The sequence below is a fragment of the Mytilus galloprovincialis genome, chromosome 12 (assembly GCF_965363235.1).
Source record: "Mytilus galloprovincialis chromosome 12, xbMytGall1.hap1.1, whole genome shotgun sequence".
NCBI classification, from domain to species: Eukaryota; Metazoa; Mollusca; class Bivalvia; order Mytilida; family Mytilidae; genus Mytilus; species Mytilus galloprovincialis.
In genome coordinates this window covers 18,092,621-18,200,797 of record NC_134849.1, presented here as the reverse complement: position 1 = coordinate 18,200,797, position 108,177 = coordinate 18,092,621, and the positions used below count along the sequence as shown (strand labels likewise).

The window sequence follows — 108,177 nt, the reverse complement described above, 5'->3', positions numbered from 1 at the left end:
TTGGCCCCTTATTCCTAAACTGTTGGAACCATAACTCCCAAAATCAAACCCAACCTTTCTTTTATGGTCATAAACCTTGTGTTTAAATTTCATAGATTTCTATTTACTTATACTAAAGTTATGGTGCGAAAACCAAGAATAATGCTTATTTGGGCCCCTTTTTGGCCCCTAATTCCTAAACTGTTGGGACCTCAACTCCCAAAATCAATCCCAACCTTTCTTTTGTGGTCATAAACCTTGTGTTAAAATGTCATAGATTTCTATTTACTTTTACTAAAGTTAGAGTGCGAAAACTAAAAGTATTCGGACGACGACGACGACGACGACGACGACGACGCAGACGACGACGCCAACGTGATACCAATATACGACCAAATTTTTTTCAATTTTTGCGGTCGTATAAAAACTGTCAGATTTCTGACTTGGTTCAGTCATTTTGCATGTAAAAAATTGTGGATTGAACCTGGTTTTATAGATAGTTAAACCTCTCACTTGTATGCCAGTCGCATCAAAATCCATTATATCAACAACAATGTGTGAAAGACAGTTACCAGCGTGGATTCATCAACGTGATAGACTACTAAGACAAAGAAGATCATTTACTTCATTTTGAATGCATGACTTCGTGAGATATTGTAATTTGTGACTTTGTAAATAAATTGCTTCTTACTTGTTAGGCTTTCTAACTGTTTTGATTTTTGCGTCACTGCTGATGAGTCCTATATAGACGAAACAAATATTATGTTTGTAAGAAAAGAATAAAATTGAGAATGGAAATGGGGAATGTGCCAAAGAGACAACAACCCGACCATAGAGCAGACAACAGCAGGAGGTCACCAACAGGTCTTCAATGCAACGAGAAATTTTCGCACCCGGAGGCGTCCTTCAGCTGGCCTCTGAACAAATATATACTGGTTTCTTTATCTTACATAAGCTTTTTGTATCATTATATTATTACTCGAAACTTTAAAGATCAATTATAAAGATAATTAAACACCAATTCTTCAGAGAACAATTGAAGTTCTTTCCACCGCGACATGCTCGATAATAAGAATGAAATTTAAAAAAAAAAAGATGTTAGAAAATGTCACTCCGTGTTGATGTAATGTGGTAAATCAAACTGATATATACAAAAAAAAAATAAGATGAAGAAATTTATGCAGTAGACTTAATTGTTTTATAATGAACTAGAAAGAATTTTTAGCAACGGTCAAAATCTAGAACGTCAAATTGACCTTTGACCCTAACCTCAATTTTGAGGTCATAGGTCAGTGATCTCAAATCAAAAGACCCCAGGTCAATCACTTGTATGGTTATGGAGAAATACTGATTTCAAATACATAAGGGGAGAAAACTCGTATAAGGGTTAACCAAAACTCTTCGACTTGAATAGGTTAAAGTTGCGCTTTATTGTAAACAGTTATTTGGCAAACACATCATTTACTGTAACAGTTTCTTTTGAATAACGAAAACAAGCAAAATTAAAAATTCATAACATGATCTTGACCTTTGACCTTGACCTCAATTTCCTTCAAAATGACCAAGGACTTCATATTAAAAAAACTGAAGGCTTCTACGACTTATAACGTATGAATTTATCCAACAAATCGCATATCTTAAATTTTCAAAGGGAAATAACTTCCACAAGATGTCTTCCAATCACTCAAGTCAAAATAAACGAAATCATTCTCAAGAGTAGACGAACAATTTGGTGAAAACAGTTTGCTAAAATCTTTTACGGTTTTAGAGATAAAGCGATAAAAAGAGAAAGGGGATGCAGGGAGATAACTCCTATAAGAATAAGTGTCTGGTCACACAGGGTGAGTTTTGAAACCCCCATTACTGTACGACATCATTGGCCAAAAATCCATTCGATATGTTGTAAGACAAAAAAGCATCTCAGACAGCAGAAGAAAAACAAAAATAATCAGAAGAAAGATAAAAGACCTAATTTTTAAATAGAGTCTTGTTTCTTATTGACGTTTGTATGAAAAGTTGATCTATTGAATTAACATTGAATTATTAAAAACATATTTGATTTAATTTACATAAGTGAAAATGCATTTTCACGATGAAAGATACCTGATTATATAGAAATCACAGATATGTTATAACTATGAAGTTGGAAAAGACTATATATTAATTTGCTCATGAAATCCTTTGTCTTTTTTATTTACTTAACTAATAGACTATTGGTAAAATCAAATGTAGCAAAACCACTATGTATATATTGTTATCTTCATACAGAAACCGCAAATAATTGATTGGGGCTAATGATTTGTTTAATTTAACAATGATTTCAAATGAATGCAAACAAATTATGTTTGTATAGAATTATTTTTGAACAACATGAATGATAAAGCATTGCTTGATTTTTGAAGTCCTAAATTCACAATCTAATTGGTTTTATTTATTTTAAATGTCATCGACCAAATACAGTATGATATTTAATTGTAGTCTTACTTATATTGTTAACGCTGTCAAATAACGGAGTACTGCTTTTGTCATCATGAAATTAAATGTATTTCAATTTTTGATCCTGCTGGTATTTATGATTAGCTTTTGTACAGGTGAGTCTTCTTTAAATACTTAATTACACTTAATTGTATTTGTATGTTCAAACTTATGGGAAGTATTTTTTCGGTCTGTGCGTCCGTTCGTTCGTCCGTCCGTTCCTTCGTCTACTCCATCACCGCCTTTCCCGGTTCAGGATTTTTGTGTTAACATTTTTGGTCAAAGTAGTTTTTGAAGAAGTTGAAGTCCAATCAACTTGAAACTAACTACACATGTTCCATATAATTCCAAAATGGAAGTTTTGTCCCCCAATTCCATGATCCACCGAACATAAAAAATGAAAGTGCAAGTTGGGAATCCGTATACAATGGACACATTCTTGTTGTTTTGTTTCTGAAGATTGCAAGTTATACCAGTTGTGTTAATTATTTTTCTTTTTGATCTTTGCATGTATATGTTTGTTTAACATGTTTATTTATAATATTGATTATATTCATATTTCATATTCATATATTGATCAATATTCTATTGGACGAATTCACAAATTCAGAATAATATGTACTATAAGAAATTTAGTTTTAACATTTTTTTTTGGCATAGTAATAAGTTGAATACAATAAACTGAATTAAAGTTCTGACTTGCTTGTCTATGAGAAAGTTCTCAGGAAAAATAAGTTTCTGAAAAAATCAAACGCAGAATAATCTCTGTTTCTTAATGTAAAAATCATAAACAAGATGTGTTCACTAAATGTATTGACCGCAAAAATCACATAAGAACATGCAATAAGTCAATAGGGTGAAAATCATCTTCACTCATCATTGGCATTGGATTCAAAACAGTCAGAAAAACAAAACTGTTAACATTGTAAACTAATGTCGTAGACAGTATTAAACGGGTTAATTAATTTTCTAGTCTTTCAGTTGATTATTTTAACATGAAAAGAAAGCGCGGTGTGATTGTTAATGGGACAACTCTCCACAAGACACCAACTGACACAGAAATTAAAAACTATAAGTTATCGTATGGCATTCAACAATAATCAAAGGCCTAACCGCATAGTCAGTTATAAAAGGCCCCGAATTGACAAAGTAAAACAAATCAAACGATAAAACAAAGATTTAATTTATGAACAAAAAATTAACGGAAAATAAATATATCACACATCAACAAACGACGACGAATGAATTACAGGCTCCTGAATTAGGACAGATAAATTATATATACATACATACGAGGTTAAACATGTTAGCGGTATCTTAACCCTCCCCTAACATGTGACAGTGGTGTAACAGTACAACATAAGAACAAACTATAAAAATCTGTTGAAAAAGGTGTTAATATCAGATGGATACAAATATAAATACATCTAATAAAAGCACAGAGAGGACGTGGCCGGGTACTTGTATAATCCAACAACAAAAAGACAATAAGTACAGATCTTAGGGTAATCGCAGAAACTGACATCCAGTTGATAGCCACTTACAACTAATAAACAAATCTTTAAGTCTTTTACGTAATGCAACATACAATCATTCATATTTGATATATAGGCTGTACAATGGAGTTACTTGGTGAAACCTATCAAGTTGGAAACGGTGATGTTGAAATAATTCTATATAAAGAAGTTGACAAAGACACGTGTCTCTACACCTGTTTGGTGAGATCAAAGTGTTCCCACATTGAATACAAAACATTTGGAGGAAGGTAAAGGCTATTTGAAAGCGTTAGCAGCATGTATTCATCACTAAACCCATCTTATTCCGTGTACATAAGGAATTGTTCAGGTATGAAAAGTTACAAAATATCCATGCGTTAAAATTTCATGGTCAAACAGCGGGGATATAATAAATTAACCACAATATATCATGTATATCACACATTTTAATAAACGAACGTGGTATACTATGCTATAGGAATAAAGTTACCCGATCTTTCCCAATTTTATGTTAAAACCAAGTCTGAGCGTACGTTTTTAGAATTAGGGCGTTAAAGTCGAGCACTTTTTTTTTTTTAACTTGACTGCTAATGAAAGATTTCTTGTTTAAAATCGTTGGTGTATCTATATGCATTTCTTTATATTTAGTAGCAGTCCAAAGTTCTGCCCTTCAACCGTTCAGCTCACAGTGTGAACCTACGTATTGCATTTATCAAAAAATTGTTATCGCTCTAAATTTGTATGAGTTATAATGCCACTATTCATCAAGAAAGCCATGCAAAAATTAGTTGAATATGATATTTCAGTGCAAACTGATTTATAACAATACACAATTTAATAAGACATTTCAGACTATCTTAACAACAGCCTAATTCAGGTAATATAAGTGAGCATCAAAACCAACAGTACATTTGTGTCAAAATTTTAAATAGTCACAGACCATTCATGGAGATGCAATTTAAAAACTAGTCTTACAAGTGGTGAGAATTCTGTCTTGAGGATGAATTAAGTAACTGATTTAATCTTATCATCATTTAAAAAGAAGATATCGAACTAAGGGCTCTCTGTTTATAAATATATCTATCTTAAACAGACAACAGAAAATTAAAAATGTAGAACCTTGAGTAAAGCGCTCTTGCTTTTATATCGGTTGCATTCAGTACATGATCGATGATTTTGTAACAACTATACCAAAATCCATTATTACCCACTTATGGTACTACAATTCCGCATGGACAATTTTTAATCTAGTAATACAAATAAAGAATTGACAATTCGGTTAAGTTTCTTTTTATTGATCTATTTCATAATGATAGTTCATATGCAGTTTTCTTTTTTTGTTTCTGTTTCTTGTTCTGTTTGTTTTGCTTGTCAACAAGTATTAAACTATACATTGCTATAATTATGTATTTCTAGATGGAAACACCATGGGGACATTTGAGCTCATGTATTCTGGAACCTCGTTTTCAGAAATGAATATTGTTGTACCAGTGCCGACACGTGTTAGTTGTGCTTATTTTTGCCACATTGATACAGAATGCTCGGCCTTTATTTACGATATTTATCTATTGAGCTGCACACTCCTGAACGAAAAAGCATGGTCTGGTGGATACTATTGTAGTACAACTCTTCAATGCTTTTTAAAGCTATGAAATTACATATGTTATATAAAATGCAACAGTAGAAACAATATTGCACAAGGAAATAACTTGCAATATATTTAGATGTTTTACGTTAGAAGAATATTAAAACTGAGAATGGAAATGGGGAATGTATCAAAGAGACAACAACCTGACCATAGAAAAAACGACAGCAGAAGGTCACCAACAGGTCTTCAATGTAGCGAGACATTCCCGCACCTGGAGGCTTCCTTCAGCTGGCACCTAAACAAATATATACTAGTTCAGTGATAATGAACGCCATGCTAATTTCCAAATTGTACACAAGAAACTAAAATTAAAATAATACAATACTAACAAAGACCAGAGGCTCCTGACTTGAGACAGGCGCAAAAATGCGGCGGGGTTAAACATGTTTATGATATATCAACCCTTCCTCTATACCTCTAGCCAATGTAGAAAAGTAAACGCATAACAATACGTACATTTAAAATTCTATTCAAGAGAAGTCCGAGTCTGATGTCAGAAGATGTAACCAAAGAAAATAAACAAACACTGCATAGACTAAACATTTCAAAATCAATAAAACGTTTGAACGCTAAGTTTGCCCTCATGCTCTCATATTTGGTTCAGAAAATAAAACAGTATAACACTAATATAGATAAACTAATCATATATACCAGTTATACATTTTGTAATTAAGCAAGATGCGCATTTCATCTACAAAAGCATTTCATCTATAAAAGACTCATCAATGACGCTAGAATCCAAAAAAGTTAAAAAAAAAAAAAAAAAAAAAAAATAAAGTACGAAGTTTGAGAGCATTAAGGATCAAAATTCCTAAAAGTTTTTACAGCTGAAGTTGTCTATCCCTGAAATAGAAAAGTCTTAGTATTTCAAAAATTCAAAAGTTTTGTAAACAGATGATTTATAAATAGACCATACCAATGATAATTCATTCATATCACAGAAGTGCTGGCTTCTTGGCTGGTGATACCCTCGGGGAATGAAAACTCAACCAGCAGTGGCATCGACCCAAAATCATTGTAAATAAACTCATCATAGATGATAGGGTTACATTTTGTTATTTAGCCAGACGCGTTTTGTTATAATCCTGGTACCTTTGATAACTCTTTGTCTATAAAAGACTCATTAGTGACGTTAAAATCCTAAAAAAGTACCAAAAAAAAAGGCCAAATTAAGTACAAGGGTGAAGAGCATTGAGGACCAAAATCCCTAAAAGTTTTGCCAAATACAGCTAAAGTTATCCATTGTTGAGGTAGAAAAGCCTTAGTTTTTCAAAAAAATCATAAGTTTTGTAAACAGTTTATTTATAAATATGATCATACCAATGATAATTCATGTCAGCACAGGGGAATTAAAACTATAGAATGGAATAGACCATCACTGACCTAGATATTTACTTTTCATAACAATAACTCACGAAGAAATGATTTATATATATATATATATATGTGTATCACTATGCACACAATTACATTGTTGTATAGATATATTGGATAATGGATTTGGTTCAATGATTATCAAAAAAGTTGTGTGTTGCTCGGATGTTTTTTTGTTTATGTCTTTCTTGTTTGTTGATGTGCATTGTCAATATGTAATTTTTCTATATTTGCATATGTAGTTATACCACTGCTTTAAAAACAGTTGGGGTAAACTGTTTTACCTCTGTCCGTCCATCCCTCAGTCCATTCATCCGTCAGTCCGTCAATCCCCTGAATATTTTCGTCGAATATTTCACAGGAACTACTCGAATAGGATTTCCGAAATTCAGTTTCAGGGTTTATATTTGTCAGCTATACTGGTTGATGCGTTTTCCTGGTTACCGAAAACTTGTGTTATTTTACACAAGAGAGCAAAGTTGAGACCTTTCGTCACAATTTCTCAGGAACTAGAACACAAGGATTTCTGTAATTTGGTTTCAAAGTTTATATAAGTCCGCTATACCGTTTTTTTCAAATTCAACACTCAATAACCTCCTGTTTACCAAAATATTTCGACAAGGGTATCATCATTGAGAAGTTTACATGTTTTACTGGTTTGTTTTTTTGATGATTAAAATTGTAGCACAATGTTGACGGTTGTATTTTATTTGACCTTTTTCACTTTTTTTTTATTACAGCGTCACCGATGAGTCTTTTTAGACAAACTGCGAGTCTGGCGTAAATACAAAATATAATTCTGGTACCTATGATGAGTAAATTGAATATCCTTTTTGAATTTTTTGTCAATTATGTTAATTTTGTTCGTTCACACGTCGTTGTCAATATAATAACAATTTATCATGTTTATTCGACTGTAATACACTTGAGAGATTTAACTAGTCTGTAGCAAGTAAGAATTTCACAGTTGTTTTCTATTCGTTTGTGTTTGGTTTTACCATATGATATGGAACTTTTTATTTTTCTTTTTTCTTAGAGTTCGATATTTTTAGTATTTTACTTTTATCATACAATTATATTTTTTAAGAAATCATACATTTCATCACAATATTTTATACATGTCTGCAAGTTCTTGATATTCTGCTTATATATTTTTTGGTATGAGTGCGAAAATAGTATGTTACAATTTTAAATTAATGACATGTGTATACATGAAACTTTAACAAGTAAGAGTTTGAACTGCTATACTGAGACTATTTGGAAAAAATAAACCATATTCCTATTAACTTTTCCCTTCACGCTAAAATACAAAAATATTATAATATATCAAATTGAGAATTGAAATGGGAAATGTGTCAAAGAGACAACCGGACCATAGAAAAAACAACAGCAAAAGGTCATCAATAAGTCTTCAATGAAGCGAGAAATTTCCGCATCTGGAGGCGTCCTTTAGATGGCCCCTAAACAAATATATACTAGTTCAGTGAAAATGAACGCCATACTAATTTCAAAATTGTACACAAGAAACTAAATTTTAATTAATACAACGCTTACAAAGGCCAGAGGCCCCTGACTTGGGACAGGCACAAAAATGCGGCGCGGTTAAACATTTTTCTGAGATCTCAACCCTCCCCCTATATATAACTCTAGCTAATGTAGAACAACAAATAATATGCATGTTTATGCAGATCGTACAATTTAATTTAGAATACCATTGGATATGTAAAATCCATTTTGTCTTTGTTTTCACCACAAAAACGACAAATATGACTGATTGGTAAAAATTGGGTTTCTATCAATTACAAATAATTTTAAATTAAATCAAGCGAGTTTTATTTGAACGAGGTCAAATCTCATTATAATAACCCTTGCTTTATAATCTATTTGAGTTTATTTTTTTTATATTTCAAAGAATAGTCATGAAAACAAATGAGTCGTGAAAATAAATCGTTTGCGAAAATAATTTGGTTTACAGTATTTATTTTAATGTTTTGGATAACTAGCTTCCTGTGACCAAATGTTCCCATTGTCATCTACAATATAATAAATATTCATTGATGAGCCAAATGTCTTTTATAAATCATAATCTGAATAAACGATTTAAAAAAATAGTTAGATTGAGTTAATTTCCATGATTATGTTCTATTTTTTCAATTAACTTATATTCCGTAAAAACAGCCGACAAGTTTTGTTTAATAATTCAATATTGATGATTTTATTGTACAATTTATAGTTCACTCAACAATAACCGTAAAAAATGATGTTTCAAACCACAAGTACGAGTTGTATTAACTTGAGGACTCATTATGTATATGTTTCGTGTCTTCGTAAAATTAAAGCCTTTTCTCCTCAGTAAGGAATACAATCCTTTTCAACTGCGTTCTCTACTTGTTTTTTTTTTTATTCAAGCGTCACCGAGTCAAAAACACATATGGTGCACATACAAAATTAAATGTATACTGTACAATATTGTATGTCGCCGATAATAAGTAAGAGTTGTTTTTCTTTCTTTTTTTGTTCTTATTGTCACTCACAAATACTGAAATAAAAGTGCATTTTATATACATGTTGTAGGAATTGACACAATTTTTTAAAGTGTCTTTACCTGTAGTTCAATGTGTATAAAGTAAAATCACAAAAATATTGAACTCCGAGGAAAATTCAATCGGAAAGTCCCTAATTACATGGCAAATTCAAATGACAAAACACATCAAACCGAATTGACAAAAACTGTCATATTCCTGACTTGGTATAGGCATTATCAAATGTAGAAAATGGTGAGTTGAACCTGTTTTTTTACAACTATAAAATCATTAGTAAAGATATATTTTATTACACAAACTTGTATTTGCATACTAGTGATACTCATATGTTCATTTTGTCTGTGTGGCATACATTCAGATACACGCATAGTATTCTACAATTATATTAGTTTCGGCATTAAGGCGACAACTGATTGCATGTACCTACACACGACAATAACTGACATATGTTGACTAAGTCATGATAGTGTCATAAAAAAATCCTGCTAGATAAACGCCACACCCTTTCATGGATAGTGGCAAAGCAAACCACTTGTATAACCAATGCTCCTGTTTTAAGATTTTGGTAAATATTAAATTTTTCAAAGTCAGTGAAACTATATTTATTTAACCTCATCATTGCTCATCAAAAGACAGTAATTGTATAAAATGTACATCAGCGGCAAACGCTATTATTCACAGGCGAATAATTCTTATAAAAAATTATGATCTGCATGTTGATAAATACTTGAATTAGATTGGTCAACTATATTTTTTTTCTTGTTTTACACTTCGATAAACCATTTTTCCGAAACTACTTTCGTAAACTATTCAAACGCGATACACATGCATGCAGGGAACCTTGGATTTTCAGCAAATTGAAATTGGAAACCCAAAACATAAAATTTGTTTCTAATTTAATGCAAACATAACAGGAAAGAAATAAATTAAATGCATTAAAGCTTTGAAAATGAAAAATAACAACAAAATTTGTATAAAATTCCAGGAAAGTTCACGAATGATTTGGCGAATTTACGTCATTGCGCAATAGGACGTCATACGCATGAAAACTTTCAAGCGAAAGATTATTTCGCTACTTATACGCTTCAAATTCGGATAACATCTAATTAAAATTAAGTTTTTGAGGTAGGTGCTATTTCATTTAATATTCTGTTGCATTTATGTTTTTTTTTAGAAATTCAAGACGGCGGCTTACTTCTTAGTAACATGGTAACGACATGTCATTGTGCTTTAGATAGTAACTATAGTAGCAGTGAAAAAAAATGTTAATTAAAATTCGCGAATTTTTGGCAAAAAAATTATAAGGATTAAACACATTTTTTCTAGATGTTATTGATGTGTAAACCGGGGCTCTTACTCACAAACTATTATTCAGGCTGTGAGTTAATCGCCCCGGTTAACACATCAATAACCTCTAGAAAATGTGTTTAATCCTATAATAACCTTTCTGGTTTGTTGTATTGTACCCATGAAAATGATGTCACAGATCTAGACGTAATAAATAGAATGGCAAAATTCAAGTTACTGTAAGCCCGGTGATCGAGAGAAGAGAAAATAAAGCATAAGTATAACAGATTCATGTAAAGTGTTTATACATATAACATGTATAACAATACATTTTTTATGCTTATGCTTATACGTCAAAAATTTAAAGACACAAATAACATGTATTTTTAAACTTCAACTTGTGTTTGATACTTTCTCAAGAATAAAGGTTATGTTCCCTTACAATGATTCAAAATGTCCTTCCACTGGTTCTTCGGTATATTAAAACAGTTGTGGCCCTTAGAAGCAATGAATATCCAAAATTGTCAACCCTCGGTGAAATAAACTTCTCGTGTTGACAATTTTGGGTATTTACTTTTTCAACGGGACTTAACTGTATAATGTTTTCAATTTAACACCTCCCTGTCAGTCCCTATTGAATTAAAATCCTTATTTTCAGAGTGATTAAAAATTACATTCGGGGAAGGTAAAAATAAATTTTCCACAACTGTAACAATTGTATTACGATATTTCTCCACTCGAGGCAGTTTGATTTTAATATTTAAAGCACGAGGCTTGCCGAGCTTTTTAAATAATTAAAAATTAAATGTTGAGAGTGGAGAAGTATAATAATACACGAGTTACGGTGTTGGAATCTGTTTCTCTAATATGATGATTCTTATCCTTCCTTGTCAAAGATTTGAGGCATGGTCGTCTTTTTTATGACGCCGCAATAAGAAAATTCAGATGAAAACATGAAAATTTAGCGTCATGATTAAATTCCAACCAATCAGTTGCCAAGCACAGATTTTTCACTAGTGAGGAGAAATATTTGATAAAAAAAGCACAAAAATAAAGAACTATTATTTTAGTATCGACGATACTGTTAAATCTTTACTGGCATGTAAAACTCGTATTCTATTAGCCCTTTTTAACTAGAAAATTCGTAACATGATATAGAAAAAACACGTGTGATTTCAATCTTTCCAAATTCCTTGATACTTCTTCCTCCTAGTACCCATATCGCGCCAGCTAGGTGGCAACTGACATGACAAAGTGACATAAATAAAACATTTTTGGTATACCACTGAACTAGTACTTAGTTAACGGCATACCATTATAATGTGTAAAACAGGTCTTTATTGTTACATCTAGGTGTAATTATCGATGAGGTCAGGATTTCGAAATTTATACAGGATCAAAGAAGTCAACTGCAAATGCCGTATCAAATAAGGTGGTTTTATGTGTATTCTTACAAACTTTGCTCACTCTCTATAATATCATCAAAGTTTTTTTTATGGATTTACAGTCAAGAGAACAATAGGTAAAAAAAAAGGTATAGAGAAACAAGAGCTTTACAATGATAAATAAAGAATAGTTAAGCAGAAAACTAATGGGGAATAAATAAAGTTAGACAAATTGCATGAAACATAAACGAATATAATAGTAATAAAAAGCTCGGATTCCCACAAGACGTGTGCATTTTTTGTTTGATTGTTTTTGTGCATCTTGCTTCAATTATTTTTAACTTCATGATTATGACAACAGACCAATAGGATAGAGATATAAGGACTAAATAATGACAAAAAGAGAAAAGTATGGGGATGCAGAGTAATAATAAACGAGACATGTATCCTTTATTTATGCTTCTTTTTTAATTGTATTTTGCTTTATGAACATGTGCCTTCAATACGTAAAATAACTAAAATACTGATTATGAACTTTGAGGAAAATTCAATATATGAAGCGAAAGGATTAAAACTCCAATATTCCTGACTCTGTACAGGCAGTTTCTTATTGTTTGGATATTGCTGACTGTGTTGTATTCATTCCGTGTATTGACATATTATGTCATGTTTCTATACTTCAGAAAGAAGTATGTAGATGCTGCTCCTGAATGCAGATTATTACTTTTTGTTAAAGTCAATTCAATTTTTTAAGCTGTAATATTATGTTTGTACGTATGTTTCAGTGTGTTTAGTCGAATGAAAAACAATCTTTGAATACCTGGAATATGAGGTTGCCCTTTTACATGTTTTGCATAATAAATTTGTATCGCGTTTTTATAATTTTACGTACATAACTTTTCCATTTAATAACATTAGATGTATGTTTCATTATAGCACGATATTCCGATTGGCTAATTGCACATGTTATAACGTAAGCAATGGCATTACACAATAAATGAAATTGAGAATGGAATGGAGAATGTTTCAAAGAGACAACAACCCGACCATAGAAAAAACAACAGCAAAAGGTCACCAACAGGTCTTCAATGTAACAATAAATTCCCGCACCCGGAGGCGTCCTTCAGCTGGCCCCTCAACAAATATATACTAGTTCAGTGATAATGAACGCCATACTAATTTCCAAATTGTACACAAAAAACTGAAATTAAAATAATCGTGTTTTCATGATCCCAGCTACAAAAAATGATTATAAGTATTGAATGCTTCTTTTTGTAACTGTATAGGGTTTTAAAGCGTTGACAATATACGCACATTTCCGCGATTCAAACAAAATGTATTTCAGTCAACGCTTTTACACTCCAATAAAGTTACAAAAAGAAGCATTCAATACTTATAATCAAGTCGATCCGTCCCACGTCGATCCGGCCCCAAGTCGATCCGGCCCCATTATAAAATATGAATAAACTATATTGATTTTGGAGGAATTTTGTCATGGCGATTTTTATTATATTTAGTTCACACACAGAATAGCTAAACAAATATTTACAGTCCAATGGAACCTATAAAATTTAACTCATCATAATGACTTGTTTAATCAAATCATTAGTCTATTGGTTTGTTTATTCAACAATTGTCTGATGATTGTGAACTAAGGTAATGTCACTCGTTATCACTTAATTCAATCAAATCCTGATTAATTAAAGTTACGTAATCAACAAGGTCTTTATAGTATGACATTTGCGCCGATTTTGAAAATTTTCATTCTTTCATTTGCGCCGATTTCATTTTTTTCATTTGCGCCGATTTTATATTTGCTCCTAATTAGATTTACAGGTAAGTTAATACTTGTACATGTATTGTACTTTACCATTGATAAAATCTGGTTATAATTGTTGTTCATTTATGTTTAAGTTTATTTTGATTCATATTGTTCTGGAACTTCGTTGTAACATGGTGGACATATTACACACTGAAACGAGCCGAAGAGTCAATTCTTTAATCATCGAGGGCCATACATATCGGAAGGTTAGTGTCCTGAAACATAAGAACATATCTTACGAATGTACCACAAATCGTGTAAACCCAGAGTCACCACGGATTATATTGTCAAAACACTGATCGAGCATAAACATGTGGCAGATGTCCGAAAGACAGAGGTTAAAGAACTACGGGTACTGTCAAGAAAAAGTCTGGAGGTGTATCTTGTGGGCCTTCTTCCATCTCCCAGTAGTGAGCAGGGGACAACAGTTATATACATGTTATGATTGACATTTCATTACATTTGTACAAATGGCTAATGGAAGAGGTCTTAAATGATAAATGAAAAATAACATGACTTGGATGGAGAGTTCTCTCATTTACACTCATACCACATCTTCTTATATCTATTCACCTGTAATTTACCTGTAAAAAAATCGGCGCAAATGAAAAAAATAATCGGCGCAAATGAAAGAAAAAATCGGCGCAAATGAAATGCAGATCGGCGCAAATGCAAAACGCCGTTATAGTTGTCGAGGTCTAACATGTTGGTCACATACCACACAAGGAAAAGCCATTGTGATATTAAATATCAAACGCATTTTGTCCTCTCTTTTACAGAAAGGATTCGGCAAATCAAACAATTTGAGAAATGTTAAGAACTTAAAAAAGAAAAATAAAGTGTTGATGTATCAGCTTGGGAATCGGCTTGTACACAAGATGAAAGACTTGTCAGGACCCCAGTCAATAGAGAGAAAGTGATAATTTAATACTGCTCAGCTGATTAATGTTGATGTCTGAATTCTTTTATATACGTTGTAATATAATTATACCCAATAATCTTGAAAACTTGTAATAAAAACATAATCAATCTAGTTCTTTTATACTCATCTAAAGAAAATATTTTTCAAAGGCCTTTTTTTTATTTTTTTTTTATCGTACACCTTTCACATTATAATAAAAATCATACACATTTATGAATTACAATTAATATATATCTTTATTTTTGTTCCTTATAAAAATATTTTTATTTGGGCCGGATCGACTTAACATTTGGGCCGGATCGACGTGGGGCCGGATCGACGTGGGACGGATCGACTTGGGCCGGATCGACGTGGGGCCGGATCGACCCGAAAGCTCCTTTTCCTAAGTAGATCATGCTAGATATCAACAGTTTGAATGGTTTTACACTAGTAATTTTGGGGCCCTTTATAGCTTGTTGTTCGGTGTGAGCTAAGGCTCCGTGTTGAAGGCCGTACTTTAACCTATAATGGTTTACTTTTTAAATTGTTATTTGTATGGAGAGTTGTCTCATTGGCACTCACACCACATCTTCCTATATCTAGTTGACGAAGTGACGTAGTTAGTGAAAATAGTAGGAATATTGTCGGATGCCGCCTTTACCTGTTATTTTCCTTGATATATGACAACAAAAATCGTTTTCGTCTGAGGATTTTTTTCGATTCCTTTTGCTTCAACTTTTTAAAATTATCAAGGCTGTCCGTTATGATATATTTTTACCAAACTTTAAAAAAATTCCAATTGACAACAAACTAGAAAATATCTTTAGAAAGTAGAATTTTTCTGTCGAATAATTGACTATTTTTTCTATCACTTTGAAACCTTTTTATTAATCACGTTGGCCGTACATTCCACAGCAGCCACATCAACATCATATCACGTGTTTGTTTTGTTCTCATCTTATTGTTAAATTTCTTGATCTTCGGCCTATCACGGAGCAAGTAATTAATTAATTAATTTGCAATTATTACAAATGTATTTATGTATATTATGGTAAGTTCAGTAATCATTTTAATTACTTTGATTACGAGTTTTCTTTGTTCAACTTCGTTACACATCCCACGTATTTGTCGTATACACTTTTACATCGTGGTATCATAACCAATGAAACACACGATTTGTAGTTATTTTAAGGACTTTTTTTAATATTGTACGAATGTCAAGAAGATGTAATTGAATAAGTTTGCATACTTATTATTGTTTATATTAGTTTTGTATCTGCATTATATAATAAACTTTTGTTTATTTGGTATTGATACACGAGAGATCACGAGATAACCTTAACAGCATATATTGATACGTCATACTTTATTTAAAGACAAAATCTATGGAACGCAATAAGTGCACTTTGAGGTGAACAATTTTTGGGGAAAGACGGCTTCAAGCCGTCAATTCCCTAATGGGGTTGGTCAGAGTATCATTCCCTCACGTCAATCATTTTGTTTTGATAGTTTGGAAACCCCCTCAAAATGTCATACTGCAATTGATGACAAGGAGAACAGATTGACTCTAAATACATTTTTTACACATTTCCCTTCTGTTTCTCATGAAATTATCGTATATTGAGCTTTCCCTTACACTATATACGATTTTCACAGTCCGGAAAAATCAGTATTACGAAATATTCTAAATATATCTAACCTAGTGACGTCATTGTTGGAATGCCACACTACACAGGGATATCCTTTATTCATTATAAAAATCATTCACAGTACTTGTATACTAATTTAAAATCCGTATTTGTTCAATATAAACCTAATGATGTTTGCTGTAGTGTAGATGAATCACACACCAACATGAAATGCTTGAATCTGAGGCTATAATCAGATAATATGTAGGTCAACTTTCGCGGTAAACAATGTCAATGGGGATACATGAGATTGGGGAGAGAAACGGCAGTTTTCATTGTTTCTGTACATGTAAAGTTCTGTTTTTAGAATCTTCCTCCAATTCAGGAGCACCTCAATTGATGAGTAATTTTACACTAAAATCAAAGTAAATGTTTCTGAACATTTAAAATGTGACATTTAGTATATGATAAGTAGTCTTCTATATATAAAAAATTGTGTACCAACATAATTATTGAAATGGTTAAAAAAAAAAAAAAAAAAAAAAAAAAAGAAATGTTGCTTTTTGTAGTTTATACCTATTGAGATTGGGGAGAGCAACTGCAGTTTTCATTCTTTCTGTAAAGTTATGTTTTTAGAATCTTTCTCCAATTAAGGAGCACCTAAATTGATGAGTAATTACCCACTAAAATGAAAGTTAATGTATATGAACACTAAAAATGTCACATTAAGTATGTATATGATAAGTAGTCATCAATTAAAAAATAATTTTGCGTACCAACATAATTATTGTAGTGGTCTTTTTTTTTTAAATATTGCTTTTTGTAGTTTAAAGCTATTTATTCATGAATTTTACAGATATATCAAAATGTGGGATCTGGAAACAAACTTCACACAGCTTTTATATCAATCATATTTGATTTAGTTGTTAAATTCAATTGAATTTAAGATACTTAACTCCCAACTTAAATCAAATGTTTTGATTTAGAAGGTGCAGATCTCATTGGTCCAAATTGTCTCTATGATGAATTCTTGACTAAGGAAATGAAATAACAATAAACAACAATTAGTTTCATTATTGTCAGCCTTTCTATATGTTCTAGCTGTTCTTTTGCTAATTCTTTGTATGTAAACTATCAAAAGATACCCCCCTAAAAATTGGAACAATGGCCGTCTTTTCCCTTCAGAGCTCTTCAGCTCTTTGAATAATGTTTTTAAGCGCATTTCACATTGGAAATTGTTACTACTAGTATTACTCTATACACTTTTTATTTGATTTATTTAATTTTTACAAATTATCCCCAGGATAATATATCACAGAGGAAGAAATAAGCCGTTACAAAACCACATCATCATGGAATAAATTCTATAATTCACATGTAGTTACATCATTACTGGTAAACTAACTGTAAGGCGGCAGTGCCAATGCAGAACATGTATAATAGTATTAACATTAAATTGTTTTATGTTGTACCCCGATCTTTGACAGTTGACATTTTTACATAATATGTATTATTTTGCTCACACATTGTTGTTAATATAATGGAATTCTATGCTATTCTCATAAAACTGAGAGTTAAAGCAATTTTTATACGACCGCAAAAATTGAAAAATTGTAGGTCGTATATTGGTATCCGTTGGCATCGTCGTCGTCTTCGTCGTCGTCGTCCGAAGACATTTGATTTTCGCACTATAACTTTACTATAAGTTAACAGACATCTATGAAATTTGAACACAAGGTTTATGGACACAAAAGGAAGGTTGGGATTGATTTTGGGAGTTTTGGTCTCAACAGATTAGGAATTAGGGGCCAAAAACGGTCCAAATAAGCATTTTCTTTGTTTTCGCACTATAACTTTAGTTTAAGTAAATAGAAATCTAAGAAATTTTGAGACAAGGTTTATGACCACAAAAGTAAGATTGGGATTGATTTTGGGAGTTTTGGTTCCATCAGTTTAGGAATAAAGGGCCAAAAAAAGGGCCCAAATAAGCATTATTCTTGCTTTTCGCACAATAACTTTAGTATAAGTAAATAGAAATCAATGACATTAAAAAACAATGTTTATGACCACAAAGGGAAGTTTGGGATTGATTTTGGGAGTTGAGTTTCCAACAGTTTAGGAATTAGGGGCCAAAAAGGGGCCCAAATAAGCATTTTTCTCGGTTTTGGCACCATTACTTTAGTATAAGTCAATAGAAATCTATGAAATTCGAACACAAGGTTTATGACTATAAAAGAAAGGTTGGGATTGATTTTGGGAATTTTGGTAACAACAGTTTAGGAATAAGGGCCCAAAGGGTCCAAAATTAAACTTTGTTTGATTTCATAATAAAATGAATAATTGGGGTTCTTTGATATGCCCAATCTAACTGTGTATGTAGATTCTTAATTTTTGGTCCCGTTTTCAAATTGGTCTACATTAAGCTCCAAAGGGTCCAACATTAAACTTAGTTTGATTTTAACAAACATTGAATCCTACGGGTTCTTTGATATGCTGAATCTAAAAATGTACTTAGATTTTTTATTATTGGCCCAGTTTTCAAGTTGGTCCAAATCGGGGTCCAAAAATAAACTTTTTTGTTTGATTTCATCAAAAATTTAATAATTGGGGTTCTTTGATATATGCCAAATCTAACTGTGTATGTAGATTCTTAATTTTTGGTCCCGTTTTCAGATTGGTCTACATAAACATGATAAAGGTCCAAAGGGTCCAAAATTAAACTAAGTTTGATTTTAACAAAAATTGAATGATTGGTCTTCTTTGATATGCCGAATCTAAAAATGTACTTAGCTTTTAGATTATGGGCCCAGTTTTCAAGTTGGTCCAAATCAGGATCAAAAATTATTATATTAAGTATTGTGCAATAGCAAGAAATTTTCAATTACACAGTATTCAGCAATGGCAAGAAATCTTAAATTGCACGGTATTGTGCAATAAAAAGTATTTTTAATTGCACAGTATTGCGCAATAGCAAGAAATATCTAATTGCACAATATTGCGCAATAGAAAGAAATTTCCAATTGGAGTTATCTTTTTTTTTGTCCAGAATAGTAGTTGAATCAACTTAAATCATTGTTTTATACAATATAAAATGTATATTAACTTTTACAACCAACTGATAAATTAAAACAATCTTTACCATTGTTTACCATTCAGTGATAACAAGCACTTTACATTTTAATATTTTATGATGTATTTAAGTGAGTAGTTATTGTTGCAAACTCCATTAGAAATTTGAATTGAGATCAGTTTTGGAATAAGGGAATGGGGGATGTGAAAAAAAAATTAGAGGGGGAGGGTTTAATTTTTCTCATTTTAGATTTCATAAATAAAAAGAAAATTTCTTTAAACATTTTTTTGAGAGGATTAATATTCAACAGCATAGTGAATTGCTCATAGGCAAAAACAAATTTAAGTTCATTTGACCACATTCATTCTGTGTCAGAAACCTATGGTGTGTCAACTATTTAATCACAATCCAAATTTAGAGCTGAATCCAGCTTGAATGTTGTGTCCATACTTGCCCCTACCGTTCAGGGTTCAACCTCTGCGGTCGTATAAAGCTGCGCCCTGCGGAGTATCTGGTTAAGCTATACTACCTGGTTTAGTTCACTAATTTTTACAAGAAAATGGTTGTACTTAGTCAGGATTATAACAGTTGATTCCCATTTGATGTGCATGAACTTTTTCTTTTCTTTTGAGAAATGACTTTGCATTCGGAATTTTCGTTGAGGTTCGGTATTTTTTTTATTTCATGTATTTATAAGTTAGAAGAAACATTATTTTTTTAGCCGATTTTTAAAGCTGTTATATTATGTTTGTATGTATGTTTATTCGAATGAAAAACAATGTTTGAATATGAGGTTGCCCATTTGCATAATAATCTGTATCGCGTTTTAATATGTTTACGTACATTACTTTTCCTATTATATATACAAATAGTCTGAAATATATTTATTAATATCAAAAACATGCTCTTCAACGATAAGTAGTTGGTCTTTTCAACTTCTTTTATTCCAGCATTGTCTAGGAACACTATTAAGTTTCTCTGTAGACGAAACAAGTGTATAGCATATTAAGTTCTCATCCTAGTTTCGATAAGAATTCATTTGTTGTTTAACAAAAAGAAAACAATAAGAAAATGGCCGGATGCCGCCTGTATATATGTTACTGTGACTTCCTGGCCATTATATAATCATTTTATTTGCAAAAATACACCCATATGGGTCAAGCAAACACAAATACAACATTTAATACAGACAGTGAAGAATTACAAATATAAACATAAAAAAAAACATAGTTATAAATGGTAATTAATGTAGCCTTTGATGGACATGGACCTCATTTTCGCAATTCTAATGATTGCTTTATAAAGTCACCAATTTCTGTCAAAAGCTCAGATTTAGGAATTAAAAGTTGTTTTAGCTTTAAAAGTGGTTGATAATTTGTAAAATCAGGATTTAAATTATTAATCTTTAAAAATAAGCAATCTCTTAAAGTTGAGTTTAGTTTGCAGTATCATGAGTATAGTAAAAAATGGTATTCATCATCAATTTTATTACAAAGTTTACATAACCTTTGATCTCTGGGTACATTTTTATATCTTCCCATTTCAACTTCTAGGTTATGGTCACTAACCCTTAATTTAGAAATTAATTGTCTTGTTTTAAAATTTGATTCTTTTAATAAATAATTTTCAATTTTTATCTCAGTTTTTATTTGACCATATAGAAATAATTTCGAACTGTCTGTTATAGAAGAAAGTTTATTCAAGAATTTTTTTGTATAAAATTCATGTGATACCTGTTTAAATTTCATCTTTAAAGAATATTTAATTTTATTGTATGGTTTATCACAAGTTTCAAAATCTTTAGCATTTAATCCAGTCTCTTTAAAAATATTTAGAGCAAATGTATACCAACTATGAAAACCATCATTATGCAGGGACTTATTTAATTCATAGGCTTCTTTTAACAGAGGATTAATATCATGGGTATGAAATCTACAGAAATATAGCATAACTTGTGGTTTAATAAATGAAGCCATAGAAAATCTGCCCAGTTCTGTTTTGGCTGAAATATTACATGCAGTTTTCCTAAGCCCTAGGACAGATTTACAGTATTTATTATGAATCATTTCATAGCAAAATTTATCTTCTAACGACAAAGTATCACAAACAGAACCATGTTGTTCTGAACGTTTCAAAGATTTAAACATGGATAAATAATCTTCCATAGACCATACCTCACTATTATATAATAAAACAGGTCTTATTAAGACATCAAAAAGTTTGCATGATAAATTAACAGGGATGGATTGAAAGTTAGAAAATCTACTTTTTAAAGCAAATAGGACCTTCAATCCCTTTTTTGATAGTTCTTGGATAGCATTTTTAAAATTACCCTTATAGTTAATAATGTTTCCTGAAAATTTGTATTCTTTAGTCTCATTTAATTGGATGTTTTTATAGCATACCACAGGGGTGGGAGAAAATTTATTCTGAAACGTCATAACTTTAGTTTTTTTAGTATTAACTGTTAATTGCCAGTCATAGCAGTACTTCTCTAGTTTATTTATTGCATTCTGCAGTCCTATATGTGAACTTGACATAATAACCAAATCGTCTGCAAAACTTAAGCTGGACAATTCAGATTTTTGAAGGACTAAAGGTTTACAAGTATTGTCAAAAATCTGATGTATATCATTAATGAAACAATTAAAAATAGTAGGGCTTAAACTATCCCCTTGCTTAACACCTCTTTCCAATATGAAGGATTTAGAAATTTTATTATCAATTTTAATAGAAGATTCTGTTAAGTTATACATATCACTAATTACCTCATAAAAATTTTTCCCTAGCCCATTTTTTATGAGTTTGTATCGTAACCCATTATGCCACAAAGTGTCAAATGCTCTGCGTAAATCAACAAAGCAGGCAAATATCTTTTCTTTCTTTTTATTTACATATTTTGAAATTAAAGATTTTAATATAAACAAACTATCTGTGGTTCTATGATTGACTCTAAATCCAAACTGTTGATTTGCAAAAATGTTTTCATAATGTAATGTTAGTCTACTATTTAATGCAGAGCTAAAGAGTTTTGCAATACAATTTTGGAGAGATATACCCCTATAATTATTAAGATCAGTACAGTCTCCAGATTTAAAAATTAATATTGTGTATGACTTTCTCCATTGAATCGGATATTTACCTGTTTCTAAAATTAAATTAAAAGTTTAGTTATAGATTTACATGTAACATAACTGCTATATTTAATGACTTCATTTGCAATTCTATCTGGTCCTGCACTTTTCCCCATTTTTAATTTGTTTATACACTTTGTAACTTCTGTTATAGTGAAAGGTGCATCTGTCAATACATTTTCCTTTAATATATTTTTATAATCTTTAACATATGCATCTATTTTATCCATAAAAGGTACATTTATATGTTCAGGTTTCCCCTGGGACTGAAAATGTTGACTTAAATTTCCCATATTAATAAGTTTACTTAAGTTTGAAGAACTACTATCATCATTTTTAAGTGAATTTAAATGCTGCCAGTACTGTTTTGGATCAGTTTCTTTCCAATTTAAAAGTTTATCATAAATATTTTTCTTAAATAGATATTTCTTCCTTTTTATCATCTTTTTAAGATTCTTACATTGATAAAAAAAATTATGACGTAGCTGCAAATCAAATGGTTTAGAACGCATTTTATTGCCTAAATCAACCACTGTTTTTTTCAAATCGTTAACTTCATTGTCTGACCATGATTTCTTCTTTTTTATTTTTACTTTTTTGTGTCTTATTATTTTACAGGACGTTTTTGCCAAATTATCAAAAATATTTGTTAGTTGTTCTGAGGCTTTATTGATGCCATTGCTGTTTTCATCAAAAATATTATTTTCAAAAGAGACTATCTTATGTAATACATCACAATCACTAATAGTGTCGATTAATTTGTTTTTAGAAATAGCTTCCCATTTGTATGTACACTGTAAAGGTATAAAATTTGGAGAATCTTCCTCAAAATCAGGAGTAATATTACAATATATTTGAACAGAAATCTGTGAGTGATCTGATAAATATGTGGCACTATCAACTTGAAAAAAAAAAATAGAAATTAAGAGGTCCATGTCCGCCAAAGCATAATCAACAACACTTGATCCCTATGACAACAAAAAAATCCTTTAAAATTTACGTTTCGTCTTGGGGTATTTAGCGATTTCTTATGTTTCATCTTTGTAAAATTATCTAGGCTGTCGAAATATTTTTATAAACCTTCACTGTTTCATTGAATTCAAATTTAACCTGTAACAATCAACTACATATCTTTAATTAATTAATAGTAAAATGACATGCACAATAAATTGTTTTATGTTGTACCCCAATCTCCGTCGACTTTCTTTACCTAATGTGTCTGTTTATTTTACTCAAATATTGCTGTAAGTATATCCTATGCGACTTTCATACAAATGAGAGGCTTAGTAGCTAGCTATATATTTAAGTTTGATTCCCTATTTTCTCCCAGGAAATGGCTGTACTTAGTCAGGAATATGACATTTGGTTCCCATTCGTGTGTTGTGCTTGTGCTTTTGGTTTTTTTTCCATTTGATCAAGGACTTTCCCTTGGAGATACTTAAGGTATATTTTGTATAATTATATTTATTAATTTTACCGGAGACCAGAGGGTTATCTTACACTAACAGACCTAGTCCGAATGGGATAACTATTTTACATCCCAGCTGTTTTTTATGAGACAAAAAATCGGTTACAATTTAGTAAAATCTAGTTTAGAACGCCACACAACCATTAATATATACTTTATATAATACATTTTACAATTATAGCCTTTGTATGAGGTCGATACAAGGATATATTGACCTGAAAGAAGTATATTGACTGAGGACGAAGTCTGAGGTCGATATACTTCTTTGGGTCGATATATCCTGTATTGACCTCATACAAAGGCTATATTTGTTATATTATTAATTCCAGACCATTGTACATATTTGTATCAAAATCGTCATTTGATTTTGTTTGAAAGATATCATATTGTCTCCTTGACAATAACAACATATTACATGTGTTAGTTATAATATTTAATATTTTTGTTTGTTTGTTTCACAACTTATGTATTTGAAGATTTTTTTCGTCTAATAATCGAGCAAAGATATCATTTGTTTCAAAACGTATAACGATATCCTGAAATTCATTACATGACGTCACAAAGTAAATCGGTTGTTAGATATTCTAAAAATAACCGTGCAATATGCTCTGTGCAATATGCTTTTTGCTATCCGCCGTTTTCTCTCTACCTTCGAAAATATAGTTTAACATGTGGCTATCCTAGGCCTAGACGAATCAAATTTGTTCAAATATACGAATTAATAATATTATAATATACCCTTTATTACCCGCGAAAACGATGTTTAAATATGAAACCATGCCAACTCGTCCCACTGAACAATCGGTTAAACATTTAATCACACGTTCTGAAAAATCGCCCCACGATGTTTACCAACTCGCCCCACTTATTAAAAAGGGTAAAATCCCATTGAACAACCAGTCTGACAACTCATCTTATTTATGAAAAGGGTTAAAATCCCGCTGAATAAAGGTCTGCCAACTCGCCCAACTTATGAACATATCTTGCTTCCTTTAACTTTAACTTACTGAGAGATTGTATACAATCATCATGAAGTAGGGGTTTGATTTGTGGGTTTGGATGTGTATGAGTTCGAATATCAGCATAGACATTGGATTTTTTCTACACAGCTTTTGAAAGTTAGTCTTTTCCGTATAGATATTTGATTTTCTTAGTTTCATTGTGGATTTAACATCCCCGCCTAAAAGTTGCACAACAAAGGAAAGCATGCAGAACAAGAAAACTCCAGCTGGGGTGATCTAGTTGGGATGATCCGATTCAGATCACCCCTGGTAGAACAAAGGAGCTGGGATGTAATAACATGTTTTTGGGTAAACCTTAAAGGTTGTAAGACCTTTAAGCAAAACTTAATTGCTGTGGACGTTGAACATTTTGTCTTTCTTAAGGGCATACGATACAGTTTTGATCCTGTATTTACAATTTCGTGGACATTTGCATATAGGCTATTTTCTACCTGATTAAATCAAATATGTGATAAAAAATATACCTTCATGTGCTACTTTTTGAGTAAAATGAGGTCGAAATTTTGTATATTTGTTCAAAATTCAGATTTGTGGCCGTCATTTCTTTTCGAAAGAAAGACATAACTTTTTTGTTATAAAAGATAAACAGAAATTGTTTTTTTGTTAAATAGTCGTTAATTTCTGTATTTTATAAGTATCATAAAAACATATGCATTTTTTTAAATCAGAAATAACTCATATTTATCAAATGTTCATGAATTGAGGAAAATACGTAATTTTTTGCTGCACGTTTATCAAAATAAAAAAAAAATCCGCTATTTATAGTTTTATAAAATTTGGGTCACATAAACTCCCTGCAAAATGAAACAAATTGCTGATTTGAAAAATAGGGGTCCATGAACTCGTTTTCAAATTAAATCAGTTTGAATGATATAAATCAGTCAAAAAATGCATCAATACCCGATATTTCACAGTTTGACGTCGCGAAAATAACATTTTACGTTACGTCATTACCTCCCCTGTAACTGTATCGTATGCCCTTAACTGTAAATATCAGTTCTAACGAGAGACGCCTAGACGTTCGAGAGCATTACCTTACAACGACAATATATCAATATAGTTTAGATCCAATTTGATTTGTTTTCAATTGAATACTGATCATGAGAAAATATTCAGGACACCTTTGATTTAGATATAGGAAGATGTGGTATGAGTGCCAATGAGACAACTCTCCATCCAAATAACAATTTACAAAAGTAAATCATTATACATTGTATGTCAAGGTACGGCCTTCAATATGACTCGCCGCGATATTGCCTTTTTGGGCTAATGCGGCGTAAATCAACCAACAATCAATCAATCGATATGGAGCCTTGGCTCACACCGAACAACAAGCTATAAAGGGCCCCAAATTACGTGACTGTGTAAAACCATTCAAACGGGAAAACCAACGGTCTAATCTATATAAACAAAACGAGAAACGAGAAACACGTATAAATTACATAAATAAACGACAACTATTGTACATCAGATTCCTGAATTAGGATAGGTGCAAACATTTGCAGCGGGATTAAACGTTTTAATAGTACCAAACCTTCTCCTTTTTTTCTGAAACAATAGCATAACATCACAACATAGAAAACACACGATAAAGTATCAATTGGAAGGCTTAACTAAACAAAAACGTAAATTGACACGCTAGGAACGAATAAATTTGATCTGCGACACCTGAATGCAAATACACAGTTAATAAAATATTAGGAACAAACAAAGAAAGTACGATTTGAGAGTACTCGCAGTTTCTGACAGCTAGTTAAAGCCAATAAAAAAAAACATGCATCAGAGAATAAAATCAACTAAAACACATCCAAGGGATTTAGTATCTTAACGTCATGAACAGTCAGAGAAAACATGACTTGTGCAATGCCCAAAAATAAATGTTTCGACAGGTAGTAGGATAGTGAGAAGCGACTTCTTTTAGAGATTAACGTGTATGTGTCTCTATACATCCCGCTTGAAAAGAAAATACAATTTAATTATGTTTTAATTTGCTAATGACAAAATCGATATTAGTGCCAATGTAAACTATATTTAGAGATCTAATTACAATATTGGTACGATAACCCTTACTAATTAGTTTTTTTTAAGGTTCGATGAGTTTACACGGATCACATAGTGATTTCCGCGCTCTATGTACAATATTACCGTACTTCAGGATGTGAAATACCAACATTTGTTTATAAGTTTTCTAAAGGTACAGCCAAATTTACTTATCAAATCTTTGTATCTATGACAGGATTTAGTAAAAGTTTTCAGTAATTTATGGTATCGAAATCCCTGACATAATAATTTACCAGTGATGCGTTGATTACATTCGTTAAAATCTATGACATCAGTACACACACGGGCATACCGAACGAGTTGGGATATATAAACACCGTATGATGGAATCAAAGGCACATCGCCGTCAAAAAAAGAAAATTAACAATAGGAAATGAAAAATCGTCTCTTTTGTCGTAAATTTTAGTATGGAGATATACATGATTAAGGATCGGGTTTCAAGTTGACAATTACAAGTAGGTGTCACACCTAGAATATACCCTGATACTCTAGGCATTGACCATGACTGTTATTACATTTATAAATATATGTTCACATGTTCTATAAAGTAACTTGAAATTTCTGTAAGAGACTAAAAGTGCATTTTTAATATTTATATACTCAGAAAGCCAAGGTATCTTGCTTTTCTAGCTATTTTAAAGCAATAGTCATACATATCTGTCATTATGTTTGTCGATAAAAGATTTATGTACGTATGCGAGTCATTTTTGCAACGTGTCATGGTCCTTATTTTCGTTTTACTTTTACATTCACTAGATTTAAGACACCTGTATATCATGCGGATTTTAAGTTTTGATTGATCGCGTGTTGCTATCTTATCGTTCAGTGGCAATTATATCATATTTGTTAAATAGGAAGAAAGCGTTACATTCATCCTGAATAAACGATGTACTGGGTTTAAAGTCCCTCATCCTACCTGACATGGCTGAAATTATTTTACACAACCCCACACTTGTAAGAACGAATTTTATGTTTATATTTTTTCACGGTTGTAATGGCGATCGCTACTACCACGACGCCTAGGAGTCGCATCACAAACTAAGGCAGATAATTGGAAAAACCTGTCTATAGTGAGAGACAAATACACAAAATATGGAAATTTTATATTTCCATTTAAAGAAAGATAAAGAAAGAATGATTAATTTTAATAAAATAGAAAATGTTATATATTTTAAAAGAAAGTGACATTATAATACTTAATATATAAAGAAAATTCATACTAGAAGAATTGAATACAATTTCTGTTACCCTATGAAAAGGATTTATGATAAAGAATATAATTTTAAATATATCTTGTAGTTGGAAACTTGTAAATATAATTGAAAGTTAATTATATAACTTCACATATAGTGTGTACATAGTATAGCGTAAAGTTTTGTATCAATGCAAAGAGCATGTTAATTTAGTCTCTTTTGTAAGTATTATTATATAGATGTCAAATACTTTTAGCTATAAATAAAATTGAGAATGGAAATGGGGAATGTGTCAAAGAGACAACAACCAGACCGTAGAAAAAACAACAACAGAAGGTCACCAACAGGTCTTCAATGTAGCGAGAAATTCCCACACCCGGAGGCGTCCTTCAGCTGGCCCCTAAACAAATATATAAACTAGTTCAGTGATAATGAACGCCATACTAATTTCCAAATTGTACAAAAGAAACTAAAATTAAAATAATACAAGACTAACAAAGACCAGAGGCTCCTGACTTGGGACAGGCGCAAAAATGCGTTAGAGTAATACATGTTTATGATATCTCAACCCTCCCCTTAAACCTCTAGCAAATGTAGAAAAGTAAAGGCATAACATTACGTACATTTAAAATTCAGTTCAATAGAAGTCCGAGTAAGACTGTTATAGAGTAAATAATAGATAAAGTTAGATAATCCCGTTTAATAGTGCTCTAAGAATTAAGACAGAATAATTGACAAAAGCTTAGATCATCGGGTCAGCAGGTTATTGGTATCCATTGAACGAATTGATTATGGCAGGCCCGTAGCCATGAATTTCGAAAAGGGAGGGGGGATTTGGTCTCACGAACTCGACCTTTACAATCGAACAGTACGTTGACTTTGACAGTGCTTATGTGTTTGCAAGTGGGGTTCGTCCGCCCGATCCCACCCCCTTGCTTCGGGTATGTATGGAAAGTAGTTTTAATTACTATTTGACATTTGATTGGAGAAAATAGAAGACGTTCTTAAATCCAAAGGCCATGATTTGTGACTAAAATTTCAAATATCCAAAATTATAATAAAAACCTGGATAGAACAGTCATGTGTGGTGTTAGTACTTTATTACTGTTTTCTAAAACTTGAAGCCAAATAGTATCATGACCAATTTCCAACAGAGCTTCTTTATGTTATCCATGCCCACCGTCATTTTGCACCAAATTTATGAAATGTTGGAAGCCTTTTCGAAAAATTCTCTACAAAATATTTCAATAGGTTTTAAAATTTATATTGTAAATTTACTCACTGCAGTAATTCATAGATAAATAAAAAATATATTGTACCCTTACATCCAATCACAGCGCTCCTAAGTTGACTTCCTCCACCTTTCTTCGGTACACAAAAGGCCAACCTAATGATGGGAAAATGTAATACTACCGTTTTCCCTAAAGATTTTGAACACGCATACTCATCAAAACCCTAATTTTAATGATTTATTTACTTGAATAAGTTTAACTTCCAGAAATTGCAAAAATATGTGAAGCCTGTAGACTGAAGTATCATTATATAATGTAACTATATTGTGATTTAATATGTTATTATTTTGAAATTATGCTAAATATAACAAATGGGTGAATATGGCCGTATTTTCATCCCCAAAAAACTGCTCTGTGCACAGACTTACCTGTGCAGATTGTAAAGTTTAAGGCCTGGCATCCACAAGATATATTAAAGTTAAATGCGTTTTGCATCACTGAAAGATGGCATTTTACTATAAAACCAGATGCGGGTACGCATAGGCTATGAATGGCAATTTGACCAATCGTACCCCATCCGCATATTCCCAGACACTGCCATATTTCATCCCGAAAGTCTCTAAATACAAGTCGTTTATTTTTGCCAAATGGATAAATGTGCAGGAATATTGTTAATAAACACCAACTCTCTATTATCTATGATAGAGGAAATAAAGTTATCATACATGTATTACTCTAACTGTCTAAGTTGGCGGTAAATTTAACTTACACGAAATGTAAGTTCATTTTATTTTGATGATATAAAGCCCTTTTAAAAGAAATTATCTTTGATTAGGATTCTTTTAGTTAAAGAAGATTGTGATTATCTAATTGATTTTAATGATCTTTACTTAAAGGTATGCCAAATTAAATTCCATTCTTTTATTAAATTATTCCGTTAATCACTGACCTTGAGCTTCCAAATAAAGTTGTTATTTGGTGAATGAAAAAGAACCCTAAATCAACGTAATGAACGCTGACCAATCAGGTAAAAAAAAAACGTACAAAAGAAGGTGACAATCAAGATAGAAATAAAAATATTATACAAGAAACTGACAATATTGATGATGATCAATTAATGGAAATTGAAACAGTAAGTCTACGGAGCGCAGAAACCATCTGGATATGCCCCCGTCGTAGCGGAGGGGGCATTAAGTTTTGCCCTAAACAGCTAAATATGTCTATACGTACGTATATTTAATTGGTTTCTTTCTCTGACTTTAGTTTGCCTCATTTTGGGTAGCGTCATTTTTACCACTTTCGAGTTATATGCCCCTTTAAAAACAGAAAACATGCTGATTCTTTCGTTTAATTCCTCTAACTTTAGTTTGCCTCAACCACATGTTATGAAACGTATACAGCATGCTAATTACCACCAAAGACAGATTTGGGAAGTGTCACTTTTACATGTTTTACAGTTCGTGAGTTAAGTCCCTTTATTACATTGTATGCAAGCAGGGGCATCATCTGTATAGCATGGACACATCACAACTTTAATGTACATAAAGTAAATTAGTATTGGTTATGACTCCAAGAGGAAATAGTTATAGTTGGTGTTCCTATCAGTACATTTTCACAGTTCTTTTGTATCTGTACAATAAAAAAAAGAACAGGATGAAATAAAAAAAATCTTAAGCGGAAGGCAAGATGACAACATCATTATATAACAACAAAATATGCAAGGCTTTAACTTATATCTAAACAATGTTTTACATGTTAACTTTTGTTTATGTTTGTTACAGGTCATTGATGCTGGCATAATTTGACAAAAATGAATTCTTGGATTAAGTTTGTTCCACGGAGGGTTTAAAATTTAATCATGACTTCAATGTCACAACTTAAAGAAGAAGAAAAAAACTTTGCTAAATTTTTCTTCCTTAACTTTAAACTATCAGCTGAAATTGTCAGGCGATTCTTTGACAGACTCTTCCCGCCAACAAACTTAGCTCAAACTATCAATAATCATGTGCCTGCCATTATCAATTTGTGCAATCGGAAAAGAATAAATGCAGTCCAGTTAGACATACTACGAAGTGTTCCAGGAACAATATGGCCTCCCAATATTCAGGCTTTGCCTTTAGGAACAAAACGTAAGTATTTTAAAAGGATTCATAGATGTTCTATTTTCAGATAGAATTAGAATATGTTTGTAAAAATCATTTTTTATTGTTAAATGAAAAAGAATGTCCATTTGTTATCTGTGTAGACTTGAAATTGCATGATCTTCTCATTGTTAAGGTCATACAATACAGTTAAAGGGAAGGTAATGACGTTGCTAATGTAAATTGTTATTTTCACAACGTAAAACTGAAATATCTTACTAGTAGCCTGGTGAATGTGTAGTGTAACGTTCTGTTAGAAGTAATGATTTTTGCATTATATGGTAATTCATGCACTGTATATGGAAGTTTTAAAATATAAATTTTATTGTTTCGCCTCATGATATTTCAATGAAAATTGTTTTAATCGAAAGAGCATCATTTGCTGATTAATTTCATCTGTTTTTTTATTTAGCATATAAATATGTACATAAAAACCTCCCTTACAAATGTTTAAACTCAGTGACCTTTCCAAAATTTACACGAGATATGAATCATGAACAGCTTTAAAACCAGACTCAAGCTGGCAGCCACTTTTATCGGCCAATCAAGTTAGCAGCCACTTTTTTTCCAGCAGCCAATTTTGACGATATGTCTAAAAACCAAAAAACTGCGTGAGACTCAAACGTTCCAAAAATCGCTAAATCTTGGTTAAATATAATAGTTTAACAGCGGAATTCGACAATTTCGCGGCTTGAACTGATTTTAAAAGCATTCCATTACGTTTTAAATATGTATGTGAAGTAAGCTGCCGGTTTGTTATTTGATATTCGATATTCAATATACAACCGGTTGCTAGCAGTCGGTTCAATATAAAAATTTAGTTGAAAATCATTAAAAAGTATGATTTCATAGTTAACAGGAGTGAAAAATTACGCCGCAAATAGATTTATGACCCCTACAAGCTGTCGTAAATTCTCGTTGTCCTCGAATATAAACCCTTATATAAGTTGCATATTTGTCTTTATGTAATAAAGATTTTTATCAGTAAAACGAAATCAAATATTCAACAAAGATTTAATTTAATATATAATATATAAAACGCTAAAACTAAAGCCGGCCACTCTAAAAACATTCCAAAATACAAAAAGAAATATCTATGGAAAGCCAAAAAAAGAATAAATATATTGTAAAAACCTACGGGAGACCGCTCAGATGACAGTTAGACCCCAGGTGTTTCAATACCCCAAATGCAACGATATTATCGACTCTGTAGTATATAAAATTGGGTGTAGAGATTAACGTGACTATAAGGATCTTGGATAATGGGTATTGAAAATACGTAAATGGGCAACTTTGAACCTCTGTGGTGGTCAGACGGGCCCGGATCCCCGAAAAATATTTAAGTGGGGAATAGCTTTGGTTAATACCTTTAAAATGAGCTAGGTCCGGTTCGGAACTTTGCCGTAAGTATATGCCGAAGAGTACCTAATGTGTAGTAGATATGAAAAATACGTAAATGGGCAACTTTGAACCTCTGTGGTGGCCAGACGGGCCTGGATCCCCGAAAAAATATTTAAGTGGGGAATAGCTTGGGTTAATACCTTTAAAATGAGCTAGGTCCGGTTTGGAACTTTGCCGTAGGTATATGCCGAAGAGTACCTAATGTGTAGTAGATATGAAAAATACGTAAATGTGCAACTTTTAACCTCTGTGGTGGCCAGACGAGCCCGGATCCCAGAAAAATATTTAAGTGGAGAATAGCGTGGGTTAATACCTTTAAAATGAGCTAGGTCCGGTTCGGAACTTTGCCGTAGGTATATGCCGAAGAGTACCTAATGTGTAGTAGATATGAAAAATACGTAAATGGGCAACTTTGCACCTCTGTGGTGGCCAGACGGGCCCGGATCCCCGAAAAATATTTAAGTGGGGGAAAAGCTTGGGTTAATACCTTTTAAATGAGCTAGGTCCGGTTCGGAACTTTGCCGTAGGTATATGCCGAAGAGTACCTAATGTGTAGTAGATATGAAAAATACGTAAATGGGCAACTTTGAACCTCTGTGGTGGCCAGACGGGCCCGGATCCCAGAAAAATATTTAAGTGGGGAATAGCTTGGGTTAATACCTTTAAAATGAGCTAGGTCCGGTTCGGAACTTTGCCGTAGGTATATGCCGAAGAGTACCTAATGTGTAGTAGATATGAAAAATACGTAAATGGGCAACTTTGAACCTCTGTGGTGTCCAGACGGGCCCGGATCCCAGAAAATTTTTTTAAGTGGGGAATAGCTTGGGTTAATACCTGTTGAGATTATCGTGGGAACATAACGTTCCAACTATTGTACGTTTATTGTCGACGTCGTATTGTCAGTGACGTCGCCTTGGGCGGAAATACGAACTTCTAGATAAAAGGTAATGGCTGAATAGTTGTTGTTATCGTTGCCCATCATCTATATTTATGGTGCCTTGACCAATGGATCTCGTAAAATTGAAATCAGTCCGATCGGGGAACAGAAGCGCTGTTACCAGATTATTCCGAAGATTAGATGAAGCAAAGGAGAATTCGAATTTCGATGAAGAAGAAGTTATAGCAACACTCGGAAAACTAGTGCAAAAACAAACATTGTTTGAGGACTTAAACGAACAAATTCTAAAGTTAACAGAACCGGAAGATGTGGAAAATGAGATAGTGTATTCAGATGAATATTCAGTGGATATGGAAACAAAGATTCACCACATACGTAAGTTCATAAAAAATGTCCAAACACCACAGTCCCGTCATATTGATTCACATACAACAACCCACACTTTAAATCCAGAAACTATACCGTTTGTACCAACGCACAACATAGCCAACCCACACAACGCACAGTCGTTTGAGAACCCGTCTGTACAAGCCAGTCATACGTTTAACACACAGCAAAGCACATTTTCGTCAGCTAGTAGTCACCGCCTACCCAAACTTTCGCTTCCAATATTCTCAGGCAACATCTTAGAATGGCAAACTTTCTGGGACTCATATGAGTCGGCCGTACACATTAACTTGTCACTTACGAATGTACAAAAATTCAATTACTTGAAAGCACAGCTAGAACATGAAGCACTAGATTCTATAGCGGGGTTCGCACTTACAAATGTAAACTATGATGAAGCCGTAAACCTATTAAAAGAGAGGTTCGGTCAACAGGACAAAATCATAAATGCATACATGCAGGCATTATTAGAAATCCCTTCGCCTAGAAATCAGATAACAAGCTTACGAAGCTTTTACGATAAAATGGAAAGTTACGTCAGGGGATTGGAAGCTTTAGGTCAGACACAAGAAACATACGGCACTCTACTTGTTCCAATTATTATGAAGAAATTACCCGTGGAAGTCAGACAACATCTCGCGCGAGAACACAGAATACAAACTTGGGTATTACGGGACCTCCGTAGGAGCATTTTAGATGAGATTAATATAATGGACGCAGGACAAGAGTTAGAGTCGACAAACCATTTGCCCACAACATCGTCTTTCTTTGCCGGAGCGAAATCGGCAAAGTTTAAATCTGTCAAGAATATTGAGACAAGACCTTGTGTGTTTTGTCATGAAATACACGCACCTACCCAGTGCAGTAAAATAACCGACACAGAATCCCGTATGATAATAGTAAAACGTGATAAGTTATGCTTTAACTGCCTTGGTAAACACAGAATAAATGATTGTAAATCTAAACACACATGTAGAAATTGTAATAAGAAACACCATACAAGCTTGTGTAATTCACGTCCAACAAACAACATAAAACCAGTGAATGAGGTAAACCATAGAAACGGGAGTAGTAACTCAGCAAATACGAACTTCCACGCGAATTATAACCAGAGCAGCAACCCGTCAAACCCGCCATCGACAAACGTTCAACTCGTTAATGAACTTCATGATACAGAAGAAGATACTACCATTTTGTATTCTCAATCGACAGAATCGCGATCAAATGTACTTTTGAAAACCGCCGTATCTCAAGTAGGCTCAAATCAGCATTTTATCGATACGAATATTCTATTTGACGAAGGAGCTCAAAGATCGTTTTTGACGCAGAACTTAGCGAATAAACTCAATTTACAGATAGAAGGAACAGAGATAATACATTTATCGGCATTTGGAGGTGAAGAGAAAAACACAACGCGAGAGACAATTTCAAAGTGATATTATTTATTGATGGACAGTTATTTATCAGTGAAACGATTTATCAATGGACAATTTAGAATTTTAGAAAATTGTGATAATTTTTACTTTTTCGCGGCCCCAGTATGTTGAGATTATCGCGGGAACATAACGTTCCAACTATTGTACGTTTATTGTCGACGTCGTATTGTCAGTGACGTCGCCTTGGGCGGAAATACGAACTTCTAGATAAAAGGTAATGGCTGAATAGTTGTTGTTATCGTTGCCTATCATCTATAATACCTTTAAAATGAGCTAGGTCTGGTTCGGAACTTTGCCGTAGGTATATGCCGAAGAGTACCTTATGTGTAGTAGATATGAAAAATACGTAAATGGGCAACTTTGAACCTCTGTGGTGGCCAGACGGGCCCGGATCCCAGAAAATTATTTAAGTGGGGAATAGCTTGGGTTAATACCTTTAAAATGAGCTAGGTCTGGTTCGGAACTTTGCCGTAGGTATATGCCGAAGAGTACCTAATGTGTAGTAGATATGAAAAATACGTAAATGGGCAACTTTGAACCTCTGTGGTGGCCAGACGGGCCCGGATCCCAGAAAAATATTTATAGGGGAATAGCTTGGGTTAATACCTTTAAAATGAGCTAGGTCCGGTTCGGAACTTTGCCGTAGGTATATGCCGAAGAGTACCTAATGTGTATTAGATATGAAAAATACGTAAATGGGCAACTTTGAACCTCTGTGGTGGCCAGACGGGCCCGGATCCCAGAAAAATATTTATAGGGGAATAGCTTGGGTTAATACCTTTAAAATGAGCTAGGTCCGGCTCGGAACTTTGCCGTAGGTATATGCCGAAGAGTACCTAATGTGTAGTAGATATGAAAAATACGTAAATGGGCAACTTTGAACCTCTGTGGTGGCCAGACGGGCCCGGATCCCAGAAAAATATTTAAGTGGGGAATAGCTTGGGTTAATACCTTTAAAATGAGCTAGGTCCGGTTCGGAACTTTGCCGTAGGTATATGCCGAAGAGTACCTAATGTGTAGTAGATATGAAAAATACGTAAATGGGCAACTTTGAACCTCTGTGGTGGCCAGACGGGCCCGGATCCCAGAAAAATATTTATAGGGGAATAGCTTGGGTTAATACCTTTAAAATGAGCTAGGTCCGGTTCGGAACTTTGCCGTAGTTATATGCCGAAGAGTACCTAATGTGTAGTAGATATGAAAAATACGTAAATGGGCAACTTTGAACCTCTGTGGTGGCCAGACGGGCCCGGATCCCCGAAAAATATGTAATTTGGGAATAGCTTGGGTTAATACCTTAAAAATGAGCTAGGTCAGGTTCGGAACTTTGCCGTAGGTATATGCCGAAGAGTACCTAATGTGTAGTAGATATGAAAAATACGTAAATGGGCAACTTTGAACCTCTGTGGTGGCCAGACGGGCCCGGATCCCAGAAAAATATTTGAGTGGGGAATAGCTTGGGTTAACACCTTTAGAATGAGCTAGGTCCGGTTCGGAACTTTTCCGTAGGTATATGCCGAAGAGTACCTAATGTGTAGTAGATATGAAAAATACGTAAATGGGCAACTTTGAACCTCTGTGGTGGCCAGACGGGCCCGGATCCCAGAAAAATATTTATAGGGGAATAGCTTGGGTTAATACCTTTAAAATGAGCTAGGTCCGGTTCGGAACTTTGCCGTAGGTATATGCCGAAGAGTACCTAATGTGTAGTAGATATGAAAAATACGTAAATGGGCAACTTTGAACCTCTGTGGTGGCCAGACGGGCCCGGATCCCGGAAAAATATTTAAGTGGGGAAACACTTGAGAGAGAACCGTTGTGAATATACTGACACTTTATAGAACGATTTGTATGTTGATAATATACTGTCGAGTTTTCCTACAGAGAGTGCATTACTGAAATATTTTGATACATCAAGAGACTTATTCATTAGAGCAGGATTTAACTTGCGCTCATGGGCTTCAAATTCTCAACTTTTGCGAGACCGCGCAAATTCACACAGCGTATTAGACAAAGATGAACTCATAAAAGTGCTTGGATTGAGATGGAACACTTGTAACGACACACTTACTTTCGCCAAACCGGAATACACCGATATTGAAGATACACGTATGACAAAACGAGAGATTTTAAGACAATCGTCTAAAATCTATGATCCACTCGGACTTATTGGTCCAGTTACTGTGCGTAGTAAGATGCTTATGCAGACTTTGTGGGAGAAAGGATTAAATTGGGATGAACCTCTTACATCTGAAATTACAACAGAATGGAAGTGTGTTCTAAAAGATATTAATGAATGTTCACATTTGGAAATTAATAGGCCGTATTTCAAAGAAAAATCAGACAATGTAGAATTACATGTGTTTACGGATGCAAGCTTGAAAGCCTATGGAGCATGCGCATATTTAGTCAGTGGAAAAGAAACCGTACTTATCATGTCAAAGAATCGAGTGACACCACTCAAACAGTTAACAATTCCGAAGTTAGAACTCAGTGCAGCTTTGATAGGCGCAAGACTGGTCAAGCATTTGAAATCGCACTTGGATGTTACAAGCGTCACATTATGGAGTGACAGTCAGATAACTTTAAGTTGGCTTACTACTGAGAAACAATTACCCGTTTTCGTTAGTAATCGAGTGAAGGAAATTAACGAAATTACGCAAGAATACACATGGAAGTACTGTCCGACAGATTCAAATCCGGCAGATATGCTATCGAGAGGAGTAACTGCAACCAAATTCCTAGAATTGGATCTTTGGATGAAAGGACCCGAATGGCTCACTGACAAATCAAACTGGCCACAGTGGAAGAATAAAGAATCACACATTCTTAGCACTACCATTGAGCAAGGACAATCAACTAGTGAACCGCAACAGAAAATCAGATCTTATGAAGGAATAAGTAAAATTATGGATATACAACGCTACAGCTCATACCAAAAACTTTTGCGTATAACTGCATACATGTACCGATTCATTAACAACTGTAGAAATAATGACAAACTAACAGGAAATCTTAGTGTCAATGAAATTCAGACTGCTTCGACTTCAAGGATTCGAGATTCGCAACTGCGTAAATACCCGGATGTTATTGAGAGTTTAAACAACAAATCAGAGAAAAATGCGCTAGTGAAGCAACTTAGATTGTACATGGATAAAATGAACATTATCCGTTGTGGCGGGAGAATTAACAATGCACCTATTGATGAATCAGCTAAATTTCCAGTACTAATACCGAACAAAGACAGAATTTGTAAATTAATTGTGATGGATGCACACGCAAAGAATTTTCACTCTGGATTAGAAAGTACAGTGACATTTATTCGCCAGTCTTACTGGATTCCGTCGATTCGACAATGTGTGAAATCAATACTCCGTAATTGCGTTACTTGCCGTAAAATTACCGGAAGACCATATCATACACCCGACCCACCACCACTGCCGTCCGACAGACTTAATGATTCACCACCGTTTACCGTAACCGGTGTCGACTTCACAGGAGCATTGAATGTGAGAACAAAAAGCAACAGTATTAGTAAAGCATATATTTGTCTATTCACCTGCGCTAACACTAGAGCTGTGCATTTGGAAATCGTTGAAGACCTTACAGAACAAACATTCATTCTAGCGTTTAGGAGATTCACCAGCCGCAAATCGTTACCAAAAATCATGATGTCTGACAATTGTACAACATATACCGCAGCAGCGAAGGAAATTGAAATGCTTACAAAATCTACTACTATTCAGGAACAACTCAACATATATGGAACTCAGTGGAAATTTATTCCGAAGCGTGCACCATGGTATGGTGGTTGGTGGGAACGATTGATCGGCTTGACCAAGAATTGCATAAAGAAAGTGTTAGGACGAGCACTAGTTACTTTTAGAGTGCTAGAGACAATTGTGATCGAGATAGAGGCTATATTAAATGATCGTCCGTTAACCCACGTATCAACGGACCTTACCGATGATGAACCGCTTACACCGTCTCATCTTCTCTATGGAAGACGGGTTAAAACTTTACCGTATTCAGGAACAATTAATTTCAACAGTGAGGAGAACGTACAAAACTTAACACATAACACAGCAAATAGACAATCTAGTGTTCAAAAACGCATTATTCACGACTTCTGGAACAGATGGTGACGAGAATATCTCACTTCACTTAGGGAACAACATAGAAACACCGGAAATAACACCCAAATCATTAAAGTGGGCGACATAGTACAGATTCAAGATGATACCCCAAGGACAGTGTGGAATATAGCGATTATCGTTAAGTTAGTTTATGGGAGAGATGGACTTTGTAGATCTGCCATTTTACGCACTAAAAATGGTACGACATCTAGACCGATAAGTAAGCTATATCCACTTGAACTCTTATCAACAGATAGTCCGTGTGATTCTAGTGACAATACTATTACTTCAACTAGAAAAGCTAAAACTGATGCTAAGAAGAAAATCAAAAGTTGGATTCAACCGTTCCGTAAAACATAAATTAAGACTGTTTAAGTGTAAATAGTTAAAGTTTTATTTCATTTGAGAGACAATAGTTATTTCATTTTAAGAATTTTTCTTTATTTATTGCTTAAATTATCATTCGCGGGCCCCCAGGATGTTCAGGACTGTGTTCATTAGACGTTCGCGGTACCGCTATGTATGTATTGTAACGTCACGCTACTTATGACGTTGTGATTTATGGACAAGATGAGTTTTAGAATAATTACAAGTAGAAACAACTAGTAGTTCTTATTGTGCCTACCAAGTCTGATAATACCACTCTAAGATAATACCTTTAAAATGAGCTAGGTTCGGTTCGGAACTTTGCCGTATGTATATGCCGAAGAGTACCTAATGTGTAGTAGATATGAAAAATACGTAAATGGGCAACTTTGAACCTCTGTTGTGGCCAGACGGGCCCGGATCCCAGAAAAATATTTAAGTGGGAAATAGCTTGGGTTAATACCTTTAAAATGAGCTAGGTCCGGTTCGGAACTTTGACGTAGGTATATGCCGAAGAGTACCTAATGTGTTGTAGATATGAAAAATACGTAAATGGGCAACTTTGAACCTCTGTGGTGGCCAGACGGGCCCGGATCTCAGAAAAATATTTATAGGGGAATAGCTTGGGTTAATACCTTTAAAATGAGCTAGGTCCGGTTCGGAACTTTGCCGTAGGTATATGCCGAAGAGTACCTAATGTGTAGTAGATATGAAAAATACGTAAATGGGCAACTTTAAACCTCTGTGGTGGCCAGACGGGCCCGGATCCCAGAAAAATATTTAAGTGGGGAATAGCTTGGGTTGATACCTTTAAAATGAGCTAGGTCCGGTTCGGAACCTTGCCGTAGGTATATGCCGAAGAGTACCTAATGTGTAGTAGATATGAAAAATACGGAAATGGGCAACGTTGAACCTCTGTGGTGGCCAGACGGGCCCGGATCCCAGAAAAATATTTATAGGGGAATAGCTTGGGTTAATACCTTTAAAATGAGCTAGGTCCGGTTCGGAACTTTGCCGTATGTATATGCCGAAGAGTACCTAATGTGTAGTAGATATGAAAAATACGTAAATGGGCAACTTTGAACCTCTGTTGTGGCCAGACGGGCCCGGATCCCAGAAAAATATTTAAGTGGGAAATAGCTTGGGTTGATAACTTTAAAATGAGCTAGGTCCGGTTCGGAACTTTGACGTAGGTATATGCCGAAGAGTACCTAATGTGTAGTAGATATGAAAAAATCCGTAAATGGGCAACTTTGAACCTCTGTGGTGGCCAGACGGGCCCGGATCTCAGAAAAATATTTATAGGGGAATAGCTTGGGTTAATACCTTTAAAATGAGCTAGGTCCGGTTCGGAACTTTGCCGAAGGTATATGCCGAAGGGTACCTAATGTGTAGTAGATATGAAAAATACGTAAATGGGCAACTTTGAACCTCTGTGGTGGCCAGACGGGCCCGGATCCCAGAAAAATATTTAAGTGGGGAATAGCTTGGGTTGATACCTTTAAAATGAGCTAGGTCCGGTTCGGAACTTTGCCGTAGGTATATGCCAAAGAGTACCTAATGTGTAGTAGATATGAAAAATACGTAAATGGGCAACATTGAACCTCTGTGGTGGCCAGACGGGCCCGGATCCCAGAAAAATATTTGAGTGGGGAATAGCTTGGGTTAACACCTTTAAAATGAGCTAGGTCCGGTTCGGAACTTTTCAGTAGGTATATGCCGAAGAGTACCTAATGTGTAGTAGATATGAAAAATACGTAAATGGGCAACTTTGAACCTCTGTGGTGGCCAGACGGGCCCGGATCCCAGAAAAATATTTAAGTGGGGAATAGCTTGGGTTGATACCTTTAAAATGAGCTAGGTCCGGTTCGGAACCTTGCCGTAGGTATATGCCGAAGAGTACCTAATGTGTAGTAGATATGAAAAATACGTAAATGGGCAACGTTGAACCTCTGTGGTGGCCAGACGGGCCCGGATCCCAGAAAAATATTTATAGGGGAATAGCTTGGGTTAATACCTTTAAAATGAGCTAGGTCCGGTTCGGAACTTTGCCGTATGTATATGCCGAAGAGTACCTAATGTGTAGTAGATATGAAAAATACGTAAATGGGCAACTTTGAACCTCTGTTGTGACCAGACGGGCCCGGATCCCAGAAAAAAATTTAAGTGGGAAATAGCTTGGGTTGATAACTTTAAAATGAGCTAGGTCCGGTTCGGAACTTTGACGTAGGTATATGCCGAAGAGTACCTAATGTGTAGTAGATATGAAAAATACGTAAATGGGCAACTTTGAACCTCTGTTGTGACCAGACGGGCCCGGATCCCAGAAAAATATTTAAGTGGGAAATAGCTTGGGTTGATAACTTTAAAATGAGCTAGGTCCGGTTCGGAACTTTGACGTAGGTATATGCCGAAGAGTACCTAATGTGTAGTAGATATGAAAAAATCCGTAAATGGGCAACTTTGAACCTCTGTGGTGGCCAGACGGGCCCGGATCTCAGAAAAATATTTATAGGGGAATAGCTTGGGTTAATACCTTTAAAATGAGCTAGGTCCGGTTCGGAACTTTGCCGTAGGTATATGCCGAAGAGTACCTAATGTGTAGTAGATATGAAAAATACGTAAATGGGCAACTTTGAACCTCTGTGGTGGCCAGACGGGCCCGGATCCCAGAAAAATATTTAAGTGGGGAATAGCTGGGGTTGATACCTTTAAAATGAGCTAGGTCCGGTTCGGAACTTTGCCGTAGGTATATGCCGAAGAGTACCTAATGTGTAGTAGATATGAAAAATACGTAAATGGGCAACATTGAACCTCTGTGGTGGCCAGACGGGCCCGGATCCCAGAAAAATATTTGAGTGGGGAATAGCTTGGGTTAACACCTTTAAAATGAGCTAGGTCCGGTTCGGAACTTTTCCGTAGGTATATGCCGAAGAGTACCTAATGTGTAGTAGATATGAAAAATACGTAAATGGGCAACTTTGAACCTCTGTGGTGGCCAGACGGGCCCGGATCCCCGAAAAATATTTAAGTGGGGAATAGCTTTGGTTAGTACCTTTAAAATGAGCTAGGTCCGGTTCGGAACTTTGCCGTAGGTATATGCCGAAGAGTACCTAATGTGTAGTAGATATGAAAAATACGTAAATGGGCAATTTTGAACCTCTCTGGTGGCCAGACGGGCCCGGATCCCCGAAAAATATTTAAGTGGGGAATAGCTTGGGTTAATACCTTTAAAATGAGCTAGGTCCGCTTCGGAACTTTGCCGTAGGTATATGCCGAAGAGTACCTAATGTGTAGTAGATATGAAAAATACGTAAATGGGCAACTTTGAACCTCTGTGGTGGCCAGACGGGCCCGGATCCCCGAAAAATATTTAAGTGGGGAATAGCTTGGGTTAATACCTTTAAAATGAGCTAGGTCCGGTTCGGAACTTTGCCGTAGGTATATGCCGAAGAGTACCTAATGTGTAGTGGATATGAAAAATACGTAAATGGGCAACTTTGAACCTCTGTGGTGGCCAGACGGGCCCGGATCCCAGAAAAATATTTAAGTGGGGAATAGCTTGGGTTAATACCTTTAAAATGAGCTAGGTCCGGTTCGGAACTTTGCCGTAGGTATATGCCGAAGAGTACCTAATGTGTAGTAGATATGAAAAATACGTAAATGGGCAACTTTGAACCTCTGTGGTGGCCAGACGGGTCCGGATCCCCGAAAAATATTTAAGTGGGGAATAGCTTGGGTTAATACCTTTAAAATGAGCTAGATCCGCTTCGGAACTTTGCCGTAGGTATATGCCGAAGAGTACCTAATGTGTAGTGGATATGAAAAATACGTAAATGGGCAACTTTGAACCTCTGTGGTTGCCAGACGGGCCCGGATCCCATAAAAATATTTAAGTGGGGAATAGCTTGGGTTACTAGTAATACCTTTAAAATGAGCTAGGTCCGGTTCGGAACTTTGCCGTAGGTATATGCCGAACAGTACCTAATGTGTAGTAGATATGAAAAATACGTAAATGGGCGACTTTGAACCTCTGTGGTGGCCAGACGGGCCCGGATCCCAGAAAAATATTTAAGTGGGGAATAGCTTGGGTTAATACCTTTAAAATGAGCTAGGTCCGGTTCGGAACTTTGCCGTAGGTATATGCCGAAGAGTACCTAATGTGTAGTAGATATGAAAAATACGTAAATTGGCAACTTTGAACCTCTGTGGTGGCCAGACGGGCCCGGATCCCAGAAAAATATTTAAGTGGGGAATAGCTTGGGTTAATACCTTTAAAATGAGCTAGGTCCGGTTCGGAACTTTGCCGTAATTATATGCTGAAGAGTACCTAATGTGTAGTAGATATGAAAAATACGTAAATAGGCAACTTTGAACCTCTGTGGTGGCCAGACGGGCCCGGATCCCAGAAAAATATTTAAGTGGGGAATAGCTTGGGTTAATACCTTTAAAATGAGCTAGGTCCAGTTCGGAACTTTGCCGTAGAGATATGCCGAAGAGTACCGAAAGTGTAGAATATATGAAAAATACGTTAATGGGCAACTCTGAACCTCTGTGGTGGCCAGACGGGCCCGGATCCCAGTAAAATATTTAAGTGGGGAATAGCTTGGGTTAATACCTTTAAAATGAGCTAGGCCCGGTTCGGAACTTTGCCGTAGGGATATGCCGGAGAGTACCGAATGTGTAGTAGATATGAAAAATACGTAAATGGGCAACTTTGAACCTTTGTGGTGGCCAGACGGGCCCGGATCCCATAAAAATATTTCAGTGGGGAATAGCTTGGGTTAATACCTTAAAAATGAGCTAGGTCCGGTTATAGTTGTTGAAGAATCTCAATAAATGCGTTGTGTTTTTTATTTACTTTGATGAACCTTAACTTAAAAAGACGATTCAGGATTTGAACTGCATCGGAAAGGTTTTGCGAAAATGAAGGTGTGGGGGTGAAAGAGGTCTTTGTTCGGACTAAAGGGTAGCCAAAGTCCTTAAACTCTTGATTCAAACAATCAGATATGCAGTACCAACCTTTTACTTTTAGCAAGTACATTGTATAATCTTTGACAATATTTGCCCACGATTATAAAGGATACTTTCGTTATACGAGTATTGTGGTGAAGGCTTACACATTTGGGCTACGTCTTTACCAAATATTAAACCACTAACGGCTTTTAATCTCCCACCAGCATGTTTCAATAGATTACACATGCTCAGACCCTCTAGATCTTCCTTGTTGTGCTCTTAAATTTCAATTGACAAGGAAAGTTTCAAGAGTTCATCGATGTTTTATGTAGCCAATTTTTAATCTAATTTACCCCGAGTTCAGTGTGTAAAGTGGTCTTAAACTCATCTACATTTTTCTCGAGTTCTTTAATGGTTGTATCATATCCTTTCTATAGTCGTTTTATATCCGTCTTCATCTGGTTACACGCGGATTGTAATAATAATTCTAATTGTTTTGTATAGTATTTCATTTGACGCATGAATCATCGTTTTATTGCAGCATCCGTATTATTATTCGGTGATTTAATGATAGTGATACGATTGTCGTTCATGTTTAATTCTTCACGCAATTGACTCATATTTATTTCTCCATATCCATAAAATCCAAATTTGTCTGCCATGGAAACGCAACTTCATCAAGGTTTACCAGTTACTTCAGACAACAATTTTGATACATACAAACGTGTCCACAGACCATTGGTGCTCTTATCTAAAGTTCATCGGTGATGTAGTAGATCTTAAAATTCAAGTAATTTCCATTACGTAAGGGGGGTGGAAATCCGTAAGAATCAATATACACTTTGCTGGTTGTCGTTTTTAACTAACACGTCCAATGGTTTCCAGATCCCATTATGGAAGGATTAAAAGGTTTTGAAAAAAGGGTAACCACACCTCGAAAATAGAATATCTTTAGAGTTTTAACTGTTTTTCCAACTTCCCGTTTGATAGGGACTTGTTGGAAAGTAGAATTTTGTGTACATGTATCATTTATTTTACTCTCCGTTTAATAGGAGCTTGTTGGGAAGTAGAATGTTGTGTACACGTATCACGTATTTAAAGTTATCGGGCCTCAAAACGGGAGAGAAGTTGTAATCGTCTTTTAATAATATCCATATTCTGTTTACATATGATAAATATAATTAGAGTTTGGGGCAGGATCTTTAAGAAACATAATTAGTAAACATGTTTTTTAACAGTTACTTTAAATTAGTAATAAGATTTAATTTTACAAATTAATTCATTATTTCGTTTTCGATCTAATATTGTGTAAACCTACATTTAAATGTGCAACCTTCGTAGTGCAAGGGTTAGTCTTACTTTAAATTCAAAAATTGTGAAATGCAAACCAATGTGAATGTACTCAATGTATACGTGAAATTACGAGTAACATGCTTAAAGAAAAAAGTTAACACAGTAAAGAAACAGGTCGTACAGCATGAACAATGACCTATAGTTGTTAATTTCTGTGCCATGTTGGTCTCTTGTGAAGAATTGTCTCATTGGCAATCATACCACATCTTCTTTTTTTATAATTAATCATTTCAAATTGAAACACACCCCATTATATTCGGAGACAACAAGAGAAAAGGAAAGAATAATTATGAATATGACATATTCAATTCTACGAGATTAAGATTATTTTTTGTGTGATTTTTAATCTGAAGTTTGTACAAACGCTATAGTTGATACGGTGTATTTAATTATTAAAAGTCGAACTTCGCCAGGAATCCTCACAGACAAGCCTTATAATGCTAAAGGAAAAACTTCAATTCTAAAAGCGTATTTATGACTTGGATGAAAGGTTGTCAAATTGACACTCATACCACATCTTATATCTATGTGTAGGGTTCTATTGATAAGGCTTTCAAGCATCAACTTAAATTACCGGTTAACCGGTTAATCGGTCGAACGATTATCCGAGTAACCGGTTAGGCAAAAGTGTACAATTTGACAACACTAATTTATTGTTAAGTCGGTCAGAAGATAGTAGTTGTGTTTTCGTCATGTTGTAATGACCCTTCCTGAAATCATCAGATAAACATTTTGTTATCATTAATTCATAATGCTACCCTAATCACGACCTAATCATACCTTAAATTGGTTCAACTTTAAATTCTTAGCTAAATATATAAGGTGTCGAACGATTTTAACATAAACCTACACAAATCGATGAAAAGCATTACTTACCCATCCACGTTCTTAGAAAAAAAAATATGCTCTTTTCATCAGTGTTGAGAATGCAATTCACTTCACCATCGGTAAACCCCAACGCCTTTACGAACAAGTGGGAGTCATACCCTGTGAAGGTTTGAAACACAATGGGAACAAAAGTAGATAGTTGACAGTTGAAGTTGCATTGTTTTATGTGCTGCACCATGATACCCACCTGTCAAATGGCCCTGTTCACCCAATTTGTTTCCCCTAATTCATCATCGCACGTGTGACAATGTTAACTCACTGTAAAACATTGGGGATCTACTTCACCAGGTCTTTTTATCCATGTATATGTCTGTCAAGTCTGTAATCTCCTACATTATCTCTTCCATACAAGCCACAAATCTCTTAACAATGTCTTCCCCTGAGTATACTTGACACGGTAGTTAAACCAGAAGGTGTATTTTTTTTGGTTAACATCCGTGTAAGCTTTTAATTTGCCCGGTTGGCAAGTGTCTATCTGTTCTAAATTACATTGAATGTCAGCATAAATAACATAAGGAAATCGCATTTTACTTTTGTACTAAGTTGTAAAATATTGTAAAGGTATCTTCTTTTGGAATCTCTATTTTTACTTCATTCCTCTTCAGCTTGTTCGTCTCAAAAGTCCTCACTTCAACAGTGGTGCATACATCTTCAACAATAACACTTTACCATTGTGGGATGACACTTTGGGACTTAACAAATGTGATACTAGTAATCGTCTTATCTAATAGTAATGATGTTTAGTAGCATTGGTTAAATACAACATGTTTTTGTGAGTTCTATCCATTCTGATGTTCTTTGAATTCTTAACGGGTTTCACTTCAAATTTTCTAAAGAGTTGTTGTTTATTTCAACACCATACCCAAACACATAAAGTATACAAGGTAGTATTTAGCCTTTCAAATTTGGTCAATATGTTTCAACGACAATAACCAGCCCTCCCATCACTTTTTGTTCAACTCGTTTTACTATTTTTTGTATTGACTCACAGGGTGTTTACATTTCTGATTCACCTCTTCGTTATGTGATTTTGAGAACACAGCTCACGTTAATAAAAGTATTCTTCTGTGCTAGTTTTTCTGAAAGGCGTAGGTTAGACTTACTATTCAGGGATACAATTCATCCATATGAAGGTGCACTCCATATTTTACCTTAATAACAGGTTTCTTAGCTATGTCTTGTTGAAGTCGTTTTTTCTTTTACATAGATCTATAAGGTATACAAGGTTTCTTTGCTCTTAGTATTATTTCATTTTTAGTGAACACTTTTCTGTCTAATTAGGGTGTAGGCAATCGTACTTCTGATGAACGGCCCTTCCAACGTTCTCGTTTCGAAATACAACCCACTACAAGCCAACACCTTTCTTGTTACCGACTTCCTTGACTTCAAGATTAGTAGGTAACTATCACAAAATATTCCATCCATACTTGTAGTCTATATTATTTGGTTCACCTCACTTGTTGGCAGGTCCTCCATTTCTTTTTTTTCTTTTGTATCAAAGGTATTCAGATCAATGAAATGATATTGATTATAAGATGCCATCGTAATCTCAATAAAATATATTTCGATATTTTGGTGTTTTTTTATGCTTACATGAAATCACTCAGGAGCTTACCCGCACCGACAAATGATGCATTTAGCTTGAGGTCTTACGGAGATAAACTTGAAACATATGTGCGTGGATAAGAGTAACTCTGTCAAACACCTGGGATGTATGGTTCGCTTTTGGTACCTGTAGTTTTGGACTAGTTACCAATTGACATAAGAAAATATATTGCAAGAGAACACGGGAGGTATAATTTGATATTGAAAAAAACTACGAAAATCAATCACTAAAGACATTGAAATACTTGCAGCTGGAGAAGGAGTCATGGATTCAGTCACTGCATTTTTTATGGGTACGCAATCACATTCAAAACACCAACTACATCAGTTGTAAATAACGACCAAGAAGTAGAATGTAACCTCATATTTGACGAGGGAGCACAGTGTTCTTTTATAACTCAGAAAAGTAAGCATTCATCCGTCTGTGTAAGGAGATTTATCCCAGAAGGTTCGCAACTAAGACACCGCAACAATACAGTTACAGACCGACCTAGGAGAAAAAGTCCAAATCGAAACACTCATTGTTCCAGAGATTGCCGTTCCGATCAAAACAAGATTTCACAGACTACAAGGAACTTGCCACATTTGAGAGGATTTAAATTTAAGTACAGAACGTTTGAAACTAACTTACTCATAGGACCCGACTACTACTGGTAAATTATTGAGGACAGAGTTATAAAAGGAAAAGGATTCCCCGCTGTACAGTCAAAGATTGGATATTTGTTATCAGGACCAATCAATAGAAACACCAACCATCCGTTAACACCTACAGCTCTGGAAAACGTCATTGAAAACCAGACAAAGCTATTAACAAGAAAGGAAAGTTCACGGAAAAGTTGCTATGAAAACATGACCCTCCAGATGATATACCTTCAGGTACGACCGTTGCCAAACGAAGACCAGAAGACACATCGCAATGGCTCGTAAAAAGTAGATTGGACATGAACCAATTTTAGGAAAATTTCCAAAGAATAAACTTGCTACCTAGAACGTCCAAACGAACACACCCTCAACTGGTAGAGTCAAGAAGCCAAATAGATACAGGAAAGGAACTTGCAACGCAAAAAGAAAATTTCCGCTTAGTGAAGCTACCGTATGTGGCAGAAGAAATATCTATGAATGTACTATGAGATAAACTTTAGTTGTGATCATTTAAGGTCAAGGAACTAGATTGTTTAATTTGAGATGGACATTAATTTAAAATTTCTTTTATCTATATTGTGAACTTAAATTTTCTTATAATTGGTCGTTACATATTTTAAATTTCTCGCTCCTAAGAATATAAAAAAAAAATACGAAAAGTTCAAACATTATGCTATGGTAATGCTGTAACTGTAACGCTATAGTGAGTGGCGTTATAGTGTTATGCATAACCTATCACGACAGTCAAACGTAAATAGAAAACACAACGCATTTATTGAAATTTTTCATCAATCATAAATTCGGAACTCCTAAGAAAATCTTTACGGCAAAGTTCCGAACTGGACCTAGCTCATTTTAAAGGTACTGACCCAAGCAATTCCCCACTTAAATATTTTTCTGGGATCCGGGCCCGTCTGACCACCACAGAGGTTCAAAGTTGCCCATTTACGTATTTTTCATATCATTTACACATTCGGTACTCTTCGGTATATCCCTACGGCAAAGTTCCGAACCGGACCTAGCTCATTTTAAAGGTATTGACCCAAGCTATTCTCCACTTAAATATATTTCTGGGATCCGGGCCCGTCTGGACACCACAGAGGTTCAAAGTTGCCCATTTACGTATTTTTCATATCAATCACACATTCGGTACTCTTCGGTATATCCCTACGGCAAAGTTCGGAACCGGACCTAGCCCATTTTAAGGTATTGACCCAAGCTATTCCCTACTTAAATATTTTTCTGGGATCCGGGCCTGTCTGGACACCACAGAGGTTCAAAGTTACCCATTTACGTATTTTTCATATCAATCACACATTCGGTACTCTTCGGTATATCCCTACGGCAAAGTTCCGAACCGAACCTAGCTCATTTTTAAGGTATTGACCCAAGCTATTCCCCACTTAAATATTTTTTCTGGGATCCGGGCCCGTCTGGCCACTAAAGAGGTTCAAAGTTGCCCATTTACGTATTTTTCATATCAATCACACATTCGGTACTCGTCGGTATATCCCTACGGCAAAGTTCCGAACCGGACCTAGCTCATTTTAAAGGTATTGACCCAAGCTATTCCCCACTTAAATATTTTTCTGGGATCCGGGCCCGTCTGGCCACCACAGAGGTTCAAAGTTGCCCATTTATGTATTTTTCATATCAATCACACATTCGGTACTCTTCGGTATATCCCTACGGCAAAGTTCGGAACCGGACCTAGCTCATTTTAAAGGTATTGACCCAAGCTATTCCCTACTTAAATATTTTTCTGGGATCCGGGTCCGTCTGGACACCACACAGGTTCAAAGTTACCCATTTACGTATTTTTCATATCAATCACACATTCGGTACTCTTCGGTATATCCATACGGCAAAGTTCCGAACCGAACCTAGCTCATTTTTAAGGTATTGACCCAAGCTATTCCCCACTTAAATATTTTTTCTGGGATCCGGGCCCGTCTGGCCACTACAGAGGTTCAAAGTTGCCCATTTACGTATTTTTCATATCAATCACACATTCGGTACTCTTCGGTATATCCCTACGGCAAAGTCCCGAACCGGACCTAGCTCATTTTAAAGGTATTGACCCAAGCTATTCCCCACTTAAATATTTTTCTGGGATCCGGGCCCGTCTGGCCACCACAGAGGTTCAAAGTTGCCCATTTACGTATTTTTCATATCAATCACACATTCGGTACTCTTCGGTATATCCCTACGGCAAAGTTCCGAACCGGACCTAGCTCATTTTAAAGGAATGGACCCAATCTATTCCCCACTTAAATATTTTTCTGGGATCCGGGCCCGTCTGGCCACCACAGAGGTTCAAAGTTGCCCATTTACGTATTTTTCATATCAATCACACATTCGGTACTCTTCGATATATCCCTACGGCAAAGTTCCGAACCGGACCTAGCTCATTTTAAAGGTATTGACCGAAGCTATTCCCCACTTAAATATTTTTCTGGGATCCGGGCCCGTCTGGCCACCACAGAGGTTCAAAGTTGCCCATTTACGTATTTTTCATATTAATCACACATTCGGTACTTTTCGGTATATCCCTACGGCAAAGTTCCGAACCGAACCTAGCTCATTTTAAAGGTATTGACCCAAGCTATTCCCCACTTAGATATATTTCTGGGATCCGGGCCCGTCTGGACACCACAGAGGTTCAAAGTTGCCCATTTACGTATTTTTCATATCAATCACACATTCGGTACTCCTCGGTATATCCCTACGGCAAAGTTCCGAACCGAACCTAGCTCATTTTAAAGGTATTGACCCAAGCTATTCCCCACTTAGATATATTTCTGGGATCCGGGCCCGTCTGGACACCACAGAGGTTCAAAGTTGCCCATTTACGTATTTTTCATATCAATCACACATTCGGTACTCTTCGGTATATCCCTACGGCAAAGTTCCGAACCGAACCCAGCTCATTTTGAAGATATTGACCCAAGCTATTCCCCACTTAAATATACTTCTGGGATCCGGGTCCGTCTGGACACCACAGAGGTTCAAAGTTGCCCATTTACGTATTTTTCATATCAATCACACATTCGGTACTCTTCGGTATATCCCTACGGCAAAGTTCCGAACCGAACCTAGCTCATTTTAAAGGTATTGACCCAAGCTATTCCCCACTTAAATATATTTCTGGGATCCGGGCCCGTCTGGACACCACAGAGGTTCAAAGTTGCCCATTTACGTATTTTTCATATCATTCACACATTCGGTACTCTTCGGTATATCCCTACGGCAAAGTTCCGAACCGGACCTAGCTCATTTTAAAGGTATTGACCCAAGCTATTCTCCACTTAAATATATTTCTGGGATCCGGGCCCGTCTGGACACCACAGAGGTTCAAAGTTGCCCATTTACGTATTTTTCATATCAATCACACATTCGGTACTCTTCGGTATATCCCTACGGCAATGTTCCGAACCGAACCTAGCTCATTTTAAAGGTATTGACCCAAGCTATTCCCCACTTAAATATATTTCTGGGATCCGGGCCCGTCTGGCCACCACAGAGGTTCAAAGTTGCCCATTTACGTATTTTTCATATCAATCACACATTCGGTACTCTTCGGTATATCCTTACGGCAAAGTTCGGAACCGGACCTAGCTCATTTTAAAGGTATTGACCCAAGCTATTCCCTACTTAAATATTTTTCTGGGATCCGGGCCTGTCTGGACACCACAGAGGTTCAAAGTTACCCATTTACGTATTTTTCATATCAATCACACATTCGGTACTCTTCGGTATATCCCTACGGCAAAGTTCCGAACCGAACCTAGCTCATTTTTAAGGTATTGACCCAAGCTATTCCCCACTTAAATATTTTTTCTGGGATCCGGGCCCGTCTGGCCACTACAGAGGTTCAAAGTTGCCCATTTACGTATTTTTCATATCAATCACACATTCGGTACTCTTCGGTATATCCCTACGGCAAAGTCCCGAACCGGACCTAGCTCATTTTAAAGGTATTGACCCAAGCTATTCCCCACTTAAATATTTTTCTGGGATCCGGGCCCGTCTGGCCACCACAGAGGTTCAAAGTTGCCCATTTACGTATTTTTCATATCAATCACACATTCGGTACTCTTCGGTATATCCCTACGGCAAAGTTCCGAACCGGACCTAGCTCATTTTAAAGGAATGGACCCAATCTATTCCCCACTTAAATATTTTTCTGGGATCCGGGCCCGTCTGGCCACCACAGAGGTTCAAAGTTGCCCATTTACGTATTTTTCATATCAATCACACATTCGGTACTCTTCGATATATCCCTACGGCAAAGTTCCGAAGCGGACCTAGCTCATTTTAAAGGTATTGACCGAAGCTATTCCCCACTTAAATATTTTTCTGGGATCCGGGCCCGTCTTGCCACCACAGAGGTTCAAAGTTGCCCATTAAGTATTTTTCATATTAATCACACATTCGGTACTTTTCGGTATATCCCTACGGCAAAGTTCCGAACCAAACCTAGCTCATTTTAAAGGTATTGACCCAAGCTATTCCCCACTTAAATATATTTCTGGGATCCGGGCCCGTCTGGACACCACAGAGGTTCAAAGTTGCCCATTTACGTATTTTTCATATCAATCACACATTCGGTACTCTTCGGTATATCCCTACGGCAAAGTTCCGAACCGAACCTAGCTCATTTTAAAGGTATTGACCCAAGCTATTCCCCACTTAAATATATTTCTGGGATCCGGGTCCGTCTGGACACCACAGAGGTTCAAAGTTGCCCATTTACGTATTTTTCATATCAATCACACATTTGGTACTCTTCGGTATATCCCTACGGCAAAGTTCCGAACCGGACCTAGCTCATTTTAAAGGTATTGACCCAAGCTATTCCCCACTTAAATATACTTCTGGGATCCGGGTCCGTCTGGACACCACAGAGGTTCAAAGTTGCCCATTTACGTATTTTTCATATCAATCACACATTCGGTACTCTTCGGTATATCCCTAAGGCAAAGTTCCGAACCGAACCTAGCTCATTTTAAAGGTATTGACCCAAGCTATTCCCCACTTAAATATATTTCTGGGATCCAGGCCCGTCTGGACACCACAGAGGTTCAAAGTTGCCCATTTACGTATTTTTCATATCATTCACACATTCGGTACTCTTCGGTATATCCCTACGGCAAAGTTCCGAACCGGACCTAGCTCATTTTAAAGGTATTGACCCAAGCTATTCTCCACTTAAATATATTTCTGGGATCCGGGCCCGTCTGGACACCACAGAGGTTCAAAGTTGCCCATTTACGTATTTTTCATATCAATCACACATTCGGTACTCTTCGGTATATCCCTACGGCAATGTTCCGAACCGAACCTAGCTCATTTTAAAGGTATTGACCCAAGCTATTCCCCACTTAAATATATTTCTGGGATCCGGGCCCGTCTGGACACCACAGAGGTTTAAAGTTGCCCATTTACGTATTTTTCATATCAATCACACATTCGGTACTCTTCGGTATATCCCTACGGCAAAGTTCGGAACCGGACCTAGCTCATTTTAAAGGTATTGACCCAAGCTATTCCCTACTTAAATATTTTTCTGGGATCCGGGTCCGTCTGGACACCACACAGGTTCAAAGTTACCCATTTACGTATTTTTCATATCAATCACACATTCGGTACTCTTTGGTATATCCCTACGGCAAAGTTCCGAACCGAACCTAGCTCATTTTTAAGGTATTGACCCAAGCTATTCCCCACTTAAATATTTTTTCTGGGATCCGGGCCCGTCTGGCCACTACAGAGGTTCAAAGTTGCCCATTTACGTATTTTTCATATCAATCACACATTCGGTACTCTTCGGTATATCCCTACGGCAAAGTCCCGAACCGGACCTAGCTCATTTTAAAGGTATTGACCCAAGCTATTCCCCACTTAATTATTTTTCTGGGATCCGGGCCCGTCTGGCCACCACAGAGGTTCAAAGTTGCCCATTTACGTATTTTTCATATCAATCACACATTCGGTACTCTTCGGTATATCCCTACGGCAAAGTTTCGAACCGGACCTAGCTCATTTTAAAGGAATGGACCCAATCTATTCCCCACTTAAATATTTTTCTGGGATCCGGGCCCGTCTGGCCACCTCAGAGGTTCAAAGTTGCCCATTTACGTATTTTTCATATCAATCACACATTCGGTACTCTTCGATATATCCCTACGGCAAAGTTCCGAACCGGACCTAGCTCATTTCAAAAGTATTGACCGAAGCTATTCCCCACTTAAATATTTTTCTGGGATCCGGGCCCGTCTGGCCACCACAGAGGTTCAAAGTTGCCCATTTACGTATTTTTCATATTAATCACACATTCGGTACTTTTCGGTATATCCCTACGGCAAAGTTCCGAACCGAACCTAACTCATTTTAAAGGTATTGACCCAAGCTATTCCCCACTTAAATATATTTCTGGGATCCGGGCCCGTCTGGACACCACAGAGGTTCAAAGTTGCCCATTTACGTATTTTTCATATCAATCACACATTCGGTACTCTTCGGTATATCCCTACGGCAAAGTTCCGAACCGAACCTAGCTCATTTTAAAGGTATTGACCCAAGCTATTCCCCACTTAAATATATTTCTGGGATCCGGGTCCGTCTGGACACCACAGAGGTTCAAAGTTGCCCATTTACGTATTTTTCATATCAATCACACATTCGGTACTCTTCGGTATATCCCTACGGCAAAGTTCCGAACCGAACCTAGCTCATTTTAAAGGTATTGACCCAAGCTATTCCCCACTTAAATATATTTCTGGGATCCGGGCCCGTCTGGACACCACAGAGGTTCAAAGTTGCCCATTTACGTATTTTTCATATCATTCACACATTCGGTACTCTTCGGTATATCCCTACGGCAAAGTTCCGAACCGGACCTAGCTCATTTTAAAGGTATTGACCAAAGCTATTCTCCACTTAAATATATTTCTGGGATCCGGGCCCGTCTGGACACCACAGAGGTTCAAAGTTGCCCATTTACGTATTTTTCATATCAATCACACATTCGGTACTCTTCGGTATATCCCTACGGCAATGTTCCGAACCGAACCTAGCTCATTTTAAAGGTATTGACCCAAGCTATTCCCCACTTAAATATATTTCTGGGATCCGGGCCCGTCTGGACACCACAGAGGTTCAAAGTTGCCCATTTACGTATTTTTCATATCAATCACACATTCGGTACTCTTCGGTATATCCCTACGGCAAAGTTCCGAACCGAACCTAGCTCATTTTAAAGGTATTGACCCAAGCTATTCCCCACTTAAATATATTTCTGGGATCCGGGCCCGTCTGGACACCACAGAGGTTCAAAGTTGCCCATTTACGTATTTTTCATATCATTCACACATTCGGTACTCTTCGGTATATCCCTACGGCAAAGTTCCGAACCGGACCTAGCTCATTTTAAAGGTATTGACCAAAGCTATTCTCCACTTAAATATATTTCTGGGATCCGGGCCCGTCTGGACACCACAGAGGTTCAAAGTTGCCCATTTACGTATTTTTCATATCAATCACACATTCGGTACTCTTCGGTATATCCCTACGGCAAAGTTCGGAACCGGACCTAGCTCATTTTAAAGGTACACAAATGTATTGACCCAAGCTATTCCCTACTTAAATATTTTTCTGGGATCCGGGCCTGTCTGGACACCACAGAGGTTCAAAGTTACCCATTTACGTATTTTTCATATCAATCACACATTCGGTACTCTTCGGTATATCCCTACGGCAAAGTTCCGAACCGAACCTAGTTCATTTTTAAGGTATTGACCCAAGCTATTCCCCACTTAAATATTTTTTCTGGGATCCGGGCCCGTCTGGCCACTACAGAGGTTCAAAGTTGCCCATTTACGTATTTTTCATATCAATCACACATTCGGTACTCTTCGGTATATCCCTACGGCAAAGTCCCGAACCGGACCTAGCTCATTTTAAAGGTATTGACCCAAGCTATTCCCCACTTAAATATTTTTCTGGGATCCGGGCCCGTCTGGCCACCACAGAGGTTCAAAGTTGCCCATTTACGTATTTTTCATATCAATCACACATTCGGTACTCTTCGGTATATCCCTACGGCAAAGTTCCGAACCGGACCTAGCTCATTTTAAAGGAATGGACCCAAGCTATTCCCCACTTAAATATTTTTCTGGGATCCGGGCCCGTCTGGCCACCACAGAGGTTCAAAGTTGCCCATTTACGTATTTTTCATATCAATCACACATTCGGTACTCTTCGATATATCCCTACGGCAAAGTTCCGAACCGGACCTAGCTCATTTTAAAGGTATTGCCCGAAGCTATTCCCCACTTAAATATTTTTCTGGGATCCGGGCCCGTCTGGCCACCACAGAGGTTCAAAGTTGCCCATTTACGTATTTTTCATATTAATCACACATTCGGTACTTTTCGGTATATCCCTACGGCAAAGTTCCGAACCGAACCTAGCTCATTTTAAAGGTATTGACCCAAGCTATTCCCCACTTAAATATATTTCTGGGATCCGGGTCCGTCTGGACACCACAGAGGTTCAAAGTTGCCCATTTACGTATTTTTCATATCAATCACACATTCGGTACTCTTCGGTATATCCCTACGGCAAAGTTCCGAACCGAACCTAGCTCATTTTAAGGGTATTGACCCAAGCTATTCCCCACTTAAATATACTTCTGGGATCCGGGTCCGTCTGGACACCACAGAGGTTCAAAGTTGCCCATTTACGTATTTTTCATATCAATCACACATTCGGTACTCTTCGGTATATCCCTACGGCAAAGTTCCGAACCGGACCTAGCTCATTTTAAAGGTATTGACCCAAGCTATTCCCCACTTAAATATATTTCTGGGGTCCGGGCCCGTCTGGACACCACAGAGGTTCAAAGTTGCCCATTTACGTATTTTTCATATCATTCACACATTCGGTACTCTTCGGTATATCCCTACGGCAAAGTTCCGAACCGGACCTAGCTCATTTTAAAGGTATTGACCCAAGCTATTCTCCACTTAAATATATTTCTGGGATCCGGGCCCGTCTGGACACCACAGAGGTTCAAAGTTGCCCATTTACGTATTTTTCATATCAATCACACATTCGGTACTCTTCGGTATATCCCTACGGCAATGTTCCGAACCGAACCTAGCTCATTTTAAAGGTATTGACCCAAGCTATTCCCCACTTAAATATATTTCTGGGATCCGGGCCCGTCTGGACACCACAGAGGTTCAAAGTTGCCCATTTACGTATTTTTCATATCAATCACACATTCGGTACTCTTCGGTATATCCCTACGGCAAAGTTCGGAACCGGACCTAGCTCATTTTAAAGGTATTGACCCAAGCTATTCCCTACTTAAATATTTTTCTGGGATCCGGGCCTGTCTGGACACCACAGAGGTTCAAAGTTACCCATTTACGTATTTTTCATATCAATCACACATTCAGTACTCTTCGGTATATCCCTACGGCAAAGTTCCGAACCGAACCTAGCTCATTTTTAAGGTATTGACCCAAGCTATTCCCCACTTAAATATTTTTTTCTGGGATCCGGGCCCGTCTGGCCACTACCGAGGTTCAAAGTTGCCCATTTACGTATTTTTCATATCAATCACACATTCGGTACTCTTCGGTATATCCCTACGGCAAAGTCCCGAACCGGACCTAGCTCATTTTAAAGGTATTGACCCAAGCTATTCCCCACTTAAATATTTTTCTGGGATCCGGGCCCGTCTGGCCACCACAGAGGTTCAAAGTTGCCCATTTACGTATTTTTTCATATCAATCACACATTCGGTACTCTTCGGTATATCCCTACGGCAAAGTTCCGAACCGGACCCAGCTCATTTTAAAGGAATGGACCCAATCTATTCCCCACTTAAATATTTTTCTGGGATCCGGGCCCGTCTGGCCACCACAGAGGTTCAAAGTTGCCCATTTACGTATTTTTCATATCAATCACAGATTCGGTACTCTTCGATATATCCCTACGGCAAAGTTCCGAACCGGACCTGGCTCATTTTAAAGGTATTGACCGAAGCTATTCCCCACTTAAATATTTTTCTGGGATCCGGGCCCGTCTGGCCACCACAGAGGTTCAAAGTTGCCAATTTACGTATTTTCATATTAATCACACATTCGGTACTTTTCGGTATATCCCTACGGCAAAGTTCCGAACCGAACCTAACTCATTTTAAAGGTATTGACCCAAGCTATTCCCCACTTAAATATTTTTCTGGGATCCGGGCCCGTCTGGACACCACAGAGGTTCAAAGTTGCCCATTTACGTATTTTTCATATCAATCACACATTCGGTACTCTTCGGTATATCCCTACGGCAAAGTTCCGAACCGAACCTAGCTCATTTTAAAGGTATTGACCCAAGCTATTCCCCACTTAAATATATTTCTGGGATCCGGGTCCGTCTGGACACCACAGAGGTTCAAAGTTGCCCATTTACGTATTTTTCATATCAATCACACATTCGGTACTCTTCGGTATATCCCTACGGCAAAGTTCCGAACCGAACCTAGCTCATTTTAAAGGTATTGACCCAAGCTATTCCCCACTTAAATATACTTCTGGGACCCGGGTCCGTCTGGACACCACAGAGGTTCAAAGTTGCCCATTTACGTATTTTTCATATCAATCACACATTCGGTACTCTTCGGTATATCCCTACGGCAAAGTTCCGAACCGAACCTAGCTCATTTTAAAGGTATTGACCCAAGCTATTCCCCACTTAAATATATTTCTGGGATCCGGGCCCGTCTGGACACCACAGAGGTTCAAAGTTGCCCATTTACGTATTTTTCATATCATTCACACATTCGGTACTCTTCGGTATATCCCTACGGCAAAGTTCCGAACCGGACCTAGCTCATTTTAAAGGTATTGACCCAAGCTATTCTCCACTTAAATATATTTCTGGGATCCGGGCCCGTCTGGACACCACAGAGGTTCAAAGTTGCCCATTTACGTATTTTTCATATCAATCACACATTCGGTACTCTTCAGTATATCCCTACGGCAATGTTCCGAACCGAACCTAGCTCATTTTAAAGGTATTGACCCAAGCTATTCCCCACTTAAATATATTTCTGGGATCCGGGCCCGTCTGGACACCACAGAGGTTCAAAGTTGCCCATTTACGTATTTTTCATATCAATTACACATTCGGTACTCTTCGGTATATCCCTACGGCAAAGTTCGGAACCGGACCTAGCTCATTTTAAAGGTATTGACCCAAGCTATTCCCTACTTAAATATTTTTCTGGGATCCGGGCCTGTCTGGACACCACAGAGGTTCAAAGTTACCCATTTACGTATTTTTCATATCAATCACACATTCGGTACTCTTCGGTATATCCCTACGGCAAAGTTCCGAACCGAACCTAGCTCATTTTTAAGGTATTGACCCAAGCTATTCCCCACTTAAATATTTTTTCTGGGATCCGGGCCCGTCTGGCCACTACAGAGGTTCAAAGTTGCCCATTTACGTATTTTTCATATCAATCACACATTCGGTACTCGTCGGTATATCCCTACGGCAAAGTTCCGAACCGGACCTAGCTCATTTTAAAGGTATTGACCCAAGCTATTCCCCACTTAAATATTTTTCTGGGATCCGGGCCCGTCTGGCCACCACAGAGGTTCAAAGTTGCCCATTTATGTATTTTTCATATCAATCACACATTCGGTACTCTTCGGTATATCCCTACGGCAAAGTTCGGAACCGGACCTAGCTCATTTTAAAGGTATTGACCCAAGCTATTCCCCACTTAAATATATTTCTGGGATCCGGGCCCGTCTGGACACCACAGAGGTTCAAAGTTGCCCATTTACGTATTTTTCATATCATTCACACATTCGGTACTCTTCGGTATATCCCTACGGCAAAGTTCCGAACCAGACCTAGCTCATTTTAAAGGTATTGACCCAAGCTATTCTCCACTTAAATATATTTCTGGGATACGGGCCCGTCTGGACACCACAGAGGTTCAAAGTTGCCCATTTACGTATTTTTCATATCAATCACACATTCGGTACTCTTTGGTATATCCCTACGGCAATGTTCCGAACCGAACCTAGCTCATTTTAAAGGTATTGACCCAAGCTATTCCCCACTTAAATATATTTCTGGGATCCGGGTCCGTCTGGACACCACAGAGGTTCAAAGTTGCCCATTTACGTATTTTTCATATCAATTACACATTCGGTACTCTTCGGTATATCCCTACGGCAAAGTTCGGAACCGGACCTAGCTCATTTTAAAGGTATTGACCCAAGCTATTCCCTACTTAAATATTTTTCTGGGATCCGGGCCTGTCTGGACACCACAGAGGTTCAAAGTTACCCATTTACGTATTTTTCATATCAATCACACATTCGGTACTCTTCGGTATATCCCTACGGCAAAGTTCCGAACCGAACCTAGCTCATTTTTAAGGTATTGACCCAAGCTATTCCCCACTTAAATATTTTTTCTGGGATCCGGGCCCGTCTGGCCACTACAGAGGTTCAAAGTTGCCCATTTACGTATTTTTCATATCAATCACACATTCGGTACTCGTCGGTATATCCCTACGGCAAAGTTCCGAACCGGACCTAGCTCATTTTAAAGGTATTGACCCAAGCTATTCCCCACTTAAATATTTTTCTGGGATCCGGGCCCGTCTGGCCACCACAGAGGTTCAAAGTTGCCCATTTATGTATTTTTCATATCAATCACACATTCGGTACTCTTCGGTATATCCCTACGCCAAAGTTCGGAACTGGACCTAGCTCATTTTAAAGGTATTGACCCAAGCTATTCCCCACTTAAATATATTTCTGGGATCCGGGCCCGTCTGGCCACCACAGAGGTTCAAAGTTGCCCATTTACGTATTTTTCATATCAATCACACATTCGGTACTCTTCGGTATATCCCTACGGCAAAGTTCCGAACCGGACCTAGCTCATTTTAAAGGAATGGACCCAATCTATTCCCCACTTAAATATTTTTCTGGGATCCGGGCCCGTCTGGCCACCACAGAGGTTCAAAGTTGCCCATTTACGTATTTTTCATATCAATCACACATTCGGTACTCTTCGATATATCCCTACGGCAAAGTTCCGAACCGGACCTAGCTCATTTTAAAGGTATTGACCGAAGCTATTCCCCACTTAAATATTTTTCTGGGATCCGGGCCCGTCTGGACACCACAGAGGTTCAAAGTTGCCCATTTACGTATTTTTCATATTAATCACACATTCGGTACTTTTCGGTATATCCCTACGGCAAAGTTCCGAACCGAACCTAACTCATTTTAAAGGTATTGACCCAAGCTATTCCCCACTTAAATATATTTCTGGGATCCGGGCCCGTCTGTACACCACAGAGGTTCAAAGCTGCCCATTTACGTATTTTTCATATCAATCACACATTCGGTACTCTTCGGTATATCCCTACGGCAAAGTTCCGAACCGAACCTAGCTCATTTTAAAGGTATTGACCCAAGCTATTCCCCACTTACATGTAAATATATTTCTGGGATCCGGGTCCGTCTGGACACCACAGAGGTTCAAAGTTGCCCATTTACGTATTTTTCATATCAATCACACATTCGGTACTCTTCGGTATATCCCTACGGCAAAGTTCCGAACCGAACCTAGCTCATTTTAAAGGTATTGACCCAAGCTATTCCCCACTTAAATATACTTTGGGATCCGGGTCCGTCTGGACACCACAGAGGTTCAAAGTTGCCCATTTACGTATTTTTCATATCAATCACACATTCGGTACTCTTCGGTATATCCCTACGGCAAAGTTCCGAACCGAACCTAGCTCATTTTAAAGGTATTGACCCAAGCTATTCCCCACTTAAATATATTTCTGGGATCCGGGCCCGTCTGGACACCACAGAGGTTCAAAGTTGCCCATTTACGTATTTTTCATATCATTCACACATTCGGTACTCTTCGGTATATCCCTACGGCAAAGTTCCGAACCGGACCTAGCTCATTTTAAAAGTATTGACCCAAGCTATTCTCCACTTAAATATATTTCTGGGATCCGGGCCCGTCTGGACACCACAGAGGTTCAAAGTTGCCCATTTACGTATTTTTCATATCAATCACACATTCGGTACTCTTCGGTATATCCCTACGGCAATGTTCCGAACCGAACCTAGCTCATTTTAAAGGTATTGACCCAAGCTATTCCCCACTTAAATATATTTCTGGGATCCGGGCCCGTCTGGACACCACAGAGGTTCAAAGTTGCCCATTTACGTATTTTTCATATCAATTACACATTCGGTACTCTTCGGTATATCCCTACGGCAAAGTTCGGAACCGGACCTAGCTCATTTTAAAGGTATTGACCCAAGCTATTCCCTACTTAAATATTTTTCTGGGATCCGGGCCTGTCTGGACACCACAGAGGTTCAAAGTTACCCATTTACGTACTTTTCATATCAATCACACATTCGGTACTCTTCGGTATATCCCTACGGCAAAGTTCCGAACCGAACCTAGCTCATTTTTAAGGTATTGACCCAAGCTATTCCCCACTTAAATATTTTTTCAGGGATCCGGGCCCGTCTGGCCACTACAGAGGTTCAAACTTGCCCATTTACGTATTTTTCATATCAATCACACATTCGGTACTCGTCGGTATATCCCTACGGCAAAGTTCCGAACCGGACCTAGCTCATTTTAAAGGTATTGACCCAAGCTATTCCCCACTTAAATATTTTTCTGGGATCCGGGCCCGTCTGGCCACCACAGAGGTTCAAAGTTGCCCATTTATGTATTTTTCATATCAATCACACATTCGGTACTCTTCGGTATATCCCTACGGCAAAGTTCGGAACCGGACCTAGCTCATTTTAAAGGTATTGACCCAAGCTATTCCCTACTTAAATATTTTTCTGGGATCCGGGCCCGTCTGGACACCACACAGGTTCAAAGTTACCCATTTACGTATTTTTCATATCAATCACACATTCGGTACTCTTCGGTATATCCCTACGGCAAAGTTCCGAACCGAACCTAGCTCATTTTTAAGGTATTGACCCAAGCTATTCCCCACTTAAATATTTTTTCTGGGATCCGGGCCCGTCTGGCCACTACAGAGGTTCAAAGTTGCCCATTTACGTATTTTTCATATCAATCACACATTCGGTACTCTTCGGTATATCCCTACGGCAAAGTCCCGAACCGAACCTAGCTCATTTTAAAGGTATTGACCCAAGCTATTCCCCACTTAAATATTTGTCTGGGATCCGGGCCCGTCTGGCCACCACAGAGGTTCAAAGTTGCCCATTTACGTATTTTTCATATCAATCACACATTCGGTACTCTTCGGTATATCCCTACGGCAAAGTTCCGAACCGGACCTAGCTCATTTTAAAGGAATGGACCCAATCTATTCCCCACTTAAATATTTTTCTGGGATCCGGGCCCGTCTGGCCACCACAGAGGTTCAAAGTTGCCCATTTACGTATTTTTCATATCAATCACACATTCGGTACTCTTCGATATATCCCTACGGCAAAGTTCCGAACCGGACCTAGCTCATTTTAAAGGTATTGACCGAAGCTATTCCCCACTTAAATATTTTTCTGGGATCCGGGCCCGTCTGGCCACCACAGAGGTTCAAAGTTGCCCATTTACGTATTTTTCATATTAATCACACATTCGGTACTTTTCGGTATATCCCTACGGCAAAGTTCCGAACCGAACCTAACTCATTTTAAAGGTATTGACCCAAGCTATTCCCCACTTAAATATATTTCTGGGATCCGGGCCCGTCTGGACACCACAGAGGTTCAAAGTTGCCCATTTACGTATTTTTCATATCAATCACACATTCGGTACTCTTCGGTATATCCCTACGGCAAAGTTCCGAACCGAACCTAGCTCATTTTAAAGGTATTGACCCAAGCTATTCCCCACTTAAATATATTTCTGGGATCCGGGTCCGTCTGGACACCACAGAGGTTCAAAGTTGCCCATTTACGTATTTTTCATATCAATCACACATTCGGTACTCTTCGGTATATCCCTACGGCAAAGTTCCGAACCGAACCTAGCTCATTTTAAAGGTATTGACCCAAGCTATTCCCCACTTAAATATACTTCTGGGATCCGGGTCCGTCTGGACACCACAGAGGTTCAAAGTTGCCCATTTACGTATTTTTCATATCAATCACACATTCGGTACTCTTCGGTATATCTCTACGGCAAAGTTCCGAACCGAACCTAGCTCATTTTAAAGGTATTGACCCAAGCTATTCCCCACTTAAATATATTTCTGGGATCCGGGCCCGTCTGGACACCACAGAGGTTCAAAGTTGCCCATTTACGTATTTTTCATATCATTCACACATTCGGTACTCTTCGGTATATCCCTACGGCAAAGTTCCGAACCGGACCTAGCTCATTTTAAAAGTATTGACCCAAGCTATTCTCCACTTAAATATATTTCTGGGATCCGGGCCCGTCTGGACACCACAGAGGTTCAAAGTTGCCCATTTACGTATTTTTCATATCAATCACACATTCGGTACTCTTCGGTATATCCCTACGGCAAAGTTCCGAACCGAACCTAGCTCATTTTAAAGGTATTGACCCAAGCTATTCCCCACTTAAATATATTTCTGGGATCCGGGCCCGTCTGGACACCACAGAGGTTCAAAGTTGCCCATTTACGTATTTTTCATATCAATCACACATTCGGTACTCTTCGGTATATCCCTACGGTAAAGTTCGGAACTGGACCTAGCTCATTTTAAAGGTATTGACCCAAGCTATTCCCTACTTAAATATTTTTCTGGGATCCGGGCCTGTCTGGACACCACAGAGGTTCAAAGTTACCCATTTACGTATTTTTCATATCAATCACACATTCGGTACTCTTCGGTATATCCCTACGGCAAAGTTCCGAACCGAACCTAGCTCATTTTTAAGGTATTGACCCAAGCTATTCCCCACTTAAATATTTTTTCTGGGATCCGAGCCCGTCTGGCCACTACAGAGGTTCAAAGTTGCCCATTTACGTATTTTTCATATCAATCACACATTCGGTACTCGTCGGTATATCCCTACGGCAAAGTTCCGAACCGGACCTAGCTCATTTTAAAGGTATTGACCCAAGCTATTCCCCACTTAAATATTTTTCTGGGATCCGGGCCCGTCTGGCCACCACAGAGGTTCAAAGTTGCCCATTTATGTATTTTTCATATCAATCACACATTCGGTACTCTTCGGTATATCCCTACGGCAAAGTTCGGAACCGGACCTAGCTCATTTTAAAGGTATTGACCCAAGCTATTCCCTACTTAAATATTTTTCTGGGATCTGGGCCCGTCTGGACACCACACAGGTTCAAAGTTACCCATTTACGTATTTTTCATATCAATCACACATTCGGTACTCTTTGGTATATCCCTACGGCAAAGTTCCGAACCGAACCTAGCTCATTTTTAAGGTATTGACCCAAGCTATTCCCCACTTAAATATTTTTTCTGGGATCCGGGCCCGTCTGGCCACTACAGAGGTTCAAAGTTGCCCATTTACGTATTTTTCATATCAATCACACATTCGGTACTTTTCGGTATATCCCTACGGCAAAGTCCCGAACCGGACCTAGCTCATTTTAAAGGTATTGACCCAAGCTATTCCCCACTTAAATATTTTTCTGGGATCCGGGCCCGTCTGGCCACCACAGAGGTTCAAAGTTGCCCATTTACGTATTTTTCATATCAATCACACATTCGGTACTCTTCGGTATATCCCTACGGCAAAGTTCCGAACCGGACCTAGCTCATTTTAAAGGAATGGACCCAATCTATTCCCCACTTAAATATTTTTCTGGGATCCGGGCCCGTCTGGCCACCACAGAGGTTCAAAGTTGCCCATTTACGTATTTTTCATATCAATCACACATTCGGTACTCTTCGATATATCCCTACGGCAAAGTTCCGAACCGGACCTAGCTCATTTTAAAGGTATTGACCGAAGCTATTCCCCACTTAAATATTTTTCTGGGATCCGGGCCCGTCTGGCCACCACAGAGGTTCAAAGTTGCCCATTTACGTATTTTTCATATTAATCACACATTCGGTACTTTTCGGTATATCCCTACGGCAAAGTTCCGAACCGAACCTAACTCATTTTAAAGGTATTGACCCAAGCTATTCCCCACTTAAATATATTTCTGGGATCCGGGCCCGTCTGGACACCACAGAGGTTCAAAGTTGCCCATTTACGTATTTTTCATATCAATCACACATTCGGTACTCTTCGGTATATCCCTACGGCAAAGTTCCGAACCGAACCTAGCTCATTTTAAAGGTATTGACCCAAGCTATTCCCCACTTAAATATATTTTTGGGATCCGGGTCCGTCTGGACACCACAGAGGTTCAAAGTTGCCCATTTACGTATTTTTCATATCAATCACACATTCGGTACTCTTCGGTATATCCCTACGGCAAAGTTCCGAACCGAACCTAGCTCATTTTAAAGGTATTGACCCAAGCTATTCCCCACTTAAATATACTTCTGGGATCCGGGTCCGTCTGGACACCACAGAGGTTCAAAGTTGCCCATTTACGTATTTTTCATATCAATCACACATTCGGTACTCTTCGGTATATCCCTACGGCAAAGTTCCGAACCGAACCTAGCTCATTTTAAAGGTATTGACCCAAGCTATTCCCCACTTAAATATATTTCTGGGATCCGGGCCCGTCTGGACACCACAGAGGTTCAAAGTTGCCCATTTACGTATTTTCAATACCCATAACCAAAGATCTTTTTAGTCACGTTTATATGTACACCCAATTTTATATACTATAGAGTCTATAATATCGTTGCATTTTGGAATATTGAAACACCAGGGTTCTTACTGTCATCTGATTGATCTCTCGTAGGTTTTCACTATATATTTATTCTTGTTGGCTTTCCATAGATATTCCTATTTATATTTCTGAATGTTTCAAGATTTGCCGGCTTAAGATTTAGTTTTATATATTATATATTAAATTAAATCTTTGATGAATCTTTGATGTCGTTTTATTTATAAAAATCGATATTACATAAAGACAAATATGCAATTTATATAAGGGTTTATATTACGACAGCTTGAAGTGGTCATAAAACGATTTCCGGCGTAGACTTTCCTCATGCTTTTTAATGATTTTTAACTAAAGAACTAGCAGCCGGTTGGATATTGAATATCAATTATCGAATAACAAATAACGAACAGACCGCTAGCTTCACATACATATTTTAAACGGAATGAAATGCTTTTAGAACCAGTACAAGCCGTGAAATCGTCGATTTCCGGTGTTAGATTGCATTTAACTTATTTTAAACGATTTTTGGAACGTTTGAGTCTCATTCAGTTTTTTGGTTTTTAGACATATCACCAAAATTGGCTGCTGGAAAAAAAGTGGCTGCTATCTTGATTGGCCGATAAAAGTGGCTGCCAGCTTGAGTCTAGTCCAATTACCAAAATTGGAGGGATCTCGAGTTCTGAATAAGACCGTTATTACGGCAAAATTTTTCGGAGCGGAAATAAACTTAAACTTGACCTTTAACTCATCATGGTTAATTCACCTACCAAAAATAAGGCCAATATCTGATGGCGTTTAGAAAAAACTCCGTAAGATGGTTTGTTGCGGAATGACAGAATGACGGACAAGGGTAAAACTATATGGCACCGACAACTTCGTTGCGGGGCAATAGAACAATCATTTCAAATTTTTAATAAGTATTTCAATGGGCATGATGGTAAGATTGTCATTGAGACAATTAAATGGATCTACCATAGACCAAATTGAAAGGAAACAAAAGATGAACCCATCGTATAGCCTCAATAATATTTACAAACCATTATGGTATAGCGAACTAGAAAAGGCCTAGAGATACCAGACTTCAAAACAATTAAAAACAAAGAACACAAACGATCAAAATTAAATTAATTTTATAACATTATGACAGAGGGTAGCCAGATAAAACCATTGTGCTAGATAGTTAGTTGTGTTGGTAAACATCAATTATTTAAAAAAAAGAATTGAATCATTATTTTTTTCTTACGAATGATATTAATTTCAAATTAAAAGAAAGGAGGAAGATACTAAAGGCTCATACAAATACACAAAACATACAAAAGAACTGAAAACAAAGCAATACGAACCCCAACAAAATGATGCTCTTAATATGGCACTCGTTGTGTTGCTCAAGTAAGTACAACACCTTGTGATCAGTCTAATTTTGTATGGCACATTTAAAATAAAGAGGGCGTGATTGTTGTTACAACAATTTGATCATATCTGTTGTGATCTGTTAAACAGATCTTCCATTACTGTCAAGTAAAGCAGAGAAGATTGTTTCTTCTTCTTTTCATACTTCATTGCTTTTGTAGCAACCTCTTCCAAGGACTTTGATCTGACAATGATGATATGTCTGCTACGGAATATAGGAGGTTTATCAACGCCATCCAACGGGTGGGATAAGCTACCACATCCGAATGATACGTTACCAGGAGCGAACTTGGCTACACTGAAGTGGTACAGAAATCAGTTAGCCCATACAACTGTTACTGTTATGGATAATAAAGAATTCACAGACAAGTGGACTCTTGTTGAAAAGGTTCGTTTCAACCATATAACATAATTTCTTAGTTTTGTTCAGATATTCGTCATTGCTAATGAGACATGAAATTGTTACAAGTATGAGTAAAAAAAAAAAAAAATTTCCTACTGGTAGTATTAGTATTCAGTATTTAAAGATATAATTGTGCTACTAGTCAGAAATAAGCTGTTGTAATTGATTTATAATTATAAAATTTTATAGCCTGATTTTTTAGGCCTGAAATCTTAACTAGTTCTTTGCAAATGTCATTAGAGTTATTGTATACAATAAAAAAAACATATTTGAGTCATTAAAAGTGCCTATTTGAGTAAACGAATAACCTGTTGACAGTTAGTTGAGTTAGAGAAGACCTGTATGCTAGCCATAGGAAACAAAACCACCAAATATTGATGATTAAACACAAAAAAGCAAATAATCTTTGGCCGTAATGTTTTTCTTTGACATATTCCCCATTTCCATTCTAAATTTTATCGTTTTCCTTAAAATTCCATAATGAAAGAGTGAAGTATAGTCAGAATAATATTAAGACTTAATTTTTTCCCTAACTTAATGTCTAACAAATTCCTACCCTTCTATATGATCACAGTTTGGATAGTGCAGATGGGTCGATTTTTAAAGGCAGTTCTTTAAGGCCTGACTTTCAAGTCATCGTGTTCATCTTTCCTTACGCGACGATGAAATTGTCGTTCCTGAATAGGTGGCGCCGTTGTAGCCGATCTGGGTCTCACTAATTACAAGAAGCGCCAAAAAGTGATAAGAAGCGACAATAGAATTAATTTAGCGACAAGAAGCGTCAAGAAGACTTTTAAGCGACAATACATAAATAAATAAATATCATTGAAACAGCTAATTCCCAATAGATATTGAAAAAATATGCATTAATTTTATGAAAGGGGGGTTATAAAACATTTTTTTTTATATTACATTGATAGGTAAAAAATTAAATTTTTGTAAAGAAAAAAGGGATTGTCTAGTTTTTTTTATACGACCGCAAAAATTGAAAATTTTTTGGTCGAATATTGGTATCACGTTGGCATCGTCGTCTGCGTCGTCGTCGTCGTCGTCCGAATACTTTTAGTTTTCGCGATCTAACTTTAGTAAAAGTGAATAGAAATCTATGAAATTTTAACACAAGGTTTATGACAACAAAAGGAAGGTTGGGATTGATTTTAGGAGTTTTGGTCCCAACATTTAAGGAATAAGGGGCCAAAAAGAGCCAAAATAAGCATTTTCTTGGTTTTCGCACAATAACTTTAGTTTAAGTAAAGAGAAATCTATGAAACTTTGACACAAGGTATATGACCACAAAAGGAAGGTTGGGATTGATTTTGGGAGTTGAGATTCCAACAGTTTAGGAATTAGGGGCCAACAAGGAGCCCAAATAAGCATTATTCTTGGTTTTCGCATCATAACTTTAGTATAAGTAAATAAAAATCTATGAAATGTTAACACAAGGTTTATGACCATAAAAGGAAGGTTGGGATTTTGGGAGTTTTGGTCCCAACAGTTTAGGAAAAAGGGGCCCAAAGGGTCCAGAATTGAACTTTGTTTGATTTCATCAAAAATTAAATAATTGGGGCTCTTTGATATGCCGAATCTAACTGTGTATGTAGATTCTTAATTTTTGGACCGTTTTCAAATTGGTCTACATTAAGGTCCAAAGGGTCAAAAATTAAACTTAGTTTGATTTTAACAAAAATTGAATCATTGGTGTTCTTTGATATACTGAATCTAAAAATGTACTTATATTTTTGATTATTGGCCCAGTTTTTAAGTTGGTCCAAATCGGGGTCGAAAATTAAACTTTGTTTGATTTCATCAAAAATTGAATAATTGGGGTTTTTTGATATGCCAACTCTAACTGTGTATGTAGATTCTTAATTTTTGGTCCCGTTTTCAAATTGGTCTACATTAAAGTCCAAAGGGTCCAAAATTAAACTAAGTTTGATTTTAACAAAAAAATTGAATTATTGGGCTTTTTTGATATGCTGAATCTAAACATGTACTTAGATTTTTGATTATGGGCCCAGTTTTCAAGTTGGTTCAAATCAGGATCCAAAATTATTATATTAAGTATTGTGCAATAGCAAGAAATTTTTAATTGCACAGTATTCAGCAATAGCAAGAAATCTTCAATTGCACACTATCACACCATATGAGAATAGCCTCGTGGGAGAATAGCGATTCACGTGTCCCTTGTTTCTTATTGTCGCTTCGTCACTAAATTCTTCTTCTTGTCGCTATTTGTCGCTAAAATTATTCTTGTCTCGAATTAATGAGACCAGCCGGTTCCGTCCTTAACTTCCGTTTCTGCACTGCAAAACAACCACATGTTTAATTAAGACAATTAACGATGCCTAGTCCTTGTTGTTGTGTACCTGAGTGTCATTTAAGAGGAGGACATGCATTTCCAAATGACTTAATAAGAAGGAAAATGGCTCATACGTAGATTGTTAGATTGTCACGATGAAATCATGGAGTCCATCTCAATCAGCTGTTGTTTGCAAGGCACATTTTACCGATAACGACTACGTGCAGGAAACATTCATGGTAAAACTTTATTTTCTTTAAGAAATATATACTGTTATTTATATAATCGCCATGCAGTTAAACCAAAGTCTGTTTACAATCGCAATTATCGTTTTAGAATTAAAAAAAGTGGGGTTAATTCAAGACGTCATAATTTGGGATTACGATTCAATGTGGTCTGTTTGAGATTTTTTGATGAATGCTACAATAATAAGGTTTTCCTACAAGAGGTGTTCCATACTGAGAATTATTGTAGCAGTAATTATGTTAATGTATGATGTAATGACAGGAATATGCATAAGCCTATGCCTCATAGACTTTCTTGAAACATATCAATGACAATGTAAACAGGAACAAAACTAACATGAATGATGCTCTTTTCTATATTATAGTTTTTTTAGCTATGTATGTTGCATAAGTCTTTTTCAAGTTTCAAAAAAGCTAATGTTATAAAAACTTTTTTCAGTGCACAAATCCACCTTAAAGAGACTTATGTCTAGAAACTGCCATTCCCAGCCTATTTTCATGCACCATTTACAAGCAAGAGACTGAATGGTTTGCAAAAATAAAAATCAGGACAGTGTCACGTTAAACCAAAATAACTAAACTGAATGAATATTGTAGGAGAAATCTGGAGGAAAGTTTTGATTTGTGAAATTGGTTTTCCTGAAAAGTCATTCATCCTGCAGAAAAAATTTACGACTGTCCACCACTGACTGACGAGCTAATGTTGAGCTCCACAGATGGAATTACGCAAACACCATCAATGTCTATGTTTTCAGCACAGATTTCGCAAATCATGACACAGCCGTGCATTTTGTTTGTGCTTGTTAAGAGTCTATACTAAATTTTATTTTTATATAAATAAATTTATATTGTGTAATTTTAGAACATGTATTTTGCCAAAGGATGCATAAATGAAAGTGGTGCAATTAATTTTGCTTTGATATATAGATTTGAAATACAATTGTAAATGTTATTGTAATGCATATAAAATTAAGATGATGTGGTATATACATGATATTTAGTGAGTTTATCAAACTAAACATGCTGAAGAGCATACGAAATGGGTATAACCAGTTAGAGGTACTACTGTACAATCTCCAACAATGAGAAAAACTCATACCGTAAAGAGAATTTCATAGATTTATAAGTAAGTTTGGTTTTTGCATTCAATAATTTTCTTCTATTGTCTTAATTGCAAGTATGGGAAGTGATTAAAATGCTAATGACACAGCTATTATATATGACAACCAGATGTCATTGTTTTCTTAATTAAAAACTCCTTTTTATGCGACCGCAAAATTTTTGCGGTCGTATATTGGTATGACGTTGGCGTCGTCGTCGTCGTCTGAAGACATTTGGTTTTCGCACTATAACTTTAGTATAAATTAATTGAAGTCTATGAAATTTAAACACAAGGTTTGTGACAACAAAATGAAGGTTGGGATTGATTTTAGAAGTTTTGGTCCCGACTGTTTAAGAATTAGGGCCCAAAAAAGGGTCTAATACGCATTTTTCTTGGTTTTCGCACAATAACTCTAGTATAAGAAAATAGAAATCTATGAAATTTTAACAATTAGCATTCTTTTAGTTTTCGCACAATAACTGTTTGTGTAGTATAAGTAAATAGAAATCTATGAAATTTAAACACAAGGTTTATGACCACAAAAGAAAGGTAGGGATTGATTTCGGGAGTTTTGGTTCCAACAGTTTTGGAATTAGGGGCCAAAAGGGTCCAAAATTAAACTTTGTTTGATTTTAACAAAAAATGAATTCTTTGGGTTCTTTGATATGCATAATTTTAACATGTACTTAGTTTTTTTTATTATGGGCCCAGTTTTCAAGTTGGTCAAAATTCGGGTCCAAAATTATACTTTGTTTAATTTCAACAAAAATTGAATATATGGGTTTCTTCGATATGCTAAATCTATTAACCATGTATTTAGATTTATGATATTTGGGCCTGGTTATCAAATTGGTCCACAGTGAGGTCTAAAGGGTCCAAAATTAAACTTACTGCAAAAATTGAATTTTTGGGGTTCTTTGATATTCTGAATCTAACCATACACTTAGATTTTGTATATTGGAATATCACAAATGGATTATAAGAATTGTCTTTGGGAGTTATGGCTCAAACCGTTAAGGAATAAGGTGCAAAAAAGGGAGGCGGAAGGGTTTCCAGGTTAATGGACAATTACTTTTAAAAGTACAAAACATAAATATTTAAAAGCAGTGTAAGGTTGGTAATTGAAACTCATTTGAATATCTCACCTAAACTGCTTTTAAATTATGTATATTGGAAATTTGCCAAAAACTTTATTATTAATAAATTCCATTGGAAATTTACTAATAACCTTAGTTTAATGAACTTCATTGGAAATTTGCCAATATAAAATGTTGCTGATGAAGCTTTTTTGTTTATTTCACCTAAACTGCTTTTCAATTATGTACATTGAAAATTTGCCAATAACTTTAGTTTAATAAACTTCATTGGAAATTTGCCAATATAAAATGTTGCTGATGAAGCTTTTTTGTTTATTTTTATACGACCGAAAAAGGGGCCAAAAAGGGCACAAATAAGCATTATTCATGGTTTTCGCACAATAACTTAAGTATAAGTAAACAGAAATCAATGAAATTTAAACACAAGGTTTATGACCACAAAAGGAAGGTTATGATTGATTTTGGGAGTTGAGGTCTGAACAGTTTGAGAATAAGGGGCCAAAAAGGGGCCCAAATTAGCATTTATCTTGGTTTTCGCACCATAACTTTTGTATATGTAAATAGAAATCTTTGAAATTTTAACACAAGTTTTATGACCATACAAGAAAGGTTGGGATTGATTTTGGGAGTTTTGGTCCCAACAGTTTAGGAAAAAGGGGCCCATAGGGTCAAAAACTAAACTTTGTTTGATTTCATCAAAAAATAAATAATTGGGGCTCTTTGATATGCCGAATCTAACTGTGTATGTAGATTCTTAATATTCGGTCCCGTTTTCAAATTGGTCTACATTAAGGTCCAAAGGGTCCAAAATTAAACTTAGTTTGATTTTAACAAAAATTGAATCCTTGGGGTTCTTTAATATGCTGAATCTAAAAATGTACTTATATTTTTGATTTTTAGCCCAGTTTTCAAGTTGGTCCAAATCGGGGTCCAAAATTAAACTTTGTTTGATTTCATCAAAAATTGAATAATTGGGGTTCTTTGATATATATGCCGAATCTAACTGTGTATGGAGATTCCTAATTTTTGGTCCCGTTTTCAAATTGGTCTACATTAAGGTCCAAAGGGTCCAAAATTAAACTTAGTTTGATTTTCACAAAAAATGAATACTTGGGGTTCTTTGATATGCTGAATCTAAAAATGTACTTAGATTTTTTTATTATTGGCCCAGTTTTCAAGTTGGCCCAAATCGGGGTCCAAAATTAAAATTTGTTTGATTTCATCAAAAATTGAATAATTGAGGTTCTTTGATATGCCAAATCTAACTGTGTATGTAGATTTTTGATTTTTGGTCCTGTTTTTAAATTGGTCTACATTAAAGTCCAAAGGGTCCAACATTAAATTAAGTTTGATTTTAACAAAAATTGAATTCTTGTGCTTCTTTGATATGCTTAATCTAATCATGTACTTAGATTTTTGATTATGGGACCAGTTTTTAAGTTGGTTCAAATCAGGATCCAAAATTATCATATTAAGTATTGTGCAACAGCAAGAAATTTTCAATTGCATAGTATTCAGCAATAGCAAGAAATCTTCAATTGCACAGTATTGTGCAATAGCAAGAAATTTTAATTGAAAAGTATTGCGCAAATGCAAGAAACCTTCAATTGCACAGTATTGTGCAATGGCAAGTATTTTCAATTGCACAGTATTGCGCAATGGCAAGAAATATATAATTGCACAATATTGCACAATTTTGCGCAAAAGCAAGAAATTTTCAATATTCTTTGAAAATTTGAGTTATCTTTCTTTGTCCAGAATAGTAGTTGAATCAACTTAAATCATTGTTTTATACAATATACAATGTATATTCACTTTTACTACCAACTGATACATTAAAGCAATCTTTACCATTCAGTGATAACAAGCACTTTTTTTACATTTTAATGTTTTATGATGTGTTTAGATGAGTAGTTATTGTTGCAAACTCCATTATTAATTTGAATTGAGATCAGTTTTGAAATAAGGGAAAGAGGAATGTGAAAAAAGGGGGTGGGGGTTAAATTTTTCAGATTGTTCAGAGTTCGTAAATAAAAAGAAAATTTCTTCAAATATTTTTTTGAGAGGATTAATATTCAACAGCACAGTGAATTGCTCAAAGGCAAAACAAAATTTAAGTTCATTAGACCACATTCATTCTGTGTCAGAAACCTATGCTGTGCCAACTATTTAATCACAATCCAAATTTAGAGCTGAATCCAGCTTGAATGTTGTGTCCATACTTGCCCCAACCGTTCAGGGTTCAACCTCTGCGGTCGTATAAAGCTGCGCCCTGCGGAGCATCTGGTTTTATCAGTTACCTATATATTCTCCTTCAGACATTGACATCTTTGAATAATGGTCAAAGACCTTATGAGGTGACTGAAATCTTAAATTATGATTTCGATGGAGAACATGCAAAAACCTTGGCAAATGCAGAACTGATGCAACTGAAAAATGACTACATGGAATGTGAAAAGGAAAAAGAACAGATAGAAAGGGATTTCTTTTATTACAGGGAAGGAAATATTCCGAAAAAAATTGCAGGTTTGTTTTGATATATCAACATGATCAATTGACCCAGTTTAAAGTTTGAAGTGATAAGATATATAGGTCGGATACATATGTAACAGTTCGATACATTTACTGTTTGATCATTTCTCATTTATTTCCCTTTATACTACACACAATACCTAAATGTTCATTTTCATTCGTTATTTCACAGGAATTTTGTTGAAATTTTAAAATGTTGTTAAGCATAACTTTAATAGACCGAACGATTTTTAAGATAATTGGCATTAAGATATTTTCCTCTTAGGAATGCTGCTTCATTGAACTATTTGAAATTTCTCGACCTGATCAGGATGATATGAAATATTACTAATTTCATAACTGTTTATTGTGATATAATATTTATAACATTTCAATGTAGAAAAAATCTTTTTTTTTTGTAGTTTCTGATCAACATGATCAATTTTGTCGATAAAAATATATTTTTTTTTACGTTTTATATATATATGTGTATATATGAATCTATATGAATATTCGCAGAGGCAAATGAGGCTTTAGTGGAAACATGGCTAAATGATGACGACTTGTTTTATGAGACAAAGGGATCAGAGCTTGTTTATGATAAAGTGATGGATTGTAGTTGTATTTTGGTGACATCAAAGTCTGGATTAGGAAAGACAGCCACAATCCGACATATTGCAATTAAATTACAACAAAAAGGATATGAAATTGTTCCCATTGAATCACCCCGGGATATAATAAAGTTCAACACAAATACACAGCAGGTGTTTCTCATTGATGATGTTCTGGGTAAATACGATTTAAGTCCGACCCTGTTAGAAAAATGGGAAAGATTGAACGAAAAGCTTATAACCTGTTTTGAAACAAAATTAGGTTCAAGCAAAATATTGTGTACACTACGATTACATATAGTATCACAAGAAAGATTTCAAAATGCATCTACAATTTTAAACAAAGAAGTCTTTAATTTAGAGCACGATTCCAATATTCTCTCAAAAGATGAAAAGCAGAAAATTCTTCTCAAGCACCTTAGCAGAAATAACCTAGAAAAAAAGGTTTCAGCAAATGAGGTTGAAATTATGTGTGAATCGAATTATGCATTCCCTCTTCTTTGTAAATTAGTTTCAAACGACGACGACAGATTTCAAAAACGAATTGCATTCTTTAAGCAACCTTTATCGTTGTTAAATGAGGAACTTACTAAAATGAGACTTGAAAATAAGAAGCTATATTGTATTTTGGTAGTTTGTATGCTGTTTAATGGTTCAATTAGTAGAAGTATCTTTGACATTGACTCAGACACATATGATGAGAAAGTATATAGGATAATGCACACTTGCGGACTTAATAGAAACATGTCGAAGAAAGAACTTGAAGATTCAGCTCTTTCTGCCATAGGATCATATTTCAGTAAGGACAGTAACAATATTTGGTTCATTCACGATGCTCTTGAAGAGACTATCGGCTGTCATTTCCAGACGTTTAATCCGCGGATAATGTATTCAGAATGTGACATATTGTTTATTAGAGATCGAATCAGAGTTGTATCAAATGAACACAATGATGGCAGTATTGATGAACATATTGTAGTTATTCGGGAAGATGATTTAGATAAAGATAGTCTTAGTCCGTTATATTATAGATTTTGGACTGAACTAAACAATGGGAGATTTTCCAGTGTGTTGATGAGCCATCCTTTTAAAAATAGAGCTTTCGTCCATAAATTTGGCATTATTTACGATAGGCATATACACACAATATTGTTTAAAGCTAGTTCCGAACGAAGACAAAGTAGAAATCAATCAGTATTTGAACAGGCTTTAAAGATTTTATCCAATGAAAAATTCCAAAGTAACAAGGATGCCATTAGTCGAGTCATTGAGGCTCGAGATGTAAGAAGTACACTTATAGACTGGATTGTGGCATTTGGATGCTATGAATTTTTTAAATATGGTTGGAATAAGATGACAACTATTGAGCGTAAATTGATTCTAGGTAGATATGGTACATTCTTACCTTCGTACGATTCATTCCTTCCTCTTGCTGTTCTCGGTGGTAGCATAGATATTGTTACAAAATTGATTCGTCATGGTGCTGATGTTAATTGCTTTTCTGAATTCGGGGAAACACCTTTATGTATAGCTGTTAAGACAGATCAAATTGATATGGTCGACTTACTTTTAAGAAATGAAGCACAAGTAAACATAAAAGTGGTGTATCCACACATACGTTTAAAACCCAAAAATGCTGTCATTTCAAACAAAAAACAAATAATTACTCTGATTCTTGAAAATGATTTAAACCAGACCAAGCTTCATGAGGCACTCCGCAAAAACGACCTAGAACAATTGAAATCAAACATACAGGCAGGAAATATTGATTCTAAAACAAAGAGCGGATTGACAGTCTTACATTACGCTATACTATTAGATGATGTAAAAGCTGTGAAGGTTTTATTCCGACATGAATTTTACGAAAATGATATGTGCAGTGTGCCGACACCTAACGTAAGCATTGTTGAAAATAATGGACTAACTGCTGTACATCTAGCAGTTATCAACAATAATGTTGATATATTGTATCTTCTGTTGCTTAATAAAGCTGACTTGAATATTTGTGATAATTCCAATAGAACCCCACTACATTACACAACAAGCGAAAGCGCAACAAAACTATTACTCGCATATAATACTCAGAACCTTTGTTTGGAGACTAATCGAATCGAGGATCAGACAACAGAGTATAAAAAGAGACCTATTATATCAGCTTTAAAGACCACATTTTTAAATATTACACTACACACCGCTTTCAGAGGTAGATTTCGTGACTTTGTGAACTTGCCCGATAAGGAGGGTAATACGCCCTTACATGCTGTTATAGAGAGGCGCCTTTCAAAACAGGAAAGCAGTGATTGTATAAATGTATTGTTAGAGAATGGGGCTAATCCTTCTCTAATTAATGATATGTGTATATCAGCATTAGAGTTAATGGATAGGTGTGGTGATACAGAAAAATACGTAAATGATAGTGCAACACATAGACAATTAATAGAGAAGACTCATAAAAAACTTGCTTTATCAACTTTAATCTTAACTGCATTGACTTTTCTTTTTTTTAATTACTTAATAATCAACAAGGAGAATCAAGATAACTTTAATTGCGGTGAACAAGACGCAGAACCTGGTAATATAATCTTGGTACAGGTGATGAAAAGGCGGAGTGTTTTACTTACTGCCATTCTTTTGTGGACAATACTAATGTTGACCTATAATGTAAGGTATTCAGTTTTCATAAAGAGATGTTGTTTCGTTTTGGCATTTGCAGGAGGTGCTATTTTCATATTACTTGGGGAATTTGTATACATTCAGTACGTTAAAAAGTTTTCGTATGTAGAAAAAATTATTTCCCTTGTTGTTTTGTGTAAGAAATATTTAGAAATGGAGCGATTTATTACACATGTAACAGGCGTGCAATTAATACACAGGCGACGATTGAAAATAACTATGATTATTTTATTATTCTTCTGTTTGTGTATGATTATGTTAGTTTCTCTCAAGTTTAATGCCGATGAACACAAGTACAATTTGTCTACTATGCGTGTGATATATGCACTGAACATAACAGCTTCAAATTGTACAAAGTTTAGCTTTGCAAACATTTTATGTACAAGTTCAGCCTATAACATTACTTATAAAAATGGTGTCGATTTCTTAGTACGGTGTCGAACTGACCCAAATATTATACGCTATAATGGTACACTTACAGTTGAATCTGAATTTGCAAACTGGTCTGAAATAGCCATCATAACTTTATTGTGGTCAAATGTTATTTGTACCTATTGTTTTGTACACTGTTTTTCAATAGTAGGCAAGAGAAAATTAATCAGAGATATAACCTTAAAGAAATTACCTTTTTTTAATGGCATGGCAGTGTGTTTTTTTGCACATTTATTTCTATATATAAATATACATATTATTATTATAATGTTTGTTACTAAAATGTAAAAATAAACAACATGATCACAAACAAATTTATTCTTTATCTCCCCTAGATTAAAACATTAGTCATTTACCATAGGGGATTAAATAATATTGTTTTAAGTATATTACTAGGAGGACAAATATTGTTTTTTTTTTGTTTTTTTTGGCAGACGATTTGTGAATCCTTACTTAAAAATATGTAGGTCTTTCCACTTTTCCCTGGTTTGGTACCGATATTGTTTCCTCTACCAAATCTTTTTCTTTGCGCTTTTGAAACTGAGCCTGTTTAAACGCACACTTATATGTGTAAGAGTTGCATCCCAAAACAGTGGTATTCTTTTTGTGAGAACTCCTTCGCAACCCTGATAAAAGCAAATAATTTATTTTATTCAGTTTGCTCATTATGTTCTCAGAATGATACGTTTTATTTTGACTGAAGATATCGGAGACTCCATATGATAGTTATTTCCCCTTTACTATCACAAATAAGTGAAATATAATTGTAGCTGTAAATCATAAGTAATAGGGACGTAGTGTCCTTTGATTTGATGGCGTTGGTAAAAAAAAAAGGAAGAAATTAGGTCAAGGTCAAAGTCAAAGTCATGTTCTGTTTTTTACGTTAAGTTATGTCGCTTCTTCCAAGTAAGAGTTATAGATATCGACAAAACAGTTTAACCAATTGAAAATAGTCACGCATCATTATATATCGGGGTCATGGACTGGTTAAATCAACTACAGTCTACCACTAACTCCCCCCTTTTTTTTTTAACTATTTGTTTTAGTTATTTCATTTCTATGAAAAGAAATTCGCTTTGAGTCGCGCGTATATTTTTTTGTATAAACTTTAATCCTACTACTTAATATACAAACTTCTTTCTGTCAGAAGTATAAATATATTCCTGAAAAAATCTGCCCTTATTCAATGAAGATTCGTGACCAAAGATTATATATGTACAATTGTTCACCTGTTAAATAATTTAAGAAAAGGTATTCCTGCTACCGCTTTAATCCGTTAGCACAATCTGTATACACAAATCTGTTCTTGGCGACTTCTTCCTCTGCAAAGAAATTTTAAAAGTATCAACTGAAAGTGACATTAATTAAACCGGATGCAGCCATTTTTGCACATATTTCATCGAAAAGAAAACTGAAAATAAATATTTTTTGATAAACCGGAAGAAGCTAAATATCTAACTCATTACAGGCAAAAGTATGTATAAACCATATTTTTTTTTCGGAGGGGGGAAGGGAGGAGGTCTGGTGAGAACAAAGCTATCATATGAGACAGGAAGTGATATTCTTTTAACCGGAAGTATCTAATTATCACCCTTGTTTCATGCATAAATGATTAGAACACATATATTTATTGAATAAGAATTATTTAACCAATAATTGGAGGCCAATAGTGACTTTGATTGAACAATAACATGATTAAGTGGCCTCTCGTCGACTATTTAGAAAAGTTATGTCTAAATACACCAAAATTTCTCCGAGCAATTGTCTCACTTATTTGAGAAAACAAATATATAGCAACTTATATCTATTGAATCAGAATGAAGAAACCTATGCTTGGACGTCAATAGTACCTTTCAGTAAACCGGAAGTAGCTACTTATTATTATCAGAAAACTGATGTGGAAAGATCTTCAATTGTTCTTTGATCAATTGGTTTTTAATTATCCTAGCCTTTGTTTTACATTCGGAACATATTTGTTGTTATTTTTGCTGAGGAACAAAAAAGACTATTAGCAAACACTCAAACATAAACTTGGTAATTACCAATGGTATCTTAGGTATTTCCAAGATTGTAGTTGGTAAATTGCGAAAAAATCAGATCAATAAATTGATTAACCTAAGTATAACATGTATAAATACAGTGGACAATTAAATTAAATCTTTAGAACAATGATATCGTGGACAAGTAACTCTCGTAGATTGAAAGCATTTCAAATATAAGTTACTGGTACCAGTTACCAGACCAAGTAGTATTAGTCACCAGGCAGATGATGGATTACAATGTCTGAGATAACAAAGTCCGTATAGTTTGATCATTCTTTTGAGAGTTACAATTAAAGAAACACTTCGAAAGTTAAACTTAATAAGAAATCGTTTGCTATTTACATCATTTGCAAAGTCCTGAACTACATTACGTAAACTTTGTTAGTATATTTTTACGCTATCTATTTTCTTATATTTGTTAAAGAAAGTTGAAAAATGTGTATAAGAATGGAACACTGTGATATTATTTGATAGATAGGTGTAATTGTATATGTGTATATGTTCGTGTGTGTAAATTGCTATATGATGCAAATAAAAAAAAAGTGATTTTATTTCACGAGTCGTTTATTCATTGAAACATCAACAAAGAGTACGCATACAAAACATACAATGTCACAGACCAACAACCAATGCCTCTATCTATATACCTTTTTACCCGATGTTTAACCTTACCAGATGAACCAACCATATTAAGGTGCATACATAATTTCAGAGTACCACGCTACTACAGAAAGAATCACTGGATCTAGACTTGTATTCCTTCTTTCGTATGTTATAACAAAAACACTTCTCATTTAACATTGCAGTAAGCAATGGTAAGGCTAGACACATTTCATTGACAAATTAATCTAAACTTTGATGATACTTTTTTTGTTAAACAATCAAAAGTTCTCTAAAAAATAACTACCGAAAGGAACTAGCAACTATTATCTCCTAGATTTATATATTAACAGTTTACATTGGAAAATCTACACAAAACATTACGACAATAGGGACGATTTTTCCTTCCCTTTTGTTAACTTTCTTGGGTTTCTTTACGTAGATGTGCCTTAAGCATCATCTTACAATATTAGATATCATAACATGTTCTCGTTGCCCGTATCTCTAGTGAAACTTTGAATTTCGTGTTCAATGTTTGATAGTTTAGTTTAAACATATTTATTTATAGTGGACTGGGAAACAGTTTTGCAAGTTATATTAATCCATTTCTACTTTGCGGGTGCGAGTGCTGCCTTGTAGCGGCATTAGCCTGCTCTTTTTCAAAATCTACAAGGGTGTCTTTAAGGTGCAAGAAATATGTCTCTCTCTTAACACGGGTCAGCCATTTATCGTCCCCTTCCGACGGACAATCATCGTTTCCTCAAGACCATACTCGCAAATTGTGTCAATATGCGACTGTCATACAGGTGAGGGGTTTAGCGCTATAAAACCTGGTTTAATCCAACATTTTCTACATTGGAAAATGCCTGTACCAAGTCAGGAATATGACAGTTGTTGTCCATTCGTTTGTTTTTTCATTTGATTTTGCCATTTGATTTTGCCATTTGATTAGGGACTTCCATTTTGAATTTTCCTCGGATTTCAGTATTTTTGTGATTTTACTTCCTTTTTTTTTTACTTTTGAAATTTTAAGTCAGGGATTTTTTTACTTCACATTTGTTAACCCCTTATATAAATTCTCCAAAAGATACACATAATTGGTTTGACAGATTTGCTGAACCTGTCGAATACTTATTTCAAACAGGATATTACATCCTAATTTTTTACATTCGGAACATCTTCGTTGTCCATTCACCCATGCTAGCTATGTAAATCTTTTAAGACCCAAAAGTTGCAAAACACTTGTCCTACTGAAATGACAAATATGGTGTTGTCTCCGCGGAAAGGTCGCCAAACGACATCGTGTTTGTGTGCAAATAGCATTACATAAACTGCTTGATTAATGAATTAGGTATTGAAAATTCACTACGAAACTCAACATATATCCTTACGACAAATACCAAAGATAATCCTAGATAATCATAGGTCTATTCTGTGTTACTTTGGAATTTATACTAACGATGAAGAACTGGATCTTCCATCTCTGTATTGGATACTAAAACTTCATTTATAAGTGTCTTATAAACAACGGTATTTTGCTAGGTCTTCCAAGTGCTCAATACAATCTTAGACTCTTTCGTCGTACAAAAGTATTAAAACATTTGGCTATACACAAGTATTCCCCACTCCAAACTAAAAGACAAGTTGAAAGAGTTGGTACATGTATTGTTTAATAAAAAAGAATGACCAAATGAAGATACAAGTAGCCTGTTTTAGGGAGGGATAAATCCTACTTTGTAAATATCACTCAGATTCAAACAAAAATATCTCTGAAATTGACATTATCAAGATGTCTGATTTCTTGATTGACTACGTTTTTGTTACGTTTGGTGGACGTGTTTTTCACAGACTATCGGCATTCCAAGGGAAACCAATTGTGCCCCTCTTCTTGTCGACTGGTTCCTTTATTATCATGAGGCTGACTGCATACAGGAACTTCCTAGGACGAACGATAAATAGTAAGCAATATCCCCTTACTTTACTGTCCTTTATATAGATGTTTTCTCACAAAATAATTCAAAACTTTGACTGTTAAACTCATCTATCAAATCTAATTAATTCGTTTGGAGGACGTGTTTTACAACAATTTTTTGGCATTCAATATTGAACCAATTGAAATAATTGGTATGACTTTATTTCATAAAAAAGAATAGCCAACGTAGATACAAGTATATTGTCTTAGGGAGGTATAAGTCCTACTTTGTAAAGAATCAGTCTGAAACTGATATTGTCAAGATACTTGATTTCTTAATTGACTGCGTTTTTGTTACGTTTGTTGGACGTGTTTTACACAGACTATCGGCATTCCAAGGGACAGCAAATTCTTAGGACGAAATATAAGAAGTAAGCAATATCCTCTAACTTTACTGTCCTTTATATAGATGATTCTCACTAGATAATTCAAAATTTGATGACTGTTTAACGCATCTATCAAATCAAATTAGAGATATTAAAGGACACAACAGGTTTTTATTCTATAAAATCGTATCAGTTGGGAGATATAACTATATGCCGTGTGCAGGCGCTGCCGAAATGTTGCTACATAAAAACGGAAAGTTCACAATTTGGAAGCCGAACTTATTTCTTTTTTCGTAAAGTTTTGTTTTCAACCTACCATCAAGTTTTTTTCTGTGTTGTCCGTTACATAAATGTCTCAGGTTAGTAGAGGGTTGGCGCTAGCCAACCGAATGAACCCCCTCCAGTCTGTATTTGTAGGTTCTATTATTCAGTAGTGATCGTTTGTTGATGTATATCATCTTTGTTCTTCATTCATTTTTTTTGTATATAAATGAGAATGCTAGTTTCTCGTTTGTTTTGTTTTACCATTTTCATTTCATTTTATAATATATGCAGTACGAGTTCTGCTCGTTGTTGAAAGGCCATTCTGTGACCTACAGTTGTTAACTTCTATTATGTCATTTAGTGAAGAGATATCCCATTGACAACTATACATTTTCTTAATTTCAGATCAAAAACAAACTGTCAATGCCCAAAAAAATGTTTTAAAAATAACCAGAAAGACCAGTACGACAAAGAAATCTTATCAACACTGGGAAACAGATGAAGGTCTTCCAAATAAGGCCAATTAAAATTAATTGCTAGATTTTCATCCCCGCCCGCCCCTCTGAAATCGTCCCGCCCCGATTTTTTTTATTTAACAAAAAATACGATTTCCGGATTTTATCATGTCCGTTACCGGGAACCATCGATAATTTCGTTTCATTCAACACTTCCTGTTTCAAATTTCGTTTTTGTATTTCTCCGAGTATGATCTAACTGGGAACAGTATATCTAACATAGTTAATATATATGTTCCTGGATCTAATAACGATATGATTGAGTCGACATATTCTGCTGCTCTATTATGACAACATCTACCGAGAATAGAGATTGATAACGAGAAGGGCATGAAATATTCGAGTAACGAGTAAAACGCCTTGTCATTTAACGCAAATTGCGGTAGTCACAAGTGACTCGAAAACCGTGTTTTTTCTTTATTTATACGATGACTTTGTGTCAGGAAATTTGGACTGTAAATGATATCCAAAGCGCAAGAATCGTAGAACAAATTGGTACAAAAAACATGACTGGATTAAAGAAATTGACACAAGCACGAATTTGTTTGATTTATGACAGTATATTGAGAGAAAAAAAGTCGACAAACATGCATTTTAATTCCCTTATATTTACCCATGGCTGTTGTTTTTGTTGACAAGCAGCAAACACCCTCTGTAACTGTCCCAATACCCTCAATTTAGTCATTAAGAAACTACTTTTTGGTTAAGTTCATGTTTTACATCACATAATTACTTTCCACACTGAGTTTACATTTTATTTTGTACTCATAATACTTGTGTTGCATACAATTGTACCAATACATTTTATTGATTTTATGTGGACTACAAACCATTGCTTAGAAAGCAAAATAAATTTGGTGTAGGTCTAGTCCAACTGAAGAGAGCATTTTTCTTCCCTTTGATGTATACTATAAATAGGTTTCTAAAGCGGCTATTACATGTAAAACAGTGGTTGCCAATCAGGGATTTTAATTTAAGAGTTTAAAAAATAGTGTCAGATTCCTTATACAACATGTATATATACATTCTACAAGCTTGTTTTCCACTAGCATATACCCCGCGGTATGAAGAACTTGTGACAAGGGTTTCATATGAAATAAAATTTTAAAAATAAAATCCTCCCACCCGCCCCATGTTTTTCAAAAATTTGGATGAAAATCTACTAATTAATTTTAGTTGGCCTAATTGAAAATACCGCTTTAGAAAAGAAACCTTGCACATTCCTTACTGAAGTGTTAGATTGGAAAAATACTATTGTTGTCTGAAAATGTCGCTTATGTACAATAATAACATTAACATTTAGACTTTTTTTAATACTGGGTGCATTTCTCATACCAGTTTCCTATCACTTGTTTTTTGTCATTGGCATCTTTTTTCCCGTGTGATTAAATTGGGACTTTTCATGCACAGTATTTGACTATAGAAAAGGGTAAATGTACAGTATATTTATGTAAATATAATGGTACACAATTCAGGTCGTTAATTTTCAGGTTTGGATTTTTTAACATTTCAGGGCCTTCCATAGTAAACTATACCTTTGCTCATTGTTGAAGGTCATATAGTGACCTTTATTTGTTTGTTTCTGCGTCATTTGGTCTCTTTTGAAGAGCTGTTTCATTGGCAATCACACAATATTTATAAAAATAACTCATATAGGCTTTTTCACAATACTACAATTTGACAATACCTATAATTTTAAAGTACCGGTCTTTGTAAAAATCATGCAGAAGGTGATTCATGGCATGTCACAGAAGTAATTTTTGTTGCCCTATATCATAAGAACTTTGGTAGATGGTCAAAATTCTGTCTTTATTTTCCCTGTATTATGCCCGTTGCCATGGTAACCATCAAATCAACATTTTGCCTGAATATGTGAAAAAAGACCCTTTTTGAAAATATAAAATAAGGGAATTTAAAGTCCCATAGAAATAAAGTTAATCAATACAAAGGATATGTATATTTACAGTATTGACAAACAAAACCCCAAACTATATAAAAACGTTAAAATTGTGAATTTACTAAATAGTTTGTTTCCATAGCAACCATTTAAAAATGTGTTAAAATTCGAAAATGAAAAATTTCAAAAACTTTAAAATTTTAAATCTGTTTATCTCCCAAGACCAACAATACCATGACATGTCATTGACAAATTTTGAAAGACCACATTCTATATATTCAGAAAATAAAAAGAAAGTCGTGTGTTTTTTTTTCTTTAAAAAAAAAAATTTAGTCAAAAATTGTCAATTTTCACCAAAATTCAGATTAACAATCAGATGAATAATCAAAAATTTTGAACTTAAAAAGTTAAAACATTCCATTTATATGTGCAATTCTGACACACATTTGTTAATTTTAAAGGAGAATATATGATAAATGAAGATATACTTGTACAAAATGAAAAATCATCACAATGGGTATGGTGCACCCCCCTTTTTTTCGATTTTTTTTTTTTTTTTTTTTCAAAATTATAAAATTTGTTGAAAGAAATGTGGTATCTCATTGTGTTTACTTGTGAACTAAGTATTTTAAGAATTTAAGCATAACACAACTTCTAAAGTTGAGGGCAGCATATGTACCCCCTCCCTTCAATCTTATATGTAAGATTTCTCAGAAGTTTAAAAAAAAAATGGTAATACGCATAACCCGTTGTCGTGTCTAAGACTGGTGCTGTCAGTGAAAAAGAAGAAAGTTGAATCCAAAACTTTATTACTAGTAAGTCTATGTATAAAGATAAGAGGATGTGTTGTAATTGTCAATGAGACAATTAACTCTCAACCAGAGAGAGCAAAGACATAGAAATAAACAACCACAGATCACCGTATATCCTTCAACAATGAGCATAACATGATTATCTATAAAACAAATCTTAATGAACATTTAAAAAAAATAGCTCAGGATACTTTCTCTTTCAAAATGGCTATAAAGAAGTTACAGTAACAATTTAATGCAACTCATTGTTGGTTTTTGAAACAGATTGATGCTTTAAAAACTTTAACCCTAGACTAAGATCTGCTAAACAAGAAGACTCACCCTGAAATGTCTGGTTGGTTTTATTTATAATTGAATTACTTTTGAAACTCTGTAAGTGTTATGTAAAGATTTTAATACAAGTATCATATTAACTTAACATTATCAATGTTCTAAGAAAATGAGGTCAGGGTAAGATGAACTATGTCAGACAGACGAAAAAAAGAGAACGGAAACGGAAAATTCAGCATTTTTTCCATTTTTAAAGGGGCATAACTTATTGACAGTACCTGTTACACCAATAACATTCTAACTGTTCTGAATTTTATGGAAATAAGCATTGTGTATAAGTTTCAAAACATTTGGTTGTGGCAAACTTAAGTTAGAGAACGGAAACAAAAAAGTCAGCATTTTTTTTTCCATTTGTATAAGGGTATAACTCTGGAACGGACGTACTTACAGACAAGGGTACAACTTAATGCCCCCTTTGCTACAGTGGGGGCATACAAATTCTACATGTTCTATCTGAGGAAATATATACCAACGATCTACATTAATTGTGCAAGAATTTGTCAATGTTTCTATTGTATATGGTGGAAAAGGACAGCTTGTCTATTATTTTTTTTAAAACCTAACTGAATTATTATTTGTATACCCAGAATAATCGCGTTTTTTTATGGTTCTCAAAAATATTATCCTTGTGGCCCTGAGGAAAATTTGCTGGTCCGAACTATTGTATACTGTTTTGATTCTCAAACCTTTATGACAACCATGTGCAATGGCCATTCTTGAATTTTGCCTAATTTAATCAATTGTTATATTTACATATTTTTATGCCCCCGCAGTGGCGGAGGGGGCATTAAGGTTAACCCTTGTCCGTCCGTCAGTATGTCCCAACGTTGGTTTCTGTTCTCTATCTTTAGTTTGCCTCAACCAAATGTTATGAAACCTAATCACATTGCTTATTACCATAAAACAACACTAAGTTTGGTGGTGTCACTTAAACCGTCCAAGAGTGATGCCCCTTTACAAATAGAAATATTGCTGAATTTCCGTTTCTGTACGTCTCTAACTTTAGTTTGTCTTTACCAGATGTTATTAAAATTATACACAATGCTTAAAACCACCAAATGCAAATCAACTTTGAATTTTGGTGGTGTAACTTTCACTGTTCTACGCAATGCGTCTTTATAGAGGGAAAAAGTTGCTGAATTTTTTGTTTTGTATTTCTTTCTTTAGTTTGCCTCAACCAAATGTTACGAAACTTTTACACAATTCTTATCACCATAAAAGTTAGTACACAATTGGTAAGTGTCTTCAGTCATGTCCGTTTATGACTTTTATGATATGGAAGCGGGAGCATCATCTGTGTCCAATGGACACATTCCGCATTTATTTCAAATCTTTTAGATAAGTTAGATTATTATATATTAGAATAAAAAGAAAGGTTCTGTAGTTCTTCTTTAATTTCAATTTTAGCACAGTTAAATCGACATAGTGACAAATAAGTGTTTGCATAAAGGTTTCGATACATGTCGATTTACATGGGAGGTAAATAGTAACAGCCATTATGTGTACATAATCTGACTCTGTGCAATAGTATACTAGTCCACAAAAGAAACGATGCAAGGCAATGTATTTTCCATAGATAATGAAATTGGAAACACTGTACCAAGATTAAAACTGTCCCATTTGTCATTATCTTATCAAAACCACTGATTTAAGACAAAAAAAATATTTTATTTTTTTATTTTTGTGATATCAAAAATAGTATTTTTATAAATAAATCAGATGCTCCGCAGGGCGCAGCTTTATACGACCGCAGAGGTATTGCACAATACTTAACATAATAATTTTGGACCCCGATTTGGACCAACTTGAAAACTGGGCCCATAATCAAAAATCTATGACCATGTTTAGATTCAGCATATCAAAGAACCCCAAGAATTCTTTTTTTGTTAAAATCAAGCTAAGTTTAATTTTGGACCCTTTTGATCTTAATGTAGACCAATTTGAAAACAGGACCAAAAATTAAGAATCTGAATACACGGTTAGATTTGGCATATCAAAGAACCCCAATAATTAATTTTTTGATGAAATCAAACAAAGTTTAATTTTGGACCCTTTTGGCCCCTAATTCGTTGGGACCAAAACTCCCAAAATCAATCCAAACCTTTCTTTTGTGGTTATAAACCTTGTGTTAAAATTTCATAGATTTCTAATAACTTATGCTTAAGTTATTATGCAAAAACCAAGAAAAATGCTTATTTGGGACCTGTTTTTGGCCCCTAATTCCTAAACTGTTGGGACTAAAACTCCCAAAATCAATCCCAACCTTCCTGTTGTGGTCATAGAGACCTTATGTTAAAATTTTATAGATTTCTTTTTACTTATACTAAAGTTATTGTGCGAAAACCAAGAAAAATGCTTATTTGGGCCCTTTTTTGCCCCTAATTCCTAAACTGTTGGGACCAAAACACCAAGAATCAATGTCAACCTTTCTTTTATGGTCATAAACCATGTGTTTAAATTTCATAGATTTCAATTTACTTTTACTAAAGTTAGAGTGCGAAAACCAAATGTCTTCGGACGACGACGACGCCAACGTGATACCAATATGCGACCAAAAAATTTTCAATTAATAAAAATCGAAATTAGAACTTAATTTTTTTCGTTTAAATATGGTCTGCTTAAAATTTTGATTGCCATCCGTACTTGTGTCCATCTGGCTGTCGTTGCAGCGCTCGCACATGTACAAATTATGTCAGATTTTTAAGAAACTAATACTTTAGGTTATTATAAGCAATATCTCGAACAAGTTAGATATTGGTGGTCAATCGACTTTAATAAAAACATTTATAACCCTTGAAAATAATAAATTTATGGAGAATAGCCCCTTTAACGCTCCCACAGGTACAATTCTTGCCAGATTTTTAATAAAACTTATACACTAGATTAATATCAACAATATCTCGGATGAGTTCTATAATCATGGACAATTGACTTTTTTAAAAGAGTTATGACCCTTAAAAATATTAAAATTTATGGAAAGTTGCCTTGTTAGCGCTCTCGATGGTACAAATTTTTTATTTTTTATTTTCAGTTTATTTCTGATAGAACGGACATAGTTTTTTTTAGGTCACCGTTTCAAAGGAACTGTGAATTTTGCCATCACTTTGCTTCCGTTGTCGTCTGTCCGGTGTAAAATATTTGAAAGATTTCCACTGAAACTACTTAACCAATTCCAGTAAAACTTATAAACTGAATGATCCTTAGGATATCTAGAATTAAGTTTGTGTTCTATTTTCTATTTTGTAAAAAAACATGGCCGCCATGGGTAAAATAAGAACATAGGGGTAAAATGCAGCAAATTTTCAGATGAATCTAACAACCCATTGTTGGGTTGCTGCCACTTAATTGTTAATTGTACGGAAATTTTGCAGTTTTGGTTATTATCTTGAATATTATTAATGACAAAGATAAACTGTAAACAGCACAACTTTCAGCAAAGTAGGATCTACAAATAAGTTTATAAGACCAGAATTGTCAATTGAATCCGTATGGAGTTATAGCCCTTTAAAGATATTTTTCACAATTTGTTCATCTAGTTTGCTTCCTTTAAAAAAAAAATCTTCTTTTGATATTGAATATGCTTAAACAATTTCAGCCCAACTTGGGAGTTATAATCTTGTATAAATTTAGTTTTTTATTTCCTTGTACTTCAAGAAACTTAGCCACTATGGCTAAAATGGAACATAGGGGTAAAATTCATTTTTTGCTTTTGAAGAAAAAACGACAGATACAAAGAACATTTAAATGGAATTGTTAAGCCACTCATTGATATATATTGAAGGGACAAATAATCATTGATGCAAGATTTAACCAAAAATTACAGGTGATCGATTCAGGTTCTTTAGAGTCAATTTTAAAGACCATGAAATAGAATCTAAAGATTTTAAATTTCTGTTTGGGTTGTTCTCTCTTTGACACATTCCCCATTTCTAAAAAAAAAATCTAATATATAAAAATGGTGTAGGGGGTTCTATTATTGCCCTCACCCTTTGAAGAAATTTCATGTTTTAATGCTCAAAATGTTCACAATTGAATTCCATCTTTTAAATTTATTAATAATTTTTTGAATTTTGAAAAAAAGGGGGGGGGGCACCATGCCCAGAAAGAAAAAATGTCCTTCTCTACAAAAATATCTCTATCAATCATATTTTCTCATTTATAATTACCAAATTTGTGTCAGGAATGCACGCATAAATGGAATGTTTTAGCTTTTTGAGTTCAAAATGTTTCAGTATTCATCTGTTTGGTAATCTGAATTTTAGTGAAAATTGACAATTTTTGACTAAAATTATTTTTTTAAAGAAAAAAAAAACACACGACTTTCTTTTTATTTTCTGAATATATAGAATGTGGTCTTTCAAAATTTGTCAATGACATGTCATGGTATTCAACTTTATTCTTTTTCACTGACAGCATCAGTCTTAGACACGACAACGGGTTATGCGTATTACCATTTTTTTTTTAAACTTCTGAGAAATCTTACATATGAGATTGAAGGGAGGGGGTACATATGCTGCCCTCAACTTTAGAAGTTGTGTTATGCTTAAATTCTTAAAATACTTAGTTCACAAGTAAACACAATGAGATACCACATTTCTTTCAACAAATTTTATAATTTTGAAAAAAAATAAATAAAAAAATCGAAAAAAAGGGGGGTGCACCATACCCAGAGTGATGATTTTTCATTTTGTACAAGTATATCTTCATTTATCATATATTCTCCTTTAAAATTAACAAATGTGTGTCAGAATTGCACATATAAATGGAATGTTTTAGCTTTTTAAGTTCAAAATTTTTGATTATTCATCTGATTGTTAATCTGAATTTTGGTGAAAATTGACAATTTTTGACTAAATTTTTTTTTTTAAAGAAAAAAAAACACACGACTTTCTTTTTATTTTCTGAATATATAGAATGTGGTCTTTCAAAATTTGTCAATGACATGTCATGGTATTGTTGGTCTTGGGAGATAAACAGATTTAAAATTTTAAAGTTTTTGAAATTTTTCATTTTCGAATTTTAACACATTTTTAAATGATTGCTATGGAAACAAACCATTTAGTAAATTCAAAATTTTAACGTTTTTGTATAGTTTGGGGTTGTGTTTGTCAATACTGTAAATATACATATTGTTTGTATTGATTAACTTTATTTCTATGGTTCTTTAAAATCCATTATATTTCAATTTTCAAAGGCTACTTATGGACGTATTTAGGCAAAATTTTGTAAGGATGGTTTCCATGGCAACCAAAGTTGAAAAGAAAAAATTAATACAGAAAACTTATTTTCATACCATACCTTCATCATAAACAAAATATAAAGACATTTGGGTCATGAATCGCCCATCAACAGGAACCTGCATGATTCTTACAAAGACCGGTACTTAAGCATTGCACAAGGTCTTGGTACTAATAAAGATTGTGTTATCCGTAAACTAAAATCAAACTTTATATTATTGCTATATACATACGCACATTCATGACTCTACAACTTCATGAACTTGGAATTTTTCTCCAACTGTTTATGACATATTTTCACTAAATCTATGGAGGTTTGTCAGTACTTAGTCTTAGGTGTATAGTTATTTTTATAAGTCATTATTGGCTTTGATAATGTTGATCAAGCAGTCAGTAACTGCTTCTTCTTTCAGATCTGTACTGAGTGTCTTTGGCAAGTATAAGTACTCACTCACGTCTGTTCTGTGTTTTTGTTATATTATTCAAACATGTATCCATCTGTTGAATAAAGACTTTTCCAACCGATGTTAAATTCTCTATGTTGTCACTCCACTCTCAAAGGTAAGGGGTAGGTTTTGTCTTCAAACAAGTTTCACCCAGCCACACTCTGAATGTGCACATTCTGTATGTACATGATGTACCTGCAGTCTCAAGTCAGAAGCCTGTAATGTAGTGGTTGTTGTTTGTGGCTGTGTCACATATTTGTTTTTCGTTTATTAATGATGTACCTGCAGTCTCAAGTAAGAAGCCTGTAATGTAGTGGTTGTTGTTTGTGGCTGTCTCATATATTTGTTTTTCGTTTAATAATGATGTACCTGCAGTCTCAAGTCAGAAGCCTGTAATGTAGTGGTTGTTGTTTGTGGCTGTGTCATATATTTGTTTTTCGTTTAATAATGATGTACCTGCAGTCTCAAGTCAGAAGCCTGTAATGTAGTGGTTGTTGTTTGTGGCTGTGTCATATATTTGTTTTTCGTTTAATAATGATGTACCTGCAGTCTCAAGTAAGAAGCCTGTAATGTAGTGGTTGTTGTTTGTGGCTGTCTCATATATTTGTTTTTCGTTTATTATGTTGTAAACCATGCAGTTAGTTTTTGTGTTTGGACAGTTTCACATTTGTTATTTCATGGCCTTTAATAGCTGACTATGCAGTTTGCTTTGTTCAATGTTTAAGACCATAGGGTGACCTAAAGATGTTAATGTCTGTGTCATTTTGTCTCTTTTGGAGTTTTGGAGAGTTGTGCCATGTGCATTCCAACGACATCTTATTTTATATATATAATTATATGTATACTACAAACAAAAAATCTGCTTCATTGATCACTTTAATCAAAATTTCAAAATCTGTTAAAAGCATTACTTTAACTGGACATACAGAAAAAAAGCTATTATCATTTTGATTATTGTTCAAGTTTCAAGTAGTTTTTATAGTGTTATCTTCCTTATTCAAAACATTGTCCACAGGAAATGTCTATCTGTGTAAATCTTTTCTGCCTGCAATCATTTAATACAGATTTTTTCCCCTGGTTTATCCTTGTCAATTTCTGGACACAAGGACACATTATTTCCTCTCTTGCAATTATTTGTAAGTCAGTATCATGTTTTATGCAAAATTACTTGACTGTAGGACTTTTTACAATGCAGGAGTAAAAAGTAAGATTTCTGGTAAGGCCTCTTAATCATCTTTCTCTATAAAGAACACTGAGTTTCAGTTGACCACTTTAAGACTCGATACACAAAAGTGTACATCAAGTTCAAATTTTTCATATCAAGCTCGGTATCTTTCAATGGGTTCATCAAGGAAACAGAGTGTGTACTTGCAAATTGTAGACTTCCTTCCTTCTTTAAAATAACAGACATTTGAAATGATCTTGGTGAAATAACCATACCAAATACAACATCTTGAAAGAAAAGCTTCGACAGCATCTGTTGAACATTTGGAAAAACTCCTTCAGTTTCTTGTCTTGCTGGTTGCAATTTCACCACTAATGGGAAAACACCAGGGAAATGTTTAAGTGCTGCACAAAAATCTGGAACAGCCGTTCCTTTCCTTACGTTTGAACAACTGCCCTCAGAGGTTACTGATGATTCTTCAGAATATGAGTTTGGAGAAAGTCTTCCATGTGCTGATATACAATTGAATGTACCTACAGGGGTACTTGAATATGGGGTATTGTACTGCATTTGTGTAATATGGTCATCTTCATCTCCATAAATAAGTTCAACTTCTGGATTGCAACTATTAGGTGGACAACAAAGCACCTCCGACACTTTTACATCATCAATAATATGGAGAAGATTATTAATCAAATGTGTCATCCATAGTTTACCTAGGTCATTTTTCATGTCACTTTTCAAGGCAGCTCCGAATGATGCAACATAACGACCTTGATCTGCAACAATAAAAAAATATAATTTTATACTAAGTTATGTCTGTGCCATATAGTATTTTGATAACTCGTCTAGCTCGAATACTATATAATATCATTAATACATATGAATCTTAAAACATTCTTTTGAAGTATAAACAAGAGCAGTGTTCAAAATCCCTTGCTTCTCTAAATTCTATTTCTAATTAAGTGACTATAATCTTGAACATGTTTAATCCCAAAATCTATAGGCATCTTCCTTAATGTTACCTGAGCTTCAATGGGTAGAAAAATTACAAAAATATCAATCCATCGAGGCAAACTAAACATAGTCTTTTTAACACCATCATTTTAGCAAAATACTGTTTCTAATACAAATGTAATAATGTCTAAACTAATAAAATTATCAAAAATAATAAATTTCCAATTTTCCCTCAACTTGAATTGGGCCTCTTTTATTACATTAAAAATGGCTCTATAAATATACTAGCTATAAATAATAAATAATCCAAAAAAGTGTCTATCTTAAACTAATGAAATAACCTTTGTGAGCACGTTCAAATTCCCCACGAACCCACAAAATGGACAAACACAATCTCACCAGAATTCTTGATTCAAAGACTCTTACTCATTCATAATTGGTGATTCTATGTATAATGGTGAAAAAAACTGGTATTCCAAATAATATGTCTCCTATAAAAGTTAACTGATAAAATTTTCTTGTGGGTATGCATATCTACATACAACAGACTATTACATGTATTATTTGACCTTGGAATTATTTTTAATTTATATAATATATGAATTTGCATAATTTCTTGTACTCGAAATTTTTAATAAATTCCATGTGTATTCTGTACTGTAATGTTCTGTGCTGCGCACAACACTTTCTATCACAAAAAAGACTGTACATTTTCAATAAAATGTACTGTGCTGCACACAACACTATCTATACAAAAACATTATAATACCAAATAAACATGGTATTTATTGAAAATGTCAAGGGCAAGAAATTATGCAAATTCTATTACATTGTATTAATTAGAAATACTTGACTCCCAAGGGCCAAATTATTTATATATGTTTTATTAATAAAAAATAGAAATTAAATAATCTTGTTGTCAGCAGCAAACTCACTGATATAATGTTTGGTCTTACTAGATTCTCGGTTTCAATCTTATAGGGATGTCTATGTCTGAAGGTCACATTAAATGTCAGTTTTGTCAACACTTCAGGAGTATGTTAAGAAATAAGTACAGTACAGGGTATAAAAGAACACCAGAGAACACCTAAACAAGAGAGCTACAAATACAGGGTATAAAATAATCACCCAGAACACCTCTTAAAAAGAGGAGTTCTCAAAAGGTCACAGTTTACTGAATCATGAGGAACACCTAAACAAGAGGCAACCAGCTAAACAAGGTACATGAATCATTATCAATGAACCACAGAAAATAGATAACAGACTTAACAATGAATAAGTCATCACTTGCTGTATCCGTCGTTCGTCAATGTCATGGTACTTCTGTTAAGTTGTGGATTTCAGTCGTTCGGTTATATCTCTAAGTCCCTGGAGTCATAAAATAAATTAGAAATAATTCCAAGTTCAAATAATAGCCTGTTATGTCCTCATTAACTTTTAACAGTTTCATGAAACTTTGTCATGTGGTTTCAGAGGAGTTGTACTTTTTAAAATAAGGACTGCTATACAAATACTTACCATTTTTGCTTACAAAAGACCAAAAAAAATCATAGAGTATACCGTTTATTTAACTGAAACTCTATCACTGTCAAATGACCTCAGTAAAATGTTAGCTGATCATATGAAATTTTTTACCGGGTATTAAAAATGGTACAGTAATCCACAAAACAGTTAGACCTTCAAAATTTCTACTGCTCATGACCAGCTGTCCAGTGATGTATGGGTTAGTCTGTTAACACAAAGGCTACCACATGTGAAGCAGGATCTGCTTCTGGAGATCACCCTCAGATTTTGGTGATTTTTATGCCCCATTTATGGGCATTATGTTTTCTGGTCTGTGGGTCCGTCCATCCGTCTATCGGTCCGTTTGTTTGTTCGTCCGTCCGTCTGTCCCACTTCAGGTTAAAGTTTTTGGTCGGGGTAGTTTTTGATGAAGTTGAGGTCCAATCAACTTGAAACTTAGTTAACATGTTCCCTATAATATGATCTTTCTAATTTTAATGCCAAATAAGGCCAACATTAAAAATATCTTTGTTTCCCCTCTCCCAACTGAGGTTGTTAGGGTATGGATAGGTACATGTAGGTAGGCAAATTATTTTATTTTATTCCTTGATATGGTTTTCTATATTGAATTTGTACAAAATTCAACAGGTAAGGCTCAAGTCAAGAAAAGTGGGGTATTCCCTGTATTTTTATTCAGTGTACACCCCAGTTTTCTGGTTTAAAAAAAAAACAGTATACAGGGACATCCTTTTTTTCCTATTGATTTAATGTAATGGAATATACAAAAGCGCACATTCTACTTGTGATAACAATGCTTAATGATAGCAAGTGTTTTTTCAGTTAAAAAAAGCAAGCTTATTTCAAGTCTAATTTGATGCATAACTCGAGCTCACAACAAAACAATTCCTTTGTTCACCAATTCATACCTTGATCATCAATTATGAGTTGACAAAAAGATACATGTATGTTAAATCAATCACTTGGGAATTAAAATTCAATGAATAAAAATTTTCAATAGACGTGAACATAATTCAGTTATGTTCAGTTACACCTGGATCATGCAGCTTGGTCAATTGATTCCTAAACAAAGATTTGTATGTTTTTTCGAGTTCTAGAAGAAACAAGGCTTCATTTCATATTCTGTTTTGTCTTTCCTAAAATACTTTTAATAAGTATTTGCGAATTCTACTGATGCAGTTTATAACGTGCCCTTTTGTAATTTTCATGCCATAAACCCCATTTAAACTGGGTTCGTTTTACACCAGAAAACAGGGACGTTCCCTGAAAGCAGGGAATACATGTATTTCCTGACTTGTGCCCAACCTGTTCAAAGACAAAGTAGATAGATTTTAAAGCACGAGTCAGACCATTTTTACTCAAAGTCTTTAAGGTTTTATCCTTTAAACAGGAACAGAGGTTAGACACAAAGCAAATCAAGATGCACTCAGCGGGTTGAAAGATGCTTCAGTTTTTTTATTTTCAAAAAAGATCACCCTTGCACACAAACAAATCGTGTGGCAAAGCATTTTGAGATGTTTTCCTTGATTCCGAATCATGTAGATGCTTCAATGCAAAAATACCTTGATTTAAAAGGCTCGTTGACTACAGCATCGAAAAGGTATCACCAAAACCAAACGCTCGTTGACTACAGCATCAGAAAGATATCACCAATAACCAACATAGCAAAAAAAAAATAGTGGACAAGAATGGCCAAAAATTTTTCGGGTCGCGGTGATTTTTCCAGGTCGGTCGGGTGAGGGGAAACAAACAATATTTTATTTTTGGACTGAGAGATTTTACCGCATTTTCACAGTCCACTGAACATAGAAAATTATAATGCCGTTGGGGCATCCATGTACTTGGGACACATTCTTGTTTGTTCATGTTTTTGAGGTCTTAGTTTTCTATGTTGTGTTTTGTGTGCTGTTGAATGTTTGTTTATCTTTTTTTATTTTTGAGCATGGCGATGTCAGCTTATTTTTGACTTTTGGGTATACATGGTATTAGTGTTCCTTTGGTATCTTTCATCTCTCTATAAGCATGTATATATCATTGACATCAATCTTTGGATTAACTGACATAAACTTTGAAATGTGAAACCCCCTGGTATAGCAAAGTGCCGATGGTAGCGCTGATATTTTTCTTACCTACTGAAGCCTTGTTGATTTCCTCCTTGAATTCTTCTTCATTTAAAGTTGGTGTAGTCGTCCATCTGTCCACTTTACCTAAGAATTCATAGTGGTACTTAGATATCTCTATCAAATTTAAGATACCATTCCAGTGATCACTCTCTATATTTGAATGTTCAAATGTTTCTATATTCAAACTCAAAAATCTATTGAAATGATCAATTGTCATTGGTGGTGATGCAGGACCTAGCAAAGGGAACCCTGGATCCTCATTGGACTTTTCATCACAAGTTATAAATTTCACTCGTAAGATTTTTGGTATTGAAATGTTGTGCTTCTTTTCTTCACTGGGAATTAATATTCTTGCACACAAAGCTCTCTGGTTGTACGAGGAAATCCATCCCTGAAATAAAATAGCATTTTAACATATATATCATTATATATATACTTTAGCGATGTCAACTAGCACTGGATGTTTCGAGTATTGCTCGGTAGTATGATACATGAAGTATAGAAATCAAATAAAACAATATTCAACTGTTCAGTTTTGGGTTAGAATATTTATGTGGTTTTTTATATGAAATTAATACTCTTGACAGTCAGGTTATACAGAAAAATAACATACATTTGTCAATTGTGGACTAAACAATCAAAGAACTGTCATAACATATATGTACATGATGAATGTTATATTTTTCAAAGGGACAATATATACATCATTAGTTCAGTTGAAATGTAATATACAAATTCTATTGATATAACTATTGTCTTTATGTATACATTTTTTTGTACTTGACTATGTAAAGATATAACCATGATAACAGTTCATAGTGTGCCAATTATGCATTAGTACACCTATGTTGTAATTGTTATGACAGAAAAAATATGCCTGTAATAACTAAAGAGTGATATTACAGCATCTTTATCGTCTATAATAATCCATTCAAAGCATTTGCTCAGACATACATCATGCTTAATTACATGTATTTTAAATTATTGTGAGAATTAATGACCAGAGAATGTAATGAGGTTCTGCACAACCTTCCAAGTAATTCCCAAGTGTTTCATATACATGTAATATGTTAGATTCCTTTAATAACTAAACTTTGTTATTACAGACAAGTTTATCCCTTTAACATGTTTAAAGCCTTGTGGCATTCAATGATTTCATAATGGTTATCAAAAATGTATTAATTTAATTTAAAAATTATATAAAGGTTATGCATTTAGTTTCTGCACAAAGTCTCAAGAGTTCCCTAGACATGCTAGAGCCCACTATACATGATACATAGATTAAAATATTTTTGATTAAATTTACAAATAACAAACATATGTTATTTAGAAAATTTAAGGAATAAAGAGTAGACAACTTTTGAAAGTATCTGTAATAACACATGCAAGTTATTAAAAATTCTGTAATAACCCTACATATAAAAACAACTATAGGTCACCGTACTGCCTTCAACAATTACCAAAAACCCATACCGCATAGTCAGCTATAAAAGGCCCGAATATGACAATGTAAAACAATTCAAATGAGAAAACCAACGGCCTCATTAATATAACAAAATGAACTAAAAACAAATATGTAACACATAAACAAACTACAACCACTGAATTACAGGCTCCTGACATGGGACAGGCACATACATAAATATTGTGGGGGGTGGGGGTTGGGGGTGGGGGTGGGTAAACATGTTAGCCGGATCCCAACCCTCCCCTTAACCTGGTACAGTGGTACATGTATAACAGTACAAAATAAGAATGAACTGTAACCAGGTGCTCTGTGGGTGCAGCTTTATACAACCACAGAATTCGAACCCTGAACAGCTGGGGCAAGTATGGACACAACATTCAAGCTTGATACAGCTCTGAATTTGGATTGCGAAAAAATTTTGACATATGAGTTTGTGACACAAAACAAATGTCAAGATCTTACAAATCTATTGAGCAATATTGTGCAATTAAAGATTTCTTCTTTTAACTTTTCAACAATTTGGAATTTGAGAAATTAAAAAAAAAAAATTAAAACAGCTACCACCCCCCTTTTTTGCAATGTGTCCAAAACCTGACATTTCTTTATACATTATATACAAGTAGAGTTAGGGAGGTTAATCCGAACATACCCAACACTGTATGTTAAATGTTTTAGAATTACCTCCCTTACACTGCTTTTAAATTGTCTTAATTGTCCATTGACCAGAAATACCTAGTTTTTCCCCGTTTTTGACCCTAATTCTGAAACATTTTGAGCCATAACCCCCCAAGGTCAATACTAACCATGCCTTCATGATATGGAAACTTGTACTTTAATTTCAGGGAGATTCATACACTTAAACATAAGTTATTGTTTGAAAACTACAAAAATTATTATTTAGGGCCCTCTTTTTGGCCCCTAATTCCTTAACTATAAGGACCATAACCCCCAAAATCAATCCCAACCTTCTTTTATAGTGGTGTTGAACCTTCTTGTATAAATTTATAGAGATCCAGAAACTAAAACACAAGTTATTGTCTGTAAATTATAAAAATGCTTCTTTTTGGCCCTTCCCCTACAGAAAAAAAAGTTGAGGGCCAGTTGATGGCCATGTGGCGGACAGTTGAGGGCTAGCTGTTTTAAGCAAAATAGTTGAGGGCTAGGTGTTGAGCATCTTAGCTCAACTCAAACCTGGCCAAGCAGTGTATGTTGAATAGATGTCGCTCAACTGGCCCTCAACTTAAGCTGGCCATTAAGTTGAGGAAAAGTTGAGCAATTGATCTTTGGTTTTCATATAGTTGAGCAAAAGTTGAGCATTCAGACTTTGAAATTTTTGTAGTTGAGCAAAAGTTGAGCATTCAGACTTTGAAATTTTTGTAGTTGAGCAAAAGTTGAGCATTCAGACTTTGAAATTTTTGTAGTTGAGGAAAAGTTGAGCGTTCAGACTTTGAAATTTTTGTAGTTGAGGAAAAGTTGAGCGTTCAGACTTTGATTTTTTTTTATAGTTGAACAAAAGTTGAGCAATTAGAAATATGACCTGGTGATATAAATGTTCTGTGCCATCTGTTTTATCTGTCTTTAGTGCAAATGGACAGGAAGTATTATTATAAATGTACACAAAGTTTGAGGCAAAATTAAGGGAAGCACATGTTTTTATACATTTTTCTGTATTTTAACTTAACTAAATCTTTGACATAAAGATTAAAAACAAACAGTATTTCTTTTATTATAAGATATATCAAATATTCAAGATTGAGGTAATTAACAGTTATTATTAGGGGCAAATCTCAAAGCGATCACACTGTCACAATCCCAAAAGAACCTCAAACATTTAAAATTTGAACTGGGTTTGAGCATGCACATGGCAAGCAAAGATGTCTTCTAGCTATCATGAATAAAATATGAATTTTACAATGAATGTAGATAAAAAAAAAGTTACAAATAACTGTATTGACATTGATAAGTGCAGTGTATTCTTCTGATGACATGACTCTTGGATTAAGGAAGATTGATGTTTTAACACATATTTCTGGAAACATCTTTTGGTAAGTACATTAGACAAAATGTTGGATTAGATTTGATTTCCACCATTTTGAATAAGTGTATAATTATGCTCTTTTAGTTCAAAATAGTGATATGTAAAGTGTTTTCTTTATAAACTTTAAAGAGTGAAGAAAAAAATGAGACAATGTATTTATGCATTAATTTATGTATTGTCAAAATGTGTTAGACAGGAAACATGTTTATCTTATTATTCAGACAATTTGTTTGAAAGTATTACTAATAAAATAAGAATATTCTAATATAATGAATTTGGTATAAAACTAGAGATCTATTCTTATTTGCTAGATAACTTCTAAAAAGCAAGGATAAAGCATTCATGTAGTCTGTTGTGAGTTGAGGTTTTTCAGCAGTATTTTGGCTATAAATTTGGCTATACACAATTTAAAATTATTTTTTCTACAATGTGTAGTCATTAGTGTGCAATTACCACACAATGCTCAACTTTTAAAGACCTAGCCCTCAACTTTTAATGACCTGGCCCTCATCTATTGGCCACCTAGCCCTCAACTTTTAATGACCTGGTCCTCAACTGTTGGCCAGGTAGCCCTCAACTCTAATTGCTCAACTGTTGGACACCTAGCCCTCAACTATGATATTTTCTCAACGTTGCTCAACTAATTTGCATAAAGTTGAGCATCGATAGTTGAGGGCTACCTAATTTGCATGGCAAAAATCCAGCTAGCCCTCAACTGGCCCTCAACTATTTGCTCAACTGATGGCCAGCTAGCCCTCAACTGGCCCTCAACTGATAGCTCAACTGGCGGCCAGTTGAGCAATGCAGTTGGCCTAGTGATAATTTTTTCTGTATGGGTTATTCCTATTTAACATCTTTAACTATTAAATTTAAAGAAAGCTGGTTAGCTAGTTTAGAAAGCAATTCTGGGAAGTGTTCTAATTTACAATCTAGCAATAAATTAAGAACTTACATGACTTACAGAAAATTTAAAAATATTTTTATGTTTGAACCATATTTAAAAATGAATTAAAAAAAAAGACAGGCAAATAATCACAAGATTTAGAACTAGCTGTCATGATCTTGAAATCGAAAGAGGGAGGTATATTGGAATTAAAGCTGAAGACAGAAAGTGTAAGCTATGTAAGAACGCAGTTGAAGACGAACTACATTTTCTTTTAAAATGTCCTGTTCTAAAAAATACTCGATCTCAACATCTATCTAATTTAAATTCTAAATTCAAAAATTTTTCAAGATTATCTGATGAAATGAAACTTGTTTGGATCCTTTCATCTGAAGATTTGTTTGTTACTTCAAACTTATCTAATTTATTGCACTCCCTTTTTGAAGAACGAAAGAAAATTATGGAAAATATTGTTGTTTGAAAAAAAAAAATAGAAGAAAAATATATATAGATATATATATATATATAGGAAATAAAATTGATCAGGAGTTGTCTCCCATAGACCTAGATGTATGTATGTACTGGTAAATGCCTCCGATATCCGAAGAACCCCTCGAAAGCTGCGAGGGTACAGTGGCATCCATGTACACTCCCTAACGGGATTAATGGAGATGTGTCACTAACGTATGTTTATACGACAATTATTTTTACAAGGACAATCAATCCCCACCCAACACAAAGGGAGTGCTAGGACACCGGGCAGTCTGTTATTATGGTGGAGGAAGCCGAAGCACTCGGAAAGAACCACCAGGCCACTCGGTGGAAACAGACAAACCAGAGAGATGACAGAAGATTGATCTCCAGGTCAAAGTAAGGGACAACTTTGACCAACCGAGGCCCCCAAAGTACCCATTCTAGTTTAAACTCCGGTCTGGGTACCAGAGATGTGTGTGAGAGGGTGAAAATTACCCTTCTGATGTGCTGATATTTTAAGCACCCCGAGTGAGAATCGAACTCGGGCCCTTCAGCACTGTAGCAATTGGTCTTAACCACTAGACCACGAACTCACACTAGAACTATAAAGAATTATGTAATTTCTCCAGGTCACAGTGGCACCCATAACAACTATGTTTTGTCAATAACTTGGTTTATATCAGGTTAATTAGTGTAAATGTGTATTCATGTGGTTTTTTGTTTAAATGTACTTTAATCATTCTAATCATTTTCTGTGCTTTATTTTGTAATTCATTTGATTGTATAGCTCAAATTTTGGGCACCATGATTGGTTAATAAAATTATCTATCTATCTATTCGGGAAAATTAACCCCAAACTGAATCCCAGCCTTCCCTGTCTTATATGGAAATTTGTGTTACAATGCCAGAGAGATCTATACAGTTACCCACAAGCTATTGTCTTAAAACTAGAAAAATGCTTGTTTTTGGACCCTTTTTGGCCCTTAATTCCTTAGACCTTTTTCCCAATAACCTCTTAAAATAAATCTCAACCTTCTACTTATGGTATTAAACATTGTGGTACAATTTCAGAACAATTGAAATACTAATACACATTTTTTTGTCCTGAAACTAGATAAATGCTGTTTTTGGCCCCTTTGGGCCCATTATTCCTAAACCTTTGGGACCATAACCACCAAAATTAATCCCAAGCTTTTTTTTATGGTTATAAATAATGAGTTAAAATTTTATAGATTTTATTTTACTCATTCAAAAGTTATTATCTGGAAACAATCCGTCTTCGGACGACGCTGACAACGACGTGATACCAATATACGACCAAATTTTTTAAAATTTTTGCGGTCATATAAAAATCAGTCTAAAAAGGCTTAACTCATCAGATGGAAAAACATATATGTATAGACTTATATCTCTGACTGCTTGTGAACCTCTTTCAGAAAACTAATTAGGCATTGATCACTGATTAATCATGTTAATCAAACTTGTAAATAAAATACATTTTGTTTCCAATGCTTCATATACATGATACATCATAT

At 35.2% G+C, this 108,177-nt stretch overlaps 2 protein-coding genes and 1 long non-coding RNA gene across 4 annotated transcripts in view; 2 read left to right on the top strand and 1 right to left on the bottom strand.

Moving 5' to 3' along the window:
* Positions 1-2,372: 2,372 nt before the first annotated feature.
* LOC143053481 (uncharacterized) lies at positions 2,373-5,763 on the top strand. Its single transcript, XR_012971370.1, has 3 exons — positions 2,373-2,570; positions 4,066-4,299; positions 5,367-5,763. It is a non-coding gene; the product is annotated as an uncharacterized LOC143053481 (long non-coding RNA).
* Positions 5,764-15,791: 10,028 nt separating this feature from the next.
* LOC143053901 (uncharacterized) lies at positions 15,792-81,858 on the top strand. Of its 2 annotated transcripts, XR_012971501.1 has the most exons (5): positions 15,792-15,905; positions 31,500-31,847; positions 70,364-70,590; positions 77,667-77,874; positions 78,379-81,858. XR_012971501.1 is itself a non-coding variant. In XM_076226694.1 (4 exons), the coding sequence occupies exons 2-4, from the start codon at positions 31,577-31,579 to the stop codon at positions 73,604-73,606; spliced, it is 516 nt and encodes a 171-aa protein (XP_076082809.1). In that variant the 5' UTR covers positions 15,792-15,905; positions 31,500-31,576; the 3' UTR covers positions 73,607-75,286. The 2 variants fall into 2 exon arrangements, 1 of the variants encoding a protein (XP_076082809.1); XM_076226694.1 differs by lacking the exons at positions 77,667-77,874; positions 78,379-81,858 and adding an exon at positions 73,589-75,286.
* A 15,021-nt stretch (positions 81,859-96,879) lies between these two features.
* LOC143053815 (uncharacterized) overlaps positions 96,880-108,177 on the bottom strand; it is a 13,303-nt gene continuing 2,005 nt past the window's right edge. Inside the window, exons 2-3 of the mRNA XM_076226604.1 lie at positions 101,789-102,173; positions 96,880-97,960 (exon numbers count right to left, since the gene is read on the bottom strand). Coding sequence (XP_076082719.1) covers positions 97,257-97,960; positions 101,789-102,173 — 1,089 coding nt within the window. The 3' untranslated portion in view covers positions 96,880-97,256. The remainder of the gene's footprint in view (positions 97,961-101,788; positions 102,174-108,177) is intronic.

Coding starts and splice junctions, on each gene's coding strand:
- LOC143053901 (XM_076226694.1), top strand. CDS start 31,577: ATGACTTCAATGTCACAACTTAAAGAAGAAGAAAAAAACTTTGCTAAA. Junction 31,848..70,363: donor TTTGCCTTTAGGAACAAAAC/GTAAGTATTTTA, acceptor TTGCTTTTGTAG/CAACCTCTTCCAAGGACTTT.